Source organism: Hippopotamus amphibius, chromosome 3, assembly GCF_030028045.1.
Source record: "Hippopotamus amphibius kiboko isolate mHipAmp2 chromosome 3, mHipAmp2.hap2, whole genome shotgun sequence".
In the NCBI taxonomy this organism is placed as follows: Eukaryota; Metazoa; Chordata; class Mammalia; order Artiodactyla; family Hippopotamidae; genus Hippopotamus; species Hippopotamus amphibius.
This window is the reverse complement of record NC_080188.1, coordinates 29295240-29439418: the sequence shown is the minus strand read 5'-3', so window position 1 is coordinate 29439418 and position 144179 is coordinate 29295240. Positions and strand designations below refer to the sequence as shown.

Here is a 144179-nt window from a genome sequence, read left to right as displayed (position 1 = left end):
TGTAAGCCAAGGAGAGAGGCCTCGGAGGATACCAGCCCTGTCAACACCTTGATCTTGGACTTTCAGCCTCCAGAATTGTGCGAAAATTTATTTCTGTTGTTTAAGGCACACAGTCTCTGTTGTTTTGTCATGGCAGTCCTAGGAAATTAATACACTTGTCCATAAAATGAAGGTATAAAATAGTACCAATGGGGCTGTTACAAAGCTTAAATGAGATATCCCACATAAGGCACTTGTTACCTTGCCTTGGGCCACAGTTAACACTCAACAAACGTTAGCATTGTAGATGTGCACCACAGGTTCTGATATATTGTGGAGGTTGGGTGGGGCAGGAAAAGGGTCTCCAAAATACACAGGTGATAACCTAAGTTACACCTATCATGTACTAAGTGCTTTTTATGTTTAGGGTCTTGTTTAGGATTAGATTCAGCTGCAAGGAACAGAAAAGGAATACCATACTTAAACAAGATAAAATGTTTTTCTCTCTCCCTTGCCAACATCTGGAGGCAAGCGGTCCAGGGCAGTTACATGCTCTATTAAGTTAGGGACTTGAGCTCTTTCTATTTTGTTAAATTGTCATGTTTTGATTTCATTCACTAAGTCTCCTCATTGTCCAAGAAGGCTGCATGAACTCCCACCATTGCGTCCCAACTTTATACAAGAAGAAGGACAAAAGAAGTGCAAACCCTCATTTTAAAGACACTTCCAGGAAATTACCCACACTGCTTCCACTTACATTTCTTTGGCCAGAACTTAGTCCCATGGCCAGACTTAGCTGCCATGTAAACTGGGAAATATAACCTTTATTTATTCCATACAGCCAAGAACTCAGCTGAAAATCCAACATTCTATTATGGAGGATAAAAGGGAAAAGAGATATTGGGTAATGACAATTGATCTCTGTCACAATGGAATGTGTGCTCATTTATGAAACAGCCACCATGATTATGTTACCTTTTTGAGATAGGGAAACTGAGGCTTGGTTTCTTCTTCAAGGGCCATATAGCTAGGAAGTGGCCAGGGTTTCATCTGATCCCCAGTATTTTTCTGCTACAATCTGTCCTCTTAACAAGTAAGTGTGACTGCTCCTCACACAATCAAGGGTCCTCAAGGTGATGGCAACAAGCTCCCCAAACCCTAACTACCGTCAGATGGGAGATTATCAAGTTAGACGGCCATCACTTGTCAGACGTGAAGAAGAACATTTCACATCTTACCAAAACGATGCGTGGAAATGGGTCTTGAAGAAAAGTCTAACGTCATCTTGCCTTCCTGGGACATGCTCAGGGATGAACAGGAGAAAACTGCCTGGGATTTAGGGTGCCCCTCCCCTGAAAGTTAGACTGCTGGTGAATCTGTGATTAGAAAGAAAGGGGCATATATACATGAAGAAAAAATAATGATTTCTGGATCTAGCTAGCTCAAAGGTTTCCAGGGTGAAAAAAAAGAAGTCTGACAGAAAAGTTGAAGGAGTAAATGCTAGATTGGACTAGGGAAAAAAAAAGCTTTCACCAAAACGTCAAGGGAAAAAATGCTGGGAAGTGAGCCCATTAACAAATGAGCGCAGGAGAAAGCTGGCGACAGTTCTTCAAGGGGAAGCTCCTGGGCTACTTTTCCTGAAATGCTCATTTCTTTTTCTTTTTCTTCAGCCTATTTATAGGTGTCTGTTACAGAACATCTACTCTCTTACAGGCAAATAGGCTAAATGGAAAACATGAAAGAAATCTCACTCTGATGAATTAGGCCAAGACTGCAGCTCCAGGAAGCCTAGGAGACTACCCGGGGGGTTGGGAGTGAGAGTCTCAGAAAAAGAAAATCTTGCCAACCTCAAAGCCATCAATGAGGGCAAAAAACCAACAATGAGGCATTGACAAAGGGAGGATGGGTGGGGTGGAGGATGACTGAATCCAGACACTGTCAAGGTAGATGGACAAGAAAGAACAACCAAAATCTTGCCTGAAAGCTAAGATCTTTGTTGCATTTTTGTTTTAAGGTTTTTTTAAAAATTTTATTGAAGTATAGTTTTTTACATTGTTGTATTAATCTCTGCTGTACAGCAAAGTGATACATATATATCCTTCTTATGTTCTCTTCCACTATGGTTTATCACAGCATATTGAATATAGTTCCCTTTGCTCTATAGTGGGACTGTGTTGTTTATCCATTCTCTATGTAATAGTTTGCCAAACTCCGCTCCATCCCTCCCCCATCCCCTTCCCCTTGGTGACCACAAGTCTGTTCTCTATGTCTGTGAGTCTGTTTCTGTTTCTTAGATACATTCATTTGTGTTATATTTTAGATTCCACATGGAAGTGATATCATATGGTATTTGTCTTTCTCTAAGGAGTTCTTTAAAACGGCCCTGACTAGCATATTCTTTCATTGGCGCAGAGGAGAGAAAATAATGCTAGGACTCATGGCAGGAGTTCCTCACATGCCAGGAATCCTTCAAATGGCCATGTGTGGGGTGTGAAGTAGGCAGCCCGATGTGGTCTGAGGGATGGAGAGCAGCTGGTACCCCACATGGATCTGCCTCTGGCCCTGTCCTAGTATCTGACACCTTCCTGTGCTAACCCTTCATTGGGTTAAGGTGTTGTTCATTCAAAGCACCTGTTGAAAGGCACCCGATTCCCCAGGAGGCTAACCCATTAGCCCTGCAGGGCATTTAGCAGGCAAGCGTTTCTGAGATTAGAAGGCTACAAAGGCTTGAAGTTGGGTGAGTTGACCTGATTGGAACATTAACGAGGAGTAGTGAAAAAGGAGAGGCAAGGGAAGGGTCCTTAAAGGGAGAAACATTGGGCCCTCGAGATGGGAGGAGCTGGATGAGGGTGGGATCAGAGTTATAAATGCAAAGATGTGGGGGTTCCTGAAGGTTTCCTGTTTCTCCCCACAAGTTCTACCAGGGTTAGACCTGTTCTCATCTAAGAGCTCTTATTCTTCCTCAAGCCCATTTATGAATTCACCTTGGGGTAGTCCCTGGAGAGGAGGTGCCTCACTTTCTTTTAATTACTAAAACAATAAAATAATAGCACAATCATTAAGCACTGGTTCTTAATTTGGGAAGGAAGTGATCATTAAACTCCTCTGAGAGTCTAATGAAAATTATGCTTCCACTTCTCAAAAAAATGCAGTTTATGTACAGCTGCACAAAATATTACATATGTTCACTTGATTTATGGACACTGTGCAAGCCCATCTCTGGATCCCATAAGAAGTACAGTCTCCTGGTTAAAATGCTCTGATTTATTTTTTAATAACTCTAACAGAGATTTCATTTTTGCAGGTTTCTTCTAAGTCTTCTTCCATATGCATGCATAATTGTTAGCATGCAATCATAATCTACATACAATTTATGTGTTCTACTTTACCAAATCTAACAGTGTCTTGTAAACAGTTTTCTATGTTGCTGTATAGTCTTCATAATTATAAATTTGAATGAATGCATAATATTATATTCAATTGTTGCAGCATAATTTTCTTAACTGTTCCTCAACGATTAGGTGTTTAAATGGCTTCTCATTTTGTAGTATAGATAACCCTGCATTGGATATCTTTATACATCTGTCTTGATTCTGTTGAATGTTTCCTTAAGACACATTCCTAAGAGTGGCTTTACCAAATCAAAGATTAAGAGCATTTATACAGCTCTTGAAATATGATGTCACATTGGTTTCCAAAGAGGTTATAATTTTTGCTACTGCCAACAACATAGAAGTGTCCCAGTTTCACTATACATTTTCCTATAATAGATATTGTTGGGAAATTTTTTATTCTAATTTAATATTTGTCATACCATCAAGGGGAAAGCCTGATGTTAGGTTACCAAGGGGTGAAGTGGAGGATGAGAAGACTGGCTTGAGAGAGTGGGAAAGTCTGAGTCTATAATGGGAATGGGTAAAGTTTCTCCGTTTTTAAAAAGAGCTGGATTCAGGCAGGAGAGGTGCATTAAGGAGAACATCTACTGACTTAGGAAACTGTATCCCCATCGCCTGCCTGCTCAATCCCTTCTCAAGCCTTCACTTGTAAATTCCACCAGTCAGAATGGAAACTGGGAGCTGAGGTTCAGTGGAGACCAGCAGAATGACCCTGGATCGCTTTATGAGGCTACAATGATACAGTCCATGCTAACGGTGTATCCTCACGGGTATGTTATGCTCAAAAAATTGCCTTGTGCTTGATAGCAATGCCGTCCAATAGAAACATGCAAGCCACTGGTGGAATGTTCAGTTTTCTAGTAGCCACATTCAAAAAAAGAAACAGGTGAAATTAACTTGAATGATATATTTTCTTTAATTCATCATATCCAAAATACTATCGTTTTAACATGTAGTCAATACAATTATTAATTGGATATTTTACATTCCTTTTTTATACTAAATATTTGAAATCAAATTCATAACATACTTACAGCACATACCAGTTCCAACCAGCCACATGTCCAGTCCTCACCACCACATATGTCCGTGCTGGACAGTGTGTCTCAGAGTCTTAGCCCATCAAGGGTGCGTGGGCTTCACCTTTTAATGTTTTGACCTACTAGGAAATATTTTCTTTTACTGCTTTGTGCTACTGGGAAATCAGAACCATGCGCTTTATCAGGAAAGAACAGTTCATTAACAGTATAAAATATCCTGGTTCAGATAGCTCACGGTGGCTGTAGGGGAGACCCCAGGAAATACTGGCTGTGGGCTGTGATACAGTAAAATACATAGACTCAGGTCCCACTTCAGACACTGAAATAGGATCTTTGGGGGGGCAGTCTGGAACTCTGTACTTCTGAAGCAGATTTTTAATTACAGATTTTAAGACGATAATACATATGCCTGTTATTAATAGGAGGAAATGGAGTCCCAGAGAGAATGAGTGACTCACACATGTTCTCATAGTTGGGGGTCAGCCAGCCCTTGAACCTCTATTCCACCCACCAGGCTCCTTTCCACACCACTCCCCGCCTCGCGCCTACTCTCTTGCCAGCACAGATCCTGCCAACAAAATACCTGCTGATGTGTGACAGGCATCAGTGGTTTTCGGAACAGTCAAAATAACTTTCTGGGGAGGTAAAATATGTTTACCCAATTAACCCAAATAAGAGGAGGAAGAACGATTTTCTTCCTCTAACCTGGCTTTTTCTCAGGTTGAAACTGCTTTCTTGTCAAGCAGTAATAAATGGATCACGTGATAAGATTAGGGGGCCAGAAATGACACTCATGGCTTGTCTCGAACAACATCTATAGCCTAGCCCCTCTTCTTGTTTTCACTGTAGAAATACGCAGGTGTATACTTAGATCAGAAGGTTTGAAATAAATGCCTCAGAGAAGTTTCAGTAACAGAGACGACTTAGCCAAACTGCCTCTTTGGCCAAGGCCATGTGGGAAAATGCTCTTCAGACCCAAGTGTGATAATGAAACAAGAATGGCCAGAACAGCAGGTCTGTAAACATCCTGAAGACAATGGGGAACAAACAGCTGGGCTGAGACCATATCAGTTCAGGCAAATGTACTCACGCTTTTGATCCAAGTGCAAGATGAACGGATGCAAGGGAGGCAGCAGCTGCAACACAGCTGGACTCAGGGGACATGTGATAGCGTGACTTGCAAATCATGCTTGAAAAATGCATTCTACTGAGCTTGGACGTGAACGCGGTCACATGGGCCCCCAATCAGCTTACACACTGCAGCCAAGAGGGAGACAGAAACGCAACCAGGCTGAGAAGCATTAGGCCCCACTTCGGGTTGGATGTGGCTGTCTTTCAGGGAAGGACCTGCCCAGGAAATGCACTGTATTTGGAACTGACCCTAAATTTAGAGTAATTCGAATGATGGACTGGCTTAAGCAGAGAGAGAGCTTGACTGAGAGTTGCTTAAATGCATTCCCTAAGCATGTAAGGCATTTGTGGGGCATCTATCAGAACGTCTGAAATGAAAGGTGATTCTGAGCCCTTCTATTGGTCCAGCACTTGGGGTTTGTGAAGAACCTCACATTAACTTTCACTTCACAAATGAGCAAATGAGGCTCAGAGAGATTAAGTGGTTATGTGCACTGTTATATATACACCCCATGAATATACACACTGTATTAGAAACACGGTTGATCCTTGAACAACACAGGCTTGAACTATGCAAGTCCACTTATGTGTGTTTTCTTTCAATAAATATATTGGAAAATTTTTTGGAGATTTGCAAGAATTTGAACAAACTCACAGATGAACTGTGTAGCTTAGAAGTATCAAAAAATTTTAAGAAAAAATTATGTCCTGAGTGCGTAAAATATATGTAGATGTTAGTCCATCCTTATGTAGGCATAAGGTGCATGATATTTAATATAAAATGAATAATGGTTTAGTTTTCTTAGTGTTTTATAACTTTGCTTTCAACGAATTACATTACCCTACATATGCCTCTCTCTCTGGTAATTGGAGAAACTGCGTATCATTCTATCATCACAGGTAAGTAGCTTTTTAAAAAACGTAACAATGTTTTCAATACTATATTATGAATATGACCGTGATGTGTACGCCATAAACATTTTACAACGACTCATTCATTAGCATCTAGGTTAGGCTACCATGATGCAATCACATCGATTACACGAGGCTACCATAAAGCTATCATATTGCTGCCTCTTCATGATCAATGCATGAATCGTTATACCTGTAAATATATATGAACTTCCTTGTCACATTATCCTTTCACTTTGAGGAGTAGTGTTAATAATACGTGTGGCATCTACAGTGTTTTGTATCATACAAGATGCTATTGATGTAGGTACTGACAGACAATTCATCTTGGAAACGGTATCAAAAAGGCAGTACAGCACTGAAAATGTGTTTTCTCTTCCTTATGATTCTCTTAAAAACATTTTGTTTTCTCTCGCTTACTTTATTTAAGAATACGGTATGCAATACATACAACACACAAAATATGTGTTAATCGACTGTTTGTGTTTTGGGGTAAGGCTTCCTGTCAACAGTAGGCTATTAGTAGTTCAGTCTGGGGGGAGTCAGAAGTTATACAGAGATTTTCAACTGCTTGGGAGGTTGGCACCCCTAATCTCCACATTGTTCAAGGGTCAACTGTATTTATGCCTCTTATAGTATAGGATGATATGCATATATGTTTATATGTAATAGTATAGCACTCATTCAATAAATCTTTATCTAACAATTACTAGGTCCTAAGACCTGTGTAGCTGCTGTCTCAACAAGGGTAAGGGATGCAGGTATGGCCGCAGCTCTCATGGAACTTGCGATCTAACCGGGAAGAAAACATTACATAAATAATTGCAGCCTGAATACATCAGAGTCTGGAGTAAATGCGTGAAATGAAAAGCACAGGGCTCCTGAGAATGTATCCTATAGGACGAGGGGTCTGGCCCAGGCTGAGGGAGGATGAGCAGCTGCTAACTACAGTCTCTACACTGTGTCTGATGAGGATGTAGAAACAAAAACCACTGGCTCTGGGGTTTCACCATGGATGAGGCAGGAGGCTCTCCACAAGGTTCCAGTTTCACAAAGAAAAATAATTCTTAGCCCAAATCAAAAGGCAGGGCTTCATGGAGAATGAGGTTAAAGTCCAATCAATTTACTAAACACTATGAATGGAAGGTACTAGAGAAACGGAAACCTGTGTGCGGACGAGGCCTCCACCTTGTTTGCTGCCCTTTAAAGTTGCAAGAAGTTGCTAGCGAGAAGCACGAGCCTTAGTTCTGGGGCCCAGAGCTCTCCTAGTTTTGATGTGGTCTGTTCTCTCTTCTCTCCTTCCCTTCGTTTCTCTACGTGTCTCCTTTTGCCTCTACCGCCTTGTTCATTTTGTTAGATTTGCGTCAGCTAGTCTATTCGTCTTGGCTATAAATAGCCATTTTTTTCATGTTCAGTGCTTGTCAGTTGCCTTCTAGATTCCAAAATTTTAAAATATATATATAACATGGCAGAATTTTTATTTTATCACAAAAGCAAGTTTTATTTATATTTACACATGCACACACACACAGTAAATGAAAAGGGTTGCATAGGTATAGGCTTGTAGCTATCAAATAGTTTCCTGGTATTCAAGGCTTCAGGCCACACAAATTCTAGTTAGCTCAGCCTGCTTCTAAATGGTTATCTAATTAACCTTGAGGGTCTTTTTAAGTAAAATCAACATATTATCACAGCTATTATCTCAAAAGGAGTTTGAATTCTTGCTGTAGTCATTCCTAAATTAAGGAGAGACTTCCTGCCCCTGGTTGCTCAAATTCAGCAGTTTCCAGGAGTCAAGGATGTCAACAATTTGGCAGAGGCAGAAAAAAAACCCAAAAAACAGCCAGTGGAACTCAAGTGAAGTTTCAACACAGCGGTTGCCTTGGAACCTATTTGGAGGTTAACTTGCTCTTGTTTCCTCAGCATTTCCTTGCTTAAGGAGGCTTGTACTCCAATTCCAGCAGACTCCAATAAAATCGAGATAAGATGCCCTGGAGGGTTGAAGGCAGGCCTGTGGCTGTGAGCGGGGTCACATCACATCATGGGAACTAACGAGATGGGATTTTACATAGTTTGAGTGTTGGCTGTTTTTCACTTGCCAGCAGTGGGACGTTTGTTCTTGTTGTTAAATAATTAAACAGGCAGTTTGTATTTACTTAACATACAGATTCTAGCCAATTCCTGCTGACAGCTACCAAAGTAACCCCACATTTCCTAGCTCCGAATCACTCAGAAAACTGTTTCCTGACTTCAGGGGCATCGCCACAGAGCGAAACTTTCCTCCAAGTCTCCGAACACCCTTTTTCATCACTTTAAACAATAAATCAGTTCACAGCGTGTGATCCAAAAACAACAGCCCAGGTTTATTGGATGAGGATCCTTCTCTGAGGCTCTTCCTACTACCAGCGCTGAGCTGTCTTGAAACTATGCTTGGCTGGCGGCAGAAGAAAAAGTCGACACGTTTTCCTCATTTGTGCGTGTCCAGTAAAGAAAGTGAATTTTGACCTAATGATTTAAAGAAGGAAAAAAGGATGATTACTTGAAGCGGAAAGTAGGGAGTTTGGAAGAAGCAGACCAATCGGAGATCAGGAAAGGAAAATATTTAAATGCTACATTGGGTAGTCTGGGAAACTTTGGAACAATCTATGGTAAAGTAAGGGCCTTAGCTGGTCCCCTGAAGAGGTAGCAGGAGAGGGAAAAAAACTGAACTGCCAAAGACAGCATCCTCTTCATTGGTGGAGGATGATGTTAAGAGAGATACTGGGAATATTTATACGTTATTAAGGCTTTTACCCTATCGCATGTGCAGAAAATGTTATAAGAGGAGATAGAGACCAGATCCCTCTTGAGGTTTCCTGGAGCTCATACGTAGCATTTGGGGTATTTAGGCAGCATGTGGGCTATTTAGTAGGGGAAGGATGCTATCTGCCTTGCCTTATTTGGCTACCCATCAGCCAGCACCAGGGCAATGTGCAGTACCACCACACTGTACCATCTTCTTCCTGATGCCCTCACTAAAGTGGGCATCAAATGACTACCACGGGGGAAGAAGCAACCAAAAGTATGAAGCAGGAAGGAAAAGCCAGTGGGAAGAAACATTATTTTCCTTCTCAGCATCCTATCCAAACCCCCACCCCTGACTCCTGAATGGTCTCTGTACTGTGTCATCTGCCCCGAGTAATTCTCTCCGTAGTGGACACTATGAAGGCCTCTGTGTGGTCAATATGAAAACTAAGCATTGATGAGATGGCTCCACTTTGAACTGTTCAACTTTAGCAGCACCACAGAGATTGGCGTGCAGGTAAAGAAAATCATTCACATGAGTTAAAAAGATGCCATCTGTTAGGGTGGCCTCTGCATTTCATCTGGTATACAGTGCCTGAAGCAGGAGGTCTGTCTCCCTATTATTTGTGCATTTTCAACTGTCTGAATTCAGTTTCCTCATCTGTGAAATGGGTCTGCCCCCCTTGTCCTTATCACTGCATTGTTCTGGAGGTGGAAATGGAAAAGCTCTGCCCTCTGTTATTCATCTTTAGTCCTGTCCTGTTAATCAACCTTGAGCAACGCAGAGTTCATTTCCATCTCTTTCAAAGATGCAGAACTATGGACGCAAGCTCAGAAGTCAATTTTTTTAAGTCACTCTGCCTCTCATTTTCTCATTTGTATTATAAAAGGAAGAAATTTTTTAGTAAGATATCCAAGGTGTCTCCCAATCTTAAAAAAAAAAATGTCAGCAGTCCATTCAAAAATATCAGTCATGGAGTCTTGACCTCCTTTGGAGTGAGAGGCAATGTCTAAGTAAACCTCAGCCTAATCTCTATTAACTCAGCCACAGAAGCAGGTATGCTGGGCTTGGATGTCTTAGGAGCTGAGGCAGAGACCTTGGCATGTTTCTGAATCAAAATCAAATGGGTATGGATAAAAGAGAAGTGAGTCACCCCTGCTCAGTAGCCATATTCCTAGGAGGCTAATTCAACTATTCAACAGACAAGAAACATTTTTGATCACAGTCTCAAGTCTCCCATCAGAAACCTGCTCCTGGCATATCACCTATGCTGCTGTAATCCTCTCCGTTCCCTGGATCATGAATCAAGCGACTACTGTTGGAAGCACTCAAGTTGCAGATTGTGGATTTTCTGGAAGGATCCCTCGCTTCTCTCTGTGGCTGATTTCTTCTCTTCTCCCCTTCTTGCCCCAGCCCCCGGGGCCCTCTGCAATCTTCATCATCCCTTTTCTCCCCTACTCCTTTCTCTCTGCTCCATTTTTTTCCCCCCTCAGCACCTCTGATGGCAGATAGTATTTTCCATATTTCTAAGCTTCCACCGGGACTGACATAGCCAGCTTCACTCACATTTCCCCCCACCCTTCCTTCCCTGTCCCATTCCAGTTCCTCCCCACGAGGATAAGGGGACTGTGTCCAAACTGGGACTGAATACAATCCACAAGGAATCTAGTGATCCAAGCCCCACACCCACAGTGCACTATATTTCAGTACAATATTCAGCAGATCCCAGGACCCCAGATCAAGCCCTTATTAGGATGCAGGCTTGTTTTTCCCGTGAAGAATCAGGCTCTGTCAATTGAATCCCTTGACATCCGTAATACAGAACTGGATAATGGGCAAAGAGAAAAGAAGATCACAAGTTGGAGGTCATTGGAAAGAAGGCAGAGAGAGAAACCAAGTGAATCTAAATACTGAGGAAGAGACAAAAAGCTAATGAAATGGAGAAGCATTTTGTGGGGAGGGGGCTGTTAGTGACTAAGAATGCAGAGAGACTCAGGGGAGGAAAAAGGGGAGATGAGTAGTGTCACTCGGTTGTACATTGGCTCCTCATAAATTTTTCTTTTAAAGAGATGCAATTTAGGGCCTGGTTTCCTTCTTGATTACTTTTGGCTGTTTGATCTGTAAATCCTTGAATTAAAGTCTCTCTATAGGACTTCCTAGGTGGCGCAGTGGTTAAGAATCCATCTGCCAATGCAGGGGACACAGGTTCGATCCCTGCCCCAGGAAGATCCCACATGCTGCGGAGCAACTAAGCCCGTGCACCACAACTATTGAGCCTGTGTGCCACAACTACTGAAGCCCATGCACCTAGAGCCCATGCTCCACAACAAAAGAAGCCACGGCAAGGAGGAGCCTGAGCTCTACAATGAAGAGTAGCCCCTGCTCACCGCAACTAGAGAAAGCCTGTGTGCAGCAACGAAGACCCGACACAGCAAATAAATTAATTAGTTAATTAATTAAAAAATCTCTCTATAAACTGAGTCACGTGGGTCAAGGAGGGATACAGTTTACACATTGGAGTTCAGGTAAGTATAGGAACTTCTGAGTTGTCTTTGCATGAAGCTCAGATCACTGAGGTTTAGAAAGAATGATATTTGCAGGAATTTCCCCTACAGTACTCTCTCATCAGACAGATTTTTCAAAGGGCAGTCATTTCAGCAGAATTGGAAAGAGGTAAATGGCAGCTCCATGCATTTGATATTTGATATATTCTTCTTCCACTGAGAAGCTAATGCTTTAGTTCCAGACTTACCTGAAGCTATCAGGAGACTCTCAAAGATGTAAAACTCCTCTGCTATGCTGAAAAGGAAGTAGTTTTTAGAGTTAGAAGAATTCTCTCTCTCTGTAGTTCAAATGCCATTCAGAAATCCAATTAATGTTTGGTTTTTAAAGCAGAATCTGTAATTGTGTTCAATACTGCCAACTGTTCAGTTTGATAATAAAACAGGCTACTCTAAAGATGGCTTGTAGTCATTAGAGAAAGTCTCTCTCTGTAGGATAAACCTTCTCTTTGGAATAACAATATTTTATGTTTTTATAATGTCTTTCATCCAAGAATTTCAAAGCATCTTAAAATATTTTGGGGTGATTGGGAATATAACGTTTCATAAGTTAAGCTACACATGTCAATACGTTGCCTGGGGACAGAAGTTAATTATTCTATGGAAGTAATGTTGGTACCTAATTTTATTCCATTTACACTGTAAAAGTATCATTATTAATAATTATGAAAGCTATTATTTATTGAAAGCAGGATGCTTATTCTGTTAATCATTGTATTGTGTTTCACATGTAGTATCTTATTTAATCTTCATATGGATCTAATTCTAAATTGAATGTCATTCTAGTATGATTCTTTGAGAAAAGTACTACTTTTATCTTTCTTTCACAGATAATGTAAATTAAGTTCAGAGAGGTTAAGTAACTTGTTCATTGTCATAAAGCTAGTAAAAATGATAGTGTGTCCTTTACTGAGTGAAGATCAGCTAGTAAAACTGGTGGTCAGTTTCCTTTCCAAATATCATTTTCATGGCATTTTATGATCATGAAGAGATGGATTTCCTAATCCTGGGGCAGTGTGACTGCAATCTTTGCTGATCCTTGAATGTGTCAAGGGTTCTGCTGTCCCTCGACATCTAGTAAGCAGAGAAAACTCAAGGGTGATTTTAAAAATATAGTAAATGACACCCCTTCTCAACTGTCAGCCAGGTCTCTAGAATTGCAACAATAGCACACTGTGGATAAAAATTCCAGGATTTAAAGACATAGGGCCATCATCTTTCCCCTGGATTGTTGCAGTATCTTCCTCCTAATCGGTCTCTTTGCTTCTACTCTTTTCCTCCACAATCTAATTTTTGATTGAGCGTTTAGAATGACCACCTTAATATGCAAAACCAAGTCAAATTCCCTGCTGCAAATCCTCCAATGGTTTCTCATAACATTTAGAATAAAACCCATGACTAAATGCTCTCCATGATCCAGCGAAGCCTACCAATAATTCGATCTCATCTTAACATCCCTCTCTTCCTGGCTCACTCCATTCCAACCCGACTCATTCAGCCTTTTTCAAATCTTCAAACACCCCACGTTTGTCCTGCCTAAGGGTCTTTGCCCATGCTGTCACCTCCTGCTGAAACCCCTTACCCCTACTCTTTTCCTAATTCTTTCCCGTTTCTTAGATCTCAAATGGTATAGTTGGTCTTCAGTGACACACACATCCCTCCCCACCACCATACACACAGACACACACCACATCTAAATTACATCCTTGCTACATTTCCCCTAATACCCTGTGATTTTCCTTCATACCTCTTCTTCATGTTTATCATTTTCTATTTTTTTTGAGTACTTCTTTGCCTAATGAATGTCTCCCCAACTGGACTGTAATCTCCATGAGGGAAAATTCCTTGTGTCTTTGATCACCATTGGATTCCACGTGCCTGAGACCTTGTCTGAACATGTTAGGTACCATTGAAATATTTGATAAGTTGAGAGACTCTAAGTTTGATTCCTTAGCAACCACATAATTGCTATGTGACCTTTGGAAATATATTCAACCTCTTCTCTAAGTCTCAATCTTTTCATCTGCTAAATGGACTTCATAAGAACCATGTCACAGGATCTATAGGGAGAAGATATATGATAATGTATACAAAATGCTTCATAGACCATTAAACCATATTATAAAATTCCAAACTTTAGATCCTCGTGGAAGCAAAGGGCATTCCCTCCAGTCTACCAAGCTAAACTTGCAGAAGAAGCAAATGTGGACAACACGTGAGCAATTTTCACAAGGCTTGTAACTGGGTTCCAGGGCACTCAGAAGCTCAGTAAGGAGTGAAATTGACCCCGCTCATACCCCAAGGAATAAACTGGTCCCTTGACTGAGCCTACATGCTCATGTTGCTGACTTAGGCTTCATAAACTCAGCCACCTCCTGTCTGACCTTTTATTCCCTTTCCTAACTGACTTATCCTCCAAAGCACAAAGCCAAAGAAAAACCCACAGAGACACGTGTATTGACAGAGTGCATGCCCTTGGAGGATTAGAGTGGCTGGAGATTAAGGGACAAAAAAATGGAAAAGCTCTGCAGGCACATGACACATATGGTTCTCATCTGTCCTTAAGGTGGACATCACTCTCTTAAATGCTTAGAGAAGGAAGGGCTGTGTCTGATGTAGCCTAAAAGTTTTCCCAGGGGTCTTGGCGAAAGTCTTCTTCCTTTTTGTTGATCTAGATTTGAAAAAGCAATAGTATCTATAACTATGTCAGGGGAGAGGTCAGACTGGCTAGAGGTCATCTTCTATGGGAAGAATCAGGGTAGGTGGAAGTCACCTGTGGAGACTAAGGTATAAGATACATGTTTTCCTTTGACTTCTTTCTTCTTAGCAGTGGGCAGACAGGTGATCTGGCCATCAGCATCCTTGAAACCTTCAAGAAGTTCTCTAATCCCTTTCAGTATTTTGAGATGAGCAGCGTGCCTCAGAGCAGACTAGATCCAGAGCTCTCCATGTCACATGATTTGGCTTCTAAAACAGGTGAGAAAATAATCCACATTACAGGTGGTATTCCAAATGGCTGTTTGGGGTTCTTGTCTGGTATTGAAGGGAGGATAGGTATTTTTTCAAGCTTGTGAAGAGCCTCAGGGTCTGCTGGGCACTGAGAACCCACATTTTCTTTTCCACCGCCCCGAAACCCCATCCCGGGACCACTCCTGACGCAGGCCCCCACTGTCTCTTGCCTGGGCCAAAGCAACGGACTCTTAAGTGGGCTCCCTGCCTCTGGTCTGGCCTCTGCTCCACGTCCCACTCCATCTATTGTCCACACTTCACCCGGAGCAACTTTTCTGAAACTTACCCAATCATGTGGCTCTCCTGCTTCAAGCACTTCCACTGTTCCCCATTGTTCTTGAGATAAAATCCACACCGTCCCATGGCATATGAGGCCTGACTGCCTTGCCAGCATCATCTCTTGTAATTCTTGCCTCCAATCACCACCCTCCTCTGTCCACCTCTGTTCCCAGCCATGCTTCCCTGCCGGCAGGTCCCAAACTGGCCGGGCTCTCTCTCAGGACTCTGGGGCTTCACAAATGCTGCTATCCATGAGTTATAAAGTCCATCTTCTCACTGCTGTTTATTCCAAATATTTTTCCCTGAGCCCCTACACTGTGCCTAACACTGTGCTTGGTAATGAATAAGGCAAAATTCCTGCCTTGAGGAGATCTCAGCCCAGCAGGGCAGACAGGTGGGTAAACAAAGAATAGTTCAAATGCGACAGAGTGAAATAGGTACAAAATGACAGGAAACCAAAGGAAGGGGCCACTGAGTTGGTCAAGGAAGAGTCAAGGAAAACTTCACAAGGAAACTATAAGAAGAAGAATACAAATGATAATAGCATGCATTTATTGAACATTTCTTTAGCTCTGTGCTAAACACTTTAGGAATGTTATCAAATTTGTAAAACAATCCAATGAGAAGGATGCTATCAGGAGGCAGGGAGCATAACGGTTTAAGCACGTGAGCCAGACCTTGGTTCAGACCGTCTCTTTCCCATAGAAGGTTTATGGCCTTGGGTGAGTTATTTAATGCTCAAGGCATTTCCATCATCTTTAAAATGAAGATGATAATTTGAAAATAAATTAATGTTGCTTGTGTGTATTAAGAGAGAAGAATACATATAAATAGCACGGTGTCTGGCACTAAGCGAGGGTCCATCAAAAATTGGCTGCTACTAATATTCCCCTTCTTGGTTTACAGAGTTTAAGCAACTTCCCAAGGTCACACATCCAGTAAATGCCAGAGCCAAGATGAAAACCCAGAACTGTCTGACTCCAGAATCCAGGCTCTAATCCAGGATGTTTCTCGTGAGCCTGAACAATTAGTAGAACTTCGGGATGAGCATTTGAAAGTACTTTTCAACCTAGGAGTCATAAAGAAAAAAGAAAAGGTGGAGTTGACATGGCACCCGCTTGGGAAGAGATACTTGGAACTGAAATCTGGAAAAAGGTGTGTCCTGCCTAGAGAAGAATGTGCTGAGGCTGGTCCAGCCCAGGTGGGCTGTGCACCCCTTCTGGGCAAACAGCCGCAGTTTACACTGGGCCCAAGGTCGGCCGTGAAGGGCTGGGGCGGCCTCTAGGACCAACTCTCTCCCTCCCTTCCTTCCTTTACCCTGGCTGTGCTGCTAGGATCTACCTTAATGCAAAACAGCTCCCTCCTTAAATACCAGGCTGGGCCTTTCCCTGCTACTCTGACCAGCTGTCATAGGAGCTGGAGGGATGCATCCATGAAACAGCAGAGCCAGGCATCCATTCTGCAAACTTTAATTGCTCCAAAGGAGCGGTTATGGTGTGTCTATGTGAAACACCCTAATCATCTGTTAACCCAATAAAACAAGTTTCAAAGGGCCCACAAACACCTATTAACCAAATGTGTAATCCGTAATTACAAATCATCCATTGGGCAATCAATAGACATTTTAAGCCATCATTTGAAAGTTTATGCCCTTTCATGGGAGATGGTTTTCCTGAGGCCTTTTATGTTTGTTTTTAAACTGAAATATGCATAAAAACTTGATCATGGGTATGAGCTACCCATTTTTATAGAAACTGCACATCAAGATGGAATATCTGAGCTCTGATGAGTTTATTGAAATAGATTATGACATTGAGAACAGTCCCTGAATCATACTAAAGGCAATGGATTTGGGGCCTTGAAAGCTGAAATTGAGTCTACACTAATAAAATGCTGCTTGTAATCCAAGAACTGGCAGCTTTCAGTGTGTCCCAGCCATGAAGCCAGTCCAGGTAAAATGATCCTGGCTCTTGAGCTGAGTGACACCCCTGTGAGATGGTTCCATTCACATATTCATTCATTTGGCCAACAAATTGTTCCCACTGTATTGTGTATTGTGGTCCTAGTCCATGCCAGACCCTACACTACGTGAGGAGGATTAGATGGACGAGTTCCAGCTCCCATGGAGCTTATATTTGGAACTCAGCAAGAAATAAGTAAATGGATATGATAATTTCAGAGAATGGTGGTGGCTATTAAGAAACAAAAAAGGTGATGGGACAGTGACTACCCAGTAGGAGGCTGGAGAGGGCCTGATATAGATTGAATACAAGGCCTCTTTGAGATTGTGATTTTTTTTTTTTAGCTGAAGACTAAGTGATGAGAAGGATCCAGGAACATAAAGATTGGCAGGGAGCTTGCCATGTGTGAGAAACAGGGGCCAATGTAGCTGGAGCAAAGCGGTACCGGATAGTAGTGGAGGGGCAGGCAGGGAAGCTGCTACAGAGCACAGGGAGGTCAGCTTGATGCTTTGTGAAGACCTAAAGGGGTGCAATAGGTAGGGTGGGAGGGAGGCTCAAGAGGGAGGGGATATGGGGATATATGTATACATATAGCTGATTCACTTTGTTGTACAGCAGAAACTAACACAATACTGTAAAGCAATTATACTCCAATAAAGATTTTTAAAAAAGATAATTAGGCTGAGTTCAAGAAGCCAGATAAACAAATAAAGAGGAGTGGGAAGGAGGAAAAACAGAGTTGGCATAAAGCAACTTTGGGGGGGAGTTGGATGATAGGTATGTGCATTTCTTGATTAATTTCATGGGTATACATTGTGTACAATTTGACATATATATATGTTGGATGTATCAAATTGTACACTTTAAATGTGTGCAGTTTATTGAATGTTGAATATTCCTCAATAGAGCTATTTTTTAAAATATGAAAAGGCAGATTTTTCACCAAATAAATAACTACTACTGTGTACTAAAAAAAAAAAAAAAAAAGAATAAAATAAAATTAAAAAAAAAAAATAAAAAGAACATCCTGGCTGCTGAGTGGATAATGGATTATAGGAGAGCAAGAGTGGACAGGGAGACAGCAAGGAGGCTATTGCAATCATTCAGATAAGAAAAAAACACGTGCTTTGATTACAGTGAGAACAGGGGAGATGGTGAGAAGTGGCTGGATTTGTAATCTATTTTGGCATCAGAGCCAACAAGACTTACTTTATATGGAAAATGAGGGAAGGTGACAAATGGAGTCTAACTCCTGAGATTTTGATCTGAGCAATTGGGTGGGTGATGGAAGTAGTCACTGAAATTGGCGAAGATAGATAAGGAGGAAGTTTCAGGGGATGGAGCTGCAGGAATCAACAGTTCTGTTTTGAAAATAAGTTGTAGTGCTTATTAGATTTCTAAATGAACATGTCGGGACTTCCCTGGTGGCACAGTAGTTACGAATCCGCCTGCCAGTACAGGGGACACGGGTTCGATCCCTGGCCCAGGAAGATCCCACATGCTGCGGAGCAACTAAGCCTGTGCACCACAACTACTGAGCCTGCGCTCTAGAGCCCACAAGCCACAACTACTGAGCCCATGTGCAGCAACTGCTGAAGCCTGAGCTCCTAGAGCCCATACTCTGCAACAAGAGAAGCTACTGCTATGAGAAGCCTGTGCACTGCACTGCAACAAAGAGCAGCTCTGCTTGCCACACCTAGAGAAAGCCCGCATGCAGCAACAAAGACCCAACACAGCCAATAAATAAATAAATAAATAATAAACATTAAAGAAAAAATAAATGAACATGTCAAGTTGCATTGAATGACTTAGAGCCCAGAGGAGAGGTCAAGGCTAGAGCTTTAGCATATTGAAAATTATCCTGATTTTAAGAAAACTGAGCCTTAGGAAGGTTAAGGGATTTACCTAAGACCATATAGCTCATAAGTGTAACCTATAAAGGCCCCCAGGATGTGGTCTCCCTCCCTGCCAACAGCCACATCCATGACTTCCTGGCCTGTGTTGTCAAACCTCCAGCCACACAGACTTTCACTCCATTTCTCAAAGGTTTAGAGCTCTTTCCTGCCTTGGAGCTTTATACACGATCTGTCTTCTGCCTGGATGTTCTTCTAGTTTTCCATCTATATCTACCACAATGTCACTTCTCAGGAAAGCTTTTTCTGACCCCCTGAGATAGATCGTGTATCCCTAAAATATGCATTCATGGTTTCTTTTATGTTACATGTCATAATCAAATTTGAATATGCATGATTTTGATTAATTTCTGCTCACGTACTGCTATACAAGTTTCATGAATGGTCTCTTACTGCTATATACCTAGGACCTGGAGAACTAAGAAATATAAGTTGAAATTGATCATTGATATAGTGGTAATCAATAAATGTATGTTGAAAGAATGAATAATTTAAAAAATAAATTAATGATTAGATAGATGGATGGTATTATTATCTGGATAATGTTGGGGAAGTTATTTAGCTTACCTTCATCTTCTACCAGATGTATAAAATTAAAATGAAAAACAACAAGGATCTACTATATAGCACAGGGAACTATATTCAATATCTGTTAATAACCTATAATGGAAAAGAACCTGAAAAGAATATATAGATATATAACTGAATAACTTTGCTGTACGCCTGAAACTAACACAATATTGTAAAAAAAATTAAAATGACAACATCTTCTGTATCCTTTTAGGGATGTTAAAAGGCTAAAGATAAAGTGCTTTGCTAATTTAAAAGTATAAATACAGAGTATTTTTAAATCCAGAGGAAATACCAAAACATCAATTAGTAATAGCCACTCTACTTTACCAAACCTTTTCTTAGAGTTGCAGACAAATCCATTTCAACAGATTCCCATTTCCCTTCCCTCTACTACTTTTTTTTTTTAATTATAAAAATATGGAACGCTTCACGAATTTGGGTGTCATCCTTGTGCAGGGGCCATGCTAATCTTCTCTGTATCATTCCAATTTTAGTACATGTGCTGCCGAAGCGAGCACCCCTCTACTCCTTTGTTCATTCACTTTTAGGAAGGAGAAATACTTTTTAGAAAATGTTCCAACTAAGAGCAGCCAGGAATGTTCCAAGTAATCCTCTAATAACTGCAGAGTTAATCTCCAGCCAGAGGTTAGAAAAGCTGACTGCATTTTTCTCCCCAGTTACTTTTTTCATCGATGACCAAATGACCTGGGACCCAATAAAGCCTTTATGGGGCATCTGTGGGCCATGAGAAATAAAGTGCCATTTGCAACTCAGCCAATTGTAACCAGTCCAGATACTCTGCTGGAAAGACCATGTGCAGAGGGAGAGGTCCTGAGACTATGTGGAGAGTGAAAGAATGGTCCAGCCATCCCAGCCCCTCAGCAGAGCCCAACCTTCCTGCCATCCCTACCAAGTTACCAGAAATATGAGAGAACAAAGTCTGGAGATTTCAGTCCATCAACCCCCAGGACTACAGGCACAACTGACACTATATGTGAAGCAGAAAAACTGCCAAGTCAGCCCCCAGAATCATGAGAAATCAAAAATTATTGTTGCTTTTACCCTCCAATTTGTGTAGTGATTTGTGAAGTATCAATAAATAACAGAGATAGAAATTGTTACCGGGAATGGGATACTCCATAACAAAAGCCTAAAATATGTGGCTTTGCAACCAAATGGCAGGTAGGTACCAGAAGAGCCTTGAGAATACCTTTAGGAAAGGCTGGGTGGATACCAAGAACATTTTTTATTGGAGCCTAGAGAAAAAGTGACCTGTGTTAAGCAGTTGCAGAAAGTTTGGCAAAACTGTCACCCACTGTCACAGGGAAGACAGAAAGGGTATGTAATTAGTCAGTAGTTGGTCAAGGAAGTTTCCAGGCAGAATGCTAAACTGTCAACTTGTTTCGTCAAGCTGCCAATGATAACATAAAAAGAGAGAGTTTAACTAAAGAAAGAACTGTGCAATTTTCAATCAGAATTTGAAGGAAATACAGAGATCCCAAAATAGTTTTTCCAATCTGAAAAAGGTTCTGAGAAATTAAGAAATGTTCTCAAGCAAAGATCAAATCCAAGGCACTGCTGGTTTAAAATGGCCTCAGGGTAAATTCAGCTCAAACATGGGGTGACACTTTTTGTTAAGACTCTGAGGAGTATATAAGGTAGTCCCTCATAGATCCTCCCAGCTGGACCAAAAAAAAGACTTCTATTCTTCAAGCCCTGGGAAACAAAGGCAAGTTTTTGAGTGTATAAATGGTGAGCAGAAAGAGATGCTTCACAGAAATTCATCTGGCAGTGGAATGTAGGATGGAAAATCCTGAGAAATGAGGAGACCAAGTAAGAAATAATCACCTTGGGCTTCCCTGGTGGCGCAGTGGTTTAGGAATCCGCCCGCTAATGCAGGGGACAAGGGTTCGAGCTGTGGTCTGGGAGGATCCCACATGCCACGGAGCAGCTAGTCCCATGTGCCACAGCTACCGAGCCCATGTGCAGCAGCTGCTGAAGCCCACGCGCCTAGAGCCCTTGCTCTGCAGCAAGGGAAGCTACCACAATGGGAGGCCAGTGCACCGCAGCAGAGTGGCCCCCACTCACCGCAACCAGAGAGGGCCCGTGTGCAGCAACGAAGACCCAATGTAGATAAAATAAAATAATAAAATAAAATATAAAATAAATGTATGAAAAAAAAAAGAAAGAAATAACCACCCTGGTGCTAGAGATTCCTTCTCAAAAACAGTTGCATTCTGTTTATAACTCTAGAAGAATACAGAAGATTCAGCACCTATTGTAGTGCCTAACAGACCGTAGACATGCAAGAGGTATTTATCAAATGAATGAGTGTATGAATGGTTCCAAAATATTATACAATATTAACTGCAAAGGATAAATGGGAATAGACTGATACTCACAAAGACCCAGCTTCAAATCAGCTCATTGGATTAAGGTGATCCAACCCTAATCTAACTGCCTGCAGAAGCAAAAACAAACTTTCAAAATTTATAAAGCAAAATTTGATACAAAACAGAAAGATTCACAAACACAGTGGGAGCCATTAACACATTTTCCTAGTTATTGATAAAATAAGCAGACAAATATTAATACAGATATAAAAGATTTGAACAACACTACTAATGAAATTGACTTAATTTATAAATGTAACAGATAAAAATATATAAGTGGATAATGGTCTAAGTTGACCATTTGTATATATATACATACTCATATAAACATACATATATACATATACATACACTATATCCAATTGTAGAATACATGTATTTTTAAGTGCACATGGAATATTTATTTAAAGTATCCAAATACTGAGCTACAAGGCAAATTTCAAAAATTTCAAAGGATCAAAATCATATAGAGTATGTTCTCTGACTGCTGTAGAATTAAGATAGATATCATTAACAAAAATATCCCTAAATGTTTGGGAACTAAGAGAGTGACTTGATTAGAAAAAGAAGAGCAAACTAAAACTCGAGAAAGTATAAGAAAGGTAATAATAAAGATAAGAGCAGAAATTAATGAAAGAAAAACAATACATAATACAAAAGATTAGAAGTTGAATCTTTGAAAAGACTAAAGCATGTTATAAACTTCTTGACAACTGATTAAGAAAACAAGAGATGACACTCAAACAACCAATATCAACAATGAAAAAGTGATTGTCACTTACATCTTACAGACATTGAAAATATAATAAAAGGATATCATGATCAATTTTTTGCCAATAAATTAAAAAATTTAGATAAACTAGACAAATAACTAGAAAAACAAAACCTACCAACACTGATTCTGGAATAAATAGAAAATCTAAACAATCCTATGTCTGTTATAATCATTGACTCTGTAGTAAAAACCTTCCAGATGGCTTCATCAGTGAATGCTTCTAAATATTTAAGATATTTAAGGAAGAAACAACATCAATCTTACACAAACTCTTCCTGAGAATAGAAAAAAAGGAAGCATTTCTCAACTTGTTTTATTAGACCAACAAAACTTTGATAGTAAATCCTAATAAGCACATTACAATGCAGGTCAGAGTGTTTTATAATATAGACACGAAATTCCAAGAAGATTATTAGCAAATTGAATATAAGAAAAGAAATACATCAGGACCAAGCTGGGCTCATTCCAAAAATGCAAAGCTGATTTAATATTTGAAAATCAATAGATACAATTTACCACATTAATAGAACAAAGGAAGAAATAATACAAATTATCTAAATAGAAGCCGAAAAAGCATTTCACAAAATTCAACACTCATGCAAAACAAAAAACTCTTGCAAACTACAAATGGAATTACACTTCCTTAATTTGGGGAAGGGTATCTATAAAAATCCTACAGAAACTGTAGCTTGAAATCAAGAGCAAGATAAGAATGGCCGCTTTATTACTTCAATTCAACATTATATTGAAGGTCCTAGCCAATGTCATATAATAAATGCAATAATGTAATAAAAAGGAATAAAAGGTAAAAGAATTGAAAGACAAGAAATAAAACTGTCAGTATTTTCAGATGATGTGATTTGTATCCATATCCAAGAAATCTCCATATAAATTATTATAAATAATAAGTAAGGTTGCTAAATATAATTATTTATATTTTTGTATACCAGTCATAGCAAATAAAATTTTTTCAAACATCATTTGCAAAAGCATCAAAATTATCAAATACCTAGGACTAAATATAATAAAATCTGTTCAAGATCTATATCCTGAAAATTATAAAATGTTCTTGTAAGAAATTAAAGAAATGCTAAATAAATTGAAGCATATGCCAATTTTCATGAACCAGAAGATCAATATTATAAAGGTGTAAGTCTCCTCAAATTGATCTACAAATTTAATTGCAATGCCAATCTAAATCCCCATAGGTCATTTTGTTAAAAATTGACAAGCCAATTCTAAATTTTATGTGAAAATACAAAAGCCCAAGCATAGCTCCTTGAAAAATTAAGAAGATCAAATTTAGAAAATTTAGATTGTCAGACATGCAGACTTACTATGAGCTCTGGTAATAAAGACTACGTGATGTTTGCACAAGGAAATACGAATAAACTGAAGGAACATAACTGAGAACACAGAAGTAGATCTACACATATATGGATACTTTGCTGACAAGAAAAGTGGCAAAGTGGAGCACAGGAGAAGGCATGCTGCTAGCAGTAAGTGGAGCCAAGTCAAGGAAATACCCCTACAGAAGAAAATGCTACTTGACTCTTAAAACACCACATACCAAAATCAGTTCCAGGTGGATTCTACTTTTAATGTAAAAGGTAAAGCTTCTAGAAAATAAAATATGAACATATTGTCATGGTCCTGAAAGAAGAAAATATTTTTTAAACACAACACCAATGTAATAATCTATAAAAGAAACAATTACTGCGTTAGACTACATTGAATCTCTGATTCGTTAAAGATACCATCAAGGGAGTGAAGAGGCAAGCAGCAGAATAGAAGCTATTTGCAGTATAGAGAACCAGCAAATGACTTAGTCCAGAGTATGCATAGACCTTCTACCAATCGGTAAGAAAATCTCAGGGTAAAACAGTTGTACACAAAAGACTTCAATAGGAATCTTACAAAAGTAGATGACCAAATGGCCAATAGGCCTAAGGAAAGGTCCGCAATAGGGAAGATGCATATTGAAACCACAATGAGATTGTGCTATTAATGCGCCAGATTGGCCAAATCTTTCAATTATAGTCAGTAAATTCTAAGTGTTAGGTGAGATGTGGAGCAATGGGACTCTCACACACTGCTGGTGTGAGTGAAAATTAATGCAACCACTTTGCAAAAACGTTTGGCAATATCTACTAAAGCTGAACGTATTCAAAGACTATGACACAAAAATTGCACTCCTGCGAATATGCCCAACAAACATGCATGCTTGCATTCTACGAACCATATGTTTAAACCTGTTCATGGCAGTACTATTCTTAATAGCCCCAAAATACCAATGCCAATGTTAATCAATTGTAAATGGATGTACTGTGTTGTATTTTAAAATGAAATGTTACACAGCAACATGGATGGACTTAGAGAATAGCAGACTAAGTGAAGTAAGTCAGACAAAGACAAGTATCGTATGATATTGCTTATAGGTGGAATCTAAAATAATGATAGAAATGAATCTATTTACAAAACAGAAATAGAGTCACAGATGTAGAAAACAAACTTACTGGTTACCAGGGGGGAAAGGGACAGGGGGAGTGATAAACTGGGAGATTGGGATTGTATATGTCAATATATATTACTATATATACAGTAGATAACTAATAAGAAACTACTCTATAGCACAGGGAACTCGTCTCAATACTCTGTAATGACCTATTACAGGGAAAAGAATCTCAAAATGAGTGGATATATGTATATGTATAACTGAGTCACTTTGCTGTACAGCAGAAACTAACACAGTATTGTAAAGCAACTATACTCCAGGAACTTCCTAGATGGCTCAGTGGTTAAGAATCCACCTGCCAATGCAGGGGACACGGGTTTGATCCCTACTCCAGGAAGATCCCACACGCCACAGAGCAATGAAGCCCGTGTGCCACAGCTATTGAGCCTGCACTCTAGAGCCCGTGAGCAACAACTACTGAAGCCCATGCACCTAGAGCCCGTGCTCCGCAAGAAGATAAGCCACTGCAATGAAGAGCCTGCGCACAGCAGTGAAGAGTAGCCCCCCGCTCTGCAACTAGAGAAAGCCTGTGTGCAGCAATGAAGACCCAACACAGCCAATAAATAAAAAAATTAATACATCAATAAATAAGTCAATTAAAAAAACTATACTGCAATAAAAAATAAACAGATAAAAATGGAATATTATGCAGCAGTAAAAATGAAAGAACTACATCAATAATGTGGATGAATCTTACAAACATAATCTTGAGCAAAACAAGGCAAATGTGCCAAAACATACATATGAGTCCCTTTCTAAGCATTCTAAAATAGATAAAATTAATCTACGATATGTGAAGTCAGGTTAGCGATTACCTTTTGGGAAGGGGGAGAGAGGAAGGAGAGACTGAAAGAAGACACAAGGATGGGGTTTGAGATGCTGCTAATGTCTTTCTATGATCTAGGTGGTAACTATATGGCTGTAATCACTGTGTGATCTTCAACTGAGCAGTCCATTGATTATTTGTGCACTTTTCTGTATGTGTATAATACTTCAACAAAACATGTTGCTTAAAAAGTTGCTTTGCCAACATGGGACAGATGGCTCTCCGGTGCCTTTAGATGTGAGTCTTGAGATAAGCACAATATCACTCAATAGCAGTCCAGCCTGGAATGCAACCATGAACCTAACCTTGGGAAAACATCGTTCAAACCCCAAATGAGGAACAATCTACTGAAAAGGGGGAGGAAGGATCATATTATTCAAAAATGTCAGTCAATGTCATGCAAGACAAAGAAGGAGACTCCTTTAAGGAGTACAGTTGAGAGAGAGAGAGAGAGAGAGGGCGAGAGAGAGAAAAAAGTCAATAAATGGCAAATGGGGAAAATACTAACAACAGGTGAATCCAAGTCAAGGATACTAATTGTGTTTTATATACTATTCTTTTTTACTTATACTATTTTTTTTGGCTGCGCCGTGGAATCTTAGTTCCCCAACAATTGATCGAAGCCATGCCTCCTGCAGTGCAATTGCCGAGTCCTAATCACTGGGCTGCCAGGAATTCCTTACATACTATTCTTATTCTTTCATGTTTTCTCTAAATGTAAAGCTGTTTCTTCATAAAAAGTTTTCAAAAATACATTGACTTGTTGGACAACTTCACTGCGCTGACACTAGCTGACGTGGTTTCTGAGTTTACAAGTATGATGAATGAATCAATGATTGAACAGCCTGCACGGCCCATTCTGTTCCATTCTATGTCACTGAGAAGTGTGCCAATCCCAGCCATACAGCTAAAGTTAATGAAAAAAGTGTTCCCACTAACCCTGTCAGACTCCTGCCAGGAGAATTTAGCAACTATTCGCAAGTCATTTTTAATATCCCTTAAGTCTGAGAAAATGTCACGTCTGGGACACGTGAGTAGATTTTCACACCATTTATCAATTCAATCACTAAGCAACTGCTACGTATGTGCCAAGCCCAGTTTTAGGCACTGAGGGTAGTGCTGAAAAGTAGAGCACATGTGCTACCTGAAGTCCAAAAGCAAACCTGAGGAGGTAACCATATAAGAACAATATAATGCAACCAATATTTAGTTTACAAATGCTTATTGACTGAATTCCAATACAGTGCAAAAGGTTCCAAATGACAATTAAATACAAAGACAGTAGTGCTCTAAGAGTTCTGTCTCCCTAACTCTTATGGATCCAGAATTACTGTGCTAAGGAAGCAGGTATATTGTCATTGTTGTTTTCTGCCAATATGTTCAAAACTAACCCATCACCACAGCTTCCCATGGGGTCCATACCAAAGAGAACAGAAAGAATAGGAGCAATCATTTATTGAGCAACTATTATGTACCAGGTAGTTAAAATAGTATCCCATGTTGTGAGATAAATTGAGTTCCCACTGAAAGATATGTTGAATTACTAACCCCTGAGCTGCAAATGTGACTTTATTTGGAAAATAGGATCTTTGCAGATATAATCGAGTTAAAATAAAGTCATACTGGATGAGGGTGCCCCCCAACCCAGTGACTGGTGTCTCTATTAGGAGAACAGAGAGGGAGACTGAACACAGAGACACAGAGACACACAGAAAGGGGAGAAGAGAATGCCACTTGACATCAGAGATCAGAGTGAAGCAGCTGCAGGCCAAAAAATGCCAAGGCTTGCTGGCAACCACCAGAAGCTAGGAAGAGGCAAGGGAAAAGTCTTCCCTAGAGCCTTCAGAGGGAGTCTGGCCTTGCCTACCCCTCAATTTTTGACTTCAAACCTCCAGAACTGTGAGCGAATAATTTCTGTTATTTGAAACCACCCAGTTGGTAGTACTTCGCTAATGCAGCCCTAGGAAACGAATACAACCCTGCTTTATAATTGAGGACACTGGAGCTCGAAGATCGTATTCAAGTTGCTCAGGATCACACAACTAGTAATGAGCAGAGTCAAAATTCCAAGCCAAGCTGTCCGGCTCCCAAGCACGTCCTGCCAATTGCTACCTCCAACCTTGACCGCTCTCCTGAATCATACCTGTACTATACAGATGTCTATATTGTCACTTGCATGACGATAGGCATCTCTTTCATGTCAAAATTAACATGTCCAAAATGAATTCTTGATTCCCCCCCCTTTTCCCCCAGACTCCCCATCCCAATAACTTGTTTCACCATCCACCAGATTTTCTCATCGAAAAACTAGAGTCGCTATTGATTACCTCCAGTCCCTAATCCCTTACAGCTAATACATCAGCAAGTCCTTTTCATTTTGCCTCCAAACTACATCCTGAATCTGGCCATCACTTACCGCCTTCACTGCAACCACACCACTCAAGCCAGCATTGCTCCTGCAGCAGCCTCCTGCTTTTCCTCTTGCCCCTAACCATCCATCTCCACCTAGCAGTCAGGGTGACCTTTTAATAATGTAAATCAGATCAAGTCACTTCCAGTTGAAAGTCCTCCAATGACTTATTGCAATTAAACAAAAAGCTAACTCTTGCCATGATAGAGGTAGACTTTCACCATTTCTTTGGTTATTAGGGAAATACTTTCTCTACTTTCTGTATTAGGGAAATTTCCCTGACTTTTGAGTTTTGATGGGTGGTAGGCTCTATTCCCCACTCAAGAATGCATCAGATACTCACTTGCAGGCTTTTTTGTTCTGAAGTGAGCAAGTGACCACTTAGCCGATCGGCTATCCTTGCCGCTGTGATAGTTACTTTTGCGTGTCAACTTGACTAGGCCACAGGATGCCCAGATATTTGGTGAAGCATTATTCTGGGTGTTTCTGTGAGGGTGTTTCCAGATGAGATTAGCATTTGAATCTGCAGACTGAGTAAAGCAGGCTGCCCTCCCCAGTGTAGGTGGACCTCATCCCATCACTGAAAGCTTTACTAGAACAATAGGCTAAGAAAGGCAGAATATCCTTTCTCTGTCTGTCTTCAAGCTGGGACAATGTCTTGGAGAAGACTGGTCTTTTTTGACCTTCAGACTTGGACTGAAACTTATACCATCAGCCCTCTTGGTTCTCCAGCTTGCAACTGCAGATCTTGGCATTTAGCATCATAATCATGTGATTCAGTTCTTTAGAGTAGAATGGAATAGAGCAGAACAGATATAGATTAGATAGATAGATGATAGATGAAAGACAGATGATAGATGATAGATAGATAGATAGATAGATAGATGATAGATAGATGATAGATGATAGATAGATAGATAGATAGATAGATAGATAGATAGATAGATAGATAGATGATAGATAGATGATAGATGATAGATAGATAGGCAGACATCCTACATCCTGTTGGTTCTGTTTCTCTGGAGAACCCTAACATACCCACATACCCATCATTTGAATCAAGCTTCAGTGACTGCAGGGACTCTGTCCAGAAAGCAGCTGAAGTGGCATTGGCTGCCATCCAGTGGAAGTGTCCAGTGGCAGGGATTGTAGCACAAGCACTAGCAACGTCATTGTCCAGCTACGGTCCCTTCTCTTGTCACTTTTCCACATCTGTCCCCGACAATCCTGTGGGCTACCTAAGCTCCTTTCAATAAACTCCTTTTCAGATAAAATCATCCAACCGGTCTCTGTGACTTACTATTACTTACAAAGGGACCTAGAAATGTGGCTGATAAAAACCTGGTCACTTCCTGCTTCTCCAGTTTCATCGCGTACCACCTGGCCACGCAGTCCCTACACTCCATCCCTCGGGGTCCTTTTCTCCAGACTCTTCCCACCTGAGTCTTTGGTGCTTGCCCTTCCCTGGGTGTACGAGGAGGCTCCTTCTTGTTATTAAAGATTTAGCTCAATGGATCCCTTTCAGGGAGAACTTTCCTGACTGTGTGCCGTAAAGCAAACCCTTTCCCATGAAGATGCATTTACTAATGACTCTATTTTATTTTCTGTATTGCACTAGTAACTATCTAAAAGTTTATTAGTCATGCTTTTACTTGCTTATGGTCTACCTCATCTGTTAGAATTTATCCCGGCAGAGCAGCCACCCCTTCTCCCTTCTGTCCTGTCAATGCTGTCTCCTCAGAGGCCCGTAATCAATGTGCAGGAATCCTTTGCAGAACAGAGAAGAGGAAGGCCCCATGAGGGAGGTGCCCAGGCCAGACTTCTCAGAGGGGAGGGATGCTTCCCTCACTCTTCATTCTTGAGCATTCATTTCTGAGTGCAGTAAACTTGCGCATTTTGTCTTTCTGTGGATCCACGCTTTGTACCCCTCAGGGTGTCAGCAGGGGTGGTTCTGTCCATGTCAACTGCTGCCACTTACACCCTGAAAACTGCTAGAGCGTTTGACGGTAAAAAGTTAGCAGGCCAAAAGCCACGATCACCCCAAGCTACAAATGTCATCACGACAGCCCTGGCTGTGTTGGCAAGAAAGGGCCCCCAGGGGTACTTTTCCCTGAGAAGCAACATCACAGCAACAACAACAAAGATTTATGTCTTTGCTCTGGTCTGTCTTCATTCTGTTCCGGTGCCACTTGCTAGAGGACGGCGGGTGAAGAGCAGAGGAGGGTCTGGTTTTCCAGGCTTTGGAGAATGTGTATAGGGCCAGCTCCGCTGGGATGGGTAGGAGGAGGAAGACAGGGAAAGGATGAGGGGGGAGAAAGGGAGGATGAAAAGAATAGATCTCAGAGGGCTGGAGGGAGTTGGGGGGAGGGAGAGAAGGGAGCAGAGAGAGCAATGAGACAGAAGGAAAGGAGAGAGGATGGAGCAAGGGAAAAGGAGGAGGAAGGAAGGCAAAGAAGGAAAGAAAAGCAAAGGGAGGGATGGGGAATAGCGTGAGGCTGAAGAAGGGAGGCAAATGCAGGGAACTGTGCATCCTGGGCCAGGTTATTTGGGGCTTGCTTGCTTGCTTCTTTCTTTCTTTCTTTTCTTTCTTTTTCCTTCTTTCTTTCTCACTCTCTTTCTTTCTTTTCTTTTTTTTTTGAATGGCGATAGTAGCAAGTTCCCTCTGGGAGTTACTGAAAGGAATGCCTGGGTTTCTAATCTGGATCCCGTCTTCCCCTCCTTTCTCTACCCTACCAACTCTTCTTCAGTACCCATGGTCATCAGCAGGCCCACAGAATGCACTGACCCACTGACTGCGTGCCAAACATTGATTTAAGGACCCTACCTGTGTAGACACGTCATCCTCATGGCAACTCTGTGAGGTGAGGTCAGTACTATTAGCCCCATTTTTTTCAGATGGGAAAACTGAGACACAGAGGGGTTACGTAACTTGCTGAAAGTCACACATCTGAGGAAGTAAAGGAGCTGGGATCAATTCTAAGCAGTCTAGCCTTGAGCCCACCTTCTCAAACATCCTCTCATTCAATACATATTTATCGAGGAGCTACTATATTCCAAGCGCCATCATTCCCCTTCCAATTCCCCAGGCAAAGCTAACCGACCCCTGCTCTGTGCTCCCAAGGCATCGTGTGTACCCTGATCCCATGGTAATAAGTTGTACAAGTGTGATCTGCCTCCTCCAGGAAACCATACATTTCTTGGAGGCACCATCCATGCCTTGTTTATCACCGTACGCCTGGCACCCAGTCCTATGCCTCCTACAGAGCAGGTACTCGGAAAATGTTTGCTGGATAATTGGGATTCAATGGTTGATTCATATCTGCTGTGATTTTGGAGATAGTGCCTCCAATTCTAGAATTGCAGGCTTCGCTTGGCTAGTAGGGAAATGCCAAAGCCGCAGTCAGGGCAGCCAGAAGAGGAAGTGTACAATTGCCTGTCTGAGTCCTGATTCATCTACCTCAAACGTGTGCAGCCCAAGGCAAGACTGGAGGTGGGGGTGGGGGGAAGCAAGGGAGAGCGATCGTCAAAACCAGGGTGGGAGGCTGTGCACATCCCAGAAGGGTTCAGTCCTGGCTGTGTGTCTGGGTTCTGAGCCATGGCTGGGGCTGCACCTGTTATTTGCTCACATCTGAGAGACAGCCTGGGTGGGACAACGCCCAAGAGAAAGGTCATTGCCTGTTCTTAGCAGATTCTGCTGCATTCACAGAATCACAGATCCTAGAGATCAACCAATCCAGTGGTTTTTATAACCTTTTTTTTTTTCGCTTTGGGTAGCAGACCTCTTTCTTCTAACCAGATATACACACCAGATAAACGTCAGGTAGCTCTGGTTAAACCAAGGGTGGGGACTCAAGTCCCACGCAGTCCCATCCTCGTGTTTACTGAGTATTTTGAAAACGACTGCTACATCGTGACCACCTCACTTCAAAGATAGTGAGGCCAACCTCACAGCACTTAAATGACCCACCCGAAGTCATCTTGGCGCTGAGCAGCCTTTCGGTGGGATTCAACAGATCTGAAGAAGTTTCCTCCGTTAAGTCCTTCTGCTTCTTTTGTAGTAAATACAAGTCCACTGAAAACAGTGATGAGGACGGTGCCCTGTACCGCCTAGCATGTGGTTTGCAGGGCACTCTCTGGAGTCCACAGCTGACATGCTGCTGCTTGTCGGGACCAGCTAACAGACAGGTGAGGCAAACAGTGAAGCCCTGAATTACATTCTGTGCGCTTGCAAAACACCTGACAGGTTGAAAAACTCTTTTTCAGATGTGGCAGTATAATTTGTTGGAAGATTAATTTGTGTGACAGGCAGAAGCTGCTGGAACAAAAACATCCCTTCCTTTTTGGAGCCTTCATTTTTTTAAAGCCTCGGTTCATAGAAGGCATTATGCTAAGTCTTCCTAGAATAGGTGAGGAGGCAAGTGGGGACCTTGCCAGGCAGGCTGGGGATGTATCTGAGGAGACTGTCTGAGACTCACGGGGCATAGGAAATGAAAAACCAGGCCCCTCAGGTGTCTTGACCCTCAGCCAAGGCTGCTGCAGTAGGATCATGAATTGAGCCAGCACTTAACCTGGATGATCTCATTTAATTCCACACACAGCCAATGAGCTAGGAGCTGTCCTTATTCCTATTTAATAAATGAGGCAACCAAGGCGCAGAGAAATTACATGGCTCACCTGAAGTCTTAAAGCTAATAAATGGCAGAGCTGAGATTAAAATTCAGGTCTTCTCAACTCCAAACACGAAACATTCATCAAAATAATGTTCTTTTTACAATTTCCTTAATCTAAGGTGGAAGCTGATGGCATACCCCAAAGTATAATTCAGCAAAAGCACTTCTGGGGTTATGGTACAATATAGTTTCATCCATGCACACAACTTTCTTATGTTCATGGATAGAACTTGCATTTCAGAGGGGAGGAGAGATGAACTAATTATTCTTTAGACAATTGTGCATAAGCGTGGCTCCCATCAACTAGGCTTTTGATGGATTCTGAATGTCAGAGGGTTGGAAGTTATATGTCCTGAAAGTACCTGGTGTGCAGTTGTTTTCATTGTCAGTTAAGAGCGGGCTAATGCTTTACTAATCAGCCCAAACAGGGGTAAGGATCGACATTCTCGGGGGTAGGGGACTTGCAATCATTGGAGAACAGTTCAAAGAGAAAGTGATAACCCATCGCTATCTGAGCAGTGAATATCTAATGTAATCTAATGGTGTGGTCTGGCTTTATTTTAATCATAGGCAACTGAACTGTAGATGCATGTGTGTGATTGGAAAATAACTCCTTCTCTTCCAATTTCCTTTAGACATCCAAGAAAAGCTAATAATCGTCCTTTTAAAATTCATTGAATAAAAATCCAGGCACACTGATATACCTTCTACTTTCTCAGCCCTTTTTTACTTACTGAAGGATATTATACTTTCAGATTTAATTAACCTTTAATGAGCACATGCACCTTACCTGCCACCGCTCTAGGGCCTCACATGTGGATCATCTTGATCTAATAAACTGATTAAAATCTATTATTACATACTTCCCCGGACTCTGATTTTAAGCCAAACAAATGCATGCCAACCTCTGCATTTGTTAGAAGTGGGCCCCAAAATATAAGATCTTAAATTTCCATTAGCTAATGTGATGTTTCTTATCTGAAAATGTCAGGCTTTTGGTATGTCCATGCAATGCAAAATTATAAGTTTCATTTATAAGTAGTGATCTGGAGCGACAATCATGACACAGTGAAAATTTAAAATGTAAGTTGCAGAATACATAACAATCCCACTCCTTTAAAGAAGAAGAAATATATATACAGAGAGAGATATATAGATGATAGATAGATAGATGATAGACGTAGAGATATCTTTGTGTAACATAAAATTATGGAAGAAACCATATGAAAAGTTAACGCTCATTACCTGAGAGGGAGTAACAGTTAATTTGAAAACAACAGCCTTGGTCTGGAGAAGACTGGAAAACTTGCAGACAAGGAAGGTGTACTTCCTCCAGTACCTTCCTGTTGAGTCAAAAGTGGAGTCTCTATTTAATGGCTGGGAAATGCTCCCCAAGTGCCCTTGGACAGGAAATCTTCCAGCAAGAGGAGACATCGTCCACAGTCAACCACACCAAGGTGGGAAGGCTTTTTAAGCTGCTAAACTGCAGGGAACTTTCAGTGGTTTCCCAAATGTGGTCTGTGATGGACTAGAGAGTCTGGGGGTCACTGTGGGAAAGGTGGGATAAGAGCCTGCCAGGTGGGCCTCTGGGACCCCATTGACACTGAATGTTTTGCTTACTGGGATTTCCATCTAACAAGGGATTCAGCAGCAACCCCAGCAAAAGAAGTTGTAAGTTTCTGATTCCACTGAGAAGGACTTTGGAGTCAAACAAAATCTGCTTACACTCCCTGAGTCTCGGTTTCCTCATTTGCGTAATGCAGATAAAGTCCTACCTCCTAGGCTATTGTGAGGATAAGATGCAATAGTGCAAGTTAAGTACTTAGTGCTTAATAAATGGTTATGTAAAAGAAAAAAGGCTCACCTGAGTGGTAAATAAAGGCACGGGTAGGGCAAGTGATACCTTCCACAGTACAATTATCTTCAACTTTCCCTATCACCTTTAGTCATTATTCATTTCAGAGACCTGGGTTAACCTGGACCTGTGGTTGTCACCCACATGTGCTCTGAGCACCTGGGGACTTCCTCCTTCTCATCCTGAGGACTTCTGCCTTCCCTGTCTGCTTAAAAAAGCCATCTCATTTTGCAAGGTCAGTTATCTAGGTCCTTGTCAGCCTGGGAGGAAGAAGGGCAATAGAGACCCACAACGTCTAGTGACTAAGCATCAGGGTGGAGAAGACCGCTTCTTGTACCCAAGGCCAGGAAAAAATGTGAGGCTTTTACTGAATGAGGCTGACCCAGGTAGTCTGTCTTGATTATAATAGGACAATAGAGGCAGTTTGACATAGTGGTTCAGAACCCAAACTCCAAAGCTAGACTCCCTGGACTCAAATCCTGCTTTGAGTCCTGCTAGCTATATGACCTTGGTCAAGCTACTTGATCTCTCTATACCTTAGTTTCCCCATCTATAAAATATTACATATGGTCATTCAGAGGGTCAGATTAGTTAATGTACGTAAAGCACTTAGAACATAATAATAGCTATATAAATGTGCGGTGTGGGTTAGCACATATACTGTATTCCCCATACCCATGTCCAGGCAGACATAACTAATCGACAGCAGCATTCTTTTTCACTCAACCTGCTTGAGGTCCCTGTATCCTCCTCAGCAGTCACTCCAAGTAGTTGTTGATTGATTAGTTCACCAAGTGAGAATGTTTTTCACATCCTAGTCAGCTGGAATATTTGGATGTAAGCAGTGGAGAAAGTCAGTTTACCCACAACAGTTTTCTAGACCACACACTCCCCAAGAGTAGAGCATACCCTGATTAGAGGCAAATGGTGCCTTGTAAGGGAGGTATGGTCCTCAGGCCGGGCAGCCTGTCATGTCAACACAAGTGTTTTCAGCTGCCCCAGAATACATCCTGAGACAGGCAACCACGACAAGACTGCCTGTCCTCATTCTTCATTACCTACAGAACAAGAGCAGCTGCTAAGCCACAGACCACAAAGAAAAAGGTCAGTCTCATGAAATACACCAGGGTCCTGCTGATGTGCTTGAAAAAGTATGCACACTTCAAAGCCAACTGTGGACGGAGACATCTAGGTGAGCCACTTGAGAACATTTATTTCAATTAGGAGTCTTTACCCTGAGGTTAAACCCCTCATCGAACCCACATCATAAAAGCTGCATTTAACCAACGAAAGTGGAATCAACAGTGAAGGAGACATATGGGCGACAGCTTGTTAATTTATAAACAACAAGAACAACTGTTGAAGCAAAGGCAAGGTGGTGTTTTCACCCACACTCTCACTGATCTGCAAGTCTTGATTTGCACGCCTTCTTTAATGCCTCTCTCTGCACTTCAGACCCCAGCCCCTTCTGCAAACACAACATTTTATTTTTCTTACAAGGCCCAAATGAACAAGACTGTTCTTTGAAATATAAAGCCAAAAAAGTTCTTGAAGGATATGAGGATGGTCACCTGGTACAAAAGGCAGGGGGCAAGATCATGACCCTGGAGAAATCAACAGATGATTCTGGAGTCTCACATTAACTTCGACGTCAACCACCATTCTCACCAACATTTAGAGGAGTTGGTAATAGGAAGCAAAATGGTTGATTTGCTTTCTCTACCGTCTCTTGTATTTTTGAAGGTGAACTGAAATGACTAAAACACCATCCAAAGCCCAGAGAAGGAAAATAAAGAGCTTGCCTATATACCAACTAGTTTATGGTGATGTTGCTGTTTAAAATTCAGAGATCAAACAACCTAGAGCTTGCCTCTCAACTCCACCGCTCATAGCTGTGCGGTTTAGGGTGAGACAGCCTCTCCGAGGCAGTTTTCTCACCTTTAAATGGAGAGAAATCATATCTACTTCCTAGTGTTATTTTGAAGCTTAAATAAGGTAAAATGTGCAAAACATCTGTTGGAGGACAGGGAGGACAAAGTGCCCATCGAACTGAGAAGTTATCTTGAGACTAAAAAATGAGGCGGCCAGCTCCATTTAATCAATGGATTAGTTTATCATAGGGTAACTTTCGGGTGGACTGGGCAGACGATGATCTGGAATTATTTGCAGCTGCACTCCACACTGCCAAGGGGCCACTGGGACAATTTTACAGATAACCTAGGGTATAGGGGTACGTGCTGAGAAACAGGGAGTGCATTCCTAAGTCAAGATTTATGAATGGGAAACGAGTCTTGCGGGCACGGGGAATACGTCAACAAAGGACTTCATCATCGTTTGCAGACTACCAGAGCATAGAGGCCACTTGGTTGATTATGATTATTAAATGATTATTAAACAATATATATTAACAGGACTTCCCTGGTGGCTCAGTGGTTAAGAATCCACCTGCCAGTGCAGGAGATATGGGTTCGATCCCTGGTCCAGGAAGATCCCACATGCTGTGGAGCAACTAAGCCCACGTGCCACAGCTACTGAAGCCCACATGCCTAGAGCCCGTGCTCTGCAACAAGAGAAGCCACCGCGATGAGAAGCCCGAGCACCGCAACAGAGTAGCCCCCACTCTCCACAACTAGAGAAAGCCCACATCAGCAACAAAGACCCAATGCAGCAAATAAATAAATATCTATTAACTACAAAGCCCTTAACAACAAAGGAGTGATTTACCACACAGCACAGTCTTGGACAGGAACAGTGGAGGAACAGGAGCAACTGCGTGGGCCCAAGATGGTGTCAGTTATGCTAATAGCCATACAACATCCAATATAGATCCGGGTACATAGCAGGCGTTCAACAGCAGGTAGCTATCATCATCACCACTGTCACCATCAGCACTGATAATATCCCAACGAGGCAAACTACCAATTATCACTGTTATTTTTAAGACCAAAATATCTAGGAAGATCCCAGAGACATAAATGACTGAGTGCATGCTATGAGAGGCAAATATGTGATGTCATCTTACAAAGCAAGAATTATTGAAAATTAATTCATTAAAATTGTTCAAATACTCAATAACTGCAAACAAGCATGAGATAAATTTTTGGGATAATATTCTAAAACTGTATCATGGGGATGGTTGCACAACCATCTATAAATTTAATAAAATCTCTATAAATTTAACAAAATCACTGAATTCTACATTTACAATGATTGGATTTTATGGTATGTTAATTATACCTCAATAAAGGTGCTACAAAAAATCTCCCTGGGCAGAGCTGAAGGGGGATTCAGATAACAGGAAGAACAGAAATTATCTTGCACATAGCATAGAAAGACAAAAAGAAGGAAAATATGAAAGATTAAGAGAGATGGAGGGCAGGGTGAGAGGCTCTAAGATGCGATGAATTAGAATTCTAGGTGGAGAAGAGAAACAGGACTGGCAGAGGCAATTTTAAAAGGGCTAAAAATTTCCCAGTATCAATGAAAAACACCAATCCACAGATTCAGAGTGCAAAGAATCTCAAATAAGGTAAAAAGAAGTTCGAGCTTAGACATATCATAGTGAAACCAAAGACAAAATGTTAGAATAGAGAAAAAAAAGATAACTATCTTCAAAAGAACAATAGACTGATCTGACTTCTCAACAATAGAGAGCATGGAAATAAGCATGCTGAAAACTTGCCATCCTTGAGTTTTATATCTAGTGAAAATATTTTTCAAGAATGACGGTGAAGTAATTCAGACAGCAGAAACAAGATTTCCCACCTAAAGACCTTCACTAAAATAAAGTTCCTCCTCTGTTTTTTACAATCACTGGAACTCTTCATTTCATCTGCATGCTGGACCTTGAATATTCCCAAAATCTAGACAAGGGTTATTAAATTCAGGAAAAAAAAATACAGGACACCCAGTTAAATATGAATTTCACATAAACGGCAAATACATCTTTAGTTTCTGTATGTCCCCAATATTGCTTGGGACATTTAACTGGGTGTCCTCTACTTGACCTGGTAACCCTAGTCTATACAAGAGGGGAAATGTCAGAGACAGCATCGGGATCGTCTGTTTGTAGGAGATGGTCACATCCCAGGGATGAGATGAAATAGACCAGGGCTTGATGGGAGCATGCCAGATGAAAGAAGACATTAAGGACCAGACCCTGTGCAGTTCTGACCTTTGAAGGGGTGATGGAGGAAAACAGAGAGGAGGAGGACCAGGGAAGACAGCCAAGGGGCAAGTTCCAAGGAGAAGCATAAAGCTTCATTCATTCAACAAGTATTGAGTGTCTGCTACAGACCAGGTACTGTTCTAGGCACTGTTCTAAACAATAAAATAAAGAGTGCTCTGAAATCAGCACTTTGGAGACCATTTTCTTAGTTTTTAGAAAGCCAATTTCAGTACTCTAGTGAGGATCACGTCACCTGATACAGCGCTGAGAATTTTTAGACACTTCTGTTATGGACTGAATTCATACTGAAATCATAACGGTAACCTCTAGTACCTCAGAATTGACCTTATTGGAAATAAGACTTTTGGAGACATCATTAGTTAAGATGAGGTCATACTACAGTAGGGTGGGCCCTTAATCCAACATGACTGCTGTCCTCATAAAAAGAGGGAATTTGGACATAGACACACACACAGAGGGAGAATACCACGTGAAGAAGGCAGAGATCTACAAGCCAAGAAACACCAAAGACTGCCAGCAAAGCACTAGAAGCTAGGAGAGAGGCAAAGGAACAGATCCTCTCACAACCCTCAGAAGGAACCAAGCCTCCTGACACCCTGATCTTGGACTTCTAGGCTCCAGAACTATAAGACAACAAAAATCTGTTGTTTCAGCCTCCCAGTCTGTGGTACCTCATTAGGGCAGCTCTAGCAGACTAATACACTTTCCTTTACAAATATTCACTCAAAGGCTGCCCAGCTGGTACTAGCCAGACTGGTCCCAAGACCCCTCCTGGGAATGGGGAGGGCTTTACCCATGGAGATGCTGGCCCTGCTGGGCCCTCCCAAGGTCAAGCCTGGGGTGGAGGTCCCCTGTCTTATTTCTGTACCTCCAGCCCAGGGGCCTCTTGGTAGCCTTTGCATCTCTCCCCACCCTGCATGAAGAGAACTTCTGCCACTTTCCCTTCCTCCCCACCCTTCCCCAGCCACCCAAACCCTCCTTTTCTCTACTTCTCTCCTCCTGGTTCCCATGAAGCAGCTGTGCCTGCCTCGGGGAGGCTGCCCAAAAGAACTTTCCTAGTTCCCCTTCTCTCTTCTCCCCAAAGCCTCACCCCTAATGTGAAACGAAGCTGCCTTCCAAGGTCCCGCTCTGGGTTAAGTGCTGTATGTTCCCTGCCTTTCCTGAACCCATTTCCTCCCAGATGGCTCTCCCTTACTCCATGCTGATGGAATGTTTAATTATTCATTCAATAAGTGTTAATTAATCACTCATGAAACACTGCTAGAAGCCTCAGCAGCATCTGAGAGAGGACACCTGTGCCTCAAGAAATCTGAAACGTGATCATTTAAGGGTGACGGGTAAGTCTCTCCTTAGGCTAACCTCAATTGACACGTACAGGCTTCCTGGAGAAGGCTGAGACTTCTAAGGCATCTCCACGGAAGAGAATGCTGTGATAGATGAGCGACGTCTGTGCTGACATGGTGGGGAAGATACCAGCATGGGGAGACCAGGTACTTGCCACCATGGAGGTGCAGAGAAGAGACTTCACATACCACGGAGCGAACTTGGGCAAGTCTTCACCTCTTGCAACCTCTCGAGCAATTTAACCTCTGGAGTGTCTAATGTCAACACGTAAATGAGAACCAGTGAAACCAGTGACCCTAGCATACATGGGTATTTTATGTTAATTAATTTTAACACTGAATATAATGAGGGTGGGGAGGAGACAACGCAAGAATCAAAATAATTCCAGTACCGGGCAGCACAGATTGTAAGAGCGATAAAAAGGACAGGTACCAAATGTCATGGGGATTCAAAGGCAACTTTCAATTGGGATTACGCCCCTGGTCTTGAAGGGTGGGGGCTTGTTGGGAGAGAAGAGACAACGTGAAGTCAGAATGGATGGAAGCAGAAGAGTGGGGTGTATTTATGAGTCAACAGTAACATGAGAGAAGCATGGAGGGAAGGCTGGAGCAAGAAGAGGGCCTGAATTCCCGGGTAGAGAGTTGGGATTGTAACAAAACACGGAAATTTCTACAGCAAAGTCAATTTTCACAGCAAACTAGTACAGTACTGCTTGCATTTTAGAGAAAGACAACAGCTAGAAGCACACTTTTGACTGCAGAGTTCTACGCCGGGGACCCACTGCGTCACATCGGTACAAGAGCATCTTCTTCCTTCCTAATGAGCCTAACCAGCCATGACAAAAGTCACCATTTTTGAGTGCTATTTATGTAATAGGCACATGAACAAGGTGGTCTGACAACTTCATTTTAGTACATGGAGGCAGTTACCACTGTTACAGAAAATGAGATTTCAGGAGCTCATCTGCCCAATGTCACAGAGCAGTAAGGGATCGAGACAAGGCTAGCACCCTTGAACCCAGTTAGAGACCGGACACCAAGCACCTAGTTCGTGATTAAAGGCTGGGCCAGTGAAGGAAACAGCTAGACTAATAACACAGGGGCCGTGGACTGCTTTTTTTTTTTTTTTAATAAATTTATTTATTTATTGGCTGTGTAGAGTCTTCGTTGCTGCACACAGGCTTCCTCTAGTTGCTGCGAGCGGGGGCTACTCTTCATTGTTGTGTGCAGGCTCCTCATTGTAGTGGCTTCTCTTGTTGTGGAGCACGGGCCCTAGGTGCATGGACTTCAATAGTTGTGGCATATGGGCTCAATAGTTGTGGCTCACGGGCTCTAGAGCACAGGCTCAATAGTTGTGGCACACGGGCTTAGTTGCTCCGTGGCATCCATGTGGAATCTTCCCAGAGCAGGGCTCGAACCCGTGTCCCCTGCATTGGCAGGTGGATTCTTTTCCACTGCGCCACCTAGGAAGTCCAACCATGGACTGCTTCTAACTTGACATTGCACACACATGAAAAAGTCTAAATGACGCTGAAACCATTCATAAAGGATTTGTTTGTTTTGTGGTCAATTAGCATTCACTCCTGTCTGTAATGATATAATGGAAAACGCTTGACTGCTTGACTGAAATGTGCGTCCGTTTTTCATTGATTATTGATGTTTCTGGCCACACCATTCCCTCCTGATTTTAAAAGCATTCCTCTTCATCACAGGTCACCTTTCACCCCTCTTCCCTCTCCTTCCAGAAGTTACTTCTGCAGGTGTAGGCCCCATGTCCATAAAGAAAATAAACCTGATGGTGTTTTCTGTACTTAACTCATTTTTAACAGGATTTCGTAGTTCAGGGTGATTCTTTGTTTTAAGCTGGAATAACTCTGGGGCTCTATGCAGGTTCCACTGGTCTGGATAGTCCCTCCTGATCACAAAGGATGCTCCAGCCACAAGACAGTACCGAATCAAAAGATGCACGTCACCTCCCTCCAAGCAAGTGATAGAACTTCACTTTGTCCCAGAAGCAAGTGAGAATCAAGACTGAAGGGTGGAGCGTGAACGTTTCAGGACGGATGTTCAAAATCCAAGCCAACAAGGAGACAAACCACTTTCTTGGGATTCCTCATGTCAACCTTGTGAATTACTTTACCGTTCACGTTAATTTTCAGATAATCTCTTGTAGGAGGAAACATGCCAGTTATATTAGATTGAATCACATAAAATTGCTGCTAATCAAGATGGTCATTTCACATGAACCAACCTAATAACCATCATGGCAATGTGCAGTCAGTCATCTCAATGTCTTCTATATTTATTTCTCAATTTCAATGGAGACCTTGGGTTGTAAAAATAAAATAAGGAAACACAGCACGCACACATTCTTAATAAATGCCTGCTGAATCTTTAAGTATATAAATCCTGGTGATTTGGTAGCCTTGCATGTATCTTACGCTTACTAGGTACAAACCATTCTAATGGCAAGGTGAATGCACTTTTTAACACTTTCAAGTTTAATTTCCCTGAGTCTGAAAAAATCAAAAAATTCCACTTGATTTATATATTTACACTTTTATTAGAATTCTTCAGAACTGTGAACAATTGGACAACAGATCAGGGAAAAAACACATAGAACATCAACATCCTTTAAACTTGCACCGCTTACATATTTACACATAAAGTTACTGTATATATAAAAAATATTTTCAAGGACTCATGGGCTTGGGAATATTCAAAAGACATTATTGCTACATTTCAATATTTACAAAAAAAAAGCCACAAAATAATTTCAAACATTAAGCCACTGCAAAGAAACATCGGATGTAAAAAAAAAATTATAAAAATATAAACTTTCAAGAATATCCAAGACAAAACTCTCAGTGAAGTGCCCCTGAAGTACCTAGACATCTACAATTAACAATCACTTTTCTTAGTATAACCAAAGTCAATAGGAACGCAAAGAAAATTTCCAGACAAAGTATGGCAAACGGTGATAACTTTTTACGTGACAACAAAACGCCCCAACCAGTTACCTTTGGAAAGGTGCGAGAGCATAGAACTCCAGTGCAAATGGTTACTTCCAGATAAATGGCCACAGTTCTCCAAATGAAAGCTAAGGGACCTAGGAGGGGAAAACCGTGAGGGCAGCATACCTGAATCTCGCGAGACAACACACAAACCTTGCCATGGACCTCTTATCATTGGCCAGGAAAAAAAAAAAAAGGAAACTCTAAATAAGAGCAATATCTAGGCTACAGCCTAAAGTGTAGAATTAAATATATCTCAGTGGGACAGTAGCATTAATAAGGTCTAAGGAACAGGTACAGTGTGTTGAATATAAATAACAGAGTGCCTTAAGTGCAGGTGGATTGAAATAAATAGGTACTTAAGCACTCCACTTCCTATGTGCCTCTACGTAAGCTTTTGGTAAGCTTCTCTAAACAGCTAGGTGAAGTGAAACAAGAGCTGTGATGCTGAAAAAAGCCAAGCTACTTCTTGGGTACTGAAGGACCCTCTTGGGCTCAAGGCAAGACTACTCCCAAAATATCTGTCTACAAGCATACACACGCACGCACACACATACACACTTCTATAGACACTGGCCCGGCGTCCAGGACATGCCTGCAATGGAGGCTGAATCTGAAGTTTATTTCTGGCTACAGAAGAATCCAAACTAAGATAGCACTGTTACGTCACTTCTGCCCAAGTCATGCAGTCAACATGAACTTTTTCAAATGGCATCAAATCCACTGAACACAATGCCAGTCTGAAGCTGGTCGGCTTGTCCTGGACAATCTCTAGAGGGAGTTCATTGGCTATGAAGGAGATTTCTGTTAAGATTGTGCTTGGCAATTATGTATTTTCTTTTTTTTTTTTTAAAAAAACAAAAAAACAAACACTGTTTCCTTCAAACTTGCCTGGCTCTTCAGCTATTCCTACACACAGCAGACTAGAGCCAGAATTGTATCCAGAAACTACACCTTGTGGGTTTCCCCCCCTCCAATACGTGAATGTGTACAATTTATAGATGAGTATATACAAAATGCGAGCTGGGGAGGCCTCCTCTCCAATTCACCTCCCTAATAGCGAACTCTATTTAGAAACCAGGTCAGGAACACAAAGGCTCACGCCCAGCCGTCTTTCTTTGTGCCAGGAGAGCAGTTTTCCATGGCCTACGTCTCACTGCCAGCATGAAATACTAGATTTCTGGAGCCCAGGTGTTCATAGGCTTCTGCCTTTTGAATAACATTCTACTTTACGCATCAAGGGATGAGGTTTCAGCTTCTAATCTTGCTGCATCATCAAATCATCGCGGCTGATTATGAGGGATGAAGGTGACGACTGCCATGTATTCACATAAACTATCAACTATGCTTTTTGGACAGAAATTAGAGAAGCCTTGGGAAGGACTCAAGGTGTCTAGCCCATGCCACCCTCCAGTTCTCCAAGTCTGAAGTTTCTTTGTTTATAGGGGGTAGCTTGCTATTGGGAACATATGCAGCTCGATGGTAGCGGATGACAAAAATCATCGGCCACTAAAGTGTGCTTGTAAAGACAGGATTACAGCGGGTGTCCCCTACCCTGGAGTAGGATTCGAGTCGAAGGAAAACAAAATTACCATTAAAAAAAACCAGAAGAATGGGGGCCGTTCTTGTCGGGGAGCCCCCCAGACGCGCATTCTGCTTCAGACATCTTCGTGCACGAGCAGAGGCTGCGTGGAGGATGCGCTGCTGCCCACGGAGTTGATCCGCACGGAGTGGTCCACCGCACGGGTCTCCTGATGGGGGCTGCAGTTTGCTAAGTTGGAATAAATCTGCGGAAAACAAGTTCACAGTTAATACGCCAGTCCCCACAATGAACACAGCAACAAAGGGGCACACGTGTAGCCTCAGAATCACGAATAACTTACGAAGACTCTCAAGGCCAGGGGGTTTACAAGACCTTACAGCCAAGAACCAAATCACACTGACCAAAGGCAAGCTTTGTTTTATCCCTCATTTTCCCCAGGGTCTGATTACCTAAGAAGGGGTGGTGCAAAATGTGCTTTTCTGCTGGGACACATCTGGGAACGAGAACAATCTAATGTTTTTAAGGCATATAAATCTCTACAGCCAACTCCCATCCAAAGGCTGATGTCACTCACTAAGAAATCGGTGGTCCTTCCAGGGGTCTTCCATTGAGAAGCAGGCACTTGGGTGTGAAATGCTGCCTAATTTGACATGTGCTGTGACACCCCAGAAGAACAAGCTTCAACCCGAAAGTATCAGTGGTATATTCTTAAGAAGAGAGAGCTCCAAGCACACAATCCAGAAAAAAAGCAGCTTAAAACAAATCTGAGTCAAAGTGAGGATCACTCATTCTTCCTTAAAAGCAGAAGAAACAATGGGTCTGAGTTTTGAACTCCCCCTCCTCAAATCACTGGGAGGCACCTCCCAACGTCAAACAACGCTTTATTCTCTTATGGCTTGTGGCCGTGACAGCTATCTGTCCTGCTTATGCTTTCTCGAGCAGAAGGTTTATTTGACTGCAGTAGCAAGCCGTCTTTTCTATGTTTTTATTCTAGTGCACATCACCCCAACCCTCCAAAGCCTGAACGGCCTGACACATGAGACAGAGAACGTGCCAACCCCATGACCAGCACTCAGGGTGAAGGAGGAAACGCGGTGAATTCTTACGGAAATGTCTACGTCCACACTCCTGAGAGTCAAGCCCTCTTCTCTTTCCCCTCCCTCATCTCATATCCCTCGGCTCAGAATGGGGCGTTGGGCAGAAAGAATTTGTTTCCAGTGCTTTACTTTCCTACCCAAGGCCCAACTGATAGCCTAAGCCAAGGAGAGAAGGGATGGATAGCTTAGTCCTCACCCCCAGAGGCTGAGAAGGAGGACATGCTCGGAACCAAGACAACAGAGGTCCTGTGCCTGGCTGGGGGTACTCACGTGACTGGTGCTCTCGGAAATCTGCTTCTCAATCAGCTGCACGATCTGCTTAAACGTCGGCCTTTTCAGGGGGTCAGCATCCCAGCAAGTCTTCATGATGTCATACCTGCAAAACAAGGGCCATTTTTCACTCCTCAATGCCCTTAACCGGTCCTCAGGTGTATGCCATGCAACAATTTAAAAAATAATGCCAGGGCCACCCAACTGGACATATCGAATGACATGGGCATAAAAAAAAAAACGCTGTGGGTATGAAACGCTACCAAAACTTTCTGTATGTTTGGTGACAAGAATTATGAAAATCAGCTACAGAAATGACATTTGACCAGGATGTCATAAAAAGGAACCTAGTGACATTTCAAACTGTGCTAGCAAAAACCCTCCACATCTGAGTTTCTGTCTTTAAAAAGGAAAATAAAAGGTGAAACGTTATCTGAAGGAAGAACGTCTGGGCCCTTACATTTCTGCAGGCGCGTGCTCGGGGCTGAGCATTCGGAAACCCTCCTTGATCATCTTGTAGAATTTAGAATCAACTGGCATTCCAGGGTAGGGGCTGCTTCCTGAGGTACAAACAGTTTGCAAATCAGTGTAAGGATAAGTAAGCAGGACACTGATAACACCTTAAAGAAGATGCTCTGTGTCTGATCAAGGTGCCTTTGGCAAGGCTCCTCTTACCTAAAGAGAACAGCTCCCACAGAAAAATCCCGTAGGACCAGACATCACTTTCAAACGTGTACACACAGTTGAAAATGCTCTCTGGTGCCATCCACTTCACAGGTAGCCGAGCCTGCAATGGAAGCACACCAGATTCAGCAAAGTTAATCACACAGCTAAAAAAAAAAAAAAAAAAAAGCCACGGAATAGAAAATATTCCTATAAATGGTGCTCCTGCTGAGAGGTGGGGGTGAGAACCTGACAGGCATCTCACAAAGGCCTTCTACCCATAGGACCTCAAATGACCCTGACTGCCTCTGAAATAGATGGATCACAAGTACAGCTGACCCTTGAACAACAAGGGTTTGACCTGCATGGGTCCACTTACAAGTGAATATTTTTCAATAATAAATGCTACACGGTCTATGGTTGGTTGAATCCAAGGATGCAGAAGAACTGCAGATACGGAGGGCTGATTCTAATTTATATGGAGATTCGCTTCTGCATTGTTCAACTGTATGATATTCCCATTTTCAAGATGGGGACATGGAGGCTGTACAGCATGGCGGTTAGGGGCACAGATGTCAGAGACAGATAGATACACGGTTCTAACCCCGGCTCCACCACTGGCCTTGTGTAACACAGAGGTTTGTTAGTTACCAACGAATGTTATTTAGCCTTTTCCCTTAATAGAAGCATGGCCTCCCACGGTAAGGACTGCCATGCCCAGCTCCTTCCCAGCTGGGTGCAGCCCCGTGGCTCAGTTTTGGCCACCAAGGTATAAGTGTTACATAACAGCTTTACGAAAACTTCCTTAAAATGAAGCTGGCATGTGCCCTGTGGCCTTTTCCTTCTTGTCTCCTCTTCCATTAGCCTGCCTTCTGGATGTGTTGGCTGGCTATCTCATGGCCATCTTGGACCATGAAGATAGGGGCTACACCAGGGATGGTTTAAAAAAAAAAAAAAAAAAAGACAACAACAACAACAGAAAACAAAACAGCGAGGTGGAGGAACTTGCTCCCCTAGTACTCCATGGAAACTCCATACCAGGCCTGGCCTACAACTCCTATACTTATTTTACTTTTCTTTTGGGTGTTCTGTCATATGCAACCAAAACTATCCCTTACTAATGCAGTGGCAAAGTCACTTATGCATCTATAATTAAGACTCAGGATAGTCTTCTGTAAAGCAAAAGTAATACTTCAAATTCCACGAGTTGTCTTGTGGGGTAAATGAGAGATTGTGGGTACCAGTGTTTAGCCGGATACTGCGGACTCACTAGCATCTGAAAAATTGCCCAGTACAAGCAAGCACATGATAGAGAGTAGTGGCTTATGCTGACTGTGACTATTCCAAGGTGGTGAGCGGCAGACTCGGGGTTTAAATTCAACAGCTGAACTTCACATCCTGAACTCCTCCTGCTAACCTCAAGCCAAACTTTCCGTGACTATTTCTCTCAGAGACATTTTTGGATTTCTGGATCTTAATTTACCATAAAAAGCTAAATCAATCCTTCCCTTAATACATTAGGATTGAAAACTGGGAAGATAATTTTTTCTGGTCTTAAAGTTATTTTAGTCAGTAGGAAAAAAAAAGAATGCTTCCCAGTATCCCCTCCCAGATTTTGTGCTAAAGCTCTTATAGGTGCCCTTAACCTGAGATTTACAAGGTGTCTTAAATTCAGGGGCTTGTGAACGTGGAAGGGAAAAAATTACATTCTTGTGTTCACTAACTAAAGTTGAGCATTTCCTTAAATTATGAATGCAGGCAATAAAGCAGCAGGTCTTTGCAGTGTCTATGACTTTGTCACCAACAGTAACGTAGATACCTTCATATCACTGTTTTATGTTCATCACTTTGAAATTACAGTAGTTGTTAGACCCACAGCCAGAACATGTTACTCTGTGTAACAAAGAAGCACATGTAATGAATATCACAGAGGTACTTTTAGATATTTTGATAACCTCATTTCAATTTACTGGCTTTTCTCAGTATCCTATGTATTTTATGCATTTAAAACAGTGTTCTGACAAGGGATCCACCAGCGTCACTGAACTATGATAGGGCCCACGGCACAAAAACAACCAAGAACACATGTGAAATGGAAGAACTTAGAGAAACTGACACAACACGGAGTCTCAAATGACTCTGATATAAATTTAGGGGCAGTAACATGTTGTGTAAGCTTCCTTGCTTTTAACTTGTCCCATAAGTTCTCCTTACCCAGTAGCCTGGTGAAGAGTAATATCTGTGACTGGTTAGTTCAACTGGCTTAGCTGGAGTCCACAATCTGAAGCCTGGTAGGACCTAACCCATCCTTGCTAATTCCAAGGTCACTAGCCAATAAAGAGCTATTAAGAAGCCGCAGTATAACCACTGACATGATCATTTATATTCCCAATAAGACATCTATCAAGGATAACAAGAATAATAAGTACCTCGTAAGTATGAGCTGCAGTGTGCCTGACACTATTCTAAACACTCTATGTATATTAACTCATTTAATCCTCACAAGGACTTTATGAGGCGGGTGACAGAGTTATTACCAAAAGGAGGAAAACCAAGGTTCAGGGGTTCTGGGGTAATCCTTGCCAAATATTACACAGCCACTAAATGACAGACCCAGGTTCGAACTCAGCAGGACTGGGTCCAGAACCCATTAGCCTTTTGTCAATATTCAAAGGCCTGGATAGAGAACCACCTTTCATTCTTCCTTCCAATAGTGCACCAGGATGGAAAGACTTGGTGTTATTAACACTCCGAGCCTTAGCGAGTTATTAAAAACGCATGCTATCATCAGGAAGTAAACCCAATAACATTTCTACAAAACCCAAGTCCAGTTCAGCCCACCCACAGAGATGCCGTAGTGATGGAGAAGGAAATATTACATTATCGTAAGGCACACAAATAGCTACCTCCAGGAATAGCTCTGGACTATAGATATGAGCCTGGGAAAATAGATGTAGAAGAATATATGTTCAGGACTATTGGCTTCCCAGGCTAATGGGATACTGGTCCAGAAATCATAGGCTCTGGTTTCAGCCTCTACTGACCCGTGTCATCTCAGACAAATATCACTAAAATACACTGGGCTTTTAGTTTCTCCAACTTTTAAAATGTGAAGACTTGCATTCTGATGCCAAGGGGTTGTCCTGATGATACAATGAAAGCTGGCAATGAAATAAAGCACTTTGAAACAAAATTACTATGTTCCATAAGCCAATTATTCCTTATGGACGTCTTTAATAAGCTCTCTTGATTATAAGATTCAACATTCTATATACCTCACTCTGAACGTTATCTGAGATTTTAATCTTTTTCACATAGCATGTCAATCTCAAAATAAAATTCTCCTGCTGTGCCCTTCAGATCCACATTCGTTTCACTTGAACAAAATCGAGTTCGTTGCTGTTCTCAGGCTATAATGAAAATTAAGGCTATTTCTGTTTCTTTCACATGCCCCATAATTACGCAATTAGAATTAGGAATTCTATTATCGGAATTTTGCTAAACTACACTTAATTTGACTGCTAAAACGCATCATATCGTAAAGGTAGGATTTGCATGATGAAAATCATAAAAAACAATACTTAAGAAAACTTGAAACAAAAATCCTTCACTGGACTGTCAAGAGAGAGTGGGTACTCACGTTTCCTTTGACCACATAATTAGAATCATTCTTGATGTCTCTGGCTAGACCAAAATCACAAATCTTTGTGATTCGACCATGAGTAAGGAGGATATTTCTGGCTGCCAAGTCTCTATGAATGCACTATTAGAAGAGTGGAGACAAAAGAAAACCATTTACATTTATTTTAAACTTTTAAAGAGTGAAAGCTATGTTTAATGCTAGAATGCTGCGTATGTTATACAGTGCCAATACTTTTGCTTTACATTTAAACTATTCGGTGCACCAAAAATAAATATCTAGATGATGCTCTGAATGATGTTCAAATCTGTGTTTCACATCGTTAGGACCTTAATTACTATAATCACTTTCAAAACCAACTTGAATAAATGCTTTTTTTTCCCCTTAGGACTGCTTTCATTCATAGGAAAATATATTATAAATAGTTGCATCATTTTTTTTTTAAAAGGAAAACTCATTTTACATGCTTCTCTTTGAATGTCCTTTTAAAGAGTTTCTAAAATGTCTACAAGTTCAATTTGACACCTCTGAAGGACAAAGGGAAGAGGCTCTTTATTTCAGCCATCCTATAACCTCTTTTAGTCTGGTAATTGTTTGGAAATGTCACCAATGATACTTAAGGGTAGGATCTATAACCTCATTCTATTCTCCTAGTCCCATATCCTAAGGAATTCCTCTCACCCTTCCTGAGACCATGTTCCTTATTTTGGTTCCATCATTCGCTTCCCACCCCCAACTCTCTGACCATTCGCTTTCCACCCCAACTTTCTAATCAGATGTTTATTACTTTCTCTTGATTCCTTACTCCCCCTGTACTTTGTAAACCATACATGCAATTTTTGAAGCCTAACTTCAAAAAGACCCAAGTATATGTTTCACCAAGCACTGCAACTACAAGAAGTACCCCCTTCCTTTGGCTGATAAAATAATTATCTCTTTATTTTCTAAGAGCAGCTCCTCTATCCTAAAAGCCAAGTTTTAAATGAATTCATTGCATATAAAAATATATATTCATAGAAAGCTCATTTAGACAGGCTTGCACTTTAAAGCTTATAAATGAGAACAGGAATTCCAAAGAAACAGCAGTTGGAACATGAAGAAACTGTATTTCCTCTGCTTTTGGTTACCACATTTCAAATGACACTCTGCCTTCTAACTATGGCTCTAAAATGCTCCTTGGGGGCCGTGGGAGTGGAGAGAGGACTCTTCTGAGAATCATCCCCACTTACATTCTTCGAGGCGAGGAACGCCATGCCCTTTGCCACCTGGTAAGAAAAGCTCAGCAAATCCTCCAGGTCTAGGGCCAACTCATCATCTTCCATGATGGCGGGAGTTGCATCTCTTTCTATGTATGAGCCTGTTAGGAGGAGAAGGGGTTGTCTTAGCAATTAAAACCTTCAAGGTAAGGAAAGTAAAAGACAGCGACAACAATACCATCAAGGGTTGGTAATCAATGAACTGATGTGAACTTGAGGACAAATCACCTCCCCAATGTTAAGGACAGGCTGGTACTGAATCACAAAGTTAATATTCCCAATCCTAGGCTAAGTTACAAAATCTTTAGAGAAGAAGCACGGTGGATGAATACAAAAGTCTCATATTTTTTATACGCAAAACATGTATTTGATATATTTTGATATGCATATGTCATCATATATACAGTAAGATGCTCAGATACAGTAACACATGCTCTGCCCCCAAATACCCACTTGCGACCCTTGACTGCCACTGACCCCTGGCATTGCCATTGGATCCTACTGTAAAGGAGAACCAGTCACTACTAGGAATGGTGTTAGATGCCACAGTGGTATGAAGGTGTCTGTATTGCTTGATGGGTACCCACCTATTCTCGCAGATCTCCTTTTGTCTGCCTTGGTTGGTACAACATAAGAAACTCCGGGTTTCATGTCCATGTACTCATTAGCACTATCACTGCTGGGAGAGATGAAATGGCTGTCAAATCATGATTAAATAAAATGGGTAAGGGGGAGCACACCAGGGGTCGGCTCTATCTCCCCACTCCCTTTTTTTTTACATAAGAGGCTGCTTTTATTTAAAGAAAATATTGCCAGGTTTGAATGAAGAAAATCTTGTTCAGTAAGATATGAGTTTTTAATATTCAACATTTGGGTCCAATCCCCAGGAATTAAATGGCCTTTTCTGTGTTCAACTGTAGATGGGACTCAGGTTAGAAATTTCCCATCTCTTGACACCAGGGATTTAATGAGAAGCAGAGAACCAAAACCATTATCCCACTCTACTTCGAACTCTCTAAATTAGCCTCAAGAGAGACAAGATGAGAGAGACAAGAAAGAGACAAAGAACCAGAGCTTCTGGGATGTATTATTAGTGGGGGAAGACAGAGATCGTTAACACAGAGCAACTGATGGAAGAAGGTTTAAAAAAACCAAGTTTGGTTCAGATAAACACCAATAATTTGGATGATTTTCTGAACCATCTGGACCTCTTGAATCTGCAACATTTGGCTGGAGAGTCTTCAAGATTTCTAGTACTTCCTGCTTCTGATTAGCATAGAAACACCATGACAACAATCTCCTTCAGAGTGTGCTGGTGGTTCCAATCCCATATGGGATCCCAAAGCACAAAAAACACTACATAGGATTGAACAATTTAGGCCATTATTTCAGAAAGTTAAAAAGTATATATGGGGCCAAGGTTTTAGAAATAAGGCAAAGTGGCTCATTTATTCCTGTAAAGAACACGTGCACTAGAGAAACTAACAAAAGCTGGTTTGGTTTATACCGTATTTTACTGCCACTTCACACTGCTCAAAGTTCGCAGGATTGAAAAAAAAATTTAAAACCTTCACCATGGGTTTAAAACTTCAGCCAGAGGTACAGAAAAACACTTTTGGAGATAACTGCCCATGAACAATATTTAGAGGTCTCTTTGAGGGCCTGGGTTAGGTCTAGGAGACAAAGTCCTGCCTTTTCAAAATGTAGTGGACATAGTGAATAAAAAGCAAAGAGAACACTCACCCCACAACTGCAGAAACATAAAGTATAAGGGATTGGGCATGGTGCATATATGATTTCTGTTGGGTTGGGTGAATCCAGGAAATCTTAAGTGGTGGATCTTAACAACACTCGGAAAGAAAAGGCAGAGAATTCTATTCTGGTTGTAAACGACACAATTCTCCTTAAAGGAACTTGCAGCCCTTGACACATCATTCAAATTCAGAATGGCATCAAGGATGAAAGAGATGAAAATAAGGCGCAGAATTTTTTTAAATGTGCCAGAGTAGTTGTGCCTTTTGATAGTATGGTGAGTTAAAAAAAATAAAAGGGTAAGGTAGACAGAAATAATTCAGAGGTAGATGGCGAGAAACCTATGTGCAGAGAGCTGTTTGGAACTCTTTGCCATTCTGCTAAAGATTTTAAAGGAATTTACTGTGACAACTTGGCAGCCTTTCCCACTTTCCCCATAAACACTGTCTCACTGTAAAGATGCATATAGTACCCAGCTCAACAGTATAAAGAGAATGACACACAATAACAGAACCACGATAAAAGAAACAGGTACAGAATACACTCAACTGAATAGAACTAAAGCTTAGAAAAACACTAAAGATGCATTTTTAAGAATCAATAAAAATTAAAGTTCGACACTGTTTGAATCTTTAAAAACGCTATTTGAACTTTCTAAACTGTTAATCACATTTAAATGATTTAATAATTCTGATTTTGCACCTCAAAGTACCTCAGTTCACTTTTTTAAAGAATCAGCCTTGATTGCAAACCCTTATGACCCCATGAACTGCCTGTCAACAGCTATTTATGTAAATCAGTCTTACCAAGAAGACTCCTTTGAATGGAGAAGGTTCTTATAAAGCGCCGCTTCTGCGTGATCTTCTTGCTTTGAGCAAATAAATGAATCACGCTTTCTTCTCAAAAAATTCAGAAGATCACCATAGCAACAATATTCTGTAATGACCAGGGTGGGCCCTACCAGCATTTAAGAAAAGGTTAGAAAAAGGTAAGATATACAGACCAGCCAGCCTCCCATAAAAATACCCAAGGGTGATCCCGGCCATTCATACTCGGGTTTCAACACTTGGTACCAGTACAATCCTATCTATCAATATTGCTTAGCAAAAAGCAGCATTCTGTGGAGTAACCTTTTTACCTGAATTTCTGAGTGATTAGGGGCCAGGCGTGACTGCTGGTTTTAAGATAGGAGTTATACAGCTTTCATCGTTACACTGTTATCAAGCTTCCTACATGAATCCTTTGATTCACTTCTGTTTACAATGGGGGCTTCACGCCTCTTGGTAATGATATTATGGAAATGATGATGGGCATTTAAAAAAAAAACAACCCCAAAAAACTGTGGCTTAATAGGAAAACCAACCACTGGAACCGCCAGCTGAGACTGGAAGGTGGAGGAAACCCTGAAATGACAGGCCATCACCTATGTTCTGGGGCCTATCAATTGAACATTTTTTTTTGGTGTTGTAAATGCCTAAAAAACTGCAGCTTTGAAGTTAACAGGCAACTAATTAACTCGGGCAGAAATCTCTCATGAACAATTCATGATGTGGTGAAGCAACATTTATGGGGGTTGTTTTAAGAAATTATATAAAGCTGTCAACTTGACCGTGGATCTCTCCAGATCTTGAGGAATGGCTCATTTTACACATCTTTGTTCCTTTAGACCAAAATGCTTTCTGGAAACGTGATAGAAAGCCGTGATGAGAGGACTAATGAATGCTTCAGAATTGGAAATTTTTTTTTTATAGAAGTGAAGTGTTTGCTCATTTGGTGTATATTTGAGGGCTGGTAGGCTTAGAGGGCTATTTTTAATGATGGTATGCACACGGAAATTAACCCTTTAGTAGCTAAATGTCATCCAGCAAAACATAAAAGCTCGCAAGATAAAGAAAGGCTTTCTGGAGGAGATGAGACAGTCTCGAGATATTCAAGAGGTCAGTGTCAGTGGGACATACATGACAGTCACTAGGATATGTCCTGGGCTGTCCCGTGCCATGATGATAAACCTAAAATACACATTCTTAAGAACCATAGCTTTTGGGGGTGGGGGGGTGGGAATCTAGCAAGAGTTTAACCACCTAGGTCAAAATCTTGCAAGGAGTTTATAACCAAGCGTTGTGAAAAATCATATCAAAATCTCCCGTCTTTTGATAATTTGGCCACAGCCTTAGCGCCTTACCTCCAATGGTGCACGCTCCAAGAAGATTCACAATATTCATATGATTACCGAGGTAACTTAAGACTTTGAGTTCAGACATGAGGGCTTCTCGTTCCGTCAAATGGGCACTTGCTAAAATTGGAAACATCTACGTTAGCAAAAAACAGATCTGGGCCACTGATGGTGAGCACGCGCAGTAGCCTGCAGGAACTTACGTTTGAGCATCTTCACAGCAACAGTCATGGCTGCATCCGACTTGATCAAGCCGTACGCAGTGGCCTCAACAACCTTCCCGAAGGCGCCAGCTCCCAAGGTTTTCCCTACAGAAAGGAAGGCAAGGAAGTAAGTGGCAGTGGTGTGGTGGGACTGAAGGACTATCCGTGTCATTTCAAAACCAATAAAGGAACGAGGGACAAATGTGTCTAGATACACTTCCCTAAAGCGTGCTCCATGCCAAATCTATCAAAGGTGGTGAAATCTCACAAAAAAAAACACGTATTGTTTCAGGTGGAATAAAACAAAGGAAGCGATTGGGGTTCCCTCCAGTCACTGTGATGTGAACACAAAAAGGTCACATGGAAAGCCCCTGCTGCATACTGACCAAAACTCAGCCTGTTTCTGGGAAACTCCCATTTGTGATCATAAGGAAGTTGCGTTGGGTCTATGTAAACATAATTGTTTCCATTTATCTCCTCAACAACCTTCCACTGCACTTCATACATGGGTTTCTGGCGGAGGGAGAAAGGGAAAGAGGCATCATCTTTCAATGGTTAATGGTTCAGCTATTACAGCGTTCAAGGCAGAGAACAAATAAATGCTTACCTGCAAATACTTGTAGGTAAGAATCATCACGAGGATACACATCATACCAGCTGCGATCACAAAACCAATCAGCAAAGGCGTGAACAGCGTGTGGGCGTGGATTTGTTCTAAAATGAAAGAGGAACGTAGAATCACAACCTATTAGCAGGGTCAGATCTTCACCACGACCACCTTGCCCCCAACGCGACCACCTTGCCCCCAACGCGACCACCTTGCCCCCAACGCACCCACCTCCCACCTTACTGCAAGAGTCAAACCAGGTGCATCTGAGCTCCTTGCCTTGATTATTATCTTATTCTTGTTATTCAAAGGAATCTCTTAAAAGAACAGCTTTTAGTGGAAAAGAAGTGGAGATTTCCAGAGGACAAGAATAATGTTATACTGTTTGCTAGTGAAAAGCAACTTCTAAGTGAACTTTGCACTTCAAATTCCTGCCTTGAACTTTAAGATGTTTCCTTTGTGGGTATTTTATAGTTTCTTCTTTATGCTTTCCTGTATTTTCCAAAGTTTCTATTACATTGAGCCTTCAGTTTCTTTCACAACTGAGAAAAACACTTTTAAAGTGTTCTTTTCATTGCCCTGCCTGAAAAAAACCCTATGATGAACAATGTAAGATTCTTCCCCTCATTACTCAAAAACTGAACAAACAGCACTTTCTGGCACTCGTCTTTGCCAACTGAAGAAAACAAAAACCAAGCCCTAAGAATGTAGGTGCTAGTCCCTTTGTCTTCTGACTTCACACCAATTCATCAACTCATCCATAAGGATCATTCAACTTATGTTAGGAGAGCTAGTCACTCATGAATCAAATTTTAAAGATGTTAAAGAAATAGCTAACATGATTTCATAAAAGGTAATGTTAACTTTCTGCTGTGGTGTCTGACAATCTGCTAAAATAACTGATTTTAAGTAACAATTTAATTTTTAATTGAATCTAAATTTTAAATTGCCCTAATTCTCTTTCTGCTTAAATATAAGGTATAAGTCTACTTCCCCTATTTTCTTTCTCTACCCCTTTCTAATGGAAACAGTTGGAAATACACAATTTCATACACATATGTATATACACACATGCATACACTCATACACACACACAAAATACATATAGTACATGGTTACTGCACACATTTTATTAACAAACTAGCACAGAATGAAACTTAGTAAGTTCGATGACAATCAAATGCGCAATATGAATATTACCAGAAATGACATGGCCAGTGATGGAATGGACTTAAAATCATGATTGACATGGCAGGCAGAGCCTAAACATCCCCTTAAATTGGATTAAAAAGAAATATACCTTTGCTGTTACCTTTAAATGCAAAGTTAAAATAGGCAGAACTCTTGCCCACATCGTTGTAAGCCCTGCACTCCACTGTGCCATTGTGCTTGAACGCACTGTCATCGATGGTGCTGTAAACCACTAGTTTTCCAAATGGTGAGACAGACGAGTTTTGGATCTGCACATCCACTGGCCCCACAGGGACGGAACATCTAGGGGGGAAAAAACGGCAGCGCAGACTTACTCTAGGAGAAAGAATCAATCAACCAAATACACTGGATGTGGTGTACTTTTAAAACCAAGTCAGAGGTTCATATCAGACATCCCATTTTACAGCTGAGAGTGGGATGACGAAAGAGCACATCTGTGGCACCGTGAGCCAGAAGAGTGCTTGGAAGAGGAGAAAGAGAGGTTTCAGACTGAGACATGGGTTCAAAATCCGGACGCAAACACCTATTCTGTAGACTTCTGACGAGTAGTTAAAATCTCCAAGACTCAGTTCCTACAGCTGTAAACTTGAGGTGGTGATACCCATCTTGGAGGGTTATTGAAAGGATGAGAGCTGAATTCAGTAAGACGGTTGGCTCATATCCTGGCACACAGTAGCCTCTTATAAATAATTGTGAAAGGACGTACGAAAGGTTGAAAAGAAAGAGCGTGGGGGAGGAGGAAAGCAGTAAGTCTATAAGGAAGAAGACAGGGCCACCCCTCAAACCCGAGAAGTGGGGACCCTATGGCTCGAGGTTCCATGGCGGGAGCTGGAGATCATGCCACTGGCTCGGACTCCTGGTGGCAGAGACCATCAGGAGCCGGACTCGGATGACCCTATTTTAAATTAGCCCCCCATACGCCTAGCAATTTTCTATTCCCTTACCTTGCTCTTTGCTTTCCCCTTTAGCACTTAACACCTGCATATGGTAGTGATTTATCCGTCTTCTGCCCATCTCTACCCATTAAGAATATAAACTCACAAACGGGACTCAGGTGTGTTTTGTTTGCTAGACCCACGTCTGGCATACAGGTGGCACTCCATAAATATTTGCCCAACAGATGTCTAAAACTCCCGCGGTTGCTTCCCCTGTGGGCATACTTTCCAGGGCTCTCGAACCTCCTATCACTCGCCAAAGAAAACACTCCATGAAAACTCAGCTGAGGACAACAATCCTATGTAACCTCTTCCAACTTGTTGTTGATAAAAAAGGTCTATTCTGTGAAAAATGAAATTTCTATTATTATCCCGACTATTCAATTGTGATGTTACACTAGGCTTTAAAGCCTGAGTATAAAATAGCATTTGATGGGTAAGAACAGCAATGCTGACCCCATTTTCGTCTTCAGGTAATGTGAAAGGACAATTTAAGGCTTAAGTGTGGACTGTGAGGGAGAGGAAGTACAATACCAGATGTGCTCTGCTCAGGGGCCAGGCACCTCATCAGGGAAAAAACCTTTTTAAAACACGTAGCTCCCAAATGCCATATGCATGTGGTAATTGTGCGATCATTACTTTTTGGTAACTTGGCAATTAACTTCCAAGGTAATTTTTTTCATGATAACTACAGCCACATTTCCCACACATATTACCTCCTGTGTATAGACTGGAAATCTAATTACTCTGTCCTGGAAAATTGCTTTATCTACCTGCAGGCTGGAAATTGCATGATAAATCCAAAAAGATAACCACCAAAATAGAGAAGTCATTCAGTAATCATGTTTCAGCAAACAAAATTAATGTCTACCAAGAAAAATATAGCAATTATGTCCTCTAAAAAGCCACATGGACAGAAAAAAATTAATCAAAACTAAGATTTGGGTTTTGTTTTTTTTTTGATCTGAAAACATATTTGAAATGCAACTGAATTGCAGTCCTTTCCTTATGCATGTTAAGTAGTACCCAAAATAATCATCTCACCTCTGCTCGGTTCCTGGACAAAAATACCAATCGATGATGGGCTCTGGGAATCCTGCTGCCACACACTGCAGCATGCCATTCACGAGCCTGTCACGAGTCAGGATTTCTGGTTTTGCTGCAGGAAAAGAGAAGTGGCCATATGTCACACTGCTGGAAAACTTTGCCAAGGCTCACGCCACTCTTTCTGAATCCTCAAAAACTTTCTCAAGGCTGAAGGGGACCCCGAGGAGCATGTTATTCAAAGGGGAGAATCTGAACCAGTGAACGGAAGGCACAGGGAGGCAAATGCGAGAGTCTGACCAAGAAAGGCTTTCCCGGTTCGAGCTGCCCAGCCCCTACGTGGGCTGTCCATCCTGCAGAGCCCGGGGTCCCTGAGATCTCCCTGTCCTGGGGATGGCTGAGGTCGCAGGACCACTGGGCAGGGTTTCTATTTCCAGCCAGGGGGAACCTGAAAGATGGCTTCTAATCAGGACGCTAGGATTCCCAACTATCTTAAAGGTGGAAACTCGGTTTAAAGGTTTCCTGCCATCAGGATTTCAAATTATTGAAACTGTCACAGGGATTTCAAGTTATTGCTGGAACCAGAATAGAAGAAATTAGGAGGAGTTACAGGGAAAGAGAAGCTCCCCCTTCTTGGAAATTTCCCCTTTTCTGGGCGGGGGTGCGGAAGGGGTGGTACAGATAAGGAGCTGAATCACCCGTTTACAGAGAAGCCAAAACATAAGAGTAAAACACAGTATGGGCTTTTAACTCCAAACTTGTATTTCAAATGCAAAATAGGAACAGAAAATTAGAAGAGGAAACCAGCCCAAGAGTTTTATTCATACACATGTCTCATCCTGAGTACAATCACTGGAAAAGTAAACTGTATCAGCAGGAATGCTCTAATTTGACATTTCTGTATAACTATAATAATCAAGTGATATTCAATCAAGGGTGCCCTAAAGCACTGCACATTCCTGAGATTATTTCTAAAGTGAACGGAAGCTGAATTTATGTTCAGTTGCTCCACTGGTAACATATCTGAAGGATGCTAACCCTTTGAGAATGAGTAAGCTCCACTGCAAGCATCTGATGGCAGGGATGGTGATGTGCTAATCCCACATCCCTGGTACAGCATCGCAGGTGCCGACGCCAAGCCTGAGCACAGAGCTACAGGCAGCCATGTGTGTGACAGACAGACCTCGCACCCCAGCTCCGACACTCAGACGTTCTCTGCCTTCCACCAAGTCTTCTTGGGTGTCCAGTGGGAGTAACAACAGTACCAATTTCATAGGGATGTTGTGATGATTAAATGAGATGGTGCACACAAAGAACCAGAAATGACTCACAGAAATGAAATAATAAATATATTAATTACCAATTTATCAGTTACTAATTTATTCAGTTACTCTTTTCTATTCAGAGTACTCACCCTCCTTAGTTAATCAAGTTTGCTACCAATTAGGTTAACTGTATTTGCCACTCTAAATATTCTCTTCAATATCTAAAAATTGCTTCTTTAAGATAGCATGATAACATGCATGTGTTACCCGATGCATTGGGAATTTGACATTGATTATGTTGCAACTGATAGGAAAAATATACGTGGTCAGAGGAAAAGAATGACAGATCAGAAGCTTATTTCCTCAAAGGATGGTAACACAGATAAATGACATCTTTGTAGAACAACCTCTCAGCGCCTCACCTCCTTGCAGGCACAATGGCTTGGCAGGGATCAGAGTGTCTGCATGCACGGCACACCCACCTGTCATTCAACCTGGCCCTGCCGATGGGCAGGCCTTTTGGCTAATACACACAAAAGAGCAACACTCCAAAAGCAATCTCAAGGTAGGGGCATCCTTGAGAGTTTGGATCCAATGCCAGCTTTCACAAATAGAGCAAGAAGACAAGCCATCGTCTTGTGAAAGCATCCATCTGGCAAGTTTCATTTAATTATCATGGGCAACTGTGTGATCGGGCTGAAAAGTAGGACATAACACAGAAAACAGTGGAACTTTAGGAGAATGCTATTTGCTGAAGGCTGCAGGCACCATACGGCAGGTCTCTCTGGACTCAATTCAAGTGTCACCTCCTTTTCCAAGCCAACTTCAACTCTCCAAAGTCAAGTTGGGTGGTCTTGCCTCCCTATTTCTGAAGCACTTTAGAGCACCTAACACACATACAATATCCTGGTCTGCCTCCTCCATCAGACTGTATGTTCTCATGTCTTACTGATTGTACCTCTGACTCCGAGCAGAGTCTGACCTATGGCGGACACACAGTAAGAGCTGTTGAATGATTCAGTGCTCCCCAGATGAACAAGTCCCTCAGATTCCAAAGGAACTTGGTAGAGTCATAAAAAGGGACCTGGAAGAACAGCCTAATGGTGACTTTCCTGTGTATGGGGCAGGATTTACACTATTTTTACAATAGTGGGCTATGAGATCAGAAATCCACACATACACCTGGCTGTGTGATTTTTTTTTCCATACTGAGATTAATGATGAGAGGGGAAAGTCTACACATAGACAGTAAAGACAACTAAATAGGACTCAAGTGGGAATCAAGTTCATAAGACAGATTTCCTCATATCAACCTTCCTTTTGTCATTCATTCTTCCTAATGCTATGTGATGGATCTTCAGTGGAATTAAATATTACTCAGTACAGAAAAAACGGCTGAAAGGATGACTTACGATGTTCACAGTGGTTATCTCTGAGCAGCAGGGTTATGTATAGTTTCTATTTCCTTCTTTTGACTTAGTTTCTAATTTTTTTTTACAGTGAACACATAGTTAATAATAAACCTATAAGACATTTTTTAATTAAAAAAAAATGGGACAGCTGAAAATTACATAATCAATTACATTTAGCTTTCGTTACAAGTGCTGCAAGATCCAAGCCTTCCAGCATGACACCTGGTAGCAGTTATACAACGGCCAGGGCTTGCAAAGGGTGCAGTCTGGCTGGCCTACTTGTTCCTGTATGCTGGTTAATCAGGCAGAGTTTTAAGCTACTAACCCAACCGTAACCTGAGGCCAACTGAGCAGCTTTTGTCCTGTTGGACCTTAGGCTGGCAAACCAAGCTCAGAGGGTTCCTCACACTTCAATGTGCGTTGAAAGCATGAAGAGGCAAGGTTAACATGCACATTCCCGGGCCCCACCCCCAGAGATTTAGGAAGTTGAGAATCGGACCTGGCAAAGGGCGTTTTTAGAGAATTTTCTAGAGACCTAAAAAAGGGCCAGGACTAGGGTGAGGCAAGAAAAGCATCTAAGTCAAGGAATTTAAGAACACTCTCACCCTCGGGACTTCCCTGGTGGCGCACTAGTTAAGAATCCACCTGCCAATGCAGGGGACACGGTTTCAATCTCTCGTCCGAGAAGATCCTACATGGAGCAGAGCAGCTAAGCCTATGTGCCACAACTACTGAAGCCCATGCACCACAACTACTGAAGCCCGTGGGCCTAGAGCCCGTGCTCTGTAACGAGAAGCCACTTGCAATGAGAAGCCCACGTACCTCAAGGAAGAGTAGCCCCCACTCGCCACAACTAGAGAAAGCCCACGTGCAGCAACAAAGACCCAACGCAGCCAAAATTTAAAAAAATAAAAAAGGAAAGACGGCTCTCACCCTCTAAGTCTTGCAAATACAGCTTGGCACTGTGAGTGAGCACCTCCTTAAATCTTGCACCCGAGGCATCATTCTTGCCTCATCCTATTCCAGCCCTGTCCCTAATGCTGGTGACAAGCGACCTCATTCTGAAAAGGCTAAATTACACGAGTACAGTTTGAGCCGTACATGACAAGTTGCACTACGAAAATGTTTAATGCATAAAGAATGAGCTAGGTATAATTCTGATTCCTAAAAATGAAAATCTGGGCTCATCTGCATTTTGTAAGTGCCTCAACGCACCATCTAAGGCATTAAATATACATTTTGCTTTTAAAGATACATAACTCCCTGCAATTCTCCAGGTTAAATCTGAGCTGTGTTTTCTTAGATATTCTGCAATCAGCAGTATACCAAATGACACATTCCTTAATTCCTCCCAAGTTGGAGGTTTAGATAAGCCTAAGAGGTGTATAAGTTATGTATTTCCCGTGGAGATAAAAAATAGCCTTGTCTCCTTTCAAAGCATTGTGGACCTGAGTCATCTGGCATCTCCGACAACACTGATCAGCTCGTAGGCAGATTTCAGAGTGCTTGTAACTCTTCTGAGAATGTATTGCTCATGTAATTACAAATCCCAACCATTTGCTGATTTCCCCCCACAGATATGTGATCTTAGAAAATATTCCTTTTCACCAACATCAGGTCCATACGGAAGGCAAGAACAAATCGAATTTTAAAGAACACAGCACAGATAACAAGAGCTGGGGGGTGGGGGTGGGAGGAGGCACACAAGTAACTGGTGGAGAAGCACCGAGTATGGTTCTTGGCCCAACTTAACGACCTCCACCAACTCCTGCTACAAATGCACATCTGCCCACACTCTCTAATCAGCAAGCAACACAGACTTAAGTGTCCATATAACAAAAGACTAAATGAAGAGGGATCACAAGGATGAATGTGTTTTTACAACTGTAGATCTGACGATGTTTAAGGGCAACACAGCAATGCTTTGTAGCAAGTTGTCACTATCCTGGTTTGGATCTGGGTCAAATCCACATTCCTGCGCAATATCCTTATAATAAAGGAATTTAAATAAACTATAATAGAAGTATTAAAAACCTCAGGTTAACTTTTACTTATAAAAGGAATAGCATAATTAAAAAAAAAATCCCTGGAACAGACATTTAGAAAATACATTTTGGATACAAACTATTAAATATACAATAAACAACAAGGTCCCACTGTATAGCACAGGGAACTACAGTCAATATCCTGTAATAAGCCATAATGGAAAAGAACATGGAAAAGAATACACACACACATTATATATATAGGTACAACTGAATCACTTTGCTATACACCAGAAACAACACTGTAAATCAACTATACTTCACTAAAAAAATATTAAAGAAAATACATTTCGTTTTACACATTCTTAAAGATATCCAGGAATTGGCATATGGGTACTTTAATAGAAATTTGTTTAACAAAACAAAACTTCAACTACAGTGTCCTGCATCCAGTTATGTTTAGCAGAGTGTCTATCATTAAAAAAAAAAATCATTCTGATGAAGTGATGTCCTAAATGAAGGGTATGCAAACTTTTAATGTAAAAGGTGAAACAGTAAATATTTTACATTTTAGAGGCCACAGGTCTCTCACAAATACTTGATTCTGCCACAGATGTAGCCACGGACACGTAAGCAAATATGCAAGACTGTGTTCCAATACAATTTTATTCACAAACACTGACATTTGACTTTTATCTTCACATCTCACAAATCATCTGGTTTTTCTTTTCCAATCATTCCTACCACCACCACCCCCCACCCCCAAAGAAAAAAAGAAATTCTTAGTTTATGGGTTAGTCAAAAATAGGATACTTGTGGGACTTTCCTGGTGGCACAGTGGTTAAGAATCCACCTACCAATTCAGGAGACATAGGTTCGAGCCTTGGTCTGGGAAGATCCCACATGCCGCGGAGCAGCTAAGCCCATGAGCCACAACTACTTAGCCTGCACTCTACAGCCCATGAGACACAACTACTGAGCCCATGCACCACAACTACTGAAGCCCATACACCTAGAGCCTGTGCTCTGCAACAAGAGAAGCCCCCACACGCCACAACTAGAGAAAGCCCGTGTATAGCAACGAAGACCCAACACAGCCAAAAATAAATAAACAAAATAATAAATCTTAAAAAAAAAAAAAAATAAGATACTTCCCAAATCTGGCCAGAGGGCTATAGTTTGCCAATTCGGATTCTAAACAGCCATCAAAAAGATCTCCTTATCCTGAAAGTTAGCTTTAAAAAAATGACGAAACTACTTGGAGGAAGCCTTCCTCAGCCAGAATCACTCACTCAATTTACAGGAGTGACCCAGACGGGGGAGGAGGGATGTGTACACACATCACAATGCAGCCCAACTTGCTGCCAAGGAGTGCAGGCATGTGATAAAGCGCTATTTTTCTACTCTGTATGAGTAGTGAATTCATTTTGCCACATAATTCAAAAGTGAAGGAGAAGGGTTATTGACACAATGCCCATGGAAAAATTATGTACCTATTCTTGGATTAATTTAAATTTCCACTGCATTACAGATGACCCTATATACATTTGTAACTGAAGGGGGCTAATTTGATGTAAAAACACATGTGGCTCAATTGGAAAGGAAATTTCCATAGAGCAGAAGTTCCACTAATAGGAAAGGGACTACTCATGCTATTTTTTAGAAAAGTATATCCAAAGTCCAGGGTCAATTCTAGCTGAAGTTTACATGGTTCCAAACCTAAACCTCTTCTCCTGCTTTTCCACCATAAATGTGAAATAATGGCCAGACCACACTAAACAAAGGGCCTAACGAGCTAGATGGGTTACCCTGTCCTCCAACTGGTTCAGTGTTTAAATAGACCTCCAAATTAGCAACACACCGCACCAGACCAACTTTCTTATGAGACATGAAAGTAAAATGATACCAACACATTTCCTGCATTTTTTCAAAATATTAGAGAATCAAACTCTACTTTAGAAGTAGGTTGCCATGATATTCCTTTTTTCTTCCAATTTAAACGTCTATAGCAATTCTTGCATCCACAGAGATCCTCTTCATGAGGAGGAGGAGATATTAAAATGTCACATCAAAAACAACACTCATAACTCCCAAGCCGTTTAAAAACAAAAACTCATTTCAAGTTCAGGAAAAGAAAATAAAAACAGACTTCATATACTGTCAAGTATCTCAAATTACCTATAAAAAATTAATGTAGAAAGACAAGAAACTATTTTTACATAGATTAGCTACCCATACTAAGAAGATCTGAAAAATATTCCTTAATTTGGAACTGTCCTGCAAGCCAGCACAGCGTGTATCTTCCATGACATACGTGCAAGACACAGGAACATGAAAGATAATGACAGATGATAAGTTTATCAACTTCCAGGCACTTAGATGAGGTCACTCATTTGAGATTAAGCAAGATAATTATAAACTTCAAATAATCATTTGATAGGTTTCTTTAAAAACTATCACATCGGTTCAGAGTCCCACCTCATACACCACAATGTCTCAAAATGATATAGACACGGGTTAAAGAAATTATGAGATATCCATGCAACGAGATACCAAAGCAATACTGTATAAGAAATACTACGGCACGGGACGTTGCTCACAATGCACCCACTGCTCAGCACCAAAACACAAGGTTAGCAAAAGAACCTCGTTCTTGCCCCACCCCCCACCCGAAAAAAGCTTTTAAAAATGGTCTGTAAAGATATACATTAAAAGATATATTAGCAGACTTCCCTGGTGGTGCAACGGTTAAGAATTTGCCTGCCAAAGCAGGGGACACGGGTTCAATCCCTGGTCCGGGAAGATCCCACGTGCCGCGGAGCAACTAAGCCCATGCACCACAACTACTGAGTCTGCGCTCTAGAGCCTGCAAGCCACAACTATTGAGCCCACGTGCTGCAACTACTGAAGCCCATGCACCTAGAAGCTGTGCTCCACAAGAGAAGCCACTGCACTGAGAAGCCTGCATATCGCAACGAAGAATAACCTCTGCTCACCGCTGCTAGAGAAAACCCACAGCCAGTGACGAAGACCCAACACAGCCAATAAGAATATATAAATACATTAATTTTTTTTAAAAAGATACATTAGTAAATAAACTTCAAAAGCTACAATTAAAACTTGTTTGATTCTTAATTGTGCCTATTTATATTTTCAAGTTACCATATCCTTCACATAAGACATTTATAATAAGAAAGAATTGTTTTAATCTAAAAACACATGTATACAAATGTTAGCACAAACCAGGCTACATTCTGGTTACTGTGGTAGCCTTACAGCAAACTCTCAAAAGTAAATAAGTCAGAAAGGAGGCCTATTTAGCACTAGCTTTATTTAATGTTGAAGAATTCCAATAATTTAATATAGGAGTAGGTCTAATAGAATTCACCTAGTAGCAGAAAAGAAAAAGCAGAAAAACACTAAACAGCAAAGCTTCTCAAGTAAAACTTGTTAAGTGTGTTAGCAATGTCTTGAAATTTCGGCCTCTAACACAGGTATGGTTTGGACACCCAAATGTTTGGAAGGCCCTATCATCTTTAAAAAATGGAAATAGAAAGGCTAACTGGTTAAGAGGTAGGAAAACATTTCCACCTTCCAAAAAGGCAAAGCCCTAGTAACTCTGCTCTCCTGACTCATGAGGATCTGTAAAGGTGCCCCAAACCTCCCAAACTGAGCAGTCCTTGAAGGCAAGGCCACCATGGGTGTTATTTTACCCTGGATAAAGTCACTGAGACTTCCAGCCAGGTGGGTGACCCAGATGGCTGGCTGGCAGGTTGTCCAAAGCCATCTAGCTACACGGCTGTCCTGATAGGTCTACCCTCACCTACGGCAATCGGTGGGCTGCCCCTGTGCTTTATTTGCAGGGTGTTGCATTTAGGGTGGCTTCTCCCTGGAAGAAGGATAGTTTAGCTATCCATAACTGGATTTAACTATGACCAAAAACACAGAAAAAGCAGCCCAGATTTTGCAGATGTGGTCAAAGGGAAACACTCCCATCAAGAGGCCTCAGTCTGGATGATTTATTACTTTGACTGATTTGGGTATATTGTATAACCTATAAATAATTGCTTACACCAGAGAGGATGTTAATTATATGATGCAGTGGTTTAGAAATAATACATTATTTAGCATTTCCTTAAATTGTTTCAACACCCTGTTAACACTCTGCCATAAATGGAGGGAAATGGGTGATTTTGAGAATTAATTTGGGGTAGAGTTCAGCAGTTGTTTGGATATCCAATCGAGCTTAACAGTACCTGGGTTCTGTGTGATCCCAAAGATGAAAGGTAAGCGCTTTCATTCTCTAGACCTTACTTGCCCTGCCGGCCTTCCTACACCACCACCTGCGTACCACCGTACTCTCGCTTAACTGGTAGGCCTGTCATTAAAGGACAGACCTCTGAGATTGGAGAGGGATCTATTCATGGCTCCTAGATATCAAATTTTAAACTCATAATACTGGTTTGGAAATGTTACCATTTTATAATGCTACTAGTGTCATTTTAAGTTACTGGCAAATCAAAACCATCATGAAATATCACCTCACACCTGTCAGCACGGCTACTATAAAAAGACAGAAAAGAAAACAAGTGTTGGTGAGGATGTGGAGAAAAGGGAACTCCTGTCTCCTGTTAGTGAGATGGTAAATTGGTGTAACCATTATGGAAAACAGTATGGAGGTTTCTCAAGAAATCAAAAATAGAAATACCATGTGATCCAGCAATCCTACCTCTGGGTATAAATTCAAAGGAAGCAAAACTATTATCTCAAAGGATATCTGTACTGCCACGTTCACTGCAGTAATATTCACAACAGCCAAGGTATGGAAACAGCCTAAATCTCCTTCAATGGATGAATGAGTAAAGAATATGTTGTGTGTGAGTGTGTGTGACAGAGAGGAGAGGAGAGAAGAGGCAAGAGGGGAGAGAGGGGAGAGAGAGAGAGAAGCCAAGTGGATAACCAGAGTTAATAAAATACATGTTTGGCATTTTATTTGCCCTGGATCTGGTAAAAACCTTTATTGTGTGACATTTATCAGAACCAAAGAGACCACAGGTTTCTAATCCATCATCACAGGCTACCTACAGAATCTTGGTGATGTCACTTTTTCTAACATTTGCAGGAATTCTGGAAAGAGTAGTGCCTATTAAGAAAGCACTTTGGGGTAATTTTATAGTTCTTAGAACTCTATTTTCCTCACAATTTTGATCTGAAAGGGAAACAAACGGCCATTTTCACCAAAGACATCAAATTTCTTTTTAGAACTAAGAATCTGATTTCTGTGTACATCTTCAATAAGCAATTCAAGAAATTATAGTAATGCAAGTTCAGTGCAAAGAATCACTGACTTTTTTTGTTTCGTTTTTTGGCCATTATAAACCACCTTTAATGTCAGTCAGTCTACTTATCAGACCCCCGTAAATCATGGCTTGTTAGAGAAGTTAAAAACAGTATTAAAACATTTTCAGGTTTAACATGTACATATTTTTCTCTTAAAGCCTCTGACATAAGTAACTAAAGCACAAACACACACATACACACAATATCCTCAAATCTACATGTGGAATTTTCAAAACAAATAGATTCTTCAACCACCAAACATTTATTCAAAATCGAGGACTTTCCTGAGCATTTCTCACAGCTGAATCTATTAAGCAATTATGCATCCCTGTCACTGAGTGAAAGTAGCCTAAATTTCTACACTAATAGCATGTATTTATTATTCTGATTTTTATTCATTCTAATTTTTGCAAAGCACAATTCCTTTCACCCTCGGGGCTAAGCTTACTTACAGAATAAACCACGCAGCAGATCTACATATGTATTTGGCTCAGCTAAAATGGCATGTCAAAATAGACACAACTGTCCCAAGTTTAAATTTTTAACTATTTTTAGCTTTTGATTTTAAATATAAGATTTAAAAAAAATCGATAGCATCAACTAGAATTTTTTTCCAATCCAAAAAATAAAAAGTCAACAAAGAAATTAGCTAACTATATCTGTGAAGAGCAATTGCGATATATTTCATAAGAAACAGATAAAAGATGCACACAAAAATGCTACCTCTGTCAAAGCGTTTGGAGATCAAGAAATCCAATGTGAAATAAATGCCTTTAGTCAACTTAGTGTTTGTAATAAGCTGACATCAGTGAAGAGACTCCCTGAAGAGCGTAACCTACGAGGGCAGACACTACACACCCTCATCTGTGTGCCCAGTGCCATGAAGTAGGAGCTCAGTACATGCCGGGAGGTCGAATATACAGTAGAAAAGGCCTTGCGCACTAACGGGGAATTCAAGAAAGGATCATTTGGGAAGGTTCAGGCCATTTCCTCTCTAGTTTCAAACAGGCATGAATTCTCCAGCAGAGGTGATTAATACTCACCCTGTTGGATGGCATATTAGGCTGGTAAGTTAAAAGGTAGCAATTTTGTCACCCAGAGAAAAGTAAGGGTGACTTCAGAGATGTCTTTCTACGGTCAATGACTCACGACTGACTGGCAGACCACACACTGGCAAATGGAAGCAGGAAACACGGGGAAAGAGATCTTAATGCACCCCTGACCTTGAAGCCAGGGAATGAGAAATGCAAACGACACAATTCTATATAAAACTCATGACTACCAAGCTTCTCAAAGTGAGGTCTGTTGAGTAGGCCATGTCCATGATCTACTGGACCTGGTCCACAGGAGGTGAGTGTAGAAACCAAGAATAAGCATTGAGAAGGAGCAATTTGACTTAATTACATCTGTCGAATCTAATAATAAAAAATGCATTCTTGGATTTTATACATCTTTGTTCTTTTCCATCTCACTTTTCTAGTGACTGGTTCTTCCTGTATTTTACGAGAAGCACTGATCCAGAACGAATTGGAAATTAAAAATACAAAAGGTCCTTTACCAAAGACAGTTTGAGAGGCACTACCCTAGAACACCCGAAATAAAGTTTTGTATGGACAGTAGGCACACGATGCGTGCAAGGATCCTGATTTACCTGCAATCATCTCTTCAGTTACTTGAACAGTAAGATTGTTCAGAAGCAGGTAATTCTGCCCATGTGTAATACACTAAACTCCTCTGATTAACATCTGAAACAATCTAAAGATATCTGAATTGCAGGCCAATGAGATGTCACATAATCAAAGCTGTTCCAAGGAACGGAGATGTTAATTAACATGTTTCCCCTGGAAAAGGAGAGTTCTGTGGTCATACAAATGTGAGATACATGCTCATTCCCATGCCTCCTCCTGGGCAGGCAAAATACACATTAGCAACAGTAAGGATGCTGAGAAGGTCCACAGTTAGGAAAAATGTTTATGCAGATGTGATGCTCTGTATCGAAATACACATTAACACCTTGTTCAGGAAATATAATGTTGGAAATGCTGGAATTGACAAAAGACTCCAGATTAGCAATCAAAAACCTGTCTTGAGTGTCCCTTGCTGGCTGTCTCCTGTCTTCATTTGTAAAGGGATCATGCTCCCCACCCCACCACGCTGGTGAGCGGCAGCACCAGTGAAGTCGCGATGGAAAATCACTCTACGCAGCAAGTACTAAGCTCCTGGAGCACAGGGAACTGGCTCCCATCCTGCAGCCCAACACACACGAAGGGCTCGGCCATCACCAAGCTGTTCTCGAGCAAACGTTCCAGGTTGTCCCGTTCCGGGCTGTCTCCTCATGCCCCACCCCCCACGCCCCGATGGCGAATTCCGATGGTCATTTTGTGGACCAGTCCCTTGGGATTCCGTGTCTTTGGAGGCCCTCTGCCTCTGGTCCCCTGGCTGGTGTGGTGTTGCGGGCACCTGCCACCCCTTCCTGGGAAATGCAGGTGGTCCCAGAGGAGAGCCAGGAGCAGGCCCTACACTTGGCAAAAGCCCCAGCTGGGGAGCACACCCCCGGACATCAGCCTCTGTGCAGAGACGCTGCCCCAGGACGTTGTGGGATGTGGGCCACGCAGGGCTCAGGAGTTCAGGTTCCAGGTCCACTGCCATCCTCCCACCTAAACCACCTGCTCTCTTCTCCCACAGTCCCCACACCATACTCAGTAAGGACCCACTGAGCTGATCGATACTGCATTCACCTCACACAAATAATACCCCAACCCCAAAAGAGAAAGCACTGTAACAAAGAAACCATTTGTCAGGGCTTAATAGCACCTCTTTTCCACCTAATACCATAATCCAGCTCCTATTCAACCTCCGGCTCCCCATTTCAACAATCAATAATAATACATTCTCCCTCAAACTGTTGCTATTTTTAACTTCTATGGCTCCTCTGTTGACTTCAAAGGCAGCACCCAGCATCTGAGCACCAGCTACAAGGTCATGTGGTCAGCGAAATGTAGGACAAGGAACTGGTTTTTGTACACACTCTTCCAACCACCAAACCACGAGGTCTTTGTTAAGGTCAAAATTATCATGGAACGTTATTGACCCAGTACACAATGAACTCGGTGCGGCAGCTGTTACAAACACCAGCCACAACTTAAAAGAATAAAAAAAATAAAAAGATAAGGAGCCATTCGTTCTACTCACTGTTCACGTAAACATTAAATGTCACGGAAGAATTCACATCAGCATTGGACACGAGAAATGTGTAAGTGCCTCCTTCGGTCCCTTTTAATCGGGTTAGATGAAGTTCACTTACATATCTACAAAGAAAGCACAACCCATCAGTCAGCTGTGGATGGCCTGCCTTGGAGTGTGTGGCTTTATCAGTTTCTACCTGCAAATACATGCTTATTTTGAAAAAAGATGCCCCACTTAATTCAGTATTAACAACATCCACATTAACAAACACAAACACACACATATACTTCATTTGGGACAAATGCCTGGTGTGTGAGAACACAGAGTGGGGAAAGGTTTTCTCAGCATAAAGGCAACCTCACAGAGATGGCAGCCTCTCCCTCCTCCTGTGCTGTCCCCACGGCTGCATCCTTCTCTGCTCTGGTCCTCTGTTCAGTCTCCCTCTCACCAGTGTCCTGAACTCACCTGCCCTGCTTTCAGGGCACCTGCCTGGCAAAACCCCAGAACTGGCAGCATCTCCATGTGGGTATCTCCACGCAGGCACTTCAGAGCCACACAACAAGGTCAATACCGTTGCCCTCCCCTTCCTTCTTGCAACACCACCATCTCCTGGCTTTCCTCCTACACCCGCTGCTTCTTGCAAGTGTCCTCTGGAGCATGTGCTATTCGAGCTTCTGTTTTACAGCAGAGACATCATAGATTGCTGTGTTAAGTGAGCACACAGTACAACCACCGGGGGAGTTACTGACACGGGCTCCAGTGTGGATGGAGCGTCCCGGGCGGCCCTCGACCCCGACGAGCCGTACAACCGACTCAACATGCAGTGGCTTGTTCAGTCTCTCCTCTCACACGGCACACGCTCACTGGGCAATCCACGCTCCCCTGAACTACTTACTGTCTGCTCACAACTTTCAAATTCTGACCTCTAGTGCAGACCTCCCTGTCCTGTGCCTCCTTCCTCTACAGACCTATGCTCACGTCCCATCCCCCACCCCCAGTCCAGAGTGTCCCTGGGACTGGGCTGGGGCTCACCCACATCCGTCCTTCCCTCCTTTCCCCTCTCCACCCTGTTCCCTCAACTCCCTGCCAGGTTTCTCTCTCCTTTAATGAAGCCCTTGCCTGTGAATCCCTCTCTCAGACACTGCATCCAGGGACCCTGACCTATGACATACCCTACCTGAATATCTCTCAAGATCCCACAGTCAACCTCGAATTCAACAAACCCCAAGCCAAGCTCCCTGTCTTTGCCCCCTCCCACCAAATGGTAGCGCTTCTCACCATCCAACCTGGCTGCTACAACCAGACTCCTGAGAGCATCTTCAGCTCCTCCCTCTCCCACCCTTTCAATCACCGAGTCCTTTAAGGAGGAAGCCTGGACACCTCCCAATCCATCCTCTTCCCTCCAACCCTTAGACCTTAGCCCAGGACAGCATCCTCTCTTATCCACACTCTTACATCAGCCAAGAGCTCCTGACTAGGAAAAAAGACTAACTCTATCTAGGCACCTACCTCTTATCAGCCATCGGCTCTCAGTCAAATTACTTAACCCATTTGGGTCTCAGATTCCTCTTCTATAGAAAGAAGGGAAGTAACAGTGCCTCCTCATAGGGTTTGCGAAGACTAAAATTATTGAGTTAACGTACATAAGGGACTTAGAACAGCACATGGCAGGAAAAAAGCACACACAGCTTACATGAAGTGTCACTATTGCTACTGTTTTTATTATAAATGTTTTGAGGATCAAATGAGAGGTCTGATGTAAAAGAAACTTGGGTTCACTGCCTGGCCCAAAAATGCTTCATGATTCCTAGTTTTCTTATAGTTTTAAAGAAATGATTAAAGGCACTAACATTCCTCTTTCTCTGAAGAGAATTATTTAATGTGTCCCTAGTATACGCTAGGCACTGCTTTGAACTATCCTCTGGACTCCAGGAGAGAACTCTCCTCCAATTTATAAATGAGAAAACTGAGGGATGGACTTTTTCTGTGTGCTCTCAACACACGGCAAAATGACACGATGAAGACTCAGGAAGCAGCCCCAAGCTTCCTTCTGTGTCGGCTGTCCTCTCGTACATTGGCGGGTCACAGAAATAGGATCGGGGGCTCTACGGGGAAGGGGGAATGTGTAACTCCCAGGACAAGGCCCTTTTCTTACCTGATGTTACTTTCATTCTCGGACTTAGGGTAATCTTCCCACTTGTCAGTGGAGGTTCTGTTCATATATATCCACTGCTGGTGTTCAGGTTTGGGATATGCCTCATACTCAACAACTAGATCCATGTTCTCGCCATCATTTACAAATACGGTTGTATTCATCATAGGGAAGATATTAATGAATCCTTTATCTAATGAAACAGAAAGAAACTGTTATCCCCACTACCCTGACAACACAACTTCATCTTTGGATTATAAAGATCATTGACTGATTTTCAGTATTAACTGGCAATGACAAGTAAGAATTTTAACTAGCCATTTTACATTTTATTTTGCTCTTGGAGAATCACGGTCATAAAGTGAGAAAGGACACACACTGGAAATGTTTATTCTCTTACCTCTGTCTATTAAGCAACTCTGTTAAAGATCTATCACCATTTTATAAATCTTCTAGAACTACCAATCCTGATGTTTACTAGGCTAAAAAGTATTTGGACTAAATAGTCCTTACCCGGACCCAATATAATTATATATATGATAAGAAGATATCATAAATCAAGAAGGGGAAGAAAGCCCCAATGTTCAATAAGTGTGTTGAAAGAATGTTACTTGGCATTTAAAGAAAAATAAACTTAGATCTTCTTATCATATCATATATCACAGATGAATCAAGGACAGCATTTTAATAATTAAACCATATTTTTAATTAAACAGTAGAATTTACTTCTAACAAACTTTGGTGGCGGGGGAGGGGGGGGTGGTCCTAGGCTTTTTAGAAGTGGCTGAAGAAATAAAAATCATGAAAGACAAATCTGAATACTTAAATATTTTCAAAAAATATCTATATACAGGAAAATTAATTAAGGTAACAGGAAAAAGAAGACATGAAAATATGGAAGGAAAAATAAACTAATCATTTAAATAAAGCATCCCTTTTCATGTATTAAAAATAGCAAAACTTCAATAAAGCTGTTAAAAAATAATGTATATCCATTCTATGGAAAAAAAGCAAAACTAATCTGAAATAAATTCAATAATTTTGCAAGTGCAAGTAAAGTAGCACACTACTGAATTATACTTTGCAAATTGGCACAACTCTTTCAGAAACCATTCAGCAATACAGATTTTTAAAAATTATCTATTTTTCAGTTTAGTCCAGAGAACTCCTCTTCGTGAGGTAGATAGCTACATGCAAAAAGAAGTACTACTTACACTAGTCGTAATAATTTTAAAAATGAGAAAATAGAGAACTGGTTAAGTAAATAAAGCAGCCCTTATAAATGCTTATATAATAATAATAATACAAGGAAGAGCTTGAAAAAGACCATAATAAAATAATTGCCAATATTATATTTATAGTCTCCATTTATGGAATGCTTACTATGGGCCAAGAAATGCCTTAAGTTCTTTAGCATACATTTTATTTAATAATTATGACAAATATTTAATCTTATAACAATACTGAAAGAGAATGTTCATAACCCCTAATTTATAGATGAAAAAGAAATCAAGCTGTACATGGAAAGCCATATATAGCTGGCTACCCAAAGGCAGCGCCTAAATGTGAACATGTGAACAGGGTCTGTGAGAAGCCAAGGCCGGCCTCTTCTTACTGCAGCACACCCTAGAGTCTCCACGTACTTTAAGAAAGAGAACGTAAAATTGTATGTATAATTAAAACCCTGTTACGTATAAAGATATAAACCATATACCAAATGCTAAAAATGATGATGTTGTTAGTGGATCACAGAAGAGTTTTAATCTTATTCTTCTATTTAGTTTTCAAAATTTGGAAATTAATTATAACATTTTATATTGTCATTCATTGTCTTTGGTGCTGTTTGGTTAAATATATTGATAGCTCCCGTGAGGCTGTCATTAGAGCAGTTAACTGTCCTTTAGTTTCCTACAGATTCAGAATAAAAAATGAAGTCCAACTGTCCTTGTATCAATGGAAAAAATATTTTTCAGGTGAAAATAAAAAATCATCCAAATGAAAGTAGACACCACACCACCTTGTTCTAATACTTGAATCATAAATGGTACACCCCTGTCATTTTTTAGGCTAATTTAGGTTAATTTTGAGGAAATAAATGTTTTATCTGAATGCTACGTTAAATTTTCAGGTACTCAAGGTCAGAAATTCAAAGATATACACAATGCAAAATATTCAAACAGTTCAGACCACAATATTTCCACTGATGATTCTCACAATCATCCTGTATAAAATACAAAAGTGCCTCCTGAGTTTTCTATAGTCTAGTGTGCTCAGTATAGTTTTATGTGCTATAATAGAACACAGTTTCAAATTCATGAAGTGTAAGAAATATTAGAATCAAAGACTCTCACCTGGGTTGTTACAGAGGATGATTTAAAAAATTGGTGAGACATTAACATTTATTCAAATGCAAACACTATGCCAGGCACATCTATAAAATCTATCGCCTTTCTTGCTCCCACAGCCTTGGAAGTTAGAGGCTGTGTTTCTCGGAAGAGAAAATACAGGCAGAGTTAAAGTGGGGTGCATTTGAAAGGTAAGGGGCAGAGCCCCACCTTAAAACCAGGTTGGGGCCATCCCAAAGCCTTGTGCTCTGCACCACGCCACACTGTGTCCAAATCCTACTCCCAGCCCCTAAAGAAATTACTTTTCTCTCTGTCTCTTCCTACTCTTGTCTGGTCCCAACCTGCCCCTGAAACAGGACAAAGCCAGATTCAGGTTTCACGGCCCCAAGTCCTTCCAGTTATACAGTTATATTCTTGGAAACTGATGAATGGATTTTAAAAATCTGATTACATACAACAATATGCTCAAAACATCCTTACTAATTGCTTTCTGGAGCTGAAGCTGATATATCAACATGCTCCCTAATCAACTTAGCAAATTAGCACTTACGGAGTTTAATATTTTAAAAGCATAGCCTTTTATTCAAATTAATAAATGGTTCACAATCATGTTTAGGGACAGAGGAGTACCCTTTCTCTGAGCTGGCTCTGTAATTGCAAGTAAAGTGTCTTTTTCACGTTCAGTCTGGTGAGATACTTCCCATTACAACATGGGCAGAAACACCAAAATCATACAAGATTATTATGGGATAAATTGCAGACCTCTAACATTGGTCCACAAACTAGTGAAGAAATATAGGAGAAAGGAGAGAAATGAAAACAAACATCACATCATTTTACTATTGCTCATGACGAAGAGTTTCACCACCCTGCAAAGTCAAGCGCTGAAAATACGGTTGCATTAAAATGACAAGAAAATAGATTAAATGCAAACAGTACTCAAAAGACAAAGTGTAAACAAAGTAATTTAAAAATCATTATTTTCAATAATTCAAAATACCACACTCTGATCTCATTAAGTAGATGCTTGGGAAATAAACATTCAGTAAGATTGCTAGAGCACGGAAGACTAAACCAGTTGTGTATACCAGATGTGATGGGGTTAGGGCACAGGTTACCACGTCTATGCTCTTGTAGAACCGATGACCCATGCCTGGTGGGTCGCCTTCCTGAAGGTTTATGCTACAGCCTGTAAGGCTGGAGGACAGGGTGAGGTCAAGGGTGTACTGAGGAGCAGAAGCCAATTGAGCCCTTTCTGCTACAAAGGGACTAGAGCCCATGGACCATAAAACGATAAACCAAAAAGCTGAGCAACCTCACCAAAAGATTCAGAGAAATACATTAAGCTCTAAGCATGTGGCTTCCTCCACAGAGAAAGTCTCCAATCCATTTCCAAACTCAAGTCATTCCACAAGGACTAGAATTTTTGCAAAGGCTCAAACTACACTTCATTTGTTGGGGTACGGGGAGTAAGCAGAGAATGACATGTTCAAACAGCTCCACAGTCACAGCTTTCCACTTGCCTTTATTAAACTGGTAGAATTTGCTTTTGTGCTCTAGTTGGAAGAGGCTACAAAGATCATTTTCGTTCATGTAGTCATTCAGTCATTCAGTGATAATAAAATCCCTGAGAATCTGTTCAACATTCTATTAAAGTAAAAAGGAAAACTATCTAGTAATTTCTTCATTCACTATGCCAGTAATTTATCCATCCCCAGAGATATTTACCTATTACTTCTAAGGTTGTTGTGACATTTGCTGATCCAAAAGTATTATTGGCATAACACATGAACACTCCAGAATCATTAACTCTTGCTGAGCTGATAGTCAATCTTTCCTGACGGAGAAAATTGAAGTCACCTTGATGCCAGCTATTTCTCTTCACCTGTTCTTTAGTCTGCTCGTTTCAGAAGGGGAGAGAAAAAAAAAAATCAAGGATTACCATAAAATTTATATTCAGGATCTTTCCTAGATAAATTAAAAATAGCAGCAATTAACTTCTCCTTATTAGCATTCATTAGACACTACTTAAGAATAATAAAACATCATGACAAGTCTGTCATTGGAACGCTTCATATTACAGGACTATATTGAAAGATAGTCATTATTAATGATTGGAAAAAACATGAAAATTCATTTCTTAATAATCATAGCATGTGTAATTCCAAATTCTCTGCAGTGCTAAATATTTTTTAACAGTGCCAAATGTTAAAAGTTCCTATATAAGAAATATCACAGGATACTGATATTTTACAGCTCATCACTAGTAACAATTATGTTTTATTTTATTAACATTTATATTATTTTCATGAATAAAAATGACCTACAATGTCTAAGACTAGCTTGAAAAGTCATCCTACAGTTCTTACACAGCAGAATTTTGGCAACTGTTAAAGGGAGTTGCAAACTATATAAGACATATAAGACCAAATCCCAAAGTATTCACACATGAGCTGAAGAGAAAAGGTTGTGCATTTACTCTTGTGATACCACCATCTCGCTGTTAATACCTGTCTGCAGATAAGACACAGAGAGATTTCTTATATGGAAAACTTCATGCGGAAAAAACCAAAATATAAACTGTAACCACGCTCTGAAAAGATTAAAGGGAATAAGCATAGAGTTTTCTGCACTTTCCAAACTTTCTGTAACATGAACGCATTCCTATTACACTGAGGTGGGGAGAGCAACTAAAACAGGAAAATAAACAGGAGCTGATATTGACATCAAACAAGATCAAAGGTGATTCCCTGGCCAGGCTATAGTGAACCTATTAGCATTAGACCACTCTGACAGTACTGTAAATCAGAACAATCCTTCTGGAAAACAACTTGGAAGCCTGTTCAGACCGCTGATCAACAACAGCAAATTTTTCTCAAGGACACAACTCAACAGAAAACAAAAGCTCCAAGATATTTACTGCCATGAAAAATTGGAGATGACCTAAATGTAAACAGGTTATCAAAATTATGAATACATGAAAATTTTAAAATGCTTATTTTACATAAAAAACATAAAATGAATGTACCTTAAGATAGCAATCATGTGTTACTACATATATATGGGGACAGAGAGAAAAGAAATATGAAAAAAAAATGCGGGCAATATAGCATTTATAAGGACTAACACATAAGACTACTGAGCACTTGAAATGAAGTAGGTCCAGACTGAGTTGTGTTGTAAATATAAAATATGTCCCAGATTTTGAAGATTTAATATGAAAAAAGTAATATAAAATATCCTATCAATAATTTTTATGTTACTTTGATGATAAAATATTTTGGATATATTGGGTTAAATAAAATACATTAAAATCAATTTTACTTCTTGTTTTTTTTAACTCTGTCATGTGCCTACTAGAACATTTTAAATTAAAGAGAAGACTCACATTCTATTTCTACTGCACAGTGCTGCTAATGTATAGTGGTAGAATTATAGCTATTTCTCTCTTTTTCTCAAGTTATTATATTTTTGGAAATTTGTTTACACTAAAATAAGCACACATAAAAGTTGACTGCCAAAGTTGAATGTTTTGAAATAAAAAGAAGAGAAACCTGCTTGGTTAACTAACTGTGAGATCTTAGCCAAGTCAAGGATGCCACTATGGTCTCAGCTTTTGTTTCTAAAAGGGAATGAGAGAGTCAATATCTTTAAAGACCTTTCCGTTTGGAGCACTATGTCGGTTTAAAGATAATGCCTTCTAAGAGATTCTTCTAATAACTGGCAGAAACCTGACATTTTCCTGCCTAAGAGCAACTGTTAAGAAGAAGCAAAGGGGAAGTGCCAGTTTTCTCTGGCCTCTCCCAGTATATCATATCACAGACTTCTCCTCTGCAAAGGCAGAGTGACAAGGGACAGGTCACATACTATATTCTAGATTTACAGTATCTTCCTTCTGGTTCCTGCAAAAGCCCAGGAGTCCCTGTTTAGGGAGCTAAACAGGACCATGAATACATCAGTGCTAGAAGAAACAGTTTGTTAATAACTGATACAACATCAATGCCCAAACCCAAAGGTCATAATTTAGGATACTATCAAAGATCATAATAAAAGTGAGCAAAAATCTGAGGGTTTAAAAGCCTTAGAAAAGCTAACCAAGATTCAGTGTTGAATAAACTCCAAGACTCTCTTACGTTTTAAAACAAACAACTGCAAAAACTCTACAATAGTCGTTCCACCCTAAATTTCATTGTGATTTAAACTTATTGTAAATGACCCAAATCAAATGCTATGGATTTTTAAAATAATTTGGTAGTGCTATAACCGTGCTAAGTATTCCAAATTAAGCCAAAGGATATCAATAAAAGATTCATGGATGAACCTTGGCATACAGCCATAAGCCCCATCTGCAAGTCACACATTACATACTGTTTGCACGTGATTTGGTTTTCCTTAACCCTTGGAGGTGCACACTGGGATTTCCCCAAAGAGCTCCCAACACTGCAGGCTTATCTACCAGGGCCCGTGGATTAATTGGGAATGGCATGCAGGACTCCTGGGAAAAAATGGTTCAGAACAAAACTGCCTGGAGCAATTTAATTCTCATCTCAAAAAGGCTAATTTTCACGTTATACAGAGGCTCAGTTACACACACAGACTAAATTGTGCTCTCATCTGAAATCAAGGATCATAGAAAGGCAATTAATATGGGATTCTGTTCTGTAAGGTTAGTCAAAAATCCATATGTAAGCTATTGTTTTTATTAGGTTATATGATAGGAAAACTAGGACTTGTTTCTCTGAGCCATTGGTTCCATTCTCCTGGTGAACGGCAGGCTTCACTTAGCAAGGTATCATCCATCACAGGTCTACATGAACGCCATCATAATGCTTTGCATTATGCTAATCACCATGATTACTTGTTTAGAAAAGGATTCTCTAAACAGGCATGAAATTCCCAATGTTGAATACAGAGCATGAGGAGGAAGAGGAGAAAGAAGAGGAAAAGACAGTATTTTCTTTCTTTTGCTGTAATACATATGTACTAAAGAAAATCTACCATGACAGCAAATTAACTAGATGGCCAAGATTATTCAAACAAAAATTACTGAAAACTCAGTCAATGGGAATCCTAGAGCAAAATATTAGGGAAATTGGACACTTTAAAGACCTTGCTATTAATATGAGTATTTAGAGAGGAAAAAAAATCTTCAAATATAACTGGCTTAAATTTATTTAAGATATGCCTAATAGGGTATCTGACATATAGCAGACATTCAAGATGCATTTATTGAATGAATGATAATCTAAACATGTCCAAATGTTTCAGATTGGCGATAACCATTTTATTAATAGCGACTAAAACAAATAGAAAACCATTAGCAACCTGATCTCAGGTAGGCAGCCTCAAAGGAGGAAATCAGACCTATACAAAGGGAAATCCATCTCTCAAATGGACAGGCCTCTCCGTGGGGGAGGGAAGGGCTTCCTGGTTAATCTCTGAGACCCTTAGTTTATTTTTTTATATGGAAGGAAACACATTGGCAACTTTTTCCAATATTTTAAATAATCTGGCCTGAATAGTTTCCATAATAGCTTTAAAACCCATTAATTTTTTTTGTTTGTTTCTTTTCCCCACCAAGGTCATTCAAAGAAACAGCATGGAGCAAAAACAAGCCTGAAGTTTTCTCTTCGATTTTCTCAAAATAAATTTACAAAATGACACTTCTTTGTTACTCATAACGAATGTACACATCTACATACAGTGCTATGAAAGGGAGAAATACACATCTCTACACACTCCAGACAGTTCCACCCCCGACAGACACACCAGCTGAGCCACCCCCAGGACGATTCACAGACTCTTCTAGAATATGTAAAAGCATGTACATGTATGTATAACCTCATCACTTTGCTGTACAGCAGAAATTAACACAACACTGTACATCAACTCTACTTCAAGAAAACACATTTTTTTAAAAATAGACTCCTTTAAAGAAAAACCTTCAACTCTTCCACACAGAGAGAATGATGCACCGAGGGAAATGGAGGAAATGATGCACTCACCTGGCTGTTTTCCCTTATCCACATTGAGTCCACAGAACTAGACACGTCTTTTATCAAGCACGTCACTGCAAATTCTTCCCCTTCCCTGAGAAGATAGCTGGCTTTGGACACAGACACAACTGGCACAGCTCTGATGGCTAGAATAAAACGAAACGTGGCCCTCAAATAATTGACTGTAGTACAGCACAACATTTTAACTTAGCATTTTTCCTCAGCCGTGCCCAGCTCACTTTGTGGTCTTTTAAGTAAAATGTAAAGTATGGTACTAACCGATGCATATTACTTGTATATCTGAAGACATCAGCGATGAAACTGTGCATCCCTCAAGTACATTCCTTAACACTGAGTGGAAAAGACAGACTGTCCACTTTGAGATTAAATAATCTTGAGCAATGCTATTGTGAAATAGGGAGAAGTCCTGGCACAGTGAAGCTGCCTTCATCTTTACTTCACTTGATGTTTTCATGAGGATGTGACCAACAACTAATTATATTCTTTTAACCACACGGGCATCTTTCCCATGTGCTATAAAAATAATATCTTATTTCTTAAAATCATAGGTTTTAAAAATCAAACTTTCCTTCGTTCCAAAGAGCATCCTTTTTCAAAAGCCTTAATAAAAACTACTCAGTAGCTACATGTGACTGGTGTTGCGTTAGATGATCTCTGAAATACAAAAATCTAGGCACCTTTCAGCTACCAAAATATTCTACATAATGCCACATTAATAGCAAGGTCCATCATCAGCTGGTACTTTCCTCCTCAGGTTGTGAATAGTTTGAGAAGGTTTTAAAATTAAATAGCTAAGGAGGAAGTCAATTCACAGATCAACAGTAAATCGAGAAGTGAATAACCTGTATGCTAATCTTTTCAAACAGTGTAACTAAGCTTCCCAGTGAGTTGCTCTTAGAAGGGACACTTTGTGCGATCATGAAACTTTGGGATGTCCTGACGTCAGTAGGTTTAAGCACTGTCCCCAGGACCGTCTAAATGCCCATCCCTGGTAGACACACTCATGTCATGGACCCATCACGTGGGATGAGGACTGTGAAAGAATTTACAAGCAGCTGGCATTATTGAGGCTGGGGGAATGGATCAGAGCAGCTGCCTGAGTGACACAGTAAGCTGCACCAGTGAGAAGAGAGAAGTCTTCTTTTAGATCAATGGATGCTCCGTTGATCTAAGAAGAAAGCAAACAAGGGCCCGTACCTGCCCTGACTTTCAGGGTGAATTTCTTGGACAGCACGGGCTTGCCCTTCTGGTTCGCCGAGCAGTGTAGACAGAGCCGATGATACTCGCGCTTCACGTTTCTGATTGTGATGCCGGCCTTGGGGTCAGCGACAAACATCAAGTCCTTGGGAAGAGGTTTCCCCTCGCACCCCGTGAGGGAGTAATTGGTCACCTCTGGGTCTGTCAGAGGACAGCGGACCAGCGTGTCGTTGCCTTCTTTCCCGTACAAAGGAAGGTCAACCAGGAAAGGCTTCTCGGGATCTACAGAATATCAACAATCAGTGGTCTCAAAGGCTGGTCACAGACACTGTAAACATTTTGTAAAGATCTACGATGTTGTACCATAATGCTCACTGCAGCACTATTTACAATAGCCAGGATGTGGAAGCAACCTAAATGCCCATCAACAGATGAATGGATATAGAAAATGTGGCACATATATACAATGGAATATTAGCCATAAAAAGGAATGAAACAGTTATGTGTAATGATGTGGATAGACCTAGAGACTGTCATACAGAAAGAAGTAAGCCACAAAGAGAAAAACAAATACCATATGCTAACTCATATATATGGAATCTAAAAAAATGGTACTGATGAACCCAGTGACAGGGCAGGAATAAAGATGCAGATGTAGAGAACGGACCTGAGGATATGGGGTTGAGAGGGGGCAAAGGGGAAGCTGGGACGAAGTGAGAGAGTAGCACTGACATATATACACTCCCAAATGTAAAATAGATAGCTAGTAGGAAATTGCCACATAACTTAGGGAGATAAACTCGATAATGGGTGATTACTTAGAGGGCCAGGACAGGGAGGGAGGGTGGGAGGGAGTCCTGGGAGGGAGAGGATGTGTGGATATATGTATAAATACAGCTGATTCACTTTGTTGTACAACAAAAAATGGCACAAGAGTGTAAGGCAATTATATTCCAATAAAGAGCTTTAAAAAAAAAAAGAGTTACAATGTTGCCACTCATAGACAATACCTGGGGCCCAAATGGCTGCTGACTTTATTCTCTGCAAACAAAAGTGGGATTTATCCGAATCATACTAAGGAAGAGTTAACACTTAGTCAACACTTTCCATGTGTCGGGCACGAAGCTTGGACCATTACACACTTCTCTCATTTAATCCTCAAAATATCCCCTAGCTGATGGGCACTATCATTAACACCATTTCATAGATAAACTGAAGTCTCAAAAACAGCAACTCTCCTTAAGGGACGCAGCCCAGAAATGGGTAGATAGAACTCAAACCCAGGTCTGTCTGATACCACAATCTGAGCTCTTAAAACTGAGAACATTTTATTGTGACATTTCCTTTTTTTCTACAACAGGTAACACTCCAAAGAACATGGGCCAAGAATAAGCCAGCCTGGTGATACCCAATAGGGTGCAAAAAGTGTTCTTCCTCTAACCCCTCTGAGTGGGCCTCTTTGCAGAGTTCCCAGTCTCCAGGATCTTCCAGCTTCGGAATAAAATCTAGAAAACTACCAGGAGGCCACACAGTATAAATAACATGTGGGCCTCACTCTATTCATACTCCTTGAAAGATATCAATAGAACTTGTGGATATCAAATGAATCGATATGTACAACGGGAGCTTGCGAGTTTCAGAAATGCTGTGGCAAATACTTGATCATCCAAACCAGAACACTTGTGACTGAAAGGGGTATTATTGATAATTATGCCAGGACACCAGGCGTGGACTGGGAAAGCCTCAGGGCGACTGGGACTTTCACATAAGCAAACACAAACCTCACTCTGCATGCACAATATGCTGCTGTCTCTACTGTGTAAAGATAAAACAGATACATGGCTGGGCCAACAGATTACACTTAAAATGTCTTTTAATTGTCCTGTCCATCTGGAAATCAGAGGTTCCACGGAAATCAATGGCATAATTGAAATATACTTATATAATTTTGAGCAATTTTTCAAAGAGTTTTCCAAAACGGATTATGCACCGCACCTCCCAGCCTTACTAATTTATTCTGCAAATAAATTATCTCATAATGGCTGAAATATGGTTCGAGGCTGTAGTTGGTTATGTTTCCATCTCTTCTTTCTCAGTCACTTGAGTTGTAGTTCCTACGACAATGCCCCCAATTTCCTTCACTGCTGTAAGACAAATTACTTAAGCATCCAAACATCTTAAACCAGTAATAAATAAGTATAGTTCTAAGTTATTGAGGATGACTTCCCCTATGAAGAAAATCTGTGAGCTCTGTGAGACTGATTCGGCTATTGCAGCAGTTTCCCTATTTATTCAGCTGTCTACCCATCCTATTAATAAGCAGAATGATACTTCATTATCACCTGGAAATTACAGAGTACCTTCTTGAATGTCAAAGAACAGAACGCGGTTGGCTCGACAATTATGGAACCATACCCGGAGGCTAGCTGTGGCTTATCAACGTGTATTTCTTTTCAGCTACCCACCCAAGCAAAGAGTAAAAGATAAACTAAGGAGAGGCAGAGTCAGTTTGACGGCAACCTTCTTTACAGAGAACACGAGAATCAATTTTACTAACCCTTGACAGAGCTAGAATTTGCACAATTCTGTCTCCCTGATAACAATTACATAAGGAAGACAGAGCAGGTGATTTTACCCAAGTGTTTCCATGAGAAACTGTGACTCTAGAAGTTGCTCAGATCCACAATCTAGGATAGATTTATTCGGTCTTCTTCCACAATACCATGGATGAGGTTGCAATGACAACCCCAGGCCAGGTACAAACCCATGACTAGAACTGAAACTATTTCTCCTCCTATAACCCAGGTAAGTCTCTTAAGCTTTAAGTACTTCAATTTTTACATCAACAAAAAGAGACTCCTCCCTTATCACTGCCCCTGGCTGCCCAGGAAACCTCCCCCTGACAAGGATATTAAAAGCACAAACACAGATGAATCACTGCATTCATTACAGGAAATGAGGTACAGAAATCCAACCATCACATTTTCCTTTTGTTTCTAAGAGATCACAATGTTTTAAATGAATGAACTGACTTCTGTTAAGAACCTAAGGAGGACAGGGGTTGCTTAGCCAACTGAGCTATTTTTCTGGAATTTACTCCCTAAAGTGGGTCAATTCATTTGAAGCTTTGGTCTGTTTAGGCCTTTAGAGGCCTTTAGTTCCCTGAAGTGTTCTTACTAAGTGGGAGTATCTGGAATCTCAAGGCATTAAAATGCCGCCTTCCCAAAGGGCCTAATTTATTCTCAAGGTTTACTCACATCACCAGGACAAATGGGCTAAACCATATTGTAATCTCATTAGGAAGAGTATCACAGCCTTGTGGACCTTCAGCTGGAGTCATACCCAAAGCCACCATGTATCAAAAGATGAAGGAAATTAACAACAACAAAAAATTTGTTTTATGCTTTCTAGACCCAGCCAGTGATATTTTATCTATGACTCAGCCATCTATATGCCATCCCTAACTAAGGACAGGATATAAAGTTCTCTAAGCAGAGCATCAAAGGAAGCCGAGCATTTACCTCTAACAAACACATAAATGGAACTGCTCAAGCCGCCTTCATTAGTGCACGTGTAATTGCCTGTATTTGTGGCCTCTGCTTTCTTGGTGATCCATTCTGGGTATGTTTTCTCACTCAATTGGCCCAGGGTCTCAAAAGTCCACTTGACAAATCCTGGATCGGTGCATAACAGCCTAATCTCATCACCGACACTGACAATTAACTCTGATTTTGCTGGATGCATGGATGGTGGAGACAGTTCCCCTGGACTCACAGATGGTTGAGAAGAGCCTGCCAAGAAAAATGAAAATCGTGTTGAACATGATCTTAAGCGAAATAAAGCATTTCTTCCAATATTGATTTCCATCTTCTGTGTACTCAACAATAAAAATAGGACAAAGCTGCCCAGCTATTTATGGGGAGAGAGTTCTGTTTAAAGTTTCTGAAGTTCATCTAGAAAATTATTTTCTGCAACCCTCAATTAATCCTGGAGGTCACCCTTGGTATGCAAGCCAAGACTTGCTGGACACCATGGCCTTCTCTAGGTTAAACAAACAGCAGGTCAAGTTTTCACTCTGAATATGGGCCATTGCAATGATACTGATATGCTGACACCCAGCCTACAAACAACAAAAACAAAATCTCACACTATAAAAAAAACTACTGGCCCGTCACTCTTTTGGCAAAATGTACATGACTGTGATAGCTTGGCTTTTTCTTAAAGCTTTATGAATTCGGTTATTGCTATGCAATTCTCCTTATACAGTGATAGTCATCAAAAAAAGAGCTATCTATGAGTTTCAAATTAGAAGGCAAAAAATGAAATTTTAATGATCAAATCATGAGATTTCATGGCCTCTGTTGGGCTGCAGCCTGATTACCCTAATGCCTTCGAGAAGTTTCTTACATGGGAAACTAGTTTAAAGATACAAACTATAGACTCCGAATATGAAACTTGAACCTTAGAAAATTCACAGCAGGGACTTCCTTGGTGGCGCAGTGGTTAAGAATCCGCCTGCCAATGCAGGGCACACGGGTTCAATCCCTGCCCCCGGAAGATCTCACATGCCACGGAGCAACTAAGTCCATGTGCCACAACTACTGAGCCTGCACTCTAGAGCCTGCGAACCACAACTACTGAGCCCACGTGCCGCAACTACTGAAGCCCGCACACCTAGAGTCCGTGCCCCACAAGAGAAGCCACCGCAATGAGAAGCCCTTGCACCGCAACAGAGTAGCCCCCGTTTGCCACAACTAGCGAAAAGCCCGCACGCAGCAATGAAGACCCAATGCAGCCAAAAAATAAATTTATTTACTTATAAAAAAAGAAAAAAAAGAAAACTCACAGTAACCAATTTGTTCATTTATTCACGCATGCATGCATCTGTTGCAGTATCTGTTCATTACTTGTGATTTACAAAAGCATTGTGTTAGGTGCTGGGAGAAAATCCACGCAAATGGGCCACACAGTCCTTACACTCCAGGGCTTAAAGTACATAGTGTTCAACGTCAGAATAATGAAACATAGATATAAGATTTAGCTTTAGGTTACCGAAAAAGAAGTGGGCTAGACTTTCACAACATCAGAAGAGGAGGAGAAGACAGACATGTACCATAGATATACACCACAAGGACACTCATGCACAGTGAGATACCAGAGGTCAACTAGATTCAAGGAAGCCAGTGAAAAGCTCTGGTCCTCAGGTAGGCAGAAGCCACAGAACCCACAGTAAGGATTTGAGACAAAAGAGGAAGATGTGAGACTGCCAGAGGAAGAGCACATTAAGTGGTTATAGTGCCGTGAAAAATACGCAAGGTTGACTCACATATGACCTGGGTGAGGTGGGCTGGGGCACCAGGATAGCAGAGCTCCCTGAGGGGCTTTCAGTCACTTCTGTAGCATCGTGGGTGGAATGGTTCATGTGCCTGAGATTTGTGCCACCTCCACACATACAAGGTCAGAGCCAAGAACTGACGTGGGTTATGAAGGAGGAGCAAAAGCCATCCAAGCCAGGTGGAGGAAGGGGCAGGTGGGAAGCGAAGGCAGCAGGAGTAAGCCACACCAGGAGCCTCTCCACAAGTTCAGGACAGAGATGGAGATGGAGACATGGTCAGAAAGGGACAGGGACGGGAGAAGCAAGAGACATGTTCCCAGGTGCCACGTGGGCAGTAGATGGACTTCTCACCTGACACCTGAAATTCAGATGGTAGAGGAAGAGCAATACCTCTGAAGTTAAAAAGATGGGTACAAATAATCCAAGGAAAGGGTTTGTAGAAAAAAGAGGAATACGATGAGTACCGATTTTAGAGAGCTCCTCCAGCTAAGAGTGGGTAGGAAAGAGTCAAGAGAGATTTTAAAGAAGGAGACCACCAGAAAGGAAGGGGAGAGGACAGAGGCAAGACAGGCAAGACACAAGAGGCTTCAAAGAGAAGGTAGGCAGGTCCCAGGGCAGATGCTGAGCAAGACCAAAGGGAATGAACGCAAGTCCCCAGGTTTGGTTAGAAAGACACCACAGGAAATCCAGTTTCAGTTGAGTGGGGATTTCTGTTGGCTTCAAGGTTAAAGGCTGCAAGTGTAGACCTCGTCTTGGAGAGCTGTGGCAGGAGAAAGCACAGAAGTATATCTGTAGTCAAACAAGGTTAGAGATTAAAAAAAGAAGAAGAAGAAAATAGGTAGGAGGCCTGCTGACATTTGAAGATAGAAGAAACAGAATCCGTGGAGAGGGACAGACCAAAGGTGCCCTAAAGAATGAAGGCAGTTGCCCCTTGGAGGTGTGTATAAATGACTAGTCTCAGTTACAGTTTGTTACCCAGACAAGTATTTCATCTGGGTGCCTTCCAACCATGGCATCAATTGTAGCTCCATGATGTCACTCAAAGTTTACCCCTAGATCAGAAGATGCTCAGCAGCCTGAATTCACAGAAGATTAATTAATTCACTAAGTCCAATTATAACTGTGAAATGTTACTGAGCACCAACAATATGAGAAGTGCTGTGGATGAGACTGTGCGTGCCCACTAGGCTCAGCATCCACACGGAGGCGCCAGAATATGGAAATGAAGTGGTTGGGATTATTTTTGAAGTCATACAGAGCATTAAATAATGAAAATGGGCACAGCGGTAAATGGAGATACTGTTATTTCAATTATTTATCCCCTTTGAAAAGGAGTACTTCCGGGAATTCCCTGTCAGTCCAGTGGTTAAGTCTTGGCATCTTCCCTGCTGTAGGCCTGGGTCTGAACCCTGGTCAGGGAACTAAGATCCCAAAGCCACGTGCCACAGCCAAAAAAACAAAAAGTACTTCCTAGTCAACATGAGTGATGTTGAAAGTAAATTCAACCCAAGAATTCTCAAGAATTTATATTGCAATATATTTCAATCAATTCAATCTTCTCATGAGTAGGTCTTAAGGGCATATGCAGGTACTACAACCAGGTTGAATAAATGCTGCTGACTTCTGGAGACCTGCCACCTGCTTAGCTGTGTGACCTAGGGCAGGCCATTCGAGCTCTCTGTGCCCAAGTTTCCACATCCAGAAAATGATGACAGAAATACTCTCATTTCGCAAATTCTAATGCGAATCAAATGCGATAAACGCATGCAAGGAGCCTAACACAGGACTGGGCAGTTTGTAATAAATGCTAGTTATTACAGTGAAGGAATAAAGCATCTTAGGTAAGAGCTTGACTGTGTGTGTATGTGTGTGTGGGGGGGGGGTTTCTAATTTTTTTAATTTATTTTATTGAAGTATAGTTGACTTACAATATTGTGTTAATTTCTGCTATAAGCAAAGTGATTCAGTTATACACATGTATATTCTTTTCCGTTATGGTATCACAGGATGTTGAATACAGTTCCCTGGGCTACACTGTAGGACCCTGTTGTTTATCCATCCTATATATAATATTTTGCATATGCTAACCCCAAACTCCCACTCCATCCTTCCCCCTTGAATCACAAGTCTGTCCTCTACGTCTGTTCTCTATGTCTGTGAGTCCGTTGCTGTTTCGTAGATAGGCTCATTTGCGTCATATTTTAGATTCCACATATAAGTGATATCATACGGTATTTGTCTTTCTGTTTCTGACTTACTTCACTTAGTATGAGAATCTCTAGAGAGAAGACTAGATTTGGATCCTGGCTCTGCCTCTAACTAAATGTGCGATCCTTAGGCAAGTTACCCATCATCTCTGCCTCAGTTTCTTCATCTGGAAAGCAGGGACAGTAACAGCACCGATTCGTAAAGCTGTTATGTAAAGCACTCAGAACTCTGCTCAGGCACATAGAAAACACATAACAAATACGAGACAGAACTATTCTAAAAACAGAATCTCTTATCTTCCCGCCAACCGGTCCTGACTTACTCACTTCCTATGGATGTGAACGGGTCCATCATTTCCCAAACAGATCTCTGTCTGACTTCGCCCTCCTTGGCAGTAAATCATAGCAATCTCTCCGCAGAGCCTCCGCCACACATCCTCGTATGCCTTTCCACTCCTGCTGCCCCCACCCCCCGCCACGAGCCATTTACAGTCACAGAGAAAACATCCTCTCCTGAAAGATGTCCATGCCTCCAGCCTCTGCTCACCCCACCCCCAAATCATCCTGAGATCCGTCAGCCTAAAATACCACTTCTTCAACAACCCCACTCCCAGCCTCAAAAACCCTAACAGAGGCAGCAACAGCTCACGATGACATCACGTATGGCTTACAAAGCATTTTTACGGGATTAATTCCTAGCTGCTTCCTCTGGACCCAACCTGCCTCTCCAGTCAGACAGACCCTTGGGCTAAGGATCCTGCAAACACTCTTCATTCCTTGCTATGCCCACCTCTCTGCCCATGTCCCCAAGGACATAGCTACTCCACCAGTTCCCCTCCTTGTTGTGACATGGAAAGTCCAGCCTTCGTGGATGTTGTTCCCTAACCCCTCCAGGTCGTGATCACCTGTCCCCACTAAATGCCTCAAACATGCTCAGCCCCATCACTCACTTGCCTTCCACGGATGTACCATAGTGGTCTACATCTAGATCTTACCTCCTCTACCTACTCTGAGGTCTTAGGGCCCTCAGGGTAAGGACCCTAAATTGTGCTTTTTCCCCTAGCATAGTCACAAAAAGACTCCCTTCAATCCCTAAACATATAAAACATTGGAGGAAGGACAGCTTCCAAAATACCCAGCTCCTATAACAGACGTCAACAGTCTACTGACCTATCCCCCAAAGAGGACAAGTGTCTGTTCTGCTGCTCCACTAAGGAAAGGGAGTGGCTTAATTCACCCATTAAAACTACTATGCATACCTCCCCATTTGAGATGAGTTTACACTTTACTTCTAAAGTTTTGAAAAATATATTTTTAAAATAATCACCACCCGAAGCATTCAGGGTTTTATTTTCAAAATAAATTATAGATTCAACCTTCAAAATCATACTATAAAATGAAAATAGAGTTTACAGTGGGACTGTGTGTAGCATTTATTCTCTTTTCTCCAAACTATCTTGAGTGTTGTTTTAATGCTCTCACAATATAAAAAAAACGATTTGTGTTAAAAGATATATGTGTGTATGTGTGTATGTTATATACAAACACATAGACATATATACACACATACTTTTATTATATTTAAAAATCAATACCAGTAAGTTATCCCAACTGAGCTTTGAAATTGTTCTGGAATCATACATTTTGAAATTTATCTGGTACATAGCAAGTTCTCAACAAACATTTGCTGAAATGGGTTTCATCTATATCAGGACCCTTTGCATATGAAAATGTACTTCCCTAATTATGTTCAGCTAATAAACTATTATGCGTTGTTTTCTGTTTCCTGAACACATGTTCATTAATGAGCCCCCCCAAAAAATGACAGATGGCAAAACCCACCTTTCTGGGGACCAGCTACTATAATGAATGATGACTCTGGGCTAGGAACTCCAGGACCTATTCAGCAAGTACTTATCCCAGGTACCTTGCTAAGTGCTGGACCTAGGAGACAGTCCTTGCTCTCAAGAAGCACAAATAAGGGAGGAAAAGGGCACTCACGAACAGTCAACAATGCAAGATTTTAATAATAGTTCAAGATAAATACCAACATACCCTCTATAACCTCTCCGACTAGCATAAAATTCAACCATACCCAAAAGAATTGAAAGCAGGGTTGCAAACAGATACTTGTACACCAAGTTCATAGCTGCATTACTCACAGTAGCCGAAAGGTGGAAAAACCCAATTGTCCATCAACAGATGAAAGGATAAACAAACTGTGGTGCATACATAAAACAGAATATTATTCAGCCATAAAAAGGAATGAAATTCTGACATAGGCCACAACATGGATGAACTCTGAAAACACTATGCTAAGTGAAATAAGACAGACACAAAAGAATAAATATTCCATGATTCCACTTACATGAGGTTCCAAGAACAGGCAAATTCACAGAGACAGACAACAGAACAGAGGTTACCAAGGGCTAGGGAGAGGGAGGAATGGAGTGTTACTATTTAATGGGTTTCTGTCTGGGATGATTAAAAAAAAAAAAAAAGTCCTGGAAATGGATATGGTGATGGTTGTGCAACATTGTGAATGGATGTTAATGGCACTGCATTTTTAGACACTTTTAATGGTATGTTCTATATGTATATTTTACAATTTTTTTTAAAACTAAAATTAAAAAAAAAAAAAAAAATCAGTAACTCTTCAAGGCCCAGGAGAAGCCTCAAACTTTCTCAGCTACCTTAGCTCCTTCTTATTTGACCACTCTGACCTCCACTAGTAGCCTCTGTGAACTATCCCCCAAGTTTATCTTAAATCACATCATTAGAAAATTAATGTGTTGTTATTTTTATTTGTTCTACACAGTTGTGTTTGAGGGCATGAACTCCATCTTTCTTCCCAGCTCTCTATTACCTTATACAAAGTAGGCATTCATAGCAGAAGCTATTTGAACCCTCTGGGCTGAGTAAGCTAGAAGTTTTAAGCCACACTGACTACTGCCCAAGAGACGTGAATGCTCAAGGCTACTAGGTACTTCTTCCATACATCTTTACTTTTCTCCTCACACTGAGTCCTTCGGTTTTATTCTCAAACCTGTTTGTGGCTGATACAAGAGTGTAAAGCAATTATATTCCAATAAAGAGCTTAAAAAAAAAAACCAAAAAAAACCTGTTTATGGAAGTTCAACTTGATACTGTATTACATATAAATTAAGTACCTGTTATGAAAATTGATGAAATATGACTCTGTGTGTGTTGGGGGAAAGCTGTTGATTCTCTGATAACTAAGCATCACTCTATAAGGGTGGCTGAACTGAAAAAAACCCTATAGGTACCTCGAGTTAAATGTGGGAGAAACATTAGAAGACCGAGGGCAGGTCACCAATTCACAAACATGGGGGCATTCTGCATTCTGACTGTCTCACAAGCACTACGTTTAAAGAATCTGAAATTAGAAACTGCAGACCTTGTATTGTGGGTGTGGTATATAGGGAAGATGGCAGCTCAGAACGGCCTGAGAACTCCCATCAGTCAACCCAAACTCAAAGAAAAGTTCTGCTTCTCCATCAAAAAGCACAAAGCTATCCATCTTCCCTTTCTTAAGTGAAATAAACCATGCAAAGTAGACCTGTATTTTCTGTGACCTGTGGCTTAAAAGACTCGAGCCCAGAGTGGGCTTAATGACCTGTGCAAGTGGGGGCGACTTGCTTGAGCACAGGGTGCTCCTCATCGCCTTCAGTAGTGGTTGGACCATGTCAACTATTCATCTAGACTCTCAACTCTCCTCCTATGGTCTTTATACCCTTCACAAATGTCTAAAGCTGCAAAGACTGGATTTACAGCTGGCGTTAAAAGTAAGGAAGTCAGTTCAAAACCTTCTCTTCGGACACGAATATAAGGAACCAAGCAAAATAATGGCGGGGAAGAAAACCCACGTAGAGGCCTATCCTAGTTTTGGGGAAGTAGAGCTGTGACTAAGGCAAAGCTCAAAGCTCACTGTAGTTCAACTACTCTTCAGTTCACACACCGTTCAACCACGATTCGTAATAAAGAGCTAATGATGTGTACATCCTGCCGTCTCTGACATACTTTTATATTCCCACAGGAGTCAAGTGGATAAAAATCAAGATGGAAGGATTGTAGCAATTGCCCACAACACCCATGAGGCTTTAAAAACAAGCAGATGATACTGGAAAGAGAATAAAGCTGGGGGAGGTGGGGAGTATGAGCTCAGTGAAAACCACACAAGTCCTTAAAAATGCTCTTGCCCAGTGGCAGGGAGAGCGTGAATCCCCTCTGGAGTCCCGTGCAAACTGCAGGAAGCCATGCCACGGAGGGTCCCAGCATGGCCCGCATTCCACCGTGGTGTGGCCGCACCACCAGAACCATTAAGGAGCCTTTCATGTCAACATGCATCTATCACGTAATTTTTACCTTGGGAGTGAACTAGATGCTGATGGGGAACTCAGCCTTGTATAAGAAAACAAATCCAATGCAAATGAAACAAAAATAGTGCAAGGTCCCAAGACTCAAAGGAAGCAGCTATCATTCTGCCCAAAAGGACCATGAAACGCTCCAGGGGGAGGGGTCATGAAAGCTGAGCCAGGAAGACGTTGTGTGTTTGCATGTGTCCGTGTTTGTATGTGTATGCAAGGAAAAGCTCATCCTTTGAGGACCCCACCTCACCCCACCACCCAAACTCTGAGCTCTCAGAATCCAAAGCAAGGTCTGTAGCCATCGCTCGCCTCAAAGCCTTACGCGGCATCAGGAATACAGAATGTGCTCACGAAGTGCACCATGAAGGAACAACTACATACAGGAAATGCAGAGGTGCAGGACGGGAAGGTAATTTGAGACATCATCGTACAGAGCAGTGCTTTTCTCATCTAGTGTGTTTGCTAACAGTCTTCTTGAAGGTCATTTTCATTCAGGGACAAGTAACTGAACACATTATAATACATACCATAAAATAGAAAGAAAAAAATCAAATGCATTTTTTCAGGGGGAAAAACATGAAACTGAACTACCTCACAACTACACACTACACACTCCCAAACACACCACCCAAATCCCAACCATCTCCAACCTCTAAAAGCACCTCCATGGACAAGTTTGAGAACAGTCCTAAATCGATCATGTGAACTCCAATTCACAATTGAACTGTTTCCAAAGGATTTTCTGCGTAAGAGAAAAGTTCAGATACATCTTTAATCTTGTAACATAGAGATTTAAAGTACTCAACTGAGTAGAACTCACTGCTAAAATCTACTCAGGTTTAGACATGAGATAAATAATAAGTAATTGACATAATCTCCTCACCATCGTTTAAGTCTCCCACTGTACTACTCCTATGTTCGGGACCTGAAAAAACAATTCCTTGCTACAATGCAAATTTGTATTTAGCTTTTAAAACTAAAAGAAATTTTCTTTCTGCATGCCAGGTCTTGGCACTATATTAGGTCCAGGATATTTAGTGATCATACAAAATCTGTTTCCATATTCAAGACAGTTTAGGGTTTCAAGCAATAGCAACAGACCATTGTAAAACGATCGGTAATCTGAAAGTCGGTTTAAAATCACAAAATATCAATAACAAAGACTTCCTGCAGCACCGTCTTTAAAAAAAAAAAAAAAAAAAAAAGCAGCTCCTTAAACATATTTCAATGGTGGTCTAAAGATTACGAACTAATTGACAGAACGGAACTAAAGGACTGTGAAAGAAAAACTGGAGCATTAGTCATTCGTGCCAAAGAGAAAGGGCTCAGTAATAAAGCCAGCACTTGTGAAACGTGTCTTCATGGATGCAATGGTCACGGAGCTCCTACCAGTTGGCCTGGGTGGGGCAGGGGCCCAGGAATACAGAGCAGGGGATGGCAGCCCAGTGGGGAAGCTGGACTCTCAGATAACGACCCTGCAAGAAAGCAAGCTCAGAGGGGGTGGGCAAGAAGAGGGGGCAGAAAGGATTCCTAGAGCTCAGATGAAAACAATGTGTGTGGGGGCTTCCTAGGTGGCGCAGTGGTTGAGAATCCACCTGCCAATGCAGGGGACATGGGTTCGATCCCTGCTCCAGGAAGATCCCACATGCTGTGGAGCAACTAAGCCCGTGCGCCACAACTACTGAGCCTGCACTTTAGAGCCCGTGAGCCACAACTATTGAGCCCATGTGCTGCAACTACTGAAGCCCACGCGCCTAGAGCCCGAGCTCCGCAACAAGAGAAGCCACGGCAACGAGGAGCCTGCGCACCAAAACGAAGAGTAGCCCCCACTCACCGCAACTAAAAAAGAAAGCCTGCGTACAGCAACAAAGACCCAATACAGCCAATAAAATAAATAAATAAATAAATATATTAAAAAAAAAAAAAAAAATGTGTGTGTGACCTGGACAGACTGCAGGCCGAGAAGAAGGTCTATTGGGTGGGGGAACCACAAGAGCAAATGTCACAGCACTAGCAAGGCACATGCTTAGAAGTCACATGTCACTCAGAATCCCTGCAGCATGGAGGTGTGAGGCCAGAGACCCAGGACGGTCTCTGTCATGGTAAGGAGCTGAGCCTGCCCAGATGAGGAGCTACTGGTGAGTGTTTTGGGGGGACCCCTCTGGGAGCACTGAAGGATAGTACTGACAGAGCAGGACTAGAGACAAGGACAGCTAGGAGACGAGACCTAGACAGGTGCTGATGAGAGCAGAAGCCAGAGGCGTGGGGACAGACAAGTGAGGTGGATGTTTACTGTGTGAGTTCGGGGCCCCAGGATGGGTGGATGTAGGCAGTGAGGAAGCGAGAGGAAGGAGAGAAGACACCCTTGTTTTTGGCTTACACCTATGAGAAGATGGGGTGCCAACAGCCTGGAGAGGGGAAAACGGACTGAGAGGCATTTGGATCAGCAGGTGGCAGCTGGAAGGTTCTGCAGATTGAGGGGGAGCAGGGGAGGTCAGGGCCACAGACATATTTACCAGCACACAGGCAGTGGTATCCTGGGGTGTCCATGAAATCATCCAGGGAGGGAGTGGAGGGTACAAAGAACAGAGGGGCCGAGAAGGAAATGACGAGGCCCAAGGTGGCTGGAGTAGGGTAGAGACGGCGATGACTCGACTGGCAAGAGAGAACGAGGACATTCCAGGCTAGAGGGTGCGGAGGGACTCCTAGAAGGATGCTAGAATCCTGGAGGACATGGCAGCAGGTGGGGCAGCAGAAACGGACAGAGAACCAGCCCTAAAATCCTCAGCACACAGGATTGGTCACTGACAGTAGGGAGGAGGGATGGAGAGTCATGGAAATCACATCACTCACCTGCAACCCTGGCTGCACACCAGAACCCCCAACCTCCAAGCCCTCCCCCAAGCCAGTCCCGCCAGAACCTCTGACAGTACTGCAGTCCTGGGATGTGGGAGAAGAGGAGCCTTGACTGTGGGTCAAGGCGAGGAGGGGGATGAGGGGAGGGAGGAGGGGGGAAGAGGGAAGACTCCTGAAGTCAGTGAGCACGGGAGGCAGTGGCTGATGGCAAAAGGAAGGCATGGGAGCTCCCAGAGGGCTCACGTGAAAAGGTGTGGGGATGAGTATCCAAGGGGGTGGGCGCCAGGGAGAACAGCAAAGAAGGGAGGGATGGGAGGCAGGGACACAGCAGAGTGACTAGCAGAGAAGACCACCATGCAGACCTGCTGGAGACCCCTAGGCGGCCACTGCCTGACCTCAAGGGCTGATGCATGTGGCCACGAGGTATGTGAGGCGGGGTAAAAACACTGTTTTTAATTCCTTCTTTGGACCTGCTCTTTCCAGAAAAATATCTGTGGCACAAAGGAGCTGTGTGCCACACGTGGGTCCCACATTCTCATGGCTGTCTGAGCAAGAGTGATTCACCAGGCTCCCCAGTGCTAGAAAGGGATGTCTCAGTGCAAACGGGGATGCTCTTCTTCAGGGAGGCATGGTTGGGCCGCACCACTCCCATACCGCCCCCTCACTGGCTCACCTTTCTGCAGGCTTTCAGCCTGGGTGCATTCACCTGTGGTTTGGGCCCTTCCTGCCTCTTCTGAGAGCGGTTTCCTCCTGGGGGCCGAGTCAGCCCCTCTATGTTCTGCCCTAACCACACGGACAAACCCAGCACTAATAAATCACCTGTGTTGATCACACCTTTCCTGTAGCATTTGTATTTTCTGTTTTTCTGCCTGTTGTTGTGATCCATGAGCAAATCATGCAGACCTCGTTCTCTGCTATAAAGCACATCCCCACAGGTCCCTCAACAATGCCCAACTGGGAGCTTCCCTGTACTTGAACCCTCAACTCCTTCCTTCGATCAATTCTCCATTCACAAGCGTGCCATCTGGTGGCAAGAGAAGATGCCCTCAGGCTGCCTTTGCTGTTTGAAAAGCACACCTGAGATAACGGAGATGTTAAATGTTCTGCATGCTTCTACGGAAACTTACGAAGAGGACTCAGCAGCAAGGACTCGAGCTTCCAATAGATGCCTTTTAAAGATAGGACATCTGTCAAAGCTTTTCTCAGGTTGGAGGCACGAGCAAAACTATTGTTTTGTGTCTAAGATATTTAATATTTGTACGTTTTAGATAAAATGTGTGACTGCATATTTTTGCTCCGAAGCAGTTACTGAAGGATGTGAAGGAAAGATGTAATGGTGGGGACACAGAGTCATTCCAGATTCTAAATTTTGGACAAGTCCCTTAGGTTCTAGGCCTCTGTTTCTTCTTCTGAAAAGCTAAAAAGAGGCCATCAAAAAGCCCTAAGATTCTAGGATCTGTAATCAAATACTTAGGCCGTAAAAGGATCAAGATAAAGAAACCCTTTATTAAAAAAACAAAACAAACAAAAAACAGTGGCTGGACATAAAAAGTACTCAACTTGGCAATAATGAATAGCAGTGATTCTCTTATGACATAAATAATATAACTAATCACCTGCTTTGTTTTTAAACTATTGTTTGAACACGGAATTAGAATAAGGGTCTAAGCATGGAATTTGATTTCTGGCTCTTACATCTTATAAAGTGAACAATAAGTGTGGAGATGCATATACCATCCATTCGACAATGAAAGGAGGGTCCTTCTCAGCTTTATCATTTTGCAAAACTTCTTCTACACACGCATATATCCCCAGCAGCAAAGGCTTTCACCGGGCTACTTAATATTATTTCCTACTCACTCATCCTAAGAAAAATACAACCCTATGTTTGAGGAAGCAGGACTTCCCCTTTTGATCTCAGACAAAGATACGCGCGGCCATTATGAAGTGGGTCTTTGGGGAGTCAGATAAGGTCTGGATTTGACAAGCACAATGTATGAGGATCTATCCCTGCAGCAGAAAAGAGGAACTTCCTCATTTCCAGTGGGTTTCTCCTGATAGCCCAGTGCAGCTTCTGTTGTAAATATGTAGATTTCCGTGTTTTGAGTTCTGAAAAGCACTTACTGAAATAAGCAGCAGATAAGCAGCAGGACTCAAGTCCAATAAAGATCAGAACAAGACCCTTGCCATCTGTGAAGCTTGGGGTGGGGTGGGGGTGAGGGAGCTCTTGACTTCTTTCAACACTGACTTCCTTGACTTGAAGAACAATAAAGAGCAAAGTGAAAAGGAACAGGGCAAGAAGAGCATGGAAGGTCAGCCACGCTAGTCAAAGGCCAGCTTCACCCCAGACGTACCAAGGAAAACAGATGTGTCCGTGTCTCACCTCCAAGCAGACCTCCTGGCTGCGTGCTCCATAGAGGGCAATAGCCAGACCCTTGAAAGGACCTGCAGAAGGACCTGTCAGGTGTAAACTGCCTTCATGTTCGCGCTGTCCTGGACATGGGTCACCGGTGGAGTGTAGGCTTGGAATCACCATGCCATTTCCTCCAACCGAGAAACTAACAATTCCTCAACGTGCCAATTCCCAGGCTCAGGAGGGGAAATGAGGTTGTGTTAGCAGAAAATGAAAACGTTAAGAAATAAAGATATGTAACACCCATAAGCTCTAGCTCTAATTCTATAGCATCTCATTCTAATAACATCAAATGTAATACCAATAAGCAAGGGATTGTCTGGTCAACATTTTTACACTCGCGAACATAAATATAGGTCAACTGGGGTATTCAAAAACATTTTTTTGGTGGTAAAATATACATAACAAAATCTATCGTTTTAACCATTTTTAATTACACAAATTTTGAGTGGCAATACATATGTTCAGAATGTAGTGCAACCATCACCACTGACCATCTCCAGAGCCTTTTCATCATCCCAAAGTGAAACTGTACCTGTTCAAGAATAACTCCCCACTCCTCCAGCACACCTCCTCACCTCAGCCCCTGGCAACCACCTTTCTATTTCTGTCTCGATGATCTGACCGCTCTAGGGACCACATGTAGGTGGAACTATACAATACTTATCCGTTAGTGTCTCACTTCTTTAACTCAGCCTAACGTCTCCAAAGTTTATCTATGTTGTTAGTTAGCATGTGTCAGAATTTCCTTTTTTAAGGCTGAATAATATTTCACTGTATGTATATATCACATTTTAGTTTATCCATTTATTCTGACATTTGGGTTGTTTTCCTGAGGCACTTCTTACACTCTGTCTTCAACTGTGATCTACATTTTTTGAAAGGCCTCTCTGCTTTTCTAGCTCTGAAAGATGCTTGGAATAATACTTGGCTTAAATAGATATTTAAGCTAATTTTCACCATAATGGGTAAATCAATACATTTTACTCATGATTATACTCTAAATTCCGCTTTTAACAGACCTGTCAGATAAGGGAAATTGTACCTTCCCCTCCATCCCATACACAGAGCGGACAGAATATTTTTGCCTTCTGTTTCCACTTTCAAAATGTCGTTTTATTGCCACAGGGCCGGTTTAAAACAAAGGAAGTAAAAAACAAAAGGATTAATTTTTTTAAAAAAAGGAATTTTATCTGAAGCAGTTGCCAGAGAAAAGGTTACCAGCATTGGTAACTGCCTTGAAAAGAGACCTGAATTAGCAGGGGCCAAACAGTTTAGCTGCAGCCCTGGATAACAAGCTGGGGTGAATCCCTGCTCCCCCACTTTTTCACAAAACGGGTAGAAACATATAGGGAGCCCCTTTCTATCTGCCTGCGTTACACTGCCACAGAGAGGTTCTGTTGGTTAGGTGCTAGAGAGAGCCAATTCCCAGAAAGGCAGTTGGATGGGTTTTAGGGTCTGAATTAAATCTAAAGGACTGGAACTAGGGCTGAGGGCAAAAGTGAGCCGAGCGTCCCTCCTCGGAGCCAGGCCCCAGCCTAGAGGCCTGGGGGAAGACAGACCACATTGGGGTGGGAGGGGTGGAGGCATGAGCCTGGGTGGCCTCAATGTTCTCTTCACACCCAAGGCTGAGGCTCAGATGGGTTTTCAGGGGAGCATGTTAGCAACTTACTCTCAAATGGGTCAGAGAAACCAATATGTGTATACATAGACAAGGTAAATGTGGCGAACTCTTAATCGGGTGCATCTAGGTGCAGGGTATCCTGAGTTCTTTGTATTCATTTTGCAACTTTTGTAACTTTATTCAGCAATATTGCACAGTCCAGAAGCAAGCTCAGAGACGGCAGATGGTGGTGCTTTTCTGAGCTTGGATGAGCCCGGGAGGCAACAGGAATATAATGAAAAAGGTGTGCCTTTTGGAGAGGCCAAGCTGAGCGATGTGAGACTTTGGGGAAGCTACCTGACCTCTCCAAGCCTCAGAGTTTTGACATCTATAAGTTGGGAGTGAGATACATCAGGATTCATACCTTACCTCTAAACCCTACACCTTACCTTATGCTCAATAAATGGCCACAAGTGAGAAACAGTGTTTATGATGTTTGTTCCAAAACTTACTTGTTTATTACGTTTCAGTAAATCTAACAGGAGTTTGCACTGGGTATAAGAGAGTATGCTGAGCCCCAAATATAAAACAAAAACAATCAATCAGTTGGCAAATAGTCAGATTATCAGTTCCTCTATGGAAAGCAAGATTCCCACAAGCCACTCTAGATCTTAAATCTCCATCTTTAAAAAGAATCTGAGCCCTCGCTCTCAGTACGTGTATTTTTATATAAATTACATTCGCATGTGCTACTGCCAACCCTTCCATTAGTTATCAGTATAAGGCTTCCTTAGTTTCTAACTTGAAGCAAAATGCCCCCACTTTGAAGCCGTTGCCTCTGGCAGGTAACTCCCATGCTGTCACCTTCTCGAGTAGGAATGAAAAACCCTGGCTTTAGCCAAGTCAAGACAAATTGATGAAAATGAGGCAAAGGCGTGCATCTGTGTTCTATCAAGCAGATCTGAAAGTGGGTGGAGAGGAAGGTGGTGCCCCAACAACTATGCGCAGAGTGGGCAGCTCTTCCTGGAAGCCCTGAGGGGACAGGGGACAACAGGCATTGCCCTGGAACCTTCCCAGGCGCCACCTTCACCACTCAGGCTGCTAGCTTCTGGCCTGGGTGTTGTGACATCTCCAAGGTCAGAGGACTTCCCTCCTTTCCCATAATCCCTGGAAGCATAACGCTCAAGACCTTCTCTTGGGTGTCCCACAGGCCAGACCCCAAAGTAGAACCAAATCATGAGATTCTGCTGCCACTGTGCAAGGGACTCGCCTTTCCAGCAGTCAGATTAGATGAGGGTGACAAATACGCTCTTGCAAATAAAATTCATTAGGTGACACCGCATCAAAATTGTGTACATTCACCAGCGCACACGCCCTAAGGACAAAAATGGGACTACTCCCCCTGCCCTATTCATTCATTCATCTAAAAATTTTTCTTGAATGCTTGCTATGGGCTGGGCCCTTGCACAGCAGTGAACAAGGCAGGGTCTCTCCCCCTTGTGGAATTTATATTTAGCTCCACCGGTGAGCCATAAACCAATAAGTATACAATTATATAATTACAATGTGCAGAATGTGGAAAAGTGCACTGTACAGGGAGCACCTACCTGACCTACCCTGAGGGGTCAGAAAGGACTGCAAAGGAAACATGAGAGCTGGGGTCTGAGGTGCACTAGGAGGTCAGGGAGAAACACAGTGCCCCTGGCAGCAGGAAGAGGGGAAGGCTGGCTCCTACAGCTCCAAGGAACAAGGATATCTTTAGGGAGAGAAGAAAACACAGACAGCAAAGGATAGGGCAGGGACTCTGTGCAAAACAGGGATCAAGAGGAGCCACTGGAGGCCTGGGATGGATTTACATGGACTTTATTTCAAGAACACTGGGAAGTCTCTGAAAGGTTTTAATCAGAGAGGGACATGATCACTTTTATTCCTTTAAAATATCACCCAGAGGGGCTTCCCCCCCCTCCCCCCGTACATGCATGTTTTCTGAAGGCCCCGTGCAGCCTCTACATGGCACTGTCCCAAGGTTCTGCAATTGTCTGCTTTCTATCTGGACCAACTGAGACGCCTATCTATCCTTTTAGTGCCACAGAAAGAGAACTGAGAATTGCATCCTCGTCTGACACGCAAGAGGCCACAGGAGTTTAATTTTTTTTTTTTTTTTAAACTATCACAGCCCAATGCTGTGATAAAGCCCAGTCATTTTTGCATTCGAGACCTGTACCAGGATCACCTGGAGAGCTTGGTAAAAGGGACCGCTGGGCCCTGCCCCCAGGTCTGGAGTGGGAAGGGAGAGTCTGCATTCCTGACAAGCCCCAGGTGATGCTGCTGCGGGTCCAGGACCACACATGGAGGACCAGTTATCCCCTCCCCTACAAGGCAGGCAGCTACCAGGAGAAACCCATGGTATTAGTGCAGCAAAAAATTTTTTTTACCAGAATCTGTATCTTGGAATTCAAAGCAAACCTGCAAAAACAGATTTTCTTGAGTGAGCAAATCTGCCTGGCTTTTACACCTAGAAATCGGCCTCGCACTGGGTCCCCCTGACAAGCTTTGGCAGCCACTCGGGCACAGATTTCTCGAATCCCCAAGCTTCAGAAGTGGGAAATGTTGCAGAATTCACCAGTCACAGCTACAGGACTCCGGAATAGTGACACTGGGTGGCAAATACAACTTCTGCAGCACATCAGACCTCAATCTGCTGCATGACATCTGAGGGTCCAGAGCCCACGTCCCCAGCCCATGCTAACCCAGTGACGGCCTCTGGGCTTCCATCTGCAGTGGATGAGAAACAGAGAAAATAGCACAGGCCTCTCCTTAGACTGTAAGTGGTCCTGCACACAGTCCTATCAAATGCCAGGCATTTCTTGGTGAGTAGTCAGATACCATTCACCAATTTTCTAAATTGCTAATCAGATAATTGCTGCAATCGTAAATTCTGCAGCCATTCTACATTTGAATACACAAAATAAAAAATAATTAGACCAAAACAATCACATTGGTCTAAAAGCACACTAATGGACAAAATTAGTTTATTCAAATTTGTTGTGACATTCATCAAAACACTTGGCTGGTCAATTTGCTTAATGAGTGTTGACTTTTCCCTTAATTTTTCTTGGGTGACATTCACTTAGAGCAATACATTAAGCCTCCTACCCGTTCGCAAAGAATTCTTAATGACCAGCCCCATGTATGAAATGATTTCTTCTCAATCTCTTTGTAGAAAACAAGGAGAAATGTCTGCAAATGATCTTGCTTTATTTCCCAGAATTTGAAAAAAAGTTTCCAATACATCCATCGAGAAAGTTTTTTTCTCCTTTATGTGGCTTTAGAATAATGGCTATCCCTAAATGTAGGAAGAAAAAGGGGCCAACTCTAAAATTGTCACCTTTTAGTATGTAATTTAAAGCAATGGCCAATTGGAGGAAACTCAAGTTGGAGGAAGGAAATTTAGTATTTTTGGAAATCTAAATTAATATTATGTCAAGTCCTGGCAGCATTTTTTTCAAATGACTATAATTAGAGATATGCAAATTCTTCACTGGGGGAAAAAGGCTGAAAGAGAAAAATGCACCTAATTAAGTAATGATTTTATCTTTATTAGATAGTATTAACAGCGTAAATGTGGTTTAATCCTTTTAAAACTATAAAATAGCATTATTTCCTTTAGAACTCAAGGAATATCAAACCAAACAAATAATGGCAAAAGTGAGTCACTCTTTACACATTTTCCTGAGAAATAACAGCTCAGATATGGACTTCCTAGTACTCAGATGATTTCAACTATTACATTTTGTCATAAACAATAAGCTTAGAATATGGCTTAGGCAGCCCATAAAGTGGCCAGTTTTCCATTAACGTTTCTCTCTACAATACATTCTTACATTTTGGAGGAAAATTATTTTTAAAGGCAGGTACTAGTGATTTAATGTTTCAAGACTTTGCTACTTTGGTTCTGACTTGGTAGACCCAAAGGTCTACAAATTTTAAGCTAAAAAGCCCATACAGATTCTAGTAAGACGGTGGTGGAAACATAATCATTGGCTCTCCCCAACCCACCCTAACCATAAGAACAGACAAATAGAGCAGAACCAAAAACGCCATGGATAGCACCTACAACAAAACCAGGTGATAAGGTATCCCCACGAGCCCTGTGTATGAAGGCGGTGGCGACAAACTACCAACAGCTTCAAGAATTGCCGTGAGGTACTCTCTGGAATGCTCGGAGGGCCATTCTAGGGACACCCACAGAAGCGGGCAGAGGACACTTCCCTAGGAAATGCAGAGGGGATTGTGACCCATGTATCTGTAATGTGCTGGAATATTCTGAGATGGGCGAGATCTGATCCCTATGAGCTAACAAACCAGGTCAAAGCCCCACACTGAGGAGAAGCCGCTGAGGGTGAACCTAGGATGAGTAAGAGATGGCAGAGGAAAGGGAGTGTTCAGATAGGCTGGGGACGGAGACCAAAAAATAGTAAGATCTTAGGAGTAGAAAAGTCAAGTCCATTTTTTTTAACCACTTCATGAAAACAATGTAAGTTGGTACTCTAGAACTGTGAAGCTAGAAAAGCCATGATGTCTCTACCAAGAGTATAGGAAAACTCACAGTGGACAGCAGAGAAGAATCGCAGTTGAATTCCAAATATTTCAAGAAAATGTAAGAAACAGAATGACATCCCTAGTATAGACAATCAAATCATGCCAGAAAGACACAAAAACAAATGAAAACTATAATCTAATATTTCAAAATGAGCTAAAAGAAATTAGATAAAAAGAAGCTATAAAGAATAGCCTAAATCAGAATTTTTAAAACTCAGAAATGAGCTGATTGAGCATATATACGTAATTGAATCACTTTGCTGTACCCCAGAAACTAACACACATTGTAAATCAACCATACTTCAAATTAAAAGAAAAGGGGGGGAATGGGGAGAAATGAGCTGACTGGAGAAAAGGAAGATTTGAAAACAGAGATAAAGAACTAAGAATTAGAAATGAAAGACAAAAATCCTTTCAGAAATAAAGGGTAAATAAAAAGAACACAAGCGCAAATAAAATGACTAATGCCTCAAAAGAAGCAGAAGATGGAAAGGAGGAAAATTTTTTAATTCAAACAAATCATAAACACATTAAAAGGATTTGAGAGAAAATGACCAATATAAAAGACAGGCAAAGAAGATCTAACATACACACAATGGGAGTTCCAAGAGCCAAGAAGTAGAACAAATAGCAAAAGCAACACGACAGGAAAATTTCAAATTACATTCAGCCCTCTGTGTCTGCAGGTTCCACAACCACAGTACAGAGAGCCAGCTGTACTGTGCATTTCATATAAGGAACTTGAGCATCCAGGATTTGGGTAGCTGTGGAGGTCTTGGACCCAACCCCCTATAGATACAGGAGGATACTGTACTTATTAAAGTAGCACATTATGTCCTTGAAAAAAATCAACCCAGAGCATCTAACACTATAGAATGATTGGACTTCAAAGAATACAGGTAAAAAACAGCGCTTTGGGAATCTAGGCAAACATACCAAGTTAAATATCGGGGAAAGAAAATCAGATGGCCAGCAGACTTTAACACTTTGTGGCAAAAGACAATATAGTAAAATGTTAAAAATCCTTGAGCAAAGAAGAGTCAAGGATTTATATCAGACAACCTGACTTTTAATTTTTAAGTACAAAGGAAAAGGCTACACACAAGCTGCTGTGAACATAATTCAGGAAACACTTCCAGTGAGTCCTTCTTGAGGTATCTGTTAGAGAATGAGCTTCAGAAAACAAAAATGTCAGGAAAGAGAGGACATAAGCAGTAGCAGCAAGCATTAAATATACATTTACTTGTGGAACTAAGATTAAATGGTAGTAACAAAGGAGACAGAGTATGTGATTGCTATATATTCTGATAAAGTAATTTTGGTGCAGTTATCAGAAAACTTAGGGAAGGGAGAAGTATCTGCAAAGTTGAATATGCTTGCTGATTGCCTTATAGATAGTGACAGGGAGTACAAGGATATTACTTCAAATCCCAAGCTGGGGGGGAAAAAGGGAGAGGAAAGAACAGGCTACTAGCCAATTTAAACTGTTACTCACAGAAGGAAACCAATAGAAAATAGGGTCCCAGAAAGAGTGAACCAAGGGTATCATATAAAGGTATCAATACAAAGGCAACCATTAGAACAAAAAACACAAACCTTTGCAAGTAACCAATGGTATATCCAAAAAAAGGGAAAGAAAACAGAGGAACACACCATCTATTAAGTCATCTTATTAAAAAAGAAATCAAACCTGAGTGTGATCATACTTCTAAATGACCAATTTACAGGAAATTCAGGGAACAGAGGTCACATTAAACAGCACCACAAGAATGCAGGCAGCAGCACTCAGACTGTGGAAAACTGCACGGGACAAATCCTTAGTTTCTTCCACAAACATTGGGGAATAGAACCTATAGATAAGAAATGACTTAAACGATCATATCAATCAATTGCCATATGTGGCCCTTGTTTGGATGCTATCAAATATTTATATATTTGTATATGTTTTTATATTTATTTTCAATAGGGAAATGTGAATCCTGGATACTCAATGACATTGTAGAATTTTATTGATTTGGACGGCTGTGACAATGGCATTATCACTATGTTTAGGGAAGGGAACCTTTCTATTTTAGAGCTACATACTGAAAACATTGACAGATGAAATTCTATGATGCTAAGATGCTTCAAAATAATTGGGTGGGGGGGGGGGGGGAATTGCCTGGCGATCCAGTGGTTAGGAAACCAAGCCTCCACTGCCATGGACCCGGGTTCAGTCCCTTGTCAGGGAACTAAGATCTCACAAGCCATGTGGCATGGCCAAAAAAAAAAAGGAAGACGAAGTGGGTAGAGGTAAAGCAGAAAAACTGGTGTTGATCCAATTGCTGAAGCTGGGTGATAGGTATATGAGGGTTCGTTACACTATTCTCTGTGTATGAGATGGTCCCATAATAAATAAATAAATATATACTTAACACTTCTATGTATATTAAAGTTACATATATTTTTTTAAAGTTAATGTGAGATTCAATTCCTTCATCTTGAAATAAAATTGCTGCTAACAGGTTTTCAAATAACCCAGGGAACAGCCCAGAAGTCATACCCCGCCCCCCTTCTTTTTAATTCTTCCCAAGTTAACTGATAGCAAACTTAAATAGGGTCTATTTAAATTTAGGCCCCGAAGGTCTCACCCAAAACAACAGGTGCTAACCAATGATGAAGACACCAGATAAAAAGAATTCTCTGGCTTAGAAACACTAGTCTTTCATCAAATCTAGACCAAATGCTTTAAAGCAACTGATTTCGTAATTACTTAAGCACCCACATTTGTACACCTAAAGCTGTTGGTTTCATCAAAATTCTTAACTGACAATGTACCAAGCACATGAGTATCCACCTTAATGCATTCAATCACAGCTGTGGTCAGATGCCTTCCTGCCCATAACTCAAGAGGGTCCCACTTTCTGTCCCTAGACAGTGTTTATCTTGGATTCCTTCCTGAGAATCGACACTAACAATACCAAAGGCAGCGCAAGTCCTACTCCATGCCTCAGAATTGACAGAGAAGGAACTTTCCAGTCCTGGGTATCAACAGTGTCAATTCTCATTTGGGGGAGTCCTTGATTTGAAGCTGGAGGGCTTATCTCTTCATGGACCTCTGAAAGGGCACCTTAAGGCTAAAATGCAAAAATTCAGATGATGTCATCCTGTCACCTTACCCAGGCCAGCTACAGTAACAGGGGAGTTGAAACACCATGCCCAGTAGGACAGACAGTGGCTAAAGGGCACTTTGTCAGACTCAAAAGTGTCATCAGTTAAATATGGGTGTTATTAAAGACAGAAGGTGGTCAGATTTTGACAAGATAAAAGAATTTAAAAAAGGAGGTGCAGGGGCTTCCTAGGTGGTGCAGTGGTTAAGAATCCGCCTGCCAATGCAGAGGTCACGGGTTCGATCCCAGCTCCAGGAAGATCCCACATGCCGCAGAGCAACTAAGCCCGTGTGCCAAAAAAAATAATAATAAAAATAAAAAAAATAAAAAGGAGGTGCAGAGCCTCCAGTCCTTGGAGACATACTGGAGAGCATTCAGCCTGGACCCCTGAAGCATCTCACTCAGCTGTGAAAAAGCATTCTGGTGCATTCTGAGAAAAATGGTTCCAAACCCACAGACGGACAACACACTTTGGCACATTCGAGGCTCCACAAAGTCCTGGAAGTGAAGACACCTGCCTGTGTTCCCCGACATTGCACCCCCTTGGTACATCCTTCATCAGTACTCCTGCTGGAGAGGCTCAAGTTACAAAGACTGGAGCCATGACAAGCTGGAAGACTGGCCTGTGATGCTCAGCCCTTTCAAGGGCACTGCTGGGGCAGACAGGACGCAAGTGACGAACCTCTCACAAAGCTCCTCCTGAGTTGGGCCCCAACCTGGTCCCCTCCCCAATCCATCCCCATCTCTGTTTTTACCACCTTTAGTCCCTCCTTTCCCGTGAACCCAGTCCCCCCGACCCTCTTGAGAAACCCTGCCTTTCTCTGCTTCCTTTCTTAATTGACCATAATACGAAGCTGAAATAAATCTAAATGAAGCTGCTTTCTCTGAGAGACTCTAGACTTTTTCTTCCTTCTGGGCTCTTTGTGGACCTGGGCTCATGAAAGAAAAAGAATTCACTAGAACAGAAGCCCCAAGAGGACAAGGACTCTTGCCTGCTGTGTTTACAACTATAACTGCACCCCCCTCCCCCATGGCATCAGTAATTACTTGTGAACAAATCTATAAATTCCTGGTACATGTAGGTCCGTTTAAAAGATACTGAAGGGACTAAGAGAATGAAACTGTGAATCTTAAGCGCTACAGCTTTATGCCCAGAGCTGCTGTTCCAAGTTTCCCAAGTGGAGAGAGAAGCCATCTGCACCTGCCTTGGATTTGTCCTCACCTGATGGCATGCTGCTCACTACCTTGAGCTCTTTTGGCACCCTGGCCAGGCTCTCCTTAGAAGCCAGTCATTCTGAAACTAAGGTGATCATTTAAAATAATACTCCTTGAAAAGGCAAGAATGGAAATTAGGCTACACATTCAGATCTAAAAAATTCATAAACCCTTCTACATATGCTAGTTTATTTTAAAAAGCTGGAAAGGGGGGTTCCTTTTCACGAAGTGATGCATTTTGGTTGAGCTAGAAACTTGTCTACTATTTCCCTGTAGTAAATATACTGACTATATTAAACTAAGGAGAAAAACCTTTAAACATTCCAATTAACTGTTTTCAAGTGGTCATTCTTATGACATATTTTTCGAGTAAGAATCCTGGTTTAACTTAACAATGATGAAAAGCCTAAAGACCAGTTCGTGCAGTTTTACCAGGCCATTTCTTGAAATGAAAATCTTACATCAGCCATTAAAAAAGAAATCTACATTGTGAAAATTAGGATGGAAACGTATTTTTAACATTTACAAATTAAAAAACTTAAATTTTATAACGGACCCATAGTCTTTCGAAGCAGAATAACTTTCAATTTTTTAAACCATAGCCTTTTTTTCTTTTAAGCGTGCACTAGCCAACTAGGATAACAGCCAAATGCCACACAAAATCGCTAGTAAATGTTTTCCACAGAAGCCAAATCTACATTAGATCCTTTTCTATAAATACTTCCTTCCAATAAAAAGAGACACCAAATAATTTCCAAAGTTCTTTGTGAAAATGCCTCCTTTGTTCTAACCCTGCAAAGTAATTCCTCTGCTAACGAATCTGCATAGGCCATTATATGTAAATTACTGGTAGTCCAATTGTTTTCAAGAATTTTATAACACCCTTTGGAATAACCTAAGTCACCTGGGATAAACCCAAATGAAGTGGGAGGTTTCTGCTTCACTGAAGAACTTGAAACACAAGGGGAAAAGTAAGGATTTCTCTTTTCATTTTCCCTATTATTTTTTAATCCATTAGGTCAAGAACAAGGCATCCCCTGGAAAGTACCATCACTCACACCTTTTTCTTAAGTGATAGATTTCTGCCTCCCACAAACAGCCCCCTCCTCCCCAAGTCTCATTGTTTTGGGAAGGGCAGTAAACAGCACCCCTCATTACCTTTCAATTACCTTCTAAATGCTGGGCTAGGGAATCCAGAGCAGAATCTCAAGATGTCCTAAGCCAGTCAGGACTCTTATCAGGCTTGGGGGTCTTGCTTGTTGCTGGATTTGTTTAATGAATGAATTTATGCAGACTATTATAGACCTAACTTATCACTTTAATAAATTTTAAAATTTGTTAATAAGCAAAGACCCAAAGATCATCTATTGCTACTATCAGATGTTGAGGCTAGAAAATCTGTGATTTTGGCTGGCGGGGGGTGGGGGCAGGGAATAGGAAGGTGGGGGAGGGTAATTAGCCCTGGACTTAAAAGCAACTCAAAGTACATATCCGTAGACCTACTCAGGATTTGCATTGTGCATACAATATATGTAATATGATGCAAAAGTGACATCTATATCTTCTGGTTTTTTTTCATACTCTTCCATTTTTTAAAGTTATTTCTGAGAAGCACCTACTTGACCAGATTACACGTACAAAAATCTCATCACATATATAACATCGTAGGAAATACTGCCATTACTGAAGAAAAACCCAGGTGCCCTAAAAATTATCCTATCTCATCTTCTGCTAGTCTCCACAGAAATTTTTTTCCTATGGGAGTCTTTCAGTTAATTGTAAACCTCTACTTTTGCCGTTCACACCTTGACCAATTCCTGCCCCACTCTTCAAGATTTAACTCAGGTCCCAGATCTTCCTTGAAATCAGCCATTCTACTCAAGAGGTGATGCTTATTCCTCCAATCCAATGCAAATGAACATGTGTCCTGGCCTCTGGACCAGCACTATTATTTAAATCTTATTACAAATCCACTATGTTAGCATCTACCAAGCACTATGCTTCCACAGATTTCAGGCTCCTTAAAGGCAGGGATCACATCTCAGAAATCATCATGCATGTCAACACGGCAAGTGAAATGATGTAATCAACTAAAGACTTCTGAATTGCAATTTCATTTCTACCACCTTCCCCTGCTGGACTGCTGGTTGATCTAATGTGCCACTGAGCCATGACCACGAAATGACCAAAGGGGAGAGACAGGTGGGAAGAGAAGTAAGGGTGCTGGGTAAACCCCAGACTGAACAGTGCATCCCTGAGTAATCAAGGGAAAAGGACTTCCTTCATCCTTACAGATCTGTCAGCCTATGTGCAGCATGGCTGACTGTGTCTCAAAATCACCAGTCGGTCGGGCGATCACAGAGCACCATCACACTTTAGGTTAGGGCTAATTATGGTCGATTATAGATTTCTCTAGACCTCCAACTTCCTTGTTTTTCTTACTTTGGCACTCAGCTTAAGCTATCACACTGCACAATCCATTCTGTGGTTAGATCCACTGCCCCACTTCCAATAGATCCATCAATAACCCATTTTTAGGTGTGGGTTCTTTATTGGCTATTTTCAATATAACCCAAAACTATGAAGATCCTGTCAGAGTCTACCCAGGATTTATGAGAAACAGTCCACCCCACAGCCAAGGTAGTGAAGAGAGAAAAACAGCTGGTTATTTTATTTAGAAAAAATGTCATCTGGGCCCTTAAAGGGTCATCAAGCCAACCGGGGTGAGCAGGACCTAACCATTTCAAAATGACAATTACTTAGCTTTTCTCATACCTGCAGCCAAGACCCTATAACCAGCTCTGGTAATACAATAAAGTCTTTTCCAACCCTTCCAATCAAATAATTTTCCCTTAAAAAAAAAAAATCTCAATTTTTTTCTGGGGCAGTTTAAACTATTCTCACCGTGTCCCATTCTTCACTCACATACTACAAATATTTGAAGACTGTCATTCACTAAAACTTCCTTCACCTTATCTTCTCCAGGCTTAATAAATCCAATTTCTTTAAGTTGCCTTCAAAGGGTCTATTTCCCAAAGCTTTAATCAACTCTACATCCTCTTCTGTACCTAAAACATCCATTTTGTTCTCTGAGAAAACCAATAAACATACTTTTTAAACAGTCTAATGCAGAGAATAAATGCAGAATTATCTTCCTGCCATCTATTTCTTTTCATGAAAATTTACTATATGACTAGTACACAACACACAATTCTTTATAATCCCCAAATCCTATTGTAATATTATAGAGCCATGTTCTGTAACCTTTGGCATTTAGTTTTTTACATGGACCTGACCCTCTTTCAAACGGGCTCCTCCTCTTGGCTTTATTTCCGTTAATTCCATAGCACCCCCAGTTCTGTTACCACACCCACATTAGCTCCTGTTCCCCTTTCCCCACAATCTTGTCAGTGCCTGGCACATCCAGGATGCTTGTAAATGTGCCAAGCGAAGTAACTAAGTCTGCCACCTTTATCTTCCTCATGTCTCTTAAGTGTTCTGCCTTCTTTCCAGAGTATGCACCCCAACACCCAAGCAGTCACCCCTTCATCCAGAGACACGAACTATCTAAAGAGTGTGACTGATGGTCCCCCTGCCCAGCTCCCAACTAACACATAGTGCTCAGCCACGGCTTAACCATCCTAACAGAGGCCCCTCAGACACTTTCCCTTAGATATCTGTACACCCATGTTCATAACAGCATTCTTTACAATAGCCAAAAGGGGGAAGCAACCCAAGTGTTCACTGATAGATGAATGGAGAAACAAAATGTGGTAGGTACAAACACATACCTATACATACCCTGCCTTCCTTAAAAAGGAAGGAAATTCTGACATGCACTATAACGTGGATAAACCTTGAGGATAGTATGCTAAATGAAATAAACCAGTCACAAAGACAAATGTTGAATGATTACACTTATATAAGGTTCCAAGGGTGTCAAATTCATACAAACAGAAAGTAGAATAATGATTGCCAAGGGCTCAGGGAGTGTTTCACGGGTAGAGAGTTTTGGTTTTGCAAGATGGAAGTGTCCTGGATACAGGTTACACAACAACATGAATGGAATTTACACCACTGAACTGTACACCAAAAAATGGTTAAGATGGTAAACTTTATGTTACGTGTATTTTACTAAAATTTAAACCTACATACATACACATCTCTCTTAGTTTTGACTGCCCACAGCAAGGGGGTGTCCAAGTTTTCAGAGCAGGTTGGGAAGTGTGCTTAACAGGACAAAATATTGGAACGAACAGCCCCGGACTAGCAAGCAAAGCCGGGAGGGCCACTACTGGGTCCAGTGTACCTTAGCCTTGACTTCAAAGTTGTTTTCAGAATCTGGACCAAACTCAACATTAAATATACTCTTCCCCTCCAATGCTCCTTGAGGCTAATCAAGAGTCCACCTTCCCAGCCTCTTCGCCTCCAACTCCCTACTCCCAGTTCTAACACCAATTGAAAGATTTGAAAAATCTTCAAATAAGATCTTAATTTCTCGCTCGTTTCAGGAGCTTTTTCAGACACAAGCCTCAAGTACAGACACTCTACTCTGTTTTAAAGTTTAGAAATTAATGTCAAATATTATCTTCCACATGGACATTACTTATCCCTGATCTCTATCACATGCCCATCAAGACGTAAACTCCTCCCCTTTGAAATACTGCCTGGGCACTTTGCACTTCTTATGACATCAAATCCTACTCTTTGAAATGTTGGCTGTACTCTTACTCTGTTTCTTCCCCACTCCCAGAGCCCACACATATAGTCCCTGTAAGGACCAAGGCATAGCAATTGATCATCCTTTGTTAAACTGAATCTGAAACATTGACTGAGCATTCACTATGTTCAAAGCTCTGTACAAGTGCTGGAGAACAGGAGAGAAGTTAAATCAGTACTGACTGAGCACTGCTGTGTGTTCAGCCCGGGGCAATGGACAAGCTCAGCTAGGTCCCTCACAGCTAAGGCAGGGCCCCATACAGTCACGGAAAAGCTCCTCCCTCTCAAGGTGTTCTCAATGCCACTTTACAAGGCAATGGGGTTCGTGGACCCTCTGTGAGCTACATTTATTTATTCACTGAGAAAATGGGCCATTTACAGAAATTTCCCCTCCTAAACTTTTATCCAGAAAGCTGTATTCCCTTTGGTGGAAAGCAGGCTGTGAATAAGGTTAAACAAAGAACCAGGGAGAGAGTATGAATTAACACTAACTGTGAACCTTTTAAAAAACTAGATCTCGAATGGTTAAGCTTCATCTTACTACTAAAACAAACCCCTCTATATAATCTGGTTTTAAACCAAATTTCTCTCCTAAGAGAAAAAGCGGAAAAAGAAACATAAAAAAAAAAAAACAGCCTGATGGTGGAGTCCCAGTGCTTTCCCTGTAAGGGACGCTGTGCAAAGTGTGTTTCGTGCACAATCTGATTTACTCCTTTCAGTAGCCCTATGCCGGCATCCCCATTTTACAGATGAGGAAGTGACGCTTAAGCAGAGGTGAGGGGTCTCAATCCCAGGTCACAGAGCTGGCAAGAGGTCGAACTGGATTGAAAACCCAGCTTGTCAATTTCAGAGCCAAAGCTCTTAACTCTGCCATGTGGCCTGAATGACAATTTTAGCTTAAACTTTAAAGTCTGCAAAAGCCTTAAAAACTTAGCTGTCAGAAAGGTATGCAGCAGAAGATATCTAACAAAAGCATTTCGTAACCAAAATATACACATTGACGTTAAAGCATAAGATGAATGGAAAAACTGGCAGATATGAATTTTTCACTGGAGAAATCTTCTGGGTTTCCCTCCCCCACTGAGGAAAAAAAAAAGTGCAAGATCTATTCAATCTCTAAGACTAGTGATTCCCAACTGTCATGTCAAAAGCTCTATAAAATTCAAGACAAAAATTAGTTTATTTTATTTAAAAGGTCTCAAGTTAGTACTTACTGGTATCTGCATGCAAAGATTATAAAGAGAAACAGTCAAATTCTACATACTCAGGGAATTTCCTCATTTGTTAGGTGGCTATCCCATCCCAGACCCTGTGCCAAGTATCTTCAAGAGAACCTGTTTCTAATCTTTAGAGTAATCATATTAGAGAAGGCATTATTCCCATTTTAGGGACAGCAATAATTCCTAATTTACAGATAATAATTATGTATTGAGCTTGACGTGTGTTGAGTTTGTACCATGAGCACGCCAGGCAGCACCACTCTAAAAACTTTATATGTAGCCACACACTTACTGGCACAGAGAGGTTAAGTAATTTTCCCAAAGTCACACAGCTAAAACTAGGATGAAAGAGTGAAGTTCAGCAAGGGTAAGCAATTTGTTCCAAGCTCACAAAGCTATGGAGCCAGCAGACTAATGCAAGGCTGTCTTCATTGCTTAGGCCTGTGCTCCTTCCACTAGGTACCTGCATCGTCCCACCTGTGCTCACTCGGCCCTAAGCCTAAATGTCTAAAAGCCTGACTGGCAGTAGAGAGTGGTGTCATCTAGAGCAGAGGTCCCACCTAAAGAAGAGGAGTTTTCATTTCTTCAAGAGAATAAAGAAATCTAGATCTTGATATAAATTCTCCATATTTTAAATACTGTCCCAATGTTTTCCAAAAAAGCATCATGTGGGCCCAAAAAACACATCCAAGCAAGGGCTATCCATTTGCAATCAAGAGTCTGAAGTTAAAAGATGGGCTGTCTCGGGTCCAGAATGTTAGAAACCAAAGCTGCTAGGCTAGGCTTACTCACAAGTCCTCCCTACTTTCAACAAAGATTTACACTGGATTCACCCTAGATTCAAACTTTTACCTCTGGTAACTCGCTTGTAGGCCCTCTTCACTCTGAATTTGCAGCCACGAAAGTATCTGTTCAAGTTACAGAGACTGCATGTGAAATTTTGCATGCTTAAGACTTCAAATGGCTTTTTTTAAAAAGTTGCCACACGTGAATGCAGCAACCTTAAGCACTTCCCTAGCCTGTAGGCTGTTAAACTAAATTCAGTCTAGAGAAAATGCCACTGCAGCCTTGACCACTGCCTTTGAGGGGTCCCTGCTCTGCAGTCCAGCTTCAAGAATTCCGCTCAGGACACCGCGGCTCATTTCCTGGTGTCCTTCTTTAATCAGCTGGGGGAGACTTGAGGAAATGAGTCAAAATCCTAAGGGCAACTTCTGGCGGCCGTCAACAACAGCAGCAAAATCTATCACCACAACAACATCTGTACATAAACGTGCTCCAAGGGAAGGCCACAAAATAACTTGGCACATTTATGACGAACATTTGTTTTGGGAAAAGAAAGGCTTTGAGTCCTGAGTTGCCATCATATCTCACTGTGCTTGTCCAGGATAAACGGCCAATCATGTTACCCATCGCTGGGGGTTTTCTCTCTCGCAAGTACGCCACAAGTATATGATGCTAAGACCACTTTTACTTTTCTGGAGTGGGGGGATGGAAAAAATTTTCAACTGACTTGCACCACCATTTTAGAGACAGTGCCTCTTCATTTCAGAGGAACTCTAACTGGAATAGGACAGCTAACACCTAAAGCCCTCCTACCCAGCGTCAAATGCCTACATACCCCCAGGGAAGCTATCATTGAACGACTCCCCTTCCAAGAATACTTCTCTCAAACTGAGAAAACTAACTCAGACATCCTATGACAGGCAATTCTAGGTCTTTTTCACCAACACTGGGAAAGTAATGATCTTGGCCACCCTGTGTTTCCAGAATCCCCAACAATGCTTGCACATAATATAGAATAGCTTCAAATAAGTCTCACTTTACAACTGATTCTCAGAAATTATGCGACTGGATATACAGCTGGGCATATGGGACCAATCTCAGGCTTTGCTACTGATTATTTTGGGAACTGGCTTATCCTCAGCCAGTTTCTCCAGCTTTAATGGTAGGGATGGTAACAGGACTATCTCCAGGGCTTGTTGAGAGGACTGGAAATTTCAGGCAAAGGCCCCAGCAATGGGTCTGGCACTAATGTGAAATTTAAGGCACACTAGAAAACGTGTTGCGATAGCACAGCATGAATGATTTACAAAGTCTTAAGAAAAAAATGTGTGGATAGGTAGGAAAGACCAGAAAGGGGATAAATGAATTATCTTGGTTCCCTTTATAAGACCATTGTGTTATTTCCAGCAGGATAATAACCCAGAATGTTATGTGTCCAGCTGCTGGGGATGACTCTAGCCACACACCTGCAGGAACAAGGGGAGGGTATGATTCACTATCCCTTGCAGGTTCATCCTGCAAGGATGTAAACACTGAGGGGGGAGGTGGGAGATGGCCCTGCAGAGTTGGCACCTACTAGCCCTCAAAGGGAAACTGCAGGAGAGTATGTGTGAATTGGAGAGAACACACATCTCCCTGATTTAACCAGAGGTATACCAGTAGGATACCACCAAGCGGTCCCTGTGACCAGGAAAGGCAGTGGAATTTCAAGAAGGCAGGAAGGATTCAGGGAACAAGTTCAGAAGAAGTGTAGTGCCTACACTCATAACACTAGAAAGGAGAATTTGGGCCCCAAAGGATCCTTCATGGTGCAGACCCCTCGATGCCCTGTTGAGGACTCTGGGCTCCCCCAAAATTTGGCATAATGGCACACAGCCAATAAAAGCTGAGAAAAGGAGAACCAAAAAGGCAGCACAAGCCTTTGTCAATACACCACACTGCCCCGCCAGGAGCCAGACCTCAAAATCCCCTTTGCCAAAAAAATCTGTTGGATGGAGCTGGCTAATTATGAGGAAGAAGGGAGCAACTGATTCATTTAATCTCAAAAATGGGAAACCGTATGTGTGGGTCTTTCTTGCGCCCCCTTCGAATCCAGCGCACACACCTTAACTGAAATTAAAACGTCAAGGCACAAAGATGTAAAGGGCCAAATGTCTAATTTGAAGCTTAGGCAGTCAAATCCGCCACCGGAATCCAGACACTCATTCATGATCCCTCCTACCTCTCTTCCCCCACAGGAAAGCCCTCACAATGCTTTACAAGACCGGGAAAGGGAAGGCTGCATCTAAAGTCTTTATGGGAAAACTGATCAGCAGTCAATAGAGTCCCACAATAGTTCATAGCGATGCTTCCTTTGGAGCCCTTGAATCCCAGTTCAGACTCACTTTCTATCCTTACATCATCAAATCAGCCTTAAAGGTTTAAAAAAAAAAAAAAAAAAAAAAAAGACCTGGGAAAAAGCAGGGCTTCAGGGGTTTGCCGGGCGACCTGCACTCGCTTGCGCACCAGCGACAACCAGGAAAAGAGAGAAGGGTCAGGAATCTGATTAAGGGCTTCCAGGAGCCTGCAAATCCTCCTCCTCCTCCACCTGAAGACCCAAGTTCCCGCGCATAGATAACCGATTTTCACAACAGCTTTAAGACCTAAGTAAGATTTGCAGAAAGTTCCACTCCATCTCCCACCCCCCACCTCAGGCAGCCCTTGAGTAGAGATACCATACGGAAGGAGGTGCTGCGAATCTCAAAATTCCCCCCCCCCCAAAAAAAAAACAGGGACCTGCGATCACAGGTCGCAGACACCGAGTAGAGGGGCTTGCGGAGCCCCGCCTGCCGGGCCGGGCCCCCTGGCCGGGCGTGGGCGGCGGCTGGGGTCGCGGACCGCAGTGGCCCGGCGCACCGTCCCTGCCTCCCCCGGGAGCAGGCAGCACCACGCAGCCACCAGCCGCTCCCAGGCGCGCTGCGGGAGAGAAACGGCACGCGGCAGAAAGGGGCGAGCCTCGGGCACGGGATCTACAAAAGCAAAAAGTCTGCAGCCTAGCGGCTGCTTTGCACACGCCCTCCGCAAGTTGTCTCCGGAGCCGCACCTCCGGGTTCGCGGCCCCAGAGCCGCACGCCGCCCGCTCGCCGTGCAAAAATAAATAAATAAATAAATAAAAGGCATAACCGGAGGACCCGGGGACGCCGCCGTCTCCGACCTCGGGTCCCGGGTGGCGCCTGCAGCAGAAGAGGCAGCGGGTCGGTCCCCAGCTCCGGGGCACAAAGAGCGCCGCGGTTTGGAAGGCAGCCGCCGCAGAGCAAAGGAAAGGCTCTCCGCGCAACTTCGCCCTCCGCGCGGCTGAGGACCTGCGGGCCGGTCCTCCGGTGCGCGGGTCACACACGCACAACTTTTAACAAAAGGAAGCAGCGGCCGCGCCGCGCCGGGCGAGCTAAAGCGCTGGGTACGAAGCCCCTGGCCGCCCGCCTCTGCGCCCGCTCACCCTCCGCACAAAAGCATCCCCAAACTCGCACGCAACCCGCTGCCCTCAGCCCGCACCCCGCTCAGCCTGAGGCCCCTCGCCGCCCCCCCCCCCCCCGTTCCCGGACGACCCCGGGCTCCGCGTCCCCGCCACCAGCGGCGGCGGGGGCGGGGGCTCCCTGCGCAGGTGAGAGGGGCAGCGCGCAGGAGCGTCCCGGGGCCGCCCCCGAATCTTCCCGGTGGCCGAAACGCACGGGCACCAGAGGGCCGGCAGCCACCTCTCCCGACACACCCCAACGTGTTCGAGCCCGCAGCGCCCTCCCACCTGTCTGGACGCGAAGCAGGAGCAGCAGGACGAAGAGGAAATCCCAGGCGCAGCGAGCGCCTCTCATCGCGGCTGCTGCGCTGGGAGCGGAGCTCCGTTCCACGTTCCTGCTCTCGCCCGAATGCGCGAAGCGCGGCAAAGCCGAGCCCCCAGAGCGGCGAGCGCAGAGCCAGCGGCGGCCCCTCCTCCCGGCGCCCTCCCTCTGCGTGCCGGCCACGCCCCTTCTCCGCGCCCCTCCTCGCCTCCCCTCCCTTCCCTCCCTCCCGGGTCTCGCTCCCTGGCGGCGGCGTCTGACCCCTGCTCTTTGGACGTGCTGAGCCCCGGAGGCTGAGCCCGTGGGGAGGGGGCGAGCACGACGGCCCTCGCCGCCCGCTCCTGACCCCAGAACCCCTTCATCTCTCCACCTCTTCTCCCCTGGGATGCGGTCGCGCCGCCAGAGGCGGTTCCCAGACGAGAGTGGTGTTGCCCGCTCGCTTTGTTGAAGCTGGGCACCTCGCGCGCATCAGGCGATCGGCCCGCCACCTGGCAGGTGCTCCCCAGACAATAAAGGTCCGCCGCCGCCCCTCGAGCACGCTCCCGAGGGAGGAGGCTGGACGCCCTTAGTGGTGGAGGTGGTGCGGAGGACAGGAACCGGGTGGGAGGGGGAGATTGGGGCCCCAACATTCTTCTCCATTCCTGTTATCCGAGGGGGACCAAGCGTGGCGCCAGGCGCCGCGGTAAAAGTCAGAGCCCAGGCGTAGGTGATTCTTAATGCTCACTTTCTCCACCTGCTCCTCAACCTGTAAGATCACAGTTGCTTTCTATGGGTCGGCGTGGCCTCTGCCCAACAAGTCCCTGCTGGGGGCCTTCTGGAGACTGGGGCTTTGTGGGGGGGGGGGGGGGGGGGGACTTGCGAAGTTTGCTCTGGGAGCCCGAGTTTTTAAACCTATTTGCGCCAAAGTCGTTGTTCTAGAAGCCCTCTGAGGGCCCTTTTTTTTTTTTTCCCTGTAAGGTTTCTCTGCCTCTCTATCAGACGACAGTTACAGGGGTGGGGATTCTTGTGTTCCTCTTAGCTGCCCTAGCCTGTACCAAGAGCGAAACAATAGTAAAATGATTCTCTTAAGCCAAGTTTCACGGCCTAGGAAGTGCTTTACGCAAGGAAACAACAGTATCTGTAGAGGGTTTTATAGTTCCTCCTTGCGCTGAATGTTATTTCATGCTCACAATAACAGCTTTGTGAGGTAAGTAGAACAGATGTGTTTATTATTGCAATTCTAAAAGTGGCTCAAGATCACACCGCTAAAAGAGGGGAGACTGAGTCATTATAAGACTGACTCCACGTATGATGAACTTTCCCTATGCATTCTAATAAACAGTAAAACACCTCTCCAGAAAGCTTCAGAATGGAAAGAAATGGGAAGTGCCCATAAGAAAAAGCTAAGGAATAATTTAGATACACCTAGACGCTTCTCTAAAGTAGCAGCTGAAATTTATAATTAACCAGTTCTCCGCCCACCCCACCCTCCTTATTTAATATTGAAAGCTCTCCCGTTTAATGTTGATAGGACCTAAATGTGTTTAAGAAAAGTGACTTTTAAAGCTAATCACTTAAAAATTGTCACTACTCGATCAGTATATATACGATCACCTCTCTTTAAATGTATTTATTCATTCAATAAGCATTTAAGTGTCTACTGTGAACAAGGAGAAGCTAGGCACTGGGAGGACCATTGTTTATAGACAGGTGTAGGTCCTGCCACAATCCTTATAGTCACGTGTGGGAACCCACACCCCAATGTCCTGGCAAATGGTTCAAGTCACATAGCTGTGGGAGAACTGAAATTCAAAGGGCTCTGTGCTCAGGGCCATCAGACCACATCTTTTTCTAAAATGACAGAGATAAAAGCTACCACTGAAAGCAATCATAAGTTTCCAGGATCTTGAATTATTTCTAAAATCATTTTGTAGTGGGGGAAAAAAATCACTATGTGTTAAAATATCAACATCATGCCTGAGAGAGAAAATTTACAATTTTCTTCTTCGATCAACTGATATTGGAGAGGATAACAAGTCTTCAGAAGAGTGGGTGAAAAGAGACCATATTGCAATTTAATTCTAGGCCGGAAACTTCTATCAGAAAAAAAAAAAACAAACATACGACAGAATAGGGAATTATACAATACTGGACTATCATTCATGTTCACCATTCAGAAACACCTGTGAACACCTACATAGGCATATGCTACAAAATCAATGACAGCCTCTGCCTAACAGAACTCTCATTCCAGGAGGAAAACAGGTACCCAAATAAGAAACTATAATATCTGTTAACAGAGCTCGTATTCAGTCCGTACACACCCAGGCTGGCCATATTTGTTGGTAGAATATTGAAATCTTTCTGTACTGACTGGGAAAAAAACCTACTTTCCTAAACACCTAAGTACCCTCTCACTCCAACTTCTCCCTTGAGATACCCCAAATCTCCCCAGATCCAGCAATTACAGGTTTAATGCCAGGCACAGCAGAGAGCCTCCAGTACCTGTGCCCTTAGGGTCATTAGCTATTTTTAATAATATCCTCTGCCAGCTGTGTACTAAAAGAAGACATATAGGAGATGCTATGAGTGAACTGCCAGAAGAATGAACTGTACTTTAGATCATGTCCAGTAGAAACATTTACAATAATGAAAATGTTTTATATCTCAGGTGGGATGTGTGGGACCAGCTCTGTACTCTGTTTTGTGATTAGCTCTGGACCCTTTCATGAATTATACTTTATATATTTTTATTGTTTTCATAATTGTATTAATGAGAACTCTTGTTTGCAACTTGTAGAAACCCAGCTCAAACGAGCTTATACAAACAAAGAAACATAAATGTATTAGCTCAGATAACTGGAAAGTACAGAGACGATAATGTCCCTGGACTTTCTTAGATCTAAGAGTGCAAAGTCATCAGGACTTGAAAGTGGGATGTGTGTGTGTGTGTCTGTGTGCACACGTGCTCGTGCACACATACATTCTTCTTCATCTCCATCCTTCACCAATGCTTTCCTGTATTGCTTCCCTGACCTCATATGCAGCTCTAGACTTACAGCTCATTAGTACCAATACAAGCAGAGCTTTTCTGCCCTCAGGAACATCTCCTGCAGAAGGACTGATTTGGCTTAAGTCACATGCCCATGTAGAACAGTCACTGAAGCCAGACAGATGGAACAGGAGGATGGGCCAGGCTGCGTCACATGCCCATCCCTGGAGCTGGGGTTGGGGGCTCACTTCATCCACATCACGAGGCTTGAGGATGGGGAGGGCTGTGTTCTCAGAGAAAAACTGGGGTCCTCTCACCAGAGGAAGGAGGAATAATGCTGCACAAAGAGCACCAAAAATGTTCAATATAGTCTCAGCCCAAATCTGTAATTTGAACGTTTTTTTGTATGTCTGAGTATAAAAGTAAAGATGCTTATTGTAGAAAATTAAGAAAAAAACAAAAATTATAATGAACAAAACAAAACAAAAATCACCCAAGGTATAATTACTGGAGTTCATTTTGGTATGTTTCTTTCAAATCTTTTTTCTCTGCCTATTCTAAGGGTTTTTTCTTTTTCATTATATAATTTGAGTTTACAATATTTGTTAGTTTTCTTTAGCTTTTTCACTAATCATAACACAAGCATTGTCCCAGATCATTAAAAACTCTTTGGAAACATACCATATAATGGTGATATAATGTTCAGTCAGTCCTATTTATGTACCATAATTCTGAAGATCTTGCTGAAAAAACTTCCCTGCCTCTGATTATTTATTTAGGAGAGATTCCTAGAGGTGGAATTACTACATGGAGGGAATAACCCTTTTCAAGTTTACTCCTTAATAGACCTTGTTTTTCCAGTAACGATATGAAAGTCTTTTGTCCAGCAAGTGGGAGAAATGAGTATATGATCCTTATTGGTAGACTCTATACTAACAATAACCCTCACAGTTTGTGAAGATGAAAGTTAATGTATGTTCTTAGTTCAGGCTTTCATTTGGTATTTATTGAACACCTTCTATGTGCCAAATGTGCTCTATTCGGTGCTGGGAATGCAGAGTTAGACCAGACAGAGATGCTGTCCTCATGGGATTTGCAGAGAAAGAAGAGAGACACTTAAGGGGGTCAAAGATGAAATTGTTATAGGTGCTGTAACAGAGCTCTGCACAGAGTGAGGTTTGAACACTGAAGAGCGCCCCGATCATATTGTACTGTGGTCACATGAAACTCCCCCAAAGAGGTGGCAGATTCTGAGGGATCCAGAGAAGTGGAAGGCAAAGCAGGGAGAGGTAAGGAGCACGCGTGCAAAAGGACTAGAGGCGTGAACCAGCGTGAGGCATGTGAACCACAAGTAGTGCAGCACAGCTAGGAAGCGGGGCCTGACAGGGAGGGGAGAATTGAGACCATGGAGATAAACAAGAATGATTCTTGCCAAGCATCGTGAACTTCATCCTCTGATGGAGGATGAAGCTGTAGAGTCACTAAAGGACTTTACTCTAGGGCCAGATGTGATAAGATTTACATTTTGGAAAGATGGGGAAGACTCAATGAAAGATGAATGGAAAGGGGCCAAAACTTGAAAAAATAGCCAGGAGCCTAATGCGGTGATCCATGGAAGGCGTGGTGAATTGGATTAAGCTCAAGGAGGTGAGAATGGTGAGAGCGGGTGAAAAAGAGATGCTGAGCAGACCGGTAGGCCTTGATGCCCAACAGTACTGTGGAAGGTGAGTGGAAACAGGGACCAATTTCTGATGTCAGCTCCAACGTGCTTCCCTTCAGCAAGACACCGAAGCAGGTTTATAATGGAAAGTGAAGGATGTGGAGTTGAGCCTGGTGGGTTTGAGGTGCTCATGGACGTGATGCAAGCTAGACATGCAGGCCTGGAGCTCAGCACAGGCCAGGCCATAGGAAGGTGGCTGCAGCCGAGGGTTTGGATAAGGTCACCTCAAATGGAGTGTCCCCCTTGAGGAAAACAGAGGGTTGATGTCAGCACCTAGGGAAACACCCCATTTAAGGGACACATAGAAAAAGAGGATCCCACAAAGGATCCTGATAAGCAAGGGTCAGAAAGGCAAACACAGAGCGGGCTGTGACACAAGGAGATTTCAGGAGAGTGGGAGTGTTCAAGCGTTGCCTATCTCTTAGGTCCAATAAGATAAAGACAGAAAAGCATCAGTTGCTTTGTAATCATAATAAGAACTGGCAACACCTAGCGAGTTCCAAATTCTTTATGTAAACTAACCCATTGCGTCCTCATGATAACTCTACCAGGTAGGTACTCTTGGTCTTCTCTACTTTAGAGTTGAGGAAACTGAGACTCAAGGAAGTTAAGTAACTCGCACAAAACTTACACCAGAATTCAAACCCTTGAAGGCTGATTCCATAGCCCCTGTACTTAATTCCTGTGAGAACTCACCCCCCTAGTTAAATCCTAGAGTCATTTATATGTGTATATAAATCTATACATATTCATATATTTAGTATTTATATTTTTAGTACTTAATATTTAATACTTAAATATGTATATGTATATTTTTAGTACTTAAAAGATGACACTAAAAGATTACTTTATCATACTTAGCAGTTGCTCCTCCTGGGGCCCTATATAAATGAATAAACAAAAAATGACGTGATAGGGCCTCTTATCTAAATCCATGCCACTTCCCAGAATTTGGAGTATTTCTAAAATTCAGTCACTTTTGTGTTCCATAAATCCCCACAGCACATTGTCCAGGCATCTCTTAGTCATATATCTTTCATTGCCTTTTATTAGAATTATTTGTAACCTTGTCATAGCCTCTGCACTAAATAATACATTCTTTGAGGAAACTCTGCTGTAATTCAACTGTTGTTCTCACTGAAGGGCTTGCCCAAAGCAAAGCCATAATGCACACAGTAGGCACCAAATGTCTGCAAGGTGGAATTTTGGATAAATTATGTATCTGGGTGCCTTTTCCTATAATTTTTATTTTAACAGGGCTTATTCAGGCCCCAAGAAATCCAGCTTCTTTTTCTGAAATTATTGTTGTCATGAATTTGTATAATCTGAATGTCTTAATCTCATACTGAATGCCATGATCTTTTCACCTTTTGACGTTTTCCTTAGGATCTTATAAAAAAGTCACATTGCAGGAGTACAGAAGGAAGAAAAACTTGCTTTACGACTAAAAGTGTTAAATGGCTAAGTAAATACCAGGAGGAAAAACCACACACACACAGAAAGAGTACATATAAATCAGGTCTCCTAATTGCTGAGGGAGGGAAGGAGGGAGCAGAATTGTTTAATCTACTTCTAGTTCTTAAAATTTGCAACTCACTGATCTCAGATTAGGGATCTACCCCTCATTCTTTTTCTTTTAATTGAAGTATAGTTGATTTATAATGTGTTAGTATCAAGTGTACAGCAAAGTGGTTCAGTTATACATACATCTATATTCTTTTTCAGATTCTTTTCCATTATAGCTTATTACAAGATCTTGAGTAGAGTTCCCTGTGCTATGCAGTAGGCCCTTGTTGTTTACCTATTTTATATATAATAGTGTGTATGTGTTAATCCCAAACTCCCCTCATTCCACTTTTTTTGTGTCCGTGCCACATGACATGCAGAATCTTAGTTCCCAATCCATGCCTCCTGCATTGGAAGCTTAGAATCTTAACAACTGGACCGTCAGGGAAGTCCCCTCATTCTTGATTGATAGAAACTATTTCCACAGTGGAAGGGATAGTAATGTGAGCATGGCCCTTGTTACACCAGTGCTGTATCAGAAGCCATTCCCAGTGACAGAAGTGGCTCTGGCCATGGCTGGTCCTCAGTCCTCCAGTGGTTGAAGTGTCTGTGGAGATGGGGGTATAGACAGGACAGGCAGGGGTGGGGTGGGGGGGGGCGGGCATGGGGAAGGGGCCTGAGACACTTGGGGGAGTGAAAGGGGTAACAGGCATGAACCAAACACTCCAGGATGAATGGTTACCCTGAGTGGAAAGATTATAGCAGCCTCTCTGCAGCTACCTCATTTCAATTAGGAATCAATCAGATCTCTCCTATCCCTTGGGCCCTTTAAGACAGAAATGCCTTGAAGATGTGCCTGCAGGGATGGAGTCCTTCTGACCTCGGCTTGCAGGAGGTGTGGGGAGAAAGAGAGAGAGGGAGGGAGGGAGAGGTAGATGGGGGGGATGGGGAGAGAGAGAGAGAGGGAGGGAAGGAGAGAGCAAGGGGGACAGGGAGAGGGAGAGAGGGAAAGGGAGACAGAAAGAAAGAGAGAGAGAGGGAGAGAGAGGGAGAGAGGGGGAGAGAGAGAGAGAGGGGATGCAAGTGCAAAATCACTTGCAAATTGTGATGGACAATTAAAGTCAATTAATTTTAATTGACTTGCACATTAAAAAAAATCAGCCCTGGCCCAAGTCATCATCATCATCATACATAATAATTATTATTGTGTATTATAATTATTTGTGGCATAATAACCAGAACTGCCACCTTGCTACTATAAAATGCCTTTAAGACTTATTAATGGGTCGTAATCATTTCAGGGAATAGTAATAATGGATAATGTTTATTGAGTAATTATGATGTTTCATGTGCTGATCGAAGTGTTTTCCTGTATTAACACATTTCTTTTCCAAACAATTTTTAGAGGTCAGTCTATCATTAGCCCCATTTTACAGATAAGGAGAGGAAGGCACTGACAGGTCAAGTGACTTAGTTACGGTCACCTGGTTAATAAGTGGTAGAGGTGCGCTTGAATCCAGGCAGCCAATGAGCAAACATCCATCCTGTGCTGCTTCCCTCTGCACACGGTGCATGTTTGTTTCACTTCAGCAGTAGGTTTTCAACTTCATCCTCGACTGTGCAGAACCAAAGTGTAGGGATTGTTTTTCTGTGTCTTCCACAGTGTCTTGTACTTGTTGAAAGTTCAAAACTTGCTTGCTGCAAATTAACTATTAAAAAACTATGTGGTAAATGGGCAGGCAAGTTGAACCCTGACAGGCTGTTTGATGAGATTATTGTTATCTTTAAGGTAATAGCATTGTGCTAATATTAAAAATAGGGTCCTGGGACTTCCCCGGTGGTCCAGTGGCTAAGACTCCGTGCTCCCAATGCAAGGGGCCTGGATTCAGTCCCTGGTCAGGGAACTAGATCCCACGTGCACGCCACAACTAAGAGTTTGCACGCGGCAACTAAGACCTGGTACAGACAAATAAATAAATATTAAAAACAAATAGAGTCCTTAGCCACAAAAAAGAATGAAATACTGCCATTTGCAGCAACATGGACGGACCTAGAGAATATTATGCTTGGTGAAATAACTCAGACAGAGAAATACTGTATGATATCACTTATATTTGAAATCTAAAAATAATACAAATAAATATACATGCAAAATGGAAAAGGACTCACAGACCTAAAAAACAAATTTATGGTTACCAAGGGGGAAAAGGAGGTGGGGGAGGGATAAATTAGGAGTACGGGATTAACGGATACAAACTACTATACATAAAATAGATAAGCAACAAAGATTTACTGAATAGCACAGGAAATTATACCCAATATCTTGTAATAACCTCTAACGAAATAGAATCCGAAAAAAAAAAAAAAAATACACCCAAATCACTATGCTGTACACCTGAAACTAACACAATGCTGTAAATCAACTATACTTTAACAGATATTTTTTAAAATTGAGTGCTTATAGTTTAGATAGATACTAAACTATTTATGATGAAATGTATGATGCTTGAGATTCCCTTCAAAATTACCCAGTGGGGGCTGGTAGGTGGGAGTGGGTGGGAATACAGACGAAGCCAGATTGACCAAGTGCCTGATGATTATTGAGGCTGGGTAGTGGGACCCTGGGGTCCATTATACTATTGTGGATGTTTAACTTTCTCTACAATAAACAGTTTTTTTAAAGTTGTTTGCAGTATTTAACCAAATGGGAAAAACCATGGAATGACTGAGGGCAGTGAGCGGCAGCATCGACGTCCCCATAGGCTTATCAGCAACCTTGAAACTGGCCCAAGTTCCCTAAACGCTCTGGGCCCAGCATCTTTCTCCCTCAACATGAGAGGTTTGCCCTTGACAGTCTCTGAGGTTCCATCCTGCTCCAAAATGTTGACGATTCTCTGATTTGGGGGCAATAGCTGAAAGACAAAAAAAAAAAAAAAAAAAATCCATCAACTCTTTGCCCTGGTGGCCAAGAAGAGATGCTAAAACCACTCATATTCTTTCAGCTTCTTCAAGCATTGCACCTCTGGCTTTCATTCCTCTCACTCCCTGGCTATGTGACTCTGGGCAAGTTATTTAACCTCTGCACCTCAGTTTCCTCATCTGTAAAATGGGGTAAAAATAGGGCTACAACCATCTCACACAGCTGTGAGTTAATATATGCAAAGTGCTAAAAGCAGTGCCTGGCATATAGTAAGCACCCAATAAATGAGAGATCTATTTTGCTATCTAATTTTATAGCTATTAAAACGAATTATGGTTCAGTGAGGAGAAGTGATTTAGCGGAAGTCTATCCATTTTAATAAACAATGGAGCAGACATTTAAAGGCAAGCTTTCTGATCATAAACCCAAGGCTACTTCCACTCAAATTGCCCTCTGAGGGCATTATTATGAAAAATAGGAATTATGAAAAATTATACTAGACAACAACCTCGGAGGGTCAGGTACTAGCCTAAGACTCCGGCAGTCATCAGAAACCAAGTTAACATTTGCTGTTAACACAAAAACTTAGTCTGAGTCGCAGACTACGGGCTTTGGGTCTTGGAGCCAGCCAGCCTCTCTCCCAGACAGCCTGGAGCCCGGCACAGTGTAGGCAGAGAGCACTGGGTGGCTGAAAGGTAAATTACATGAGGCAGCAAGAGCCAGCCCAGCACAGGGGAGGGGATGGGCCGTTCTTTTGTTTGCAAACTGAAAAGCTTCTTAACCAAGCACACTGAGCCCCTTGAAAAGAACTGGGCCTTCTAGTCAGGCTGACCTCAGGCGAGCAGTTTATTTTTCAAATGGTAGCAAATTAGAAGTAATTTTTTCCAGCAGTTCTACCATCATCAGCCTTAATCTGTCATCTCAAGATTATTTTTTTAAATAATCATTTTCGAGATGTTATGTGACAAACAAATAAGGCTGATCTCTGTGTATTCACATAGAGTTTAAAGATATGCTGTTGAAGAAAAAGGGAAGTCAGAATAAAATGTGTGAAATGACTCAAATCATGTTAAATGTTAGCTGGAATCCTACGAAGGTACTGATTATCTGACCATTTTTGACCAACAAAAACAGCAGTTTTGCATGGTTCCACCTAATACAGAACTACGTTTCTGAAAGGATGCACGTCATCTTAGGTGAGGAGGGTAGGCTGGGGAAGGGGGAAGGAAGTAGGGGAGTTCGCTTCTTCCTGTACTCTTTCAACTTTTATTCAAGTAAATTCATCTATTACTTTTATCATTTAAAAAATAAAAAATAAGTTGCTATTTGCCAAATTTAGCTGCATCAAATATTTTCTGGAAGGAACTTAGGAATTAATAAATATTTATGTTTAATAAATGTGAAACATTCCTATCCCCAAATACTTGTGCACTTTGCCTATCCCAGGGCTACACATTTCAGACGTCACCAACATTCAGGGTCCCCCATGACCAAGGTGTTTGTTTGTTTGTTTGTTTGTTTTTAATTAAGTATAGTTGATTTACAATGTTGTGTTACTTTCTGGATAGACCTAGAGATTATCATACTAAGTGAAGTAAGTTAGACAAAGTTTTTGTATTTTTTTTTTCTTTTTGGCCACACCGCCCAGCTTGTGGGATCTTAGTTCCCCTGACCAGGGATTGAACCCAGGCTGGCAGTGGAAGTGCAGAGTCCTGACCACGGGACCACCAGGAAATTCCCCAGAGTTTTGTATTTTTATCATCAGCGTGACTTACTTACTTTATTTATTTATCTATTTATGAGGGTAGTGAGGATAATTTTCTTTTCATTTGCTTTTGAATGGATGCAACATGTCTAACCCTTGAAGACTGAGTTGGGGGCCCCATTATGTGTTTCAACTGGTGTGACTACTAACACACCTTCTGTGTCTTAGGACTTTTCACTCTGTGTTATAATCACCCATTTACCTGACTGTGTCTCCCAGGACCCCCTCCTCCGCTTCCCCCACCACAGCAACTAGAAGACCACCACCATGTTCGCTCCTTGAGACCTTAGCAGAAAATGTCCAGCCTAATAGGAGCTCATCAACATTCAGTAAATGAATGAAAGCTTACATGCCGGGGGGGTGGCAACTCTTTTCATAAATTGTTCATTTTTATCTTAAAAAAAAATACATGCCATGTTTACAGCAATGGCAGAGCAGAGCTGTAAAGAATTACTCATGTAATGGTTCAAGGGCAAAGAGCTAAAAGCAAGTCAGAAACTTGTTCACATTTTGTTCAAAGCCCACTAACATTTCAACATGTATTAAACGTTAATAAGCAGCTATCTGGGTCAGTGGGTTAAGTAATCGCGGTGGTGGAAGGTGAGAGGTGAAGAAATACATGGAAATTACATTTGCAGCCAACTTGGCTCACTCGAGCGCAACGTGTAGAAGAGCACGCAAGTGATTTGACCACGTTATCATTTTCCCTTTACTCTACAGCAGGCTTGGTAATGTGACAATATTCTCTTTACTCGGGGCATCGTTGAGCCTGGTAAAATCTGAAAATATCAGGAAGGATCCAAGGGTTGGGTCACCATCTTCTCCTTAGTGGCAGAAAAAAAAAAAAAAAAAAAAAAAATCACGTTTAACAAAACTGTCAGAAGCTGATGATACGGTTTGTGGCTCACCCTTTCCTACTCCATGCATTTGACCATGTGTCTGCACGTTCTCATCAAGGCCAAGGGAAGAAACAAAGAGATTTTGTAAATTACTGCTCCTTAACAACAATACAAAATGATAATAATAGCTAATGTATTCTGAGCACTCACTATGTGTGGAGTAGCCTATCAAAATCATTGGTTAAGGGGAGGGGAGTGGTTTTGCCCACCAGGGGACATTGGCAATGCCTGGAAATATTTTTAATTGTCACGTCTGTGGGAGAGGGCAGCACAGGGAGGACACTGGCGTTTAGTGGATGCAAGCCAGGGATGCTGCTAAACATCTGATAGTGCACAGGACCACCCGCCCACAACAAAGAATTATCCAGCCCCAAATGTCAACAGTGCCAAGGCTGATAAACCCTGCTTTACGTGAATTGTCTCATTTAACACTCAAAGCCACCCTTGGAGATTATTGTCTTCATTTTACAGATTTGGAAACTGAGGCATGGGACAGTTAGCTAACTTACTTTAGACCACACAGCTAGTAAGCAACAAAGCAGCTTTGCAACCCAAGCCTGTCTGACTCTGGAGGCCCTAACCTTAGCCATGGTGTATTGATGGGAAAGGAGCAGATAATCTCAGATTAGCTGTGGATTTTATGATTACATAACAGAGAATTGCTGCCATAGGGCCCTAACGTCCATCACTGGCACCCCCTAAGAACGTGGAGGCAGATGACTTCTCTTTACTCAAACTGTGAATTCTGTGAGTGTGCTTACTGCTCTTTGCCATCTTTCAAACTAAAACGGGCTGAGATTGTATTGTTTTTATGAATGCAATATGAATTTGTAATTAGCAATGATTGTATTTAATGAAAATACTTATAAAGCTGTTTGTGAATAGTTATCCAAAACAATAAAATTATTAGAAAAATAACTAAATATTAAGTTCAGCCTTTACTTATTCTATGGATTTTTTTCTTCAGCCTTGCATCTTGGTGGGCAGAATGTATCCCAAGTTATCTGAAATTCATGAAACAGCCTTATAGTCCTTATCAGCTGTCATTGTCCATATTTTACAAGAACTGGACTTTTGAGTATGTTTCAGTGCAATGCAATAGTAGCAGACCCAGCAAGAAGATATTTCACATGGTTGTAATTGTATTTTATGCATAAGGCCTCCCTTTTCCCTTCAAAATCCCCAAAGGCCTGTCATTGGTGGACTTTACTGAAAATCATCCATTTTCCATGAGGCTGAAACAGGTTCCATATTTACTGGACCAAAGTAAAACATACTGGAAATATTAGTATGTGTGTTATGTTTTTTCTGCTTCTCAGTGGGTTATACTTTTTTTGCCTTTCTGCTTCTTGTCATGATCAGATCTCTTGTTTATTGGCTAATTTCCACATTTGACTTACAGTTTCCATCCCATATATCTTATGATGCTTTTAGCTATTTGTAGCGGGAGAGAAGAGGGATCTCAATAAGCATTCAGACCCTAAAAACTGAATTCAGATCCTAATAAACTGTATCTGAAACCTCACCTTCCTGGTAGGATGCTCAGACTTTGTACCCCAAAGTCCTGCAAAACCACTTAGAATCAGTGAAAAAGAAAAAGAGAAGGAAGAGGAAGAGGCCCTAGGAAATTCATAAAGAGGACGGGGAAATCCTTAAATAATTGAACTGTGGTTATTTTTTTAGTTATACTAGTTTTTAATGAAAGAGTATATTAGAATATTGATACAGCCACTATGGAGAATAGTATGGAGATTCCTCGAAAAACTAAAAATAGAACTACCATATGATCCAGCAATCCCACTTCTGGGTATATATCCAGAAAAAGACAAAAACACTAATTTGAAAAGATACATGCACCCCAGTGTTCATAGCAGCACTATTTACAGTAGCTAAGATATGGAAGCAACCTAAGTGTCAATCAACAGATGAATGGATAAAGAAGATGTGGTGCATATATACCATGGAGTATTAGCCATAAAAAAGAATGAAATTCTGCCATTTGCAGCAACATAGATGGACCTAGAGAATATTATGCTTAGTGAAACCAGTCAGAGAAAGACAAATACGGTATAATATCACTTACATGTGGAAACTAAAAAATAATACAAGTGAACATATATGCAAAACACAAACAGACTCACAGACATAGAAAACAAACTAGTGGCTACCAAAGGGGAGAGGGGAGGGGTGAGGGCCAAATTAGGGGTATGGGATTAAGAGATACAAATTACTGTGTATAAAATAGATAAGCGACAAGGATATATTGTACAGCATATGGACTTCTAGCCATCATCTTGTAATAACTTTTAGTGGAATATAATCTGTAAAAATACTAAATCACTATGCGGTACACCTGAAACTAATATAATCTGTAAATCAACTACACTTCAATAAAAAGAGTGTATTAGAATACAATAATATATATCCTTTCTTTTAAAACAATAATTCAATTTCCTGGGAGGTCTCTTACTCAAATCTAATATTAAGTTAGCATTAAAACCGCATCATTGAACAAAATCTAAATTAATAACTATTTTGTCTTTTACATTTTAGGAAGAAAATAATTACAAATCTAAGTTCGAAACCTCAAAATAACTTTGTCGCTCCCCGCCCCCACCCCTCCTATCCACATTGCACTCCGCAGAGAGAGTTATTTTTCTAAATAAAAATATGCTAATTTCAATGTCTATCTCAAAACCCTTCAATGAATATCACTCTTACCTAAAAATAATGCTCCAGTGCTTTAGTATGGTATTCAAAACCCTTCTCAGTTTGGCTGTAATTTAGCTTTCTAGACTGATTTCTTGCCAATTCTCACTCTTTTTTATTTCTCTCATCACCCAAGAAGCTTTAATTCCAGTCATAGAGGACCATTCAAGGTTCCTCAAACACGTGTGCTATTGTCAGGCCCTTTGCCTAAATGCTCCTTGTCATTTCACCATCCTATTCAACCCATCCTTCCAGGCCCAACCTAAATGATACCTTCCTCCTGTTCCCGTGGCATGTTGTTCCTTTCTCAACAGTAGAATCCTTGAAAACATCCAATAGGTATTTTTGTCACATGCATAGATATTTCTAACATACACTAGCTTCTGGGCTCAAATTTTATCCATCTTTTATAACATAGAATCACATCCATAATTGAGAACCAAGAAATGTTTGATTTGAATGAAGTGATCATAGGGAGTGTGCTTTTGGCACTAATTTGCCTGGGGAAGCTGAGACACTGGCCACTCTTTGCATTTGGAGTATTTTGAAGGTGTTTAGGGGGAAGTGGTATGAAAAACAGGTCCTGAATAAGTCAATCCCTCTAATAACCGTGAGATCTGATTAGATCACAATCAGATTTATATCAGTTCAACAGCATTTCTCAAGTCTCTCAACCCCAACTATCCCACCTTTAGGCTGAAGATGCTTCTGAAAAAGCAAAAAACTCTTCCCACTTTTGTTTTCTCAGAAAAGCCACTTCCTTTCAGTAATTCCGGTCATACAGTAATGATTGTATTGGTACAAGGATTTTGGACTCAGTGCCATACAATTTTCATTATAATTTGCAAAAACCTGGCAATTTAGCAATGTCTTTACTCTTGGTGGAACAACACATAACCAATGATACAAACATTTGGCCTAAATAAGGTCCACTTGGGTATATTGTACTCAGGAATTTGTAAACATAGAAATTTCAGCTTTTTGGATTCTTTCTGAAGAAGCAGCTACCACATTCTTCCAAGCTCCTACTCTCTTGCTTCTTTCTTAATGACTTCCTAGGCCCTAAAAAAGGAACAGCAGAAACTGCTTTCCTGACTCAAAATTTAAGGAGGACTGAGCAGCTGCTAAGGTGCCAGTTAGACACAGGCCTGGTTAAAAGACCCACTCTTAGGATACTATCTAGAGACAAAGGATGCTAGTCTTGAGAATGACCCTGGGGCAAGAGTCATCGGCTCCAAAATCTCCAGGCACCAAGCAGAAACATAAATGTACGAGCAGGCTGGTGGGTAGGAAGTGTGGTTACTGTTAGAATATAAGAGGTCCTTTCAAAAGGAACAAACCCTACTCTACCAGGTGATGCTTGTTGGGTAAGAATGAGGGGCCCATTGTTGCCCAGAACTTCCAATTTTCCAAGAGAAGCTGAAAATCTAGAGTTAGGTGAGTGGAGCGGTGGCGGGGGAGGGGGGGGGCGGGGATAGTTTGAGTGGGAGTGGTGAGGGGGTAGATTTCCCTGTTGGGAAACTAATTGACTCTCATTTTCAAACATCATGTAGGTCCTAGAGAAATCAGTCTCCAGGATGGATGTGGCCTGAGGCCACTGGTTTGCAATCCTCTTAAGGACCATTTACCCACCTCCATCATTTTATAGATGGATATGTGGCAGGTGAGATTGATTTCACACAGCTGGTTGGAAGCAAAAAGAAGACCAGACCCCCAAGCCCGATGATTGCCAGTCCCCTTATCATCATTCACCTTGGATTCAGCATTAGAATCTGAGACATTGAAATGTAAGGACCAAACTAGCCTGGAGGGCTCTTGCCTGCTTCAGAACATAAGTTCCAGGCTTGCTTGAATTTTATGGGTAACAGGATGATGAATCCATTTTGGGTCCCTCTACTGTCTCTCAAATCCCCTGGAACTAGACTAGCACTTCCTCAATATTGCGAATCATCAGATACACCTGAGGAACTTTACGAACTACAGATTTCCAGGTTTTCACCTAGAATTTAGCAATCTGAGGCTCCAGGCACATGTATATTTTTAGTGAGCCCCATTAATGATTCTCAATGATTCTGAAGCTTGGCTGCTCTAAGCTGGGGAGCCAATATGGGCCATACCAGAAATTTCAGATGAATCCCTTTCCAAGTCTCTGATCTTGAACATGGAGCACTGCTCTGCTACTCTTCTATTAATTTTTTCCATGTTTTAAAAAGTGTTCTGTTCCAACTTCCTGGATTCTTGTTTTTTCACTTTTAGAAAAAAAAAAAAGAAGAAGAAAGAAAAGCTAACCCTGTTGTGGTAAAACTTTTTGTTTTCAATAGTACTGCTGGTATAAAAACAGATGATTGAACTTGGTGTACCCCCCAAAAAATAATAAATAAAAAAAAAAAAATAGTACTGCTGGATGCAGGATATTTCCGTTCAAGAGTGAAACTAACAGCTGCAAGGAACCACTTAATTAAATCATGAATGACAAATTCCTCATAAATTATACTTACACATTTTATAATCTTCATAGTTCTATTTTTTTTACTATAATCTGTAAACATTTAAGGAGAAGCTATGAATTAGATTTCAAAATAGATGAATAATTTTAGCCTGTGACATCCATTTTCATAACATTCAGTTTATTTTAGGGAACAATTAGTAGCACTTGTAAAAATGTATCTAATTGCTTGGCTAAATCAAACTGCAGTACTTGGATGTTTTTACCCTCATCAGTCCTATTTTTTCCCACAGTGACCAAACAATAAGGGAATAGAGGCCAAAAATAAAATTCTAAAAGCAAAGTGCTTGTCATAAACTTAATTATCATTTTGAAATCAGCCCAGATTTGCTTAGGCCAATAACTCATTTCTAGATCTAGTAAATCCCTTGTTATTTTGACCCCGATTGCAGACAGAGCCAAAGTATTTCCTGATCAAGTGTAACTTGAACCTCTTTATCTCAAGCTCAAACAATTGTTTACATTGTGTGGGGGCTTCATGGTTTTCAAATGCCTACATTAAAACTCAGATTTCATCAGTGGTGATGATGGTGATGGTGATGATGATGGTGATGGTGGTGGTGATGGTGGTGATGGTGATGATGATAGTGGTGATGATGGTGATGGTGGTAGTGGTGATGGTGATGGTGGTGGTGATGATGATGGTGGTGGTGGTGATGGTGGTGATGGTGATGGCAATGGTGGTGATGGAGACGGTGGTGGTGATGATGATGATGATGATGGTGATGTGATGGTGGTGATGGTAATGATGGTAGTGGTGATGGTGATGGTGGTGTTGGTGATGGTGGTGGTGGTGGTGGTGATGGTGGTAGTGGTGATGGTGATGGTGGTGGTGATGATGATGGTGGTGGTGGTGATGGTGGTGGTGGTGATGGTGGTGATGGTGATGGCAATGGTGGTGATGGAGATGGTGGTGGTGATGATGATGATGATGGTGATGTGATGGTGGTGATGGTAATGATGATGATGGTGGTGGTGGTGATGGTGATGGTGGTGATGGTGATGATGGTAGTGGTGATGGTGATGGTGGTGTTGGTGATGGAGATGGTGGTGGTGATGATGATGACGATGTGATGGTGGTGATGGTAATGATGATGATGGTGATGGTGGTGATGGTGATGATGTTAGTGGTGATGGTGATGGTGATGGTGGTGATGGAGATGGTGGTGGTGATGATGATGATGATGGTGATGGTGGTGATGGTGATGGTGATGGTGATCCTCTGCTGCTGCAAACTCCTCATCTGTCGATACAATAAGCACTTTGACTTGTCCAGGCACTGGTTATTTGCCAACTGTCAAGGCATATAGCCCAGGCAAGATTTAAATAATGCCTGTTCTTGTTTCCTCCTTTCTCTGGGGACATGGTACCCTTGAATAATTTTTATAAGCTGAGTTAGCTTGGTCCTAAGAGGAAGAAATCCAGTTAGCTTCTTAAACTATGCCCAGAATTTAACAACAAAGAAAATCTCAAGAATCATGATAGATTTCTATTCTAGCCACTAACCTACTGCACCACTGGCAGAGAGCATGAAGGAATCTCTGAAGGACCAATCAGGACTAACGCATCTCAATCTTGTACAAATATTCCGAGTTGATTCTTCATTCCTGATGGGTTTTCTGGTGAAATTCTATATTTACCTAGTTTTAAAATCCCACACTTATTTTCAGGACAATTGCAATGGGACGGGATCCTTGGGTCAATACAAACTGTTAGATAAAGCAAATGGAGGGAGGGAAATGGGCCTCCAAAAGGGACAGCTACTCCCCAGCCTCAGCCCATTGTGCCATGTGGCAGGGGTTCTGGTGTGGCTAGATCTTCTGGCTTTTCAAGAAAAGTTGAAGTTGGGATTTTTATGTGATATCCCAATTTTTAAATAAAGGTAAGTGATTTAAAACAATTTAAAATACTGCCCAGGTTAAAAAAGACACTTCTGTGGGACACTTCTAGCTGATATTCTGCCAGTTTGCAAACTCTATATTGTGAGAACCATTGCTCTGTGGGTTTATAGTCTTAATGCTAAATCAGTTTTGAATTTTCACCTGGATAGCTTTTATTGAACAGCAGTATATATAAAACCTCCTATCAGAATAAAGTATTTCTTGATATAATAGATATTTGTTGAGCTCCTACTTTGTGCCAAGTGCTTTGCTAGACAGAAAGAATACAATGGTGAGTGAGAAAAACATAATTTTAGCCCTCTATATTTAAGTGCAGGAAGCAGAAAATAAATCAGAAAAAATTTAAAAGAAAAAGAAAAAATAATAATAATAATAATAAGCAATGACAAATCATGATGAATACTAGGTAAAGAACAAAATAGAGACTAATGACCAGATTGAGAAGCCTACTTTAAATAGAATAGTCTGGAAAATTCTTCCTGAAGAAATGACATTTAAGGTGAAGTCTAAGGAAGGCAAAGAAATAGTCACTTGAAAGAAGGGAATAGGGTGGAGGGAAGATTTCTAAATAAAGGAAACAGCATGTGCAAAGGTCCTGAGGCCTGAAAGCTCTTACTTAAGGAATTGAAGTCTGGTGGGGCTAGAAAACTGTGAGTTGAGCCTGCAAGGACAATCAAGGCTATGCATCCACGGAAAGAATTTTGGGTTTACCTGAACTACAAGGGAAATCACTATAGACTTTTAGTCAGGGAGTGATGCAATTTGATTTCTACTTTTTGAAAATCACCTTGGCCATTGTGTATGGACAAAACACACAGGAGTCAGGCAAGCATTGACATAGGGAAATAAATTGGGAGGCCATTATAAGTAAGTCTTGGTTAGAGGTAACAGTTGACTGCCCTTGGAGAATGGCATTGGAGGGAGAAAGAGGGGCATAGATTTAGATACATTTTGATTGGGGGATTTCCCTTCAAGTCCCATGACTCTCTCTGACTATTCTAATTTTTTTTTTTTTCTGGGAAATAAAAATCACAAGATTTAAAGTCAACTCTGCCTTCTCATATAAAAAGTCAGTACAGGAAATGGACAGTCTATTCCAGCCTAGTAATAACAACTCTGTGAACTGACTTTCCCTGAGTTTAAGTCCACAAAGATAAAAATCAGGGGCACGATCCTGTCTACTAAGTATCTCCCTTAATGCCAAAAACTTGGATCACTGGGAGTTCTTCAGATTCTGAAAGATACAGACTGCCTTTTTGCACCTCTTATCAAAATACTTTGCATGTTTGTTTTATTGCTTACTTGCTTAAAAAAAAAAATTGACACCACAGTTGCAGGAGAAACTTTACTGTGACTCCTAACTAAATAAAACTAATGAGTCGGTCTTAGAGAAAGATGCAATGAGTCCATAAACTGGCTCCGTGACTTGGGATTCCTGTGGCTTATTTTTATTATTCTGTGTGGTAGGAACTGAAGAAGCTGGGCTTGAAAATCAAGCACATTTGAAAAGGAAAATCAAAGTAAATCTCTGATATTTTTGATACAGAGAGAGGAGCAGGGAGAGGAGAGTGGAGGATGGGGCAGGAGCTCTCACCCTGGAGCCTGGACCCTCAGCAAGGAAATATTTTCTTAAAGCTCCCTCTCTGTCTTCTAATTCAGTAGAGCAGTCCCAATTTTATTCTGATCAGTCACAAATTCTGTAACCCTTTCCGGCATGGGTTTGGACAACTGGAGAAACATCAACCCAAGAGAAAGTGGCAGGTGCATTAGGGTTGAGGTATTTGAAGTTCCTCAAGTTTTAACATTCCAGGTGAAAAAGGAACTAAAAAAAGACATAAAATGCATAAAAAGTTGTCTCTCTTACCAACCCTTATTTGACCTTAAAGGGAGACCCAGGATTCTCAAAGAACACCAATCCCTTTAGCTGATCCCTGGAGTCATTTTTCTTAAACCTCTTTTCTCCATCCAATCCCAGCTCAAACTAAAATCACCCTCTTCGACAACTTGGTTACAGTTGTGAATGATTAAACACTTAAGCCAGGGAATCAGTGCTAGTGGAGGTTTAATCTAGTAACATGAAACAGAGAGTTTGCAGCCAATTTGAGGAATTCAGTCTGGATGTCCAAGTGATTTAAACTTCTTGGGAAACCTGCAAGGT

General features: G+C 41.7%; 1 protein-coding gene and 1 non-coding gene across 7 annotated transcripts; both read right to left on the bottom strand.

The window, feature by feature from the left end:
- Positions 1 to 19949: 19949 nt before the first annotated feature.
- Positions 19950 to 20056, bottom strand: LOC130850675 (U6 spliceosomal RNA). The gene has a single exon (XR_009053019.1). It is a non-coding gene; the product is annotated as a U6 spliceosomal RNA (small nuclear RNA).
- Positions 20057 to 43786: 23730 nt separating this feature from the next.
- On the bottom strand, positions 43787 to 123240 carry KIT (KIT proto-oncogene, receptor tyrosine kinase). Of its 6 annotated transcripts, none has more exons than XM_057727530.1 (21): positions 123091 to 123240; positions 88344 to 88613; positions 84823 to 85104; positions 83614 to 83750; positions 79337 to 79505; positions 75267 to 75456; positions 73118 to 73233; positions 59924 to 60038; positions 58045 to 58226; positions 56733 to 56839; positions 56512 to 56638; positions 56126 to 56230; positions 55932 to 56042; positions 54556 to 54706; positions 52585 to 52676; positions 51971 to 52098; positions 50742 to 50864; positions 47114 to 47225; positions 46899 to 46998; positions 46439 to 46544; positions 43787 to 45315 (listed from the first exon to the last, which is right to left on the bottom strand). In XM_057727530.1, the coding sequence occupies exons 1-21, from the start codon at positions 123155 to 123157 to the stop codon at positions 45187 to 45189; spliced, it is 2919 nt and encodes a 972-aa protein (XP_057583513.1). In that variant the 5' UTR covers positions 123158 to 123240; the 3' UTR covers positions 43787 to 45186. The 6 variants fall into 6 exon arrangements, with proteins under 6 accessions (XP_057583513.1, XP_057583510.1, XP_057583508.1 ...); XM_057727527.1 differs by having other exon boundaries at positions 58033 to 58226; positions 123091 to 123217; XM_057727525.1 differs by lacking the exon at positions 123091 to 123240 and having other exon boundaries at positions 58033 to 58226; positions 88344 to 88689.
- Positions 123241 to 144179: the final 20939 nt, after the last annotated feature.

Excerpts from the sequence above, each read along its gene's own strand:
- KIT (XM_057727525.1), bottom strand. The coding sequence starts at position 88,689 with ATGGAAATCAATATTGGAAGAAATGCTTTATTTCGCTTAAGATCATGT. Across the intron at positions 75,457-79,336 it reads AACAACCTTAGAAGTAATAG|ATAAAGGATTCATTAATATC; the intron begins GTAAATATCTCT and ends CTGTTTCATTAG. Across the intron at positions 56,840-58,032 it reads ATTTAAAGGTAACAGCAAAG|AACAAATCCACGCCCACACG; the intron begins GTATATTTCTTT and ends CTTTCATTTTAG.